Raw genomic sequence first — 144,179 nt, forward strand, 5'->3', positions numbered from 1 at the left:
CAAGTGTACTGATTTAATTTTAGTACTTTCAGAAAATTTTTCTACATTTTATAATAAATCTAGAGTATAAAATTGCAATAAATCAAGGTAAAAATTATAGGTAACGTATCCCATCATAAAGCACAAGAATTAAAAGCCACACTGAGATTCAGGGCTTTCATGGTAGTATTTCCATGCTACCAGCTTTTCCATAAAATACAATTTGAAGCAAACCTACATTTCATTTTCATCAAGCAGACAATTCTATGAACCAATCCATGTTCTCTTTTTTTTTTGTACAGCTGACTAATATGGAATGTAAAGAATATATTCAACTTTTTACTACTGGCCATTGAATTTTTAAAAATACACCTTTATTCTGAATTGCTAGCATTCTTCTACCTGCCATTCATATTCTTTAGTGTGCATGTTTGCCCCTGATTGGATGGTGGTTTATGAGGTGAGAGGTTTGTGTGATGGGAAACTATATAAGGAAAGATCAATTATGGGAGGAAATGGTAACAAAAACACTGTAATCTTCCAAAGGCTTCCTAACTGACAGTCTTCTGATGCATTTAAACATCCTTGTGAAAGTGAAATGATAACATATTAGAAATTTGACAACTGGGAGTTTTTCTCAATAGCCGTTACCATAATTGTATGTCACTATTATGGTTGAATTGGACAAAGGAGAATGAAAATTTTTAAGAAATGCATACAGAAAAAGACAAACTTAAGATGTAAAATATTGAATGACTATGGTAGGAATGGGGGCAAGGAAAAATTAGTAGCTGACTTGATCCCAGGAGATGAGATAACAATCCCCATCAGTGGGAAAACAAATTACTAAAGTATTTACAGTAATGTGGATTAATAAACAATCACTAGAATAATGATGTGTCTGTATAATTACTGGAATAATGCTGCGTTAGTAGTATGTGACTAACCTAATGCGCATTGCACTTGGATACAATGTATGTAGCAAACTCTCTCCATTGTATACCCATGGGAAACGAACCTAATGTATTACAATGTGTATCACAATGTGTATTCCTTTGTTCCTGAGAAAAAGAAAGTAAAAAAATTGAAGTCTGAACCCGCCCTCGGGGTTCAGAATTGCTGTTGCTACTGCTTCTGAACCTGCACAATAAATCTCTCTGCTAAAACCCTCTGGAACTCGTAAGAGTCCTTCCATTTTCCACAAGAAAAGAGCTGGAATAAGTAATTCAGAAGAAACATCTGTGATTTTCAATATACTAAAGACAAACCAGCATTAATCAATTTAGCTCCCTCGGATTAACATCTTTATGAAATCAGTCAGAACAGAACTCAGAATGGCATTTCTGCTTTTACTCTCTCGAAGAAAATTCTAGCAAAACTTGAGAAAATGTTAAAAAAAACAATAAAATGAAATATACTATATGATCAAATACAATAACTAGGTCTTTTTAAATAGTTTTCTGAACCAATCCTACATGTTATTGGATGGCATTGAAATATGGAAAGACTGCTAATAGGGGGCTTTAATAAATGGATCAACATAATTTCTGTATGCAAATACAAAGTAAGTTGAATCAGAATTCCAGATGGTTGAAGTTCTATAAGCATCCTTATCTTATTGTGTAGCCAGAAGGAGATTTATTTTCTTGGCATTTGTTTTGCTGCTCCGTAAACTATTGAGAATATCGGGAGGATGCTGACAATGCAGATCAAAAACTAATTTTGTATGTAAGTTTCTAATACCTCTACATTACTGCTTACTAAGTCTTTCTGCTCATTTGATCCAGACATCAAGGGGATCTGATGAAAATCCCACCACCCTAAAAAAAAACAAAAAAAAAAAAAACAGGAAGGTATGAACCAGAAAGCAGACCTATTCTCTCACCCAGGGTTTCTCAACCTTGGCAACTTTAAGATGTATGGGACTTCAACTTCAGAACTCCCCATCCTGCTTGGCCGATTGGGGAATTCTGGGAGTTGAAGTTCACACATCTTAAAGTTGCCAAGTTTGAGAAACACTGCTCTAACCATTCTTTTTCAGCAGACCTTTGATCCATAATGAGGAATTGTGGGTGACATCTTGTTTACTTTTTGAGGCTGAAAGTGGTTGTGGAATGGGATTGTTAGGATTTCTTTTTATTTGTACAGGTCAGCATCTTTGGTTTGGGACATTTTATTAATATTAGTAGAGAGATAAGTAAATGTCAATCTTGATACCTACCTATACTTCCCAATAAAAGAATCCAAGCTTCCAAGTTCTAAAAGGGGCTGGTGCATCTCAACCATATGCAGCCCTTTCCTACAATCATTGTCATAGCAGAATGCCACCCAAACATTTAAAAATAGATGTGACACAAAAACAGCCTCTCCCTGATCATTCTCTCTCTTTCTCTCGCTTTTCTATTCTGTCTCCCAAGCTGTAGCAAAAATAGCTTGATTTTTTTTTTAATGTATAGATCTATTCCAGCTAGGGAGCAAAGACAAAAAGTGCAGCATTTAGCTTGCAGAACTGACATTCTGAATTTCTTTTTAGGTGGCAGATGCCCAGCTGCCTTGCTGTGCACAGCAGCGCAAGCCCTTTGCAACAAGGCAGGCTTGGGAGATCAAAAGCCATGTAGCTTAATCGACACAGAAATAATGTCTCTAGTCAGTTAGAATAGGTGATCTGCAATGGGATTCCTGGATTTTATTCATAGTTCTGATATTGACTGACTAAGTAACCTTGGACCAGATTTTGTTCATACAGTATATTTTTGCTGTGGTTCACTCCTTAAAAAGGATAAGAATTATACCTTACTGCCATATGTTTTGTGGTTTATTTCACTTCTCAGCTCTCAAGAAAACTAAAAGTATAAACTATAAAAGACTTGCAATAACAATTATAATACACTGTCATATCATCATTTTAGCCATGGTCTATCCCAGGGGTCAGCAACCTTGACAACTTTAAGACTTGTGGACTTGAAATGTTCACTCAACTCAGTGGGAAATTCTTAATACATATAATAAATACCATAATGGGCTCAAATGCAGTGTTATCTTCCCTCTGATCAAGTATCAACAGAATATGAGATTAACAACTTGTTCCTGCCTGTTTTTTCAAACAACTGTCCCATTTGCTGGGGGAAGAATCACTACAATCCATACAGAAAATAGTATTTGCTTCTCAGTATACCTTTCATTATTTCCAAATCTTGGAAGCAGTGATTTTACAGTACAGTAATACAGGTAGTCCTCAACCTACGACCATAATTTGTTACTAAGTGAAAAATTTCTTAAGTGAATTTTGCCCCATTTTACGACTTTGCATGCCAATGTTGATAAGTGATAAATAATAAGTTAAAAACATGGTTGTTACTGGCTTTCCCATTGATTTAGCTTGTCAGAAGGTCACAAAAGCTGATCACATGTCCCCAGGACACTGCAACCGTCATAAATATGAACCAGTTGTCAAGCATCTGAATTTTGATCATGTGACCATGGGGATGCGGCAACAGCTATAAGTATGAAAAACAGACTTAAGTCACTTTTTTTCAGTACCATTGTAACTTTGAATTAAGTCAAGGACTACCCATCAATGTACTTTCATGGTTTACATACTAACTGGGTTTACCTGGATAGACCAGCTGGAGTTACCTGTTGCAATTTATTGCTTCTGAGTTAAGTGCAACAAACTGTGTGCTGCTGGAGGTCTACCTACAACATTTGACCTTTGAGTGGAACTTTTAAAATTAAAGGTCACAGAATGATGTATCAATTCCAGCAGAATTATATGGACATAAAAAGCTACCTTCTACCAGGAATGGTGATTGATCTGCTTCTGAAGCAGTGCCAGCAGTTTTTCAGAAACTAGGGCTTTTTTTTCTTTGTTCATTTGTAGTATGTTTTTCCCAGCCTTTATTATACTTTTATATATCCCATTTTAGTCTGATGTTTGACAACTCTGCAGACTTTTAAAATCTGCAACAAATACTGATAGTTATTTATCATCACTGCCCATCTCACCTAAGTATTAAGTTAATCTTCTGCACTTTGTTTTAAAAGATATACATTTTATAAAGGCCTTCTATCTAAAAAAAAAAAAAGCTATGGTTGAAGTGAGTGAAATAAATCTAAAACCTGCATGTGAGAGTAGATTGTAAGAACTTTTTAAGATTTTATTTTGTGCATGTAAATGACACACAGACAGTTTGGTGTAGTGGTTAAAGGCACGAGGCTACAAACCATAAAACTGAGTTCTGGTCCCAGTTTAGGCTTGAAGGATGGCTGGGTGACTTTGGGCCACCAGTCTCTCTCTCTCACCCCAGCTTTGTTGTTTAGGGAAAATAGGAGGAAGAAGCGTTATCATGTTTTCCCGAAAATAAGACCCAGTCTTATATATATATATTTTCCTCCAAAAGAGGCACTAGGTCTTAATTTTGGAGAATGTCTTACCTTAGGACCACCACAGCCAGGCCTCCCATATCCCGACACCTGTTGCGTCACTGCTTGACTTCTTCTGCAGCTGCTTGCCACCACTTGTGGCCAGATGCCATGTGGCACATTGCATTGTTACTGCCACTCATGGCAGGAGGCTGCATGGTGCTTTGTGCCATTTCTGCTGCTTGTGGCAAGAAGTTGCACACTGCTTCGGGCCATTTCTGTTGTTCTGCCAGGAGGAGTAGAAACGGCGGAAAGCACCATGTAGCTTCTTGCCACGAGCCACAGAAATGGTGCAAAGCACCATGCAACACCCTGCTGCGAGGGCCTGAAGCGCTGTGTGCAACCTCCTACCAGGAGTGGTGGCACTGGTGTAACAAGCCATGCGGCTTGACAAGTGTTGGGGTGTGGCAGGCCTGGTTGCAGCGGTCTTACCGGTAAGGTAAGCGAATGCAGGGTGCATGGGGCAGCTTCACCCCCCCCACCCCATCTTAGCTTGATGTTAGGTGTGCGCCTCACCCCAAAACTAGTGGTTATTTTTGGAATAGGGCTTATATTAGGCCCACCCCAAAAATCAGGCTAGGGCTTACTTTTTGGCTGAGTCTTACTTTTGGGGAAACACGCTAGTTATGTTTGAGAAGAAATAAATAAACAAATTTAAATATATTACAGATTAAACAAGCACAATCAATAATTTAAAAGCCATAATGTAGGGCAAATAAAAACTATAAAAACCATTACTAAATTATTCTTCTGTTAATATAATCTGTAAAGTGATTTTATGCATTATTCGGTGGCTGGATGGAAGTTGCTTAGAAAAGAGCTTTAGCAAGTTAGATACTAATTAGCCAGTATTTGGGTAATTCTTAGTATCATTAACTTTCCCACTTGTAGAAATTTAAATTACTTTTGAAATGATTGGAAAATTGGCATTATCTATATCTTCAGGAGCAAACAATTTTTTTTAATGCTTTGAATATAAATGTTCAAAATAGGGTCAAGAAACCCATGGCCTTGGGTCTAATTTTAATTTTTTTTTGTAAGGTATTGGTTTAGCAAATATGATCTGTTCTATTTCAGCAAGGTTAGAACAAAGATGCTACTTCTTTAATAAAATTCCACAGGTGTAGGTTGTTGTTGTTTTTTTAGCTTCACAGAGTAGCCTGAAAAAAGTTGGGCAGAACAATTTTTATTCACAGTTCAACTCATTTTTAACTCTGGCCCAACCTCTAAGAGCTTTGGCCATTCCTACCATCATCACAAAATATTCTCAATCTTTTCTTATCCATGATTTACTGAATGTCTTGAAGAAGAAAATCTAACCATCATGTTCGTATTTCTATAAGTTGAAAGGAAAAGATGAGAGTGAAGGAGAAAAACTAATTAAGATTTGAAACAAGGTTTCGGATGTTCACCTTGAAGATATTGATATTATTGTGAAAGCAGCCAGTTCTTTATGAATATTAATTGTAGCAATGTTACAATATCAGTCTTCGTTCAAGGAAAGAAAATCTAGCAGGCGTAACCTGAATGCAGTTCCTTTCTCTTTTACAATGGTCAACCAAAAATGCAGTTGCTTTTGAAAAAATTATCTCATATGCTCTAACACTTAATGGGATGGGATGGGAGCAATAACTCATTGACTCACACACTACTCCCAGCCTTTGCTTTGCTTGGCTAAAGACAGCAGGAGCAGATGGTTCTCAGGGAGGCAGCACTGATATATTGGAAGCATTAGAACACCACTATCTAACTGCCTTGAGTCTTTCTGGCAATTGATGCTCTATGTGATATATATATACTCAGTAAGACTTTTCTCTCTAGGGCTATTGAATCTGGCAAGTGTATATTACAGTGTTAGTTATACTGCTCTGCTAGAAGCCAGCAAAGTAAGGCTAGAGGTTAGAGACAAGACACTGCCTCTCATTATACCACACAGCTAGGATTAAAATACAATGGCTGAGGGTGTCAAGAAAATATGCCCCTCTCATTTTGTGGAGAGCTATTCTCCCTACACAATTTTCCCAATCAGTCCAAGAGAAGTTAGTGGAGAAAAGCCAGACATCTTACTTCAGGAAAGATCAAGAACAGCCTCTCTTAACTGCATTTTTTTAAAATCCAAGGAAATACTAGTAAATGAAGCTTTAGCTTTTCAAGGAATTGCCCAAATTAAAGCACCTAGATAACCTTGATTAATCTAATAAATCTAAATCAGATTGGACCCAGCTAGAACATCAGTAAATATTATGGGGGACAGGCAGGGGCAGGCAACCTTGGCTCTTTTATGACTCGTGGACTTCAACTCCCAGAATTCCTGAGCCAGCTATGCTAAATTGATGAAAAAAGCAATGATCTGTACTGTTTCCCGGATAACAACATGAAATCAGCAGGTGCTCATTTCATCTTGAGGGAGACTTTACTTTTAAAAGACCAGTGCCAGAAAGTACTAAGCTGTGATCAGCTGAGAAAATGTAATTGTTCAAAAATTCAAAATAATCAAGTAATTGAATTAAAACTCAGAAACTAACCTGAGCCCTGAAATATGTTGGCAGAATTCACTGTAGATATAATATGGTTTGTTTGGTTTTGAATTAGTGGAATGTGTAGAAAAGTCAGTGAATGAATTAGATTTGTATTCAGGCTATACATCACTATTTGAAAATGCATCTTGTTATTTTTTTGTTTGTAGTTTCCTAGTGTATTCTTGGCATGTTTTTATGCATCCTCTAGACCTCTACTGTAGGGATCTCAACTTTTTTGAGCCAGCAGGGATATCTGAAATTTTGATAATGTATTTTGAAGTCTCCCACATTTTTCTTTTTTGAACAAGACTTCAGTCGCATGAGCCATTTTTATTGTCTAAGAAGATCTACACTGCTCAAGGCACTTTTGAGAGAGAAAAAGAAAATGCTAGAAGCTGATCCTTTGCTATGTGGAATACCTTTTAAGCTGAAAGGTTAGATGAAATAAGGATGGATACTAAAGGTGTTTTGGAACTGACAGAGGTCCATGAGCTCCACCCTAGACTCAGCTCAGTTCCCTAATGGGGCAGATCAAGAGCTAATAAAAAGAATGGAAAACAAACTTGACATTGACTATGATTTCTTTGTTAGAACACTTTTGAATTGTTTCATCTGGATAAAATAAAAATGGTGAGTAAAACAAGAGAAGTCATACCCTGCTAACTGCTAACTGCACTGCTAACTGATAGTTATTTAGATCAATGATTTGATTGATTAAAAGGAAGCATAACTGAGGCATTATTTTTTTTTCTGCTTCAGTTTCTTTAAAGAAAGTATATTTACCATTCCAAGGGAACAATCCTGTCACTTGGAAATCAACCTAGCAGCATAAAAGGCAATTTAAGAACATCATCAAATGGAATGATGCAGGGAGAGTGGGCAAACTAGCTTTCTGTGACTGAGCAATTATGCTATTCAAAATCCTGGTTTTAGAATAATACCTAAATATTATGGTGCCAAGTTCCTCTCCTTTCAAAGGAGAATTATTTATTCATATGTAAATGTATTCAGTTTTAATCAAGCACACTTAATACTTCTTTATCTAGAAAGGCATTCCCTTCTGTGTAGTGTACTCTGTTCATATCAGAACTGCTAGTTTTCCCTGCATCCAACAATACTAAGAATTTCCTGTAATGCTGAGATCAACACCAGGAATCAGTTCAAATCCTATATGATTATGGATTTACAAATTGTTCCAGCTTAAAATGCCTTTATTCTGTAAGATTAATGACCATATTAAGACAGTAATAAAACATGAAAGAAATAAAACTTAGTTTTGTATTATGATTGAAAACTCACAAAAGGGAGCTTCAGGTGTCATGGTTACAAAGGGAAGTTTGCAGTTTGTGTTTGCATGAGTGTAAGATATGGAGGATTTTTTTAAAAAAAAATGTTCAGGATTTGTAATCTCACAAGTCTCAGCGGACAGGCACTATCTTGCAAAAGACATTTCCCTTGCTGGAAGGAAATGCTTGTTCTAACAGGGGTTTTACCACACATTGTTTTATGTAAATCCTGTAATAAGCTTTTGGTCTGATTAACCCAATTCATTAGTAGATGTAATAGAAGCCCCTCATTAGGATTGCTGCCGTATTGTACAACCAGGTAGGTAGATGATGCCGAAATTCATTATTAGGCATCTCTTGTCTATACTTCCTCGGAATGCTGGAATTTGTAACTGAACAATATGTACGCTGACCACATTATCTGGCTTTATCTACCCAACCCACTGGCTTCCTTCTAATTTCTTTTAACCCCCTCTTCCTTTTTAGCATCTCCATTCTGCCTGTATGGTATAAGCTTTTTCACTCTTCCAGCAACCTTTCCCCTCTACAGCAGATGCTGTCCAAATGAGGACCCAGATTGTTGGGGGCAATGTAAATATATATATACATTGCTTACTGGTGTACACCGCTTAGAGAGTGCTTGCACTTAAAGCGGTATATAAGTCTCATAAATAAATAAATAAAATGTTGGACGGCAGCTCTCATCATTTCCATTCAGCGAAGCTAGTGGCCTTTAGCTTGGCGTTACTGCGACTCGCCGTCCAGCACATCTGGAGAAGCCACCAAGTTAGGAATTGTTGTAAGCCGCCCAGGGTAACCCCACGGCGAGATGGCACGGGCTGCTTCTTGCAACACTTTATCCCGGGGACGGCGCTACCGCTATTGTCTCCCGGGTCCGTGTTCGAGCGAACAGAAGACCTCAGGGGCGGCCCAGGGAATGAAATCGTGGAGGAGCTTTTGGTTTGGCGCCCGTCGAGGATAAAAGGCGCCGGGAGGGGGTCCAGGCGCGGGAGGAGAAAGAGCGGAGAGACTTTCACTTCACTAATGATCTGCACCAGAAAAGGCGTCTATCAGGTTGGTCTGTTGCCGCTGCTTTCGTCGTCGCGCGCTCCTCCTCCCCCTCCCCCGCCCCCCCTTTTTTCTTTTGCTCAAGTTGCCTTCCTCGCTTTTTAGCCCGCTTTTTCCCCTCTTAAGGTGGCTCGGCGAGTTGCGGCGTCCTCCGCCGAAAGCTCTGCGCTTTTCCGAGGGCAGGGGGGCCTTAAAGGAAACCTCTTCGCCTCCCTCCACCGCCAGCCTCCAGCCTGAGCTGCGTTCCACGCCGCCGCATGTAAGGAAGCTCCTCGCACCGGCTTCGCTCCAGTCGGAGAGAGAGAGAGCGACAGAAAGAGAGAGGGAGAGGGAGAGGGAGAGAGAGAGAACGCCGTCCAAGCTCCGAATCACTCGAAAGTCGCCGCCGCGGGCACATGCAGCAGTCGCACTCGCGAACCTGTAGCCGAGAAGCTGGACCTTCGTCTGCGGGAGACGCCGCTGCTTTGATACGCCGGTTGATCCTCCGCCGGCACTTGCTCGGAGGTTCTCTCTCGGAGATCTTCAGGACTGGCTTCAGAAGCAAAGCGACGCATTGATTTTCCTCAGGTAAGGAGGACATGCAGCCTGAATCTTTTACCACTGGTGTTATCTTGGGGGAAAATGGGCTTCTCTCCCCTTCCATCCCCAATATTTAAAACTGATCAACGACACTGGCCACTTCCCCCCCCCCTTTTTTTTTTTTTTTTTGCTCAAGATGGGACAGTCAACTCTTTAAAAAGCGAGGGCAAAATAGGTTTGGTTATCAGCAAATGGAAATAACCACGTCTCTTGCTTCCATCTTCAAATATTAATGTATGTCTTTCCAGCAAATTTTGAAAAGAAAAAACAGATTATCTGTCTCCGCTGTATTTCCCCCCCATTATCTTTGCTATTCCAGTGAAAGAATCCTGGGGACTCTTCCATTCCCTTTAACTCTTCTATCCTCTCCAGGGACAAAATCACCTGGGCTTAATTAATGAGGGAATGCGTATGTGGGATGTGATGGTACACTTTGCTGATCCCGCTTGCCTGTGGGAGAAAGAGCAGCAAAGCAGGGGTAGAGAAATTCAAAAGGACTCCCCTTCCTTTTCTAATTTCCAAGCTAACCTTCTTTTGTTTGAGTGAACAAAGAGATTACAACTAGCAGCTGTAGCGGGTAGGGGGAAGAACGATTTTTCAAGATGCAGTAAAAATGACTAATTATAAGATGGCAAGATAGAGCTATCTCAACTTTGGAAGGAGTGCAGTGTGATGGGGTGCTAGTTAAATATTAAGTAGAAGAATATATTCTTGGTCTCCTCAATTCCTTTGTCCCTGTTATGGCTGATTTTATGTAGGAAACATCATTCTCCTTTAGTTTTTTGGCTGGTGGATAAATTAGATAAAGATAAGAATTTCATTTCTCTTACCATTCTCAAGCAGCCCTATCAGAAATGAAAAATCAGGGAAATATCAAGCAAGTGAAATGGGAATTTAATTCCCCAAAGGAGAGTTCTCTGTAATGTCCTACTGGGCTATTCAAAATCTATTGTCATCATTAGGAGGATTCTGGATTAGCCTGACTTACATTTTGGTTTTCAGAAAACTCTTAGATTTGCCCAGTAGCATTTACAGAACTGAGTTATGACATTAAAAAGACAGTTTCTAATGGAAACCTCTCAGTAAGCAAAGCATACAGTGCCAATTGAATGGAAAGTTCATTATAGATTAGACATAGAAGTCTCAGAAAAAAAACATAAAAGCTGCTTTGGACAATGGTCATTTTGGATTCCTCTGCAGCGCTGGCATGGTAACATATAATAAATGTTGAGTTATCCTTGCCCCTCCAGTTTTGTTTGGACAGGAGTCCCAATGTCTTGAACCTTTGCTTTGAAGTTTGGCAGGTTCAACTTCTAGGAGAATGTTCCAGGGTTGAATAAAATCCAATTTCATCTGAATATAGCCTGACCCCAAGATAGATTATTTTAATCCAGATAATTTGGATCTTGCGTGGCATGAATAAAGACAATATGCAATTCCAGCTCCTTTTGAAAAAAAAAACCTTGTGACAGGGAAAGAATGAATAGGAAGCATAGGGAGTTCAGGGTCCTTCCACAATCTGTTTCTCATCTGCTTCTAGAATCTAAAATGGCTTTAGCAATGTATCATTTCCTCTGGTCATGCTTGCAATAAAAGTGCCTAGAACAAAGTATCAGAGAAGTCTCTATCACTCAGGTGAAATGTAGGCAAAACCCACATATATAGAGAAAAACAATCTGATTCCAATCAAAATTATCTAAAATGATTAACTGCAACTCTGCAATTTGAGTTGAAAGGAAAATGAGTTTATTCAGTTTTCTTTCAGGGAATTAAAAAAAACCAGAGATATACTGTGAAATAAATCCAGATGATCAGCAAATTAAGTCTCTAGCATTCTCCAGCAAAAGGACATTTTTTTTTAAAAAAGATCAGCAATGTACCCTTCAAAAGAGCATCAGAAATCTCTTAAAAGCATCAGACATAGATTTGGGGACCATCCACATCTCCATTAGCTTCTGCTCTTACTCTGCAAGATCTTTTTGTAGTGAGAATTAAAAAGGTCGTTTTACATTGGTCTTTCTGTACAGCAAGAACAGAAACTTTTAACTAGCCAGAATTGTCAGTTTTCATATGTTTGAATGTTATACAAATTATAGTATATACAAATATAAAGTATGAATATGACTGGAAAGGTGTATTGTTTTAGAGATATGTGTTTGGCTGAAACTGTTGTATGAGCAAGGCAACTTGGGTTTGTTGTAGTATCTATGTATCATCCTTAGAGCAACAGGAGATGTCAAGATAATCTTGAATGTCTCTGTGCATAAATGTGTACATACATATTTGCACATTTACATATTTCAGAGAGGTCTCCCAAATGACAAATGCTTCCCCTGAATCAGTATTTAGGCTCCTAGCAAAAGTGGAGCGGAGGTGAATCGAATACAAATAGAAGTGTAGCAGGTTCAAGCGGGGTATGGTGGAATATTGAGTAACCTTCAGTTGGTAAGCAGCTATCTGCAAAGTATGTGCATTCTATATTGTATGTTGCATGGGCTCAGTCTTCAGCCAGAATGCATAATCGGTGCCACTTCATAGTTTCCCCATTTTGGGGGAAATCCTTTTCAGGGTTTCATGCCCAATTAAAAAGACTATAAAGGCTTGCAGCAGGTGCTGAAAGGGAGTTTTCTCTGCTTGTTTTAGTCCTGATGAAAAAGCTGCAATTTTCATTGGCAGAAAATTGCTTCTATGATACGAGTGCAGAAAGTTTTCTCTCTTTGCAAATAGCAGCTTCAGAAGCAGGCTTTTCATCAAGGCTGCAGCAGAGTCTTCCTCTCCCTGCTAATTTGGTACAGTCTCCACAATTAGCATACTGTATGCTGCATTTGGGAGAAAACACCCAAGGCCATTAAGTATAAAAAAGTGTTTAACATTACTTCTAATTTGGCCTTGTTGTGTTGATTTTCATGTTGCTTTTTCTTGCTTGCAGACTTCTGATCAGAAAACATGAAAGTAATATTGATTCTGGTTGCTTTTCCTACATAACAAATTTTTTTAATGGACATCTTTTATGCAGTATTCCTTTGATGAAAAGTCTTGAAGTGATATAAAAGGAACACAACTAGAAGAAGAAAAAAGCAAGCAAAATTGCAATAAAGTAAAAATATGAAATGTAGCGCAAAGAAGTTTATAGCAACAACTATAATGTGTGAAGTACTTTGAAGATTAGAGTGCTAAGTTTAGCTTTCAGTGCTACCTGGAAAGCATTCCTGAAGTGTCTTGAATGCAGAAACCAGTTGTGTTCTAGTGAGAAATTATTTTAAATTCCACGATTTAATATTTGAGAGATTTATTTGATTCAATATTTGAAGAGACTCAGCTGCTAACTGAAATGAAGGGAGATTTCTTCTATCTCTAAACAGTAAGTAACCGAACAATATCTTCAGTTACAGGAATCAAAATCTGTGCTTTTTGGCAACTATACCTATATGTAATAAAATTGTTTGGCAACTCACGATTTGTAGAGTATTTGATAGCCTCCAGGTTACACTTGGGTCATATCACCAACATTTGGCTACCTGATTCTCACTGCCACAATTTTTTAGTTTGAGGTTGGGGCTAGCTTTGGAGGTCAGGTTTGTTTATTAATAATATGCAAAACAATTTCATGAGTTTACCAGGCTTAATACGTTTATCGTTTACTTATTTGTTTGTTCCTCTTCCCTGATTCTCTTAACCTTCCCAAATGTTCCACATAAGATTGAAGAAGGCTCAGCCCACCACCCTTGTCAATAAGCTGCCTATCTTCTAACCTACTCTGGCACGTCCCAATGAAACAAAGTTGTCACAGAAACCACTCCACATCTCTTCTAATATACAATGAATAATTTCATTTCAATAGGAACATATCTACTCCTTTTCAAAGCTTACACATCTCAGTAACAGATTGGTGGGGAGTAGTTTACCATGTACACACATACAACATATGTCACATCTGGATGGGGAATTTAAAATGTATAGCCTGTGTAGATCATCTGTGGCCCCTACCTTCACTTTCACAGGGATCAAATTCATTTATTTGGAATAATGGGAGTTTAAGAGAGAAAATTTGTCCTTTAAGTTTGGTAGAAATTTAATGAATCTCCCCCCCTCCAAGAACCATGAATGTTATTTTTTTCTCCAGCTGTTTTGTACAACGGATCCTTGCAGTCCTTGCAGTCATGATCTTCTTCCCTTATCCATTATTTTACTAAATTGAGAAGAAGACTAATAGAGTCTCATCTTGAAGTACATGATGCTACAGTGCCAAATCCTCCTGCATGTGACCTCATCCAAGTAACTAATGGATTCCTATTTTATCCCCAAAGCCTTTCTTTTTTCTGCCTTTCTTTCTACCTACCTACCTACCCACTTTCTTACTTCAAGCATGCACAGCATCTGGCTAGTTTCTCAGCTTACATTGTAATTAGTTAACTAACTATATTTCATATCATGGTAGCCACACCATTTAATTTATCCTTCTATCAGTATTTTTTTTTTTTTTTGAAGTTTGGAACTTCTTTCTTCATCTTGTAAGGCTTTGGCCAATATGGCTTTGGTCTAGTGGGTTACTATGATGAAACACCTCTTTCTGTCTTCCAATTGTACGCCTTATCATGAAAATTTCTGAGATGATAGAACTGGTACAGAAAGTCTACCAATCATTTCTAAAAGAAACACCTGAAAGAGCCCTAGCACACACTGAATCACCTGGATATGGAAACTGTCATGGTTTTATACTATAATTTATGGTCTTCCTTTTTGAAGGTTGAACTGTTGAGGCTGATTGCACTAGGAAATGCTTGTAACTGTAATTCCAACATATTTGGAAGACATCAGATTGGAGAAGATCTTAATGTGCAAAATCTGTGTTCCCTTTCAGAGTGTTATGTAAGAATGGATTTGATGCATCTGTTTCCAGTAATCCACTACTCCTCCTCAGTTTCATATGAATTAATTCACAGTTCTTTTCAATTTCTTCATTAATCCTTCAGTTTTAGAGAAAATATTCATTTTTCATGAAGTTTTGTATTTTTCTGTGAAATGCATATTTTATATAATTCTGGTACCATGAACAATTTTGCAAAAATTCAAACGGAGGAAAATTCCAAAGGATGTCTGTATTCTGACCCATTTATTAGTCAAAAAGCCTGGCCCAGATCAGTTTTTAATAATAAATATCGAGTTTCCCTATGAATCAATATTGTCTTATATTGATTCTTGAATTAGTCAAAAATGTTATTCTCTAATGTAGTTGGGGATTGGAAGTATTGTGGAATTCAATAATTAATTGCAATATGATTTGACTTTTGTGCCTATCATTAGTGTAACATTTTGAGTAGATCAGAATCAAGAATAACCACTGAGTTAGCACTTGATTTTGACTAAGCCTTGAACCTCTAAAACTTTGACTAATCTTTGGTCTCTTTCAGTGGGATGTTCTATCTAGAGATAAATCTATGTTGCAGTAGAGAATCTACAAATGTAGATTTTCTACTACAACATAAATTTATGCAATAGTATTGCTATGGTATCATAAACCCACTCTACGTAATAACCTCACCATCATGGTACAAAGCAAATTATCTCCTTTCTAATCTGTCCAAAATATTTTCCAGTCTTTTTCCCCTTTTGCCAGCCAGAGTTAGGGTTAGGTAGCCAATAAATTTAAATAAATAAAGCATAATCTCTTAGAAATAAATTCATTCTTCTTTGATCCCCTTAAATGTAATTATTTAGTAATGCTAAAAAGTCTTTAATTAAGCAAGGAGGTAAGCCATATCAGGATAGTAATCCTACTGCAACTTCTTTCAGTACTGTATGAGCTTGAAGAGGCTGATACTAATGAGGTAGACTTAGTGGCAGAAGAATGGGATTCTTCTTGAAAGCTGAACAAACCTTGCAAAAAAAAAGGGGGGGGGGATGAGCCACAACATGCATGAAAGAGACCAGGCTTCTGCAGAAAGTAGCTGACTAGTGAAAGTGGATAAGACCATTCCCCTTTCCAGGCAGTATTTCTAGAGGGATTGCAGAGAGGTAGAATGTGAGATGCAACATGGCCTGGGGTCATTTTGAAGTGGCAGAGCTACAGCAGCTCTCTCATTGCAAAAACCACCCAAGCAGGAGGGAGAAAACAGGGGAGTGCAGCATTAGCAGTTTGGTGATGCATTCAAAGAGGCTGGGATGGTCTGTATCGCTAGCAGGAGAGGCAGGGGGGGAAAAACCAGTAGGGAATAGCAGAGATAGCATGAGCAGTCACCCCTCCCTTTCATGCCCACACAAGCATGCCCAAATATAATGCACAATTACTGGGCATTGAGATTTCTCCACTATTTTCTTTTATTGGTTCTTCCCCCATTTAATGAAAGAGATTTTTCTTTCCCAGAAGATAAACATCACGTGTTTGAACATCAAGACTTTTTCTGGTTGTCTTCAGCCTCCTTGACTTCCTGGGCTTCAATTAAATTGGAAAGTAAGGTATCAAGCGGGAACTCCTACTCTTGGATTTTTTCTGTTACTGTTAAGGAAGATCCTGCCTGGCCAGGTTGTTGAAAAAATTCTCTTTCTTTGGAAAAAAAAGAAAATCATATACCCAATTTCTTTGCCGATAAAACTGAAGGATTTTGAAAAACCCTTGGAAAGTGTAGCACCTTTCCCTCCCCCACCCATATTGAAAGTGCTTGCAATGGAAAGCTGACCTAGATTCATGGCCACTAGTCCATCAGATGATGATTTTTAACTTTAATACAGATTGCCACTTGCATACGCTACTTTGTTGAAATTGGACAACCCACCATTCAGCACGGTGGTATCATTATTTCATATATATTGATTCTTTTGATGGACCCATTACAAATATACAGTACATCGTATTGCAGATGTGCAGTATCTGCTTGGTGGTGTTCTCTGAAACAAGCAGCCACTAAGAAGATGCTAATTCAGCTCCAGAGGAATTGTTATACATGATGTAATTTAATATCTGGAGTGTATGCCTGTCTGTCACTACAAGCACATTGATGGAGGTCTTGAGAACACAAACAGGTGCCAACATAGCTGGGAGAAGTGCCTTCATTCACAAAATGGCTATTAACTAAAGTATCCTGCTTCCCAGCTATTAGATAAATAGGAGGTTGTTCAGCTACCAGCATATCCATGTCACTAACAGAGATAGGTAGGTTGAAGGCTTTATGTGATTCAGAGGTCCTTGTTCTTCAGGAAAATAAGGCATGATTGATCATTACCTAAAACTTCAGCTTTCCTACAAACTTTATATAATTCATATAAAACAAAAATGGCAGCTCTAATTTTTTTCCTCTGTATTATGGGAGAATTGATTAATCTATCATCCAGATCTAGGTAGAACAACCCATTCCAGACTGAATCATGTTTATTCATGTCTGTATCATATACCTTAAAGAGATTAAATCTGCATGCATTATTTAATGGTTATTCCACTTAAATACTGTGTACAATCTGAAAGCTGGGAACAGGACAGCAAGTATAATCATCATCCATGTCTTGCAAAAAAAGGGCAATGTCACATTGCATTTATTAGAGTTTGCTCAACGTTACACTGAATAAATGTCTAGCAGCAACTGGGAAAAAAACTTGTAACAATTAATAGTCAGTATTGTGTATTTTGAAAGGCTGTTGATATCAAGTTAAAGCAAGCTAAGCCAGAGCCAACACCAAATAAAACAGATTGGTACCTAATAAGGAATCATTCCCAGTTTTAAGCAATCCTTGCTATGCAAATCCAGTTAAATTTGTTTTGACAGTAACTATTTCAGAAATAAAAAAATGTCCATAACATGTATACAGGTAGTCCTCAAATTGTGACCACAATTGAGCCCCCAGTTTCTGTTGCTAAGCAAAACATTTGTTAAGTGAATTTTATCCCATTTTACAACCTTTCTTGCCACAGTTGTTAAGAGAATCACTACAGTTGTTAAGTTAATAACAGGGTTGTTAAGTGAATCTGGCTTCCCTATTGACTTTGCTCATCAGAAGGTTATAAAAGGTGATCACATGACCCTGGGACACTGCAACCATCATAAATATGAGTCAGTTGCCAAGCAACCAAATTTTGATCACATGAACACGGGAATGCTGCAAAATGGTCATAAGTGTAAAAATGGCCATAAGTCACTTTTTTCAGTGCTGTTGTAACATTTGTAACATACAAATGAACTGTTGTAAATCAAGGACTACTTGTAGATATAAATGACTGGGTGGACACCAAAAGGGGTAGGCAGGAAAAAGAACTTTAAATATTGAAAAAAATAAATTCCCTCATTTTGAAACATTGATCTAGTCTAAATTCCACTGAATTATTTTTCAGTATTTATCATTGTCCATCTGTTACAAAAAATGTCACATTATTCTGAGCTTACTCTGAAATTCAGATCCTCTGATACTTTGTCAATTACAAGAAGATCCAGATTTCCCCATCTAAACCTTGAAAGCTTTTAAATGCTAAATCTTCTGCTTAGAAACATAGAAACGTATCTGATACCTCATGATTAATAGGATATAGATAGAAGTTCATATGTGATAATTTCTTCTTTCTTTGGCCAAACATTTATTATTAAAGCAGCAGGCTTCAGAGACTTTGGGAGAAAATATTTCCCCTCACAAAAGCATCTAAACACAAGGATCCATGGGTATGTCATTTTGAGCAACTGATGAACGTACTGAATACTTAGTTGTCCTAAAAAAATCTACCTTGCTGCATTTCTGCCATTTCAAATATTGCTTAAGAGATGTGGAAGGGAATAGAGTCTTCATCCAAAAAAAAAGTATCTCAGACTTCTTTTTTATAATTAGGGCATAGAACAGCAACTATAATGGCATCATGACAGTGGCAAATTCCTTAGGATCTGGTTTCACTTGTGTTGGGGTGAGGTGAGATCTTAAATGTATTTATTTACTTAATTGATTTATAAAGCCACTCATCTCACTTTTACATGACTCTTATAATAAAACAAAATGAAAACACAAAATACAAACATGTAAAGCAAAAATAAAAACACACAGCAGCCAGGCATGATCAAATCTGTCATCCGTACAACCAGGAGATGGACTGTAACTGATGGCCAAGGCCCCAGGCCAAGCACAAAGCCAGGTTTTTAAGGCCTTGCAAAAGGCCAACAGGGATGGGGCCATTTTAATCTCAAGGGAAGAATGAACCAAAGGGTGAATACCATGACAAAGAAGGTTCTGGGCCCTGCCAGGCAACAGGCCTAGTGATGATATCCAGAACATACATTTAATTCTCCCTCCCTTTCTTTCTCTCTCTCTCTCTCTCTCTGCCATTGTAACTTCCCCACTTCTGAATATCAGCATGTTTACTAATTATCTTCATGAGAAATGCACCTTCATTAGCAAACCCCCTAAACTGCATATCTTACTGATGTTTTTAAAATATTTAATGGACTCAGTCATTAAGAATATATCTTCTTCAGGTGCCACTTCAGGAAATAATAATTTACAAAAACACATTTGTGCTTTTATCTAATATCCTTTAGTTTTCCATATGTCTTGTGAAAGATTTCTCAGGGATTTCATTTATATCAGTGATATAAAAACTGCAATTATCCAGTGAATTTTATGCAAAAGCAGGATGTTTTCAGTACTCAGAATGGATTTCATTTATAATACAGAATTTATTTATTTTTTGTTCAATACGGACACAAATATATTTCCCTCCACACTTTAACCTTTGTTATGATCTAGAGACCAATTTTATTTGCACATGTGGCTATTCACAAATGGATTTTTTTTTTCATTTAGAAACATGCCATGTCCTTTCAAGGTGCTTTGAATTTTTGCCAAAAAGATAAAGTAGGGACACTGTTTATTTATCACTCATTTACTCAGGTGACATTGCCTCAGTGAACAATTTTATTGCATGGGAAGAGCAGATTTCTACTACCACTAAAATATTAAATGCAGTTGTTGAAAAATAGCAATCCTAGCTCCAGCTTTGTTTTGTTGTGGGGATAGGGGGATAATACTTTTAAACTATGCGAGTATATGCGAGTATATGATATTACTGTAAGCATGCCAGAAATATCTTTGTTTTCCTGCATCTTTCCATTTCAAGGAACTTTCCCTTATTTATTTATTTATTTATTTATTTATTTATTTATTTATTTATTTATTTATTTATTTATTTATTTTAGCTTCGCCCTTAAAATGATAAATTTTGATTTATTTGTTTTTAGTGTTTGTATACTACTTCTAGCAAGTATGAAATACAAGCTCCATTATCTTCTCTTCTCCACATATCCCTGGGAACAATTTCCCTCTTCATCTTCCCCATTATGTGAGGAAGAACCTTCTGCTTAAAGGTTTTAAACCAGGCATTGTTGTAGCCATAACTTTAGCAGAAGCTTTACTCTCCCAAATTAATAGGAAATAACCTTTAACTACCCTTTATGTGAAACTTCACTTTTTAATTTCCACATGTCAAGCTGGTGTTAAAAGATATAACTGAAAATGTCAATTGAAATAATACAAAAACTTTTGTAGAGTATTACCTCTTGTTGGGAATGTACCATGATGATGTACTTATTCTTATTCTGCTTTCAAACTTTTCTGAAAATGTATTCTTATGGCCCACTTGGGAAGGGATTTATGTTTAGGATTTTTTAAAAAAGCATATTTCTGTTTCATATTATCCCAGATTGAATATGTGTGAAGAGTCAGATTATTTGAATGATTAGCAAAAAACATAAATTGCTGGGTATCTATACTGTATTAGATACCCAGCAATTTATTTTTTTCTCATTAGTATTCTATATACGATATACAGTGACTAACTTTCCAAACAGATAATGACTGGACTAAAATCTGCAAAAGGGAACAATGCTGGCTATATTGGAGTTCCCTTTCTAGGGTCAAACAGAAACATCCAGACTTGGAAGGGAAATCCACTGCAGTGTTACCGTGTCTTCTGCTATGCTGAAGAACTCCAAGATTATCTTTCCAGGATCAATTTCCACAACAATGGAAAGGGATCAGATGAGACTCAAGCTCATTAAATTCTAATCCTGACCTTGATCCTCAACCATTCTCCAAACTGCTGTGAAATTTAGAATAGTTCAGGTTATTTGTTGAACTTCCATCCTAAGTACAAATCTTCAGGGAATACATCCCACTGAAGTGGGACTCTCACCACTGCAGGAGACACTTATAAGATTAATTGAATGTAAATCTCATTGGTGAGCTGGGTTTGACCTTGTTATGGCTGTCACCATGCCGCATTATGTAAGCAATATTAATTTTAATTCTTGCTGCAGTGCCTCTGCTGTTCCTAAATTAGCAATGGAATTTCCATCAATAGCTTTCTATCAGTGTCCATAGAATTCTCTGTGTTAAATTGCTCACTACTTCTTAACTTGCTGTAAGCATCATCAGCCCTGTTTAAATTGGGAAACTGCTGTCTTGTATACTGGGTGCAGTCTTAATAACACGCAAAAATATTTTGGAATCCAAGACAGAAATAGGTTGCTGATAAAGTTTCTCCCATCTTTTCCTTAAAGCAAGCAACTGACTAGGATGGGAACTGAGAAACAGTAAATTGGTTCATATCATATCTAGCCTTGCTCTGACACAGAGGAATATGTCTAATGTAAATTTTATAGTACAATGCGCAGTGACATTGATGGAAGGAAAAGCATTTCTCTTTAAGATTCATTGTTATCAGGGCAATTTCCTAGTCCCTAACAATGTCCTCATCTCCCTCATATTCTTCCTTTTACTACTTCTCTTTCAGTAACACCACTGTAGTATCAGGAGGGTTAGAATGCCACTAATAGCTCATTGTGGGTAGAACGTTGCCTGCTTATTATTCTTTATTAGATAGCAGTTTTATTTTATCTGTCCAAGGTGCTCCACACCCTTGAGGTGACACTGCTTGGCTCATTAAGTGCAGGAATGACAGGATTTGACTCCCCCATGTGCTTTGCTATGGGGTTCTTTTGCATTCTGTCCAGCAGCAGAAACAGCTTTCCTTTGCTGATTAGAAGCAGGAGGTTAAATTATTTCATGAAGCAGCTTTGAAGGAATGCTTCACTCTAAATATTATCTTATTGCTGCCCTCCATCCCATCCTTGCCAGGAGTTCTTTTTTTTTTAACTCAAAAATAATTCATAAATATCAAGGAAGTAAGTTCATTATACTTAAGTAGTTATCAGTAGTTTATATATAATCTTTTGTCTTTTTAAAAAATATTTTTAATCTTACTCTGTCATGTTTTTTCAATAAGCCACTCAGAATTTTAGATTGGAGAAGCATGACTATCAGAGCAAATAATCAATCAACCAATCAATCAATCAATCAATAATCCAGCTTCTTACTTAGAAGAATAGATATATAGCTGATTCCCAGGTAGGTACAAAGAGCTGGTCCAAATGTCAGGGTAAGAATAATGCAATTTAGAAAGCATGTTTTTGAACATATGAAAAGAAGAGAGAAAAATATTTGCTGAAATATAGAGGTTACTTATCTGCTGATTTCTGCCCCTATGCCCACCCTTGGTTCACCGTTTTCTGCCAGATTTTATCAGGACTATAGCAATAGGATGAAGAAGAAAAAATCAAATACCACCTTCCAGCTTTCCAGTTCTAATATTTCTCTAAACTTCCCAAGACTGATTTTACATTAAATGAAAATAACTTCATTGTAGTCAATCAAGAATTATCATGCCTCCTATGACTCTAAAGTTGGCATTATATATCTAGTGCATTTGGGAACTTACTTTGGATGCCAACTGCTCTTATCAATCATATATAGGAATTGAATGTAATAAAACAATTGTTTTCATTATGACTGGACATTTCCAACAATATAATTCTTCAGTTCATTATGAAAAAAATATGTGACACAATTTTAAATAATGCAGCTTTTGCATTGCGTGCAAGGAAAATTGAAAGAAAGGAAGATCAACATCCAGTTCCAAATTAAACATGAATGTTATGTGAATAATAAGTAGTACTTCATTAGAACATTAAATACAATGATTGTTGAATCATTCTAAATTATAGAGAGACACCAGTCCCTTTTTGGCAGCCACCACTGGGATAGTGATTCAGAAACGTCCACCAGCGGGTGCCTTCCAGATATTTTAGATTTCAACTGTTATAACCCCAGTTCAAGGGAAATCTGAAGTAACCCAGAAGAAACAACAACAACAACAATAATAATAATAATAATAAAGTTGGAAAGGACCTTGGAGGTCATCTAGTCCAACCCCCTGCTTAGGCAGGAAGCCCTATACCATTTCAGACAAATGGCTGTCCAGCCTCTTGTTAACAACTTCCAGTGTTGAAGCATTCACCGCTTCTGGAGGCAGGTTGTTCCACTAATTAATTGTTCTAACTGCTATCATGTCCCCCCTCGTCCTTCTCTTCATTAAACTAGACATACCCAATTCCAGCAGCCGTTCTTATATGCTTTAGCCTCCAGTCCCCTGATCATCTGTTTGTTGCTCTTCTCTGTACTCTTTCTAGAGTCTCAATATCTTTTTTACATTGTGGTGACCAAAACTGGGTGCAGTATTCTAAATGTGGCCTTACCAAGGCATTGTAAAGTAATATTAACACTTCACGTGATCTTGATTGTATCCCTGTGTTAATGCAGCCTAGCACTGTGTTGGCTTTTTTAGCAGCTGTAGCACACTGTTGGCGCATATTTAAGCAATTGTCCACTAGGATTCCAAGATCCCTCTCATACTATTATTGAGCCAGGTACCACCTATACTATACCTGTGCATTTGGTTTTTCTTGTCTAAATGTAGAACCTAACACATCTGGAAATCAGGGTAAAAGAGAATATAGTATGGGAATGGGTAGTTCTAGAGAATATGGTATGGGAATGGATAGTGTTCCAGATGCTCAAGAAGAATCTGATCCGAAGTCAACCATAGACCACCCAATTAAACAGATTGGGATAGCTTTGTCATTTGTCATTTATTCCACCTACTAGCAATGATTTAGTAATGATCTTGTCTGGGAGAAAGGGTTAATTACATTTTTTGTTGTTGTTTCCTGAGATACCTAGAGCAGTGTAGATCCAATCCCCCACTTTATTCTCAATGCAATATATGCAAGATAAGGATAAACTAAAAGTCATACGAATGAACAATACAACATCTCACCCAAGGAGGCTTTGGGACCTATGACATTACCAGATGGCATTCACACATAAATTTCACAATGCTTTGATATGACTTGGGCTATTTGTTCTTATATTTGTGCCTTTGACTCATCTTAATTCTTGGCGACTATATGGACAAGTCTCTGCAGTTTTCTGGACAACATTTTTTGAAGTAGTTTGTTATTACCTTCTTCCTATAACTAAAAGAAGCCTAGGTTCCTGCCTAAGACAGAAATATAGAAGAACTCATGATTCCATTTATGGGTGTGTGTATATGCGCACATGTATGCTTATATTATTTTTAATATTTTAATTTCAACCCCTATTGTTATTTATATTTTAAAGTATTCATCATTTTTATTTTTTGCTGCCATTATCATGTGTGGTCTCATGAAACCCATTTTCTGAAAAGGTTGTTGATCCCTGAATTAGAGTGGGACAGATACAGGTTTGTTCAGCCATCATGCTACAGTAGCTCCCATTTCTGTTAATTTCATCGTGGAACAAACAAAAAAACCAAAAATTGGCCTGACCAGTAGAACACATGGGAATGTGAAAAGCATGGGAAACAGGCCAGACCACTGTATCTTTCCCCTTTGCCAGTTTATCACACTCAGTGGGTCTTTTCTAGCTACTAATTCTTATAAATTGTAACTCTTTACAGAATTCCATATTCATTTACTTATTTTGCAGTACCCACATTTCAGTGAAGTCCAATTGCATTTATAAAATTTAAAAAGTTTCAAGTATATGACATGAATATTAACTATGTATGGGATCAGTGATGGCATCCACACAGTTCTCTGTGTGGATGCCACTTCCGGAATTCTATTCTGGGCCGGGTAACAAAAAATTAGCTACCGGTTCTGCCAAAGTGGTACGAACCAGCTGAATCCCACCACTGTATGGGATGCAACCAGTAAGGAGAAAGTGGATGAAGGACGGTTGCTGGATTGGTCCAATATAATAATTTATAAGACTCCAGCTTTTATCAATGATAAGCAAGTATTGATTTAAATGATTATACAGAAAAACACTGCATGGAAAGTTTTTTGGCACAACTGAAAGTGGTTGATTATTTGTAACATAAATTTTTAAATTTCACTCAGTAAAATAGACAAAAATTATTCGGGGGAGGAAATCTGCTGATGATATGAATGGAAAGAGAAAATGCTGATTGCAAAAGTAATACAAATTTAACCAATTTTTGTGGCCACTTATCATTTCTGCATAGATACCAAACATATTTATGAAAGCCTTATGCATTCATCTCCAAAAGACACAGGTTTCCTGTAGTTTGAAAGCACAAATACTTGCGTAGAGTGGATTTGTCTGCTGAGGATGTAAATTGCATTGCCAGTGCTGATTTTTTTAAAAAATTACCTGCAAAACTCCCTTGAGATATTATTTCATGAACCACACTAGAATACAAAGACCAGCAATATCTTTTGTATTGCTATTTTTTAAAACATATTCAGGTCTTTTCACAGGCATTCTGATTCCATGTGAAATGATACATTAATGTGGAAATAAAAAAATATTCATGAACTGGCCACTCAGCTTAAAGAGATCAATTACAGAAAGTAAAAACCAAAGCAACGCCCATTTTGTTAGGCACTGTAACAATCACATGGATGCATTTCAGTACCACTGCAGAAAATGACAGCAGTGAACCATAATATACCCTAGTGGTGAGTATTTGTTAAATGTGTACACAGATTATCATTATTACTATAGGGTCCCATGTGAGACACTAGTATCAAATACTATACATGACATTTTACAGAATAACATAACAAAAACATAAGGTTTTTACACTAGGAGCTGTTGAATTAATGCAGAAGCGGGGGGGGGGGTTTCCATTAACTCTTAGCAAGGAAGGAAACGAAGCTTTGTTCATAATCTTTAGATAATAGATAGTGACCATATCCATAAACCAGAATTACATAAGCCAGGGAAATAATGGTTTTGGGTTTTTTTTGTTATGTCTGTGCTATAGCCCCATAGAGAAGTTTTTCCCCTCTGCTCAGGTGTCATTGTGTGAATAATAATCCATGTAGATGTTACTGCACGTGCTCTGTATCAATCTGATTAATAATTTTGGGATGAAAGAGTATGCCTTTATAAGAAGGCTCATATACCCATCATGGCTCATTCTGCAATGGTTAAACAGCAAATGTGCCATTTCACATTTCTTGTTTAAAGTAGTACAATTTAGCTTCCAAATCAGCCATTCATATTATGGCAGTGGTAGAGTGTGTCACTGGAAAAAATAATGTTTCCATCAATATTCTAAAATCAAGATTTTAAAATCCATAGATACATTGTACATTTTGTGAGAGCGGGAAGTGGCATGAAATCACATGACACACAAAAACATTGGCAAACCAGATTAATGTCTCCAAAACTATGACTCGTTGATTTAAACAAAACTCAGTTGCTACATTGTGGCAGGTCACATTTGTGGTTAAACACTAGGACTACCAGATCTGGGCTACAGAAAGTCAGATGACCAGTATAGGGTGTCAGAGATTACAGAACAATCTAAATTTACTCCCATCCATTGGCCAAATGAATTTTTCCAGCCTAGATCTGGTAGCCTAATTCTGAAATGTTAGGAGAATAGTGGGACATAACTGCATCCCAGTAACTATCAAATGAAGGGCTTCTCACTGGCTATGCCTACCATGACAGTTATTTTATATAAGTCCTTATAAGGTGCTCTCAGCATTCCAATTGTGGCCTTAATGTGTTGTGTTTCTCTAGGGTTTCAGGGAAGATTCTTCAAACATGGACATACCAAGAATTGAACTTGGGATTTTCTTCAACTTAGTTACAGTCACTGGATGATAAATTCAAACCAGAATAGATAAATACATTTATTCATGGGGTTTCTTATCCATGCCCTATATAACTTCTGATTTGTTTACCCACATTTTCCCTTATCATTTCATTTCTTTATTTCTTTTTCTTTCAGGTTTTTGGCAATTGCATTCTGGGCCTTCAAATGATAGCCTTTTTCATATTAATTAAAAAGGGCTTGGCAGCTGTAAAACCCTTGCTAATATGATTAACAGCAGTGCACCTGCTGCTTAAAAAAGTCAACCGGCCCTGAGGCCACTAACCAGAAAGGAGAGGGAGATGAAGTCATTTAATACATTATGAGAGAGTCCCTTGAATCAGAGCACAGTGTGTGCAACAATATTGATTTTCAACTTGTTCTACTTCAGATGTTTGAGAATATTTCTATTCTGTTTAAGAACATCCTTGTCTTGCTTAAGATGCCTTTTCTCATTAATTCCCAGAGCACAAGGTAGAAAAGATTTTGACCCCTGATCACTTTTTAGGATGCTTCCCCCCCCCCCCCCCGAGTCTCTTGGGAGCTGTCCAAATTACTGACTTCTTGAGATTGGCAATATTCCTAGGATGAGACTTCACAATTGCTGGCTGCTTCAAGCCAAAACTCAATTATCTAGGAAATTCCTTCTGTTTTCTGGCACTGGATGGAAAGAATGGCTTGTTTCTCACAGATTTTAAGACTTTATGGTGGGATGAGTTTGGGAGCTGCAAAAGAACTAGAGAAGGATGCCAATTATAACCAGGGCTCTCAGATCTGAATGAAATACAGATTTACATGGCAGCAATCTTGATTTTTGAGTCTTTTCTACCATCATCTGGTGCTCATAAGGATCTTTGCAGCCCAAGTCTCAGTGTTCTATCAGAACATTTCCCAAAATTTTAAATCTGCTTAAAAAGGATGAAGACCTCTTTTATATAGGCACATGAAAGAAATGTACTTTTAGATACCACAAACACAATCTAGTAATAGCTTTAAAATGCAATTACAGTATTATGACTTGAGCCCCTAACTACATACTGAAGTTACTTTAGAATTAGTATATTTTTTCTGCAGTCACACTTTGATTACTACTTAATTATTATTGCTGAGAACACTTCAGAGGCAGCTTTTTGTAAGATATGTTACTATAATATAATTTGAATACAAGCAAAGCAAGATTTACTTTTTTTCTCTCTAGAAAAAAAGGAGGGACATTCAGAACTCATTAGAAGGGCTTTAATGTAAAATTGATGGGGAAGGGTGACCAATGTTTAGAATCTCTAGAACACAAAACCAATCATAAATCCCAAGAAAACAAATCAAACAATGAAGTAAGGAACGATGAGAAAAAAGAAAAAATCAAACAACAATCAGGAGATCCTGAAAACATACCCACATACAAGCATAAAAGTCTTAAATGCTTATATACTAATGCTTAAAGCTTGGGGAACAAACAGGGTGAAATAGAAGCAATAGTACACAATAGTAGGTATAACATAGTTGGCATTATAGAAACCTGATCGGATGAAATCCATGACTGGAATGGACTGATGGATGGATACAAATTGTTCAAAAGAAACAGAACTACAAAAAGAGGAGGGGGAGTTGCACTATATGTAAGAGAATACTACATATCTACAGAAATGTACATGATCAAAGATAAAAGCCATCCAGAATCTTTGTGGGTTAATATAAAAGGAGGGAAAAGTGACATTGCCATAGGGGTATACTAAAGGCCACCAACCGATACAATAAATAGATGAACTCTTTGCCAACCAGTTAACAAATGTATGTAGGAAGCATACCACAGTAGTAATGGGAGACTTCAACTATCCAGATACCAGCTGGGAGACAAACTCTGCAGCAAGTGGGAGATCAAACAAATTCCTAATCAATCTAGCTGACAACTTTGTCATCCAAAAGATAGAGGAGGGAACTAGAAGTAAAGCTATACTGGATTTAATCCTTACAAACAGAGAAGACATAGAGGAAATTGAAATTATTGGAACCTTGAGGGAAAGTGACCACAAGTACAAAAAATGGAAAGAGGAACACATAACTAAGGCTGATTATCAGCAGACAGCCAGATGAAGTCAGGAAAGCAACAGCTCAGAATGAACAAAGACTTGCAACAGAAATCAAAAATAATATAAAAAAAAGTTTCTTTCAACCTATTAATAACAAGAAAAAAGTCAAGGACACTGTAGGTCCACCAAAGAGAAAAAATGGCAAGGAAGTAACAGGCAACAGGGAGAAAGAAGAGCTGCTTAACGCATACTTTGCATCAGTCTTCACACAAAAAGAAATTATAGCCCAACATACCAAAAAAACTACTGCAAAAGATAAACTAGAAACAAAAATTAAAATAAGCAAGAGAATGGAAAGAGAACACCTATCCAACCTTGACGAATATAAATCACCGGGATCTGACAGATTACATCCCAGAGTTCTGAAAGAGCTGGCAATTATCTTAGAACCATGGTGCCATATCTTTCAAAAACCCTGGAGCACCAGGGAAGTACCTGAGAATTGGAAAAGGACTGATGTAGTTCCCATCTTCAAGAAAGGAAAAAAAAAACAGACCCAGAAAATTACAGACCGATCAGTCTAACCTGAGAAGATCTTGGAAAAGATAATCAAAAAACAGATCTGTGAACAACTAAAAGCAAACAAAGTTATAACTGGTAGCCAGCATGGGTTTGTTAAAAACAGATCATGCCAAACCAATTTTATTTCATTCTTTGATAAAGTGTCCAAATTAGTAGACCAGTGAAACGCTGTGGACATAGTATACTTAGATTTCAGTAAGGCATTCCACAAGGGTAGACCACAACTTACTCCTTGGCAAGCTAGAAAAAGGTGGAATAGACAACATCATCACCAGATGGATTTGTAGCTGCCTGATAAAACGTACTCAATGAGTAGTCCTCAATGGTACTACATCCACATTGATGTCCAATGACTGGACCTGTCCACTGAAGTAAAAATGGAACCTCAGGAAAATAGTGTCTCCAACTCCCAACCTTTGCAGACAGACCAGGGAGATACCACAGTTGATGGAATCAAAAAACCACTGACTTATTTAACAGGACCAGGATTTACACACTCTTCCCATCTGTAACTGGTTGACATAACCCTGTAAGTCTCTCTTAGCCAAGAATACCATTTCCATATTTTGTTTGGGAAAGAATGGAAAAGGTTTTGTTGTGTAGCACATTTTGAGTTTATCAGAACCTAATCTCAGCAAACAACAAAGCATATAAAATGACATCTCAACCAACATGTTTATATCATCACCATACATATGCCCAATATGTTTATTCAATCACCCATTGAACATCGGGGGGGGGGGAGGAATCAAACCTTCTTTTACTTTACTTTAATCATAGGAAAAACATATTCTAAGCAGATAGTCACTACTCAACATCCGCTTTCATTCTTGATCTTTAAATGTCTCAGTCACTTTTACTGTAGTCTCTTATCTGATTTCCACATTTATCATTAGCAGACTTTTTTTTCCCCTGATCACATTTATTCAAAATATTGCACATTTTTTCTCAAAACTATATCTGGTTCTTCCATTATCCCATATGCTTTAAGATTATATGCAACTGTTACAATTCCTATTTTCATGTGCATTCATAATAATATACCTTCTCACATGCATGTTAATCTTTCATAATTGATCCTACAACTTCATTCTCTACATATATCCATCAACTCCACAAAGTCAGATCACCTCCTTCCAATCTATGATGTTCTTTCCCCTTTTCTTTTTTACAGACATGCAATAGATATATCTTCCCTTCATTTATTTTATTTATATTCTCTATTATTAACTTTTACATTCCAAGTCATAATCCTCCAGTCTTCCACTGCTCTGGATATCTTCAGATGATGTCAGAATCTATGAATAGAATAGAATAGAATAGAATAGAATAGAATAGAATAGAATAGAATAGAATAGAATAGAATAGAATAGTTGGAATAGTTGAAGGTCTTCTAGTCCAACCCCCTGCTTAGGCAGGAAACCCTATACCTATATATTGACTACTGTCTATCATGATTTATACTACCACAAAGTTCTGCAGTGGTATGAAGAAGATGTAGAAAATTATACCAATCTTAGTCAGACTCCTGCCACATGTTATCAATAATAATATTTTCGTACATTTTAGGTAGAAGCACAATCAGTTTCATCCCAAGTACGTCAATGCTGTTCTGTACAAGCTTGGATCAAAGACTACTTTATAAGCCAACATATTATTGCATTCATATTTCCAACTCAGAAATACATGCACACATAAACTCAAAATACAGAATATAAAAACTATTGAAGTGAAATATTTCCCAGAAAGCTTACCATTTATGTGAGACATTAATCTAAACTGTTCTTTTCAGGGACTTTGAAACTTAAATGGATTTCTATAATTTTGATTTTATTGATGGGAACTTATATTTCAAAAATAGTAATTTATCCCAAACTAAGTCCATTGTACAAATGTTCAGTCAATGCTGCAGTATTACAATTTCTGCATAAAATATTGGTATGTTCTGTATCTTCACAGTTTATGTAATCTAATGTGGAACAGTGGGAACTGGCAATATGATGCAGTCTAACAAATCACTGCTTTAATGGTGAAAAAACTCAGAACATTCTGACTGTTTTAATTCCCCAAACATCACATTTTTCTGTGCCCTATCAGTAACATAGAATCTTGCTGCCTCTAGTTCCCAAACTGGCTCTGCTCCTTGAAATAAAGCCAAAAGTATGTCCAGGCTTTTCCTTCATTTATGCAGTTTTCTTCAGTCAGAATTCCATACGCTGGAATGTCAGTGAAGGAGAGCTAAGGGAATTTTTTTTTGGGGGGGGGGAATCCATGTACTGGATCTAAATAGATAAAAACTATGCCTGGTTGGATAAAATCAATATATGTGCTATGTATTTCTTAATGTTGTGATAAAAATATGTATTCTTTATCTGTTGGGTCATAATTTAATTTTGACATTTATAAAAGGAGAATATTTTAGTTAAATAATCATGGTGATCTGCAAGATTCAAAGATTTGCCTTAATATGAATAGAATAGAGCTGGAAGGGACCTTGGAGGTCTCCTAGTCCAGCCCCTTGCTCAATCAGGAGAACCAACACCATCTCAGACAGGTGAATGTCCAGTCTCCTCTTAAAAATATCCAGTGATAGAGCACTCACGATTTCTGGGGGGTAAGCTGTTCCACTGTTTCTCCTTAGTTCCAGGTTGCTTCTCTCTTTGATCAGTTTCCAACTGTTGTTTCTCATCCATCCCTCTGGTGCTTTGGTGAATAACCTGGCCCCCTCTGCCCTGTGACAGCCCATCAGATACTGGAACACTGCTATCATGTCTCCCCTATTTCTTCTTTTCTTTACACTAGTCAACCCTTGTGGTACCCCACTATTTACTTCTCTCCATGTGGATGTAGTGCCATTGAGGACTACTCATTGTGTACAGTTTGTTAGCCAGCTACAGATCCATCTGGTAGTAATGTTGTCTATTCCATCTTTTCCTACCAAGGAGTAAGTTGGTCTACCCTTGTCAAATGCCTTACTGAAATCTAAGTATACTATGTCCACTGCATTTTATTGATCTACTAGTTTAGTCACTTTATCTAAGAATGAGATGAGATTGGTTTGGCATGATCTGTTTTTAACAAACCCGTGTTGGCAACTAGTTATGATTTTGTTTGTTTCTAGTTGTTTGCAGATCTGTTTTTTGATGATCTTTTCTAGGATTTTCCCAGGTATTGATATTAAACTGATTGGTTGCAGTTTCCTGGGTCCATTTTTTTCCCTTTCTTGAAGATGGGACTATATCAGCCCTTTTCCAATCCTCAGGTATTTCCCCCGGTGCTCCAGGATTTATGAAAGATGTGGTACAGCTCTGAGATAACATCTGTCAGCTCCTTCAGAACTCTGGGATGTAGTCTGTCAGGTCCTAGTGCCCCTGTTTCTATTTTTTGTATTTGTCCTTTTTGTCTTTTAGTTTGTTAGAGAGATCTTTGTACAGCCATGCTGGTTTCTTCTTGGATTTCTTGTTTTTCTTTCTAAGTGGTATTGTGCTGGTCTGGGCTTTTGTGATCACATTTTTCAGGGTTTCCCACACTTCCTGAGTTGTTTTCCCTTTAGGATTTCCATCCATGGGATTTTTCCTAGGTTCTCTCTGAGTTTGTTAAATTCGGCTCTTTTGAAGTTTAGGACTTTGGTTGGATTGTTTTCTATTGCTAGTGTTTGCATTATATTAAATTCCAGTATGACATGGTCACTTTCGCCCAAGATTCTGGTAATTTCAATTCTCTCTATGACTTCTTCTGTTTGTAAGGATTAAGTCCAGTATAGTTTTGCATCTAGTTCCCTCCTCCACCTTTTGGGTGACAAAGTTGTCATCTAGGTTGGTTAGGAATCTGTTTGATCTCCCACTCACTGCAGAGTTTGTCTCCCAGTTGATATCTGGATAGTTGAAGTCTCCCATTACTACTGTGGTATGCCTCTTACATGCATTTGTTAACTGGTTGGCAAAGAGTTTGTCTATTTTTTCTGATTGATTGGGTGGCCTATAATATACACCTATGGCAATATCACTTTTTTTTCTTTTATATTGACCCATATACTTTCTGTAGAGATTTTATCTTTAATTTTTAATGATGTGTTAAGTCAGAATGTTTGTCAAGTCTCATGTAGACACACCTTGCTGCTACTCTAACTTTCCACACTTCAGTTGAGCCAAGGGAAGGCCATCACGAGGAATATTCTACCATGGAGTATGACTGATGAAGAAAGAAAGGCACCTAGTGAGGACTTAGAGGTATGCAATGGAAAGCAACATCAATAGCATCCTGCTCTATGTCTTATCAAGTAACCTTTCAAACATAACTAAATCAAATGAAAACACCCAAATAATAAAATATAAAAATATTTTTCCTCATAGAGAAGAAAGACTGGTAGAAACCAGTGGGCAGATTCCAACATACCAGTAGTGTTAGTATTTATACCTATCTATTTCAACAGATTTCAAATAATGTGATTACACTTTTTGTTGAAAAGATTGGAGGAGATACTTGATGGTTTTCTTAATCAGTTTGTGATTTTTTTTAAAAAAAAGTCAATAACAAAATAAATACATATTTGAATTTCTCCTAATGTACCCTCTTCCAGCTATTCCAGGTGCCATGATGCTGTAACAGTAATTTGAACTGTTTCAGGTTTGTCAGATGATGGAAGCCTCTATGTGAAGCTAAACGGGATTGGGCCTGACTGGTACATCAATGGAGAGCTTCAGGAACAGCAGACCATACTAGGAGGTCAAAAAAATGCCCAGAAGAAGGCAATAGGAAACCACTTCTATGATGTTGCCCATAAAACTATTGTTTTCCGTGAAGTTTGACTTGAAGGAGACTTAGGTAAGTTGTGAAAAAATATGGCATTGCAGAGAGATTTTTTCTTTGTCTTGTTTTGTTTTGTTGCATTTGTAATTTAAGTATAATAATTCAAATATCCTGTGGAGAAGTCTTTTCAGTAGGACTGTTTTTTATATTCAGTTACAAATTGGTAAGGCATTACTGTATAACTGTCATAATAGGGAACAGAGGAAACCTAGGTTCAATGCTTCAGTGCACTAGGATACAAACTTTGCATACTTCAAGTAGCAGTAGTCCTCAGAGCTATTCACACACATGCAGATTTGGTCTGTAGATGCTAAAATTATTCTTGGGTAAAATTGCTATTCGAGTTCACTCTGATCCGAAAAAGGATGTTATCCATGTTACTGTTCCACTAAACTGAAACTAATTTTTGTTACTCTGAAATTTTCATGTAGCCTCTTTTTCAAAAATCCTTTTCTTCCCATAACTATGCCAGGAGATGAAGCTTGAAGTTGTTACTTTATTTGCACTGTCAAGACCACACATAGACACCACGCACAGATATCACAGTTGGAGATGCTCTTGGGCTGCTTTGTCCCAAAATTTCTTTGTAATTTACTGTTTATGTAGAACCAACTTGCTTTAGAGAGAAGAACCTGAAAGGGTTATGCCGAAAGTTCAATCACATGCTGTTTCGTGCACAAAACAACCAGTTTTGGTGATCTTTGGGCTGAAATGTCCAGGTTTTGTTCAGACACAGACTCAAATATGAGTGCTCGGCAAAGGTATTTTGAGATAATGGAGCAAGAAAGCTAATCAGACGTAATATTTGTTTTTTGCTAGAAATAAAATATTTTCTGTTTTGTGTTGTGCTCCATTATGATAAAAGACAGTTGTATCTTCTTCAGACACAGATTCAGAGTGAAAGACTCTCAAATGACTATCATAGTCCTTTTTATATCATAGCTCAAGACATGATATGGAGAAAAATCTAGATTATTATGTGTGATTCATCACAACCATGATTCCCCAACGTGATATGGATTGTGTTTAGATGCCTTGCAAAGCTTATTTACTTTAAACAGGTTTTGAAATTATACATACATATATATATATATATATAATGTGAAGTTTGGAAAATATTGAGTTTAGTTCATAACAATTGTACTACTGATACTTTTAAATGCATTGTGCTTGATTTTTAAATTTTTTAATCTAGACTGTCTTCCAGTTCTGTAGGATTAGGATGATAAATGAAGATTAAATACTGGCACTGTGCCTAATTCCATTCAAATTGTGACAATTTCCTTCCTAGCCCCACTTTCTCTTCCTTAAAATGTATAGCTTTCATTTTTCCCATGATGTAAAACATAATTCTGTCACAATACAGCTAGTGCAGATCAGATGTGTAGACATGCAGAAATGTCTTAGTTTTTATCTGATGCACCCACAGTCAGAAATCAGTATGCTAAATTAATAGTCACAGGTACGCTTTTTAAGCAGGCAGAAACCTGCTTCAAGAGCTACTATCTTTTGCTAGCCATCACATTACACTAGGATAAAAATTGAGCTATGACAAAATTCTTAGTAGTTTCTGATTCAATGCTCTTATGGTGATATAGTTTGATGGTTAACAGCAGTATGAGACTGCGAGCTTAGATGGTATCCCTCAACACTCAGCCATCTGCAAAGCCAACTGCAAAATCTTGATTTCTATGGTCTACTCATGAGAAGTAGCTGTCCAGAGTGTACATGCGCTATCTCACAATCTTTCCTCTCTCTGGAGAGATTTTGCTGGCCAGGTTCCAGCATCTGTGGGATTAATTGCACAAATATGTCCATGGGCATCTGCCCATAGACATCTCCCACAAGGTCCTTGAGATAACAAACGGACCGCTCTAGACACAGGATGCATTCATCAACCATTTGGACAGACTCTGATAAGAACACCTGCAGTAGCCTTGCATCTGGAAAGTGTCTGTTATTTGATACATTGTAACCACCCCTATATACGTCTTTTGCTTACGCTGTGTGATGTAAAAACCTTAGTAACAATAAAATAGGGTGCAAGAGTCAGCTCTGGGCTCCCATCCCAAGATACCTGTGTGCGTGTCTCATTCTCCATGGGAGACCACCACATCTGGTGACCCCGACGTGATCCACTGAGGGATACGTCCCTGCCGACCCTTTACTTATCGCCTGGAATAGGCTTGGTGCACCCGACGAAGTTGCTGGCAACTGACTCCTCTTCGTAAGTATGGGGGGTGGAATGTCTCAAAAGCAGCATGTGGAATAGCTGAGGCTACTTGGCAGGAAAAAATATCTTACTGATCAGGAACAGAAATTAACCCATCACCTTTCTAAATCTGAGGCTGTTAAATTGCTTGCTTACGTATGGGCTAACTGCTCATCCTATCCGGAGTCTGGATCTTTAAAAGTAGATACATGGAGGAAAATTGGCACCGTTCTCCAACAGTCTCCAAGAGCCCCAGCAGAGATTTTGTGCCTTTGGAAAATTGCCTATACCCTGATTCAAACCCATGCTGACTCGCCTCATCAGCCTTTATTAGACCCTCCACTGTTTAAAAATCCGTCTGTTATGTTGGCCACTCCCTTACCCCCTGGAGCTGGTTTTAACCCTCCTTCTGCCCCTGCAAATTTTATGGATCCTGATAAACAACAAACAGCCTCTCCTTTTCCTGCCACGTTGTCGCCTGTCTCCCGGCCCGGAATCATCCGTGGTGCTTTTCAAAAGGCTTTAAACAGTGGTGATTTAAGCGTTTCTGAACTATCCAAGACAGAGTTGTTCCCTGTTACTTACCAACAGACTGCAGCAGGGATAGTAGTTAATTGGGAAGCACTTCCCTTGGCTATGATCCGAGAATTGAAAAAGGCTACAAAAGATTATGGCATAACCAGTCCCTATACTAGAGGACTAATACATTCAATTGCTAGTGCATATCGAATGTTGCCTCAAGATTGGAAAGATCTGTTCCGCATGCTTCTTAACGGAACACAATACGTAGTCTTTGAATCTGAATATAAAAGAGAGGCACAAAACAGAGCTAATCACTCAGGTTCACAATGGACAGCAGAACAACTCTTCGGAAAAGGCAATTTTGCTACCCTTAATGCTCAAGCTCAAACTTTTACTCCCTTTGCATTTCCTATCATTAATACTTGTGTTCTTTCTGCCATGGCTCGTGTTGATGAGTCTGGCACCCCGATTCAATCTTTTTTTGCCATTCGCCAAACTGCAACTAAATCCTATGCAGACTTTGTGAATCGCCTGCAAGTTGCCCTTGAGCGTCAAATTTCAAACAGAGATGCAGCAAATGAAATCCTCATAAAATTGGCTTATGAACATGCAAATGCAGACTGCCAGTCCATTCTTAAACCAATTGTTTCCACTCCCACGGCCACCTTAGCAGATTTTCTTAAAGCCTGTTACATTGTGGGAACCAATGCTTTTCAAATGGACACTCTTGCAGCTGCAATCCAAAAGGGAAATCAGCCCCAAGGCACTTGCTTCAATTGTACTCTTCAGATGTATTGCAACTTTCTCTTGCTGACTGGGCAGGATCTGTTTCCTGTCATATTCCCTCTGACCCTCGCTTCCAACTCCTTAATAATGTTTCAATTTCTCTGCATTCTCCCATTTCCTCCTCTCCCATTCCTAACGCTGTCACCCTGTATGTTGATGGCAGCAAGACTTATGGTTCATGTGTATGGAAGGAGGGTGAACAATGGCACACAAAAATTACTCCTCCTCAAACTTCTGCTCAGCGTGCTGAACTTGCTGCTACAATATTGGCTTTACAAACTTTTTCTTCTGAACCTTTTAATTTTATTTTAGATAGTCTTTATGTATATAAAGTTCTCACCTCTTTATCTGATTCATATGTGTCACCCTCGCTGGATGACTCTCTCCTCAGTCTATTTTTCACACTTCAATCCCTTCTTCATTCCCGCTCTACTTGTTTTTTTCCTGCTCATATTAGAAGTCACCAATCTTTCCCTGGTATTATCTCTGAAGGCAATGCCAAGGCGGATGCTGCCGCTTCGGCCGCCTCCACTCACCAGGACGTTTCTGTCCTTGTTTTATCTCCCATAACCCCATGGGACAGCCATTCATATTCTCATCAAAATAAGAAGGCTTTAATGAAACAATTTTCTTTAACGGCTACGGAGGCTGCGGCTATCATACAACAATGTCCCACCTGCAGCCTCCAAGCACACTCTGTTCCTCAAGGGGTCAACCCAAGAGGGACGCAGAGCTGTCAACTTTGGCAAATGGATGTTACACAATATTTGCCATTTGCCCCCTGGAAATATTTGCATGTTTCCATTGACACCTATTCAGGTTTTATTATGGCCACCCCTCAAAGGGGTGAGTCTGCTAAACATGTTATTAATCATTGTATTCGTACTTTTTCTACCCTGGGCAATCCAAAAGAAATTAAGACTGATAACTCTCCTGCTTATACCAGCACCTCCTTTGCGCAGTTTTGCTCTCGCTGGTCTATTGTTCATAAATTTGGCATTCCATATAACTCCACTGGTCAAGCGATCGTGGAACGAGCCAATCAGACCGTAAAAAAGGCTCTAGACATGCATGCAAAAAAGAAAGGGGAAAATACCCCCGGCTTGCCTGGGATACAAAACACTCTTAATCTTGTACTTTTTACCTTAAACTTTTTGAATGTTTCTGGCACCCCTGGCTCAACTGCCGCAAGCAGGCATTTTTCTGCTTCTCCCACAGATTCTTCACGCCCCCAGGTATACTATCGACGTTTGCCTGATCCCACCTGGAAAGGGCCTGCCTCCCTCATTACCTGGGGTCGAGGCTATGCTGCAATAGACGACCATGGCGAGATCATTTGGACTCCAGCTCGTTGTGTTCGTCCTTATATGGCTCAACGTACACCACCTCAGCCAGGCATATGAGGATCAGGGACTGTGGGCTTTTAATGCTTTTGTATGGGATGCCAGGCGCACTGCTCTTACACTTAACGTCACGAACTGTTGGATTTGCATGCAAATTCCTGGTGACAGTCGTGGTGGCCTTATTTTCCATGCCATTCCGTTCAATGAAACAGGATGGAAGCAGCTGTGGGACATAACTACAGAGACATTGAATATGACATATGCTGGGGCGCTCGTATAATGGAACCTGCCAGATTTTGTTTTTATAGCACAGGACTATTCCGTACTGCCATTTATTTGGCAACTTATAGTAATTGTCAACAAGTTATTATATGGAATTCAGCAAAGAAATGCAAATCCATCAAAAGCAACCTTACTAAGATAAATGACACTTATCGAAGCAATCAATGGACAAACATCAGTACCTACATGGCTTGCCTTGACATGGAATCCATAATAACATTTGCTAATGAGTCTCACCAGGGTTATTATGAGTTATCTGATATGTGGCTATTATGTGGCCGTAGAGCCTATCGCCAGGTGCCTAAGGATTGGAAAGGCACCTGTACACTAGGCCTTTTGACCCCTGCTATATATGCCTTGCCTCACCTCCCTGATGGACGCCTGCGGAACAAACGTGATACTGGTTCCTCGGATCCACCCCTAACATTGGGTGGTAGTTTAGAGACTCAAATCAGCAGAGGAATTCTACTCAATCTAGGAGTTGCCATGAACTATAGGGACCTTCATTTGCTTAATAATTGGACTGTTCATATGTTTAATGAAACAATCAACAGTATTAAAATGATTAATCAAGAAATGGGGGAAATAAGGGAAGTAGTTTTGCAAAATCGGTATGCTTTAGATATTATTTTATCAGCAAAAGGCGGTGTATGTGCCTTAATTCATTCTCATTGTTGTATGTATATACATGATTTTCAACCTAATATTTCTGCTACAGCCAGGAAAATGGAATCTTTGCTCCAAAACAATCCCTTACGCAGTGATGGATCAGGCACCGTGGATATTTGGGGTGCCCTTTGGTCCTGGCTACCGGATGGATCCTGGCTACGATCTTTGATTTCTATTATAGTAACCATTTTGATATTATTTGTATTGCTATGTTGTTGCATTCAATGTATTCCCTACCTCCTGCAAATGTGCAAAAATGTTACGCCCTCCACTAGGAAGGACGCCTTAATCAGTGAATCAAGATCCCTTCTGGAACTGGAAGTGAGTAACATTGAAAAAACAGAAAAGGAGGAGATGTGGGATTAATTGCACAAATATGTTCATGGGCATCTGCCCATAGACATCTCCCACAAGATCCTTGAGATAACAAACTGACCGCTCTAGACACAGGATGCATTCATCAACCATTTGGACAGACTCTGATAAGAACACCTGCAGTAGCCTTGCATCTGGAAAGTGTCTGTTATCTGATACATTGTAACCACCCCTATATACGTCTTTTGCTTATGCTGTGTGATGTAAAAACCTTAGTAACAATAAAATAGGGTGCAAGAGTCAGCTCTGGGCTCCCATCCCGAGATACCTGTGTGCGTGTCTCATTCTCCATGGGAGACCATCACAAGCATCCAATTGCTGATCTCCACCATAAACATCATCCCACTTTGGCAGGGATGTCTAGTTTGCCATGGCACTCACCTGAGGTTTTCACAATATGTTCATCCTATTCTAATAAATCTCATGTAGCAGATTTGATTTACCTTGTTAACAGTGGATCATCTTCTCCTTGCATAACTGATGATTGTGTCATTATATATATTGCTTCCCATTGCAGAGTATTGTCAGAAAAAATGTTTTGTGGATTTTATGTCAATTTGTATGTTGTGGTCTAATGCCTTTCTGAGAATGAATACTTAAATATTAATTGCCATGTTCATGTGGGCATCCCCAGTCTAATCAAGAATTCAAAAGGTTTGGATATATTCAGGTACTTGAATTTAATTTATGTATTATGATCTCAGCACCAGCATGAATACAGTTTCTGTAGTATTATTCAGAAATATTGAAGTGGGCTTGTCCATTAAACTGCAACACTGAACCTTCAACTTATACAATTTGAATTAATTAATAATTAATTAATAAACATAATTTTGCATCATGCTACCATCTGCTTTAAAAGGTGCTATTACTATAACTTACCTGTTGTGATTCTCAAAATTCCATTTTCAGTTGGACCTGCCAACCAAACTTATTCCCACTATTCCACCCAAAATTTCAAGGTGTCACCTTGAAATTGCTAGGAAATTATGTAAATATTTATATTAACTTGCTGTTCTGCAATAAAGATGTCTGATATAAGTGATATCATAATGTTACTACGGAATTTGATTTATGTGATGATGGTCACTAGCTGAGAAATTTTATAAAGGGACATGCTAAATTCATGAAAAAAAATGCATTGATCAAATAGAATTTCCATGATGATTTTTCTGAACTTCGTGGCAGTCTTTGTTACAATTGATCAAAGCATCTTTTGAATCAACCATCTTATCATTAAAACACGTTAAAGTGCCTTTTTTTCATGGCAGGGCAAAGTAGGATTCTTTTGTTCCATTTTGCACCCTTCAGCTTGCATAGTGCCACAAGCTTCTGTCTAATTCGTTAAGCAAACTATTGGAAGTAGAATCACCTAATGGTCTGAGCTAAAGTGCCATCAGAATGAAAATCATATGTAGCTTTTTCTTTGATTTACTAATTAGAAATTCACTTTGGAACTTCTGAACAATGTTGGGATGTTGTTTTGGGGTGAGCCATACTAAGGTTCAATCCAACTAAGACAGAGATAATTATGAGGGCCATTGCCTTTCATATATGAGTGATTCTCAATAATATTATTTTGCTTCTAAAGAACTAAGTTCAAAGTTTTAGGACAGTTCTGGACTTAGAAATATCTGTGAAAGCACAGATGATGATGACAGTGGTGAGAAATGCATTTTAGCCAGTTAAACTGATATGGTATAGTCACACTCAGGTTAGATTGTAATGCATAAAACACTAGATTCTCTTTGGATTTGGAAGTGTTGCCTGGTGCAAAATGCACTACATATGTAGATAAATGTTAAATGATATACAGACCATATGTGTTCTCATTGAACTTATGTATGTCTTCAAGAAGTACTCTTAGAGATTTCAATATCATTTACTGAAAATTTGAAAAACAACCAGTTATCAGAGGAAGCACTGTACACTTAAATCAAGATATGGTTTCACAATATAAAAAGAAATTTACATATCTGCATGAAACATTTTGCCCAAGTATAAAGTAAAATGACTTTAGTAATCTTATGAAGCTGCATTGGCAGTAAAAAGAAATTCTCCTTCAGTAGCTTTACAAAACACAATTCAGGAATTAAAGTATTAAATGGGCTCTAACAGCAACTTTCAGAGATAAGCAATTGATTTAAATGTTACACTAATATGAAAACGGCACCTGAGCCGGGCTCTATGACTCTCCACATTCACACAGCATGTTGTTATCCATTGAAAGCCTCCACTTGAGCATATTGGTCTTATATTTAGGCACTCCAACCCTCAATCTATTCAGGGTCCTCCAAGTAGTATAAGGGACATCGGATCCTTCAGCCAGATCCTCCTTTAATGTTATTTCTTGCTCAATAGTCTCCTTCCTCCATCTTTCAGTAAAGCGTTTCCTAGATCTGAGTTGGCAGGCTTGGGGCATATATCCATTCAGAAGACACTGAGGATCATTCTCTTGCTTAGTTCTCTTGGCGTCTAACTCTCTCCTCATCTTAGGTGGGGCAATGCCAGTGAGGGGGTATATTCTCTCAATTGGTGTAGGTTTGAGACATTCTGTCATTAAGTGTACTGCTCCACTAACGGCAATATCAACTTGTTTTGTGTGTGAAGATGCACCCCACACTGGAGCAGCATATTCTTCTGCAGAGATGCTCAAAGCCAAAGCTGATGTGCACAACATAGATGGTTGAGCTCCCCATGTATAGTTTATGAGTTTCCTGATGATATTGTTCCTCGAGCTGACTTTAGCTTTAGTGTTCAGGTAATGCTATTTAAAAGAGAGCATCCTGTTGAGAGTCACATTTAGCTACTTCAGTGTTGGACAGTGCTGTAGTCGGTTCCCGTGCCACATAATATCCAACTCTTCCCTTGCATCTTGATTTTGGAGGTGGAAATCGCACATTTGGGTTTTATTTGGGTTGGGCTTTAAATTGTTAATGGTGTAATATCCGTTCTAATTCTTCAAGTGCTACCATAGGTTTTCCAGCTACCTCATCAAAAGTTGATCTTTGTCAGTCACTGCTGTATCATCCACATGGATGAATAGATGTGTATTGTCGGGGACTGGTTGATTGTAAGTATCATGTATAATGTCAGAGATAATACATTTTCTTGTGGCAGCTCGTTCTTCTGCATCCTCCATCTACTGCTCTTACCATTCAGTATCACATAGAATCTCCAGTTCTGGAGGAAGCTGCCAATGACTCTGGTTAGCTTATTATCTCTGGTGATATTATTTAACTTATGTAGCAAAATCCTATGGTTTACAGTGTCATATGCTGCAGTTAAGTTGATGAAAGTCACTCCAGTAATTGGCTTTCTTTTGAAAAAATCCTCAATATATTGCATAAGGTTTAGGATTTGACCACAGCATGACCTCCCTGGTCTAAAACCTGCTTGCTCCCTTATGATCTTTTCATCAATACATTTTTGAAATACAGTTGAGAATCATACATTCCAATGCCTTGTAGAGATGCATAGCAGTGATCAGGGTTTTTTATGTCATATAACGCCCAGAACGGAGTTCCGGCACCTTTTTTGGATGGAACCTCGTAGGGTAGGCAAGGCAGGTTGTATGATGTGTGTGAGTTCCGGTACCTTTTTTTTTTTTTTTTTTACAAAAAAAGCACGGACTGATACTGATCAGTAATTTTTCAGATTGTCTGGGTCTTTGCTGGGTTTCAATAAGGCAGCAACTCTAGCCTGGCACCGCAATTTCGGGGTCTTAAATTCAGTTGTACAGTTGTTCATCAATTGCCTTCATTATTTTTATAAACAACTTGAGGTGGCAAACATACACAATACTCCTTCCTTCTTCTATCTTCCCTACAACAACAACCCTTTGAGGTGAGTTGGGCCGAGACAGTGTGACTGACCCCAAGATTACCCAGCCGGTTTTCATACCTAAGACAGGACTAGAATTCATGATTTCCAATGAAGGCTTGGTGTCTTAACCACCAAACCAAATATTGATTATTAGTAAGTATTTAATGTACAAAACAACTACTTTTTTAATTATCTGAGCCTCTGAAAAAAGCAGGCATTCTCCTAAGATAGAAACAGATACTCCTGGACATTTCAACTGAATCCCATGTTTAGCTAAACATCATGGAATATTCCAGTGTTTCTGAGGAAAATTTGAGGGAGGGGCAAGTAACTGCAAGGTCCTACTAATTTCAGAGAGAAGGATGAATGACTCTGGAATGCCACAAATACCAGAGTTTGCATGAATTGTGCATCTCTCATTTAAAGAGAGGTCAACCTCATCAATAATGGACCAAGGACTTCCAGCTTTCCAGTTATATCTTCCCATGCCAGCAGCAATTCATGAAATCTGCATGGATTTCCTCAATATTTTTCAGAACTGAGCAAAGAAGCTCTAGAACAGCAAATGCTACAGGACAATATGCAGCAAATTTCAGTGCCTATTTACTAGGCTCTAGATGAATTTAGGATTAATTTGCATACATGATTAGAAGACCTAACTAATAACAACAAGGTAGAACAACCAGACTTAGAATTGACAGTGAAGATACTGAAGTGATGGCTAGTATAGCTTTTAGGATCAACTATCAACAGTAAAGGGACTAGCAGTCAAGAAATACCCTGGAAAAGATAGTCAGATGTTGTGATGTTTCTGTTCCAACAAAGATCAGAATCATGCAAGCCATGGTATTTCCTTTGAGACACTATGGAAGTGAAAGTTTAAAGAAGCAGGCTAGGTAGAATATTGATGTCTTTGAACTCTGATATTGGAGAAGTTTCCTGAGAATACTGTGGATAGGCATGAAATCAAACCAATGGGTCATTGAACAAATCAACCCAGAGTTCTTACTTGAGGCATAAATGACTAGTCTTCAATTATCCTACTTTGGACACATTATGCAAAGACCCAACTCTCTGCAAAAGGCTCTAATGCTGGGAAAGGTGGCAGGAAAGAGAAGAAAAGGACAACAAACAGCAAGATGGATGAATTGGTTACAGTGATAGGTGCATAACTGGGAGACCTGAAAGACCAGGTTAGGGATAGATTGTCTTGGAGAAAATCGATGTGGTTGTTAGAAGTAAAAAATTGTACACAATCAAATAAGATATATTAGTATATTAATTTTTATATTAGTATGAAAAAAGAGTAAGAATGGAGGAAGGATTGTATATTAGCCCCAGTTCAGTCAAGATATAGCAACTGTAATGGGGAGGGGGGGGTGATGGGATACCAGTGTCTATGAAAAAAAATAACATGTCTCATGACCATAGAATTTACATTTTGAAATCTTACATTGTTCTAACATTTCAAGCCATTTCCTGCTTGACTATAAAAAATAATCTTTCAGATTTTCTTGTGTGTGACTATTAATACATGAGACAACTCACCACAGCCAACTCGCCGTGGCCAAGTCACTTGCCACAGGATAATTTAATAATTCAATTTAATTATTTAAAATAAATAAATAAATATTTTAATTTTTGTCATTCACATTTCAATCTGTCCCCTTTTTTGCATACTTTCATTAATTATTCTATTCCATCATTTCTTTGATGTTAGTGTAATTGTTATCCCACAGCGAGTTGTCCCACAGCAAGTTGGCCATGGCAAGTTGTCACACGGCAAGTTGGCCACAGGAAGCTGGCCGTGGTGAACTGGCCATGGCAAGTTGGTCACAGCAAATTGTCATAGATAGTCCTCGACTTATGACCATAATTGAGCCCAAAATTTCTGCTGCTGTGACATTTGTTAAGTGAATTTTGCCCTATTTCATGACCTTTCTTGCCACATTTGTTAAGTGTATCACTCCAGTTGTTAATTTAATAATAGTGTTGTTAAATGAGTCTGGCTTCCCCACTGACTTTGCTTGTCAGAAGGTCACAAAAAATGATCACATGATCCCGGGACACTACAATTATCATAAATATGAGCCAGTTGCCAAACATCTGAATTTTGATCACATGACCATGGGAATGCCGCAGTAGTCATAAGTGTGAAAAACAGTGCCGTTGTAACTTCAAACAATCACTAAATGAACTGTTGTAAGTTGAGAACTACCTATACAAAAGCTTAGGACAACTATTATTTACTCTTCTGGGGAAAAAATACACATCATGGTCATTGCTGACAAATAGCACTGTGGCAAAAGTATTTAAATACGTTGGTAAAATTAAACAGTGAATGAAACCAATAAATAACCAGATATTTTTTAACTAAACATCTAGCAGATTTCCCATTTTTATGAGCATAACAAAATGTTAATAAGGTTTTATGAAAGCCATTTATTCTCTTATTCTCTCTTGCACTAAGTCTGAGTTACCCTTTAAGAAACATTAAACATTTCAAAAGGTGAGCCTTCAGTTGTACTGTAATATGATGTGGTGTGGTGTGGTAGGCGCTATTTTGGATTCCTGCTAAAATGACATTGAGGGAAATGATCACATATTTTACCACACACAAATATGTAGCTTTGGATCAACAAATCATCAAATCAGATCTTTATTATGGCATGTTATGGTATCACTTGCCTCCCTCTCTAGATGCTCACGCCAAGACTTAACTGTTTCTGATGAACTTGATAAACTGACCCATATAAACCATCTGGGACAGCATTTCACATGCTGCAGTTTCATCTTATGCAATTTAAACATACAGTACACCGATTTAATTCAGTTTGGATTGCTCTGGACTTTAAATTTTTGAAAGATCTTGTCTTTCAATATTTTTTTCTAATTTTAATCCTTTCTTATGTCTGTTATGTAAGCACACTATTCCCATAGACTGGCTGCAGGAGACTTGGGGTTAAATTTAGGCTTCTGTTTTAAGGATGAAATTCAAACTTTTAATTATCGATTCTGCCATAGAAAGTCTGTGTAAAATGTAATGGAGGATTGATGAAATTAAGTAAGAACATGTTTTAATCAGAAATTGGCTCAAGAAGCTTATATACAACATATTGAAGGCATCCATCATGTGCTGTTGAATTTTATTAAAGGTTTTTAGCCATGAGTAGTGAAACAAGTATTTGTTTTGGGAGGATTTTTTTTAAAAAAAAGGAGAGGAAAAAGAATATTAAAAAAGAAAAAAAAGTTGCTGAAAAGTTTCTAGTTCTGTTTTCCCAAACCTCATCTAGCATTTAGAATCCCCACTATCTCTTCCATCCTTGGATTCATTTCAATTCCACAATTACACTGATTATTGACTATTCATTTCCTATTATTATATATCATTCTATTCATTGTTTTTCCAAATCACTATTTATAACATACCTTCCTGTTATGGCAAGTATTTAAATCAGCTGAAAAATATTGAAATTAAAAGCATAATATAAAGTTAGAAATGCAATTAAGCTTTGGTCTGTGACCATAATAAAAATTGATTGGAGAGAGTGGCAATTGGCAAAAATATTTAAATTCTAACTATTAAAAATCTGGCAAAAAGTCTTTACAAATTTCCTGACTGTATTGAGATTGGGGACTGTATTTGCTGCCAAAGGAGTTGAATTCTTTCTTCCATATATTAAATAGATGGACTTGTGATACAAGGGAAATCTTTGAACAGTTTGCTTCTGCAGATTTTAACACTGTACAGCTTTCAGTTGGGAGAGGCAGTCAATTACTTATTGAGGACCCAAGGTTGTATGTCAAGGTATTTGCTAGGAAATAGAAACAAAAGCAAGCAGCAACTTGGCACTTTGTACCTAGTGTCAAAGAAAAGGAGAAAACTAACTGAAACCTTGCCGATTTCAGTCCTATACCAATTTGTTCCCTATTGCTGTGACTGGGCTACTGCATATCCTGGAACAGTTCCCAAAAAATAGAGGAGGTTGACATAACACAATTCTAGCAGTGTTCTTTCCTTTCCTACCACTGAACAACAAACCATAGTTATAGTTATACCTACATAAAAAAATAGATGCCAAAAGACCAATATGCTATATTTGAGGCTTTAGCTTTTTAATACTAAAACAAGGAAGGTTGTCTTTGCAGTTGGATATGTTCCCTACCAAATTTCTTATCAGAAATAACTATTTCAAGAACTGCAGCAATTTAAGAAAGAGGCATCAATTGAATTTTGTCCCGTTTTGTGTTTTGCACTCTTCCATTTATTAGCTGGAAAAAGCACTGACGTCTCAAGGTGCTGTCGGTTAATTTAACACTATGTTTTTCAAATTTGGTAAATTTAAGAAATGTGGACTTTAACTCCCAGAAGTCCCCAACAAGCATGGGGAATTCTAGCAGAAGGAAATTGTGTTTAATTCAAAATGAATGCATGAAGCATTATGGCACCAAAACTCCATTTTGTTCTTATAGCCTTGATTTAAGGAGTTTAAAATGTGAAGTAGAATGTGCTCATAGCAATATGAAAAACTCTGTGTTTACCATGTACTCTGTAACTAAAAAGATTGCTTTGCTCTGATGGAAATACTCTGTAATTTCTGATTTAAAAACTTGAATTAAAGATATATTCATTCTCTATATATGAAGAATATTAAATTGACATACTGGGAAGTATGATAAAGATTTAATTTTGTGTTTAAGAAATGAGCTTTAACTCTTTTGTGTGTCTTTTTGCAATCTTTTTCCCCCTCCTGGTTTATTTTGTGTGTGTGTTCCCCCCCCCCATGTTTCCATTTTAAAACAATAAAAATTGCATTATCAGGGCTAGCAAATCAGTTTCTGTGTGCTCTTTTCTATTTCCATTTTAGTCTATAATATCAAAAATGTTAAGTATGTTGTATATGATCATGATTATCACTATTACTTGTATGTACATTGAGAGCTTATGCACCAGAAACAAATTCCTTGCGTGTCCAACCACACTTGGCCAATAAATTCTATTCCTATTCTGTTCTGTTCCTTTCTAGTCTATTCATTAGTAGTGGGTGAAATAAGACACAAGAGGAATGTTAGCTTGGGCTTCAAAACTGAAGTAATAGTGTTGGTAGAAATTCTAGCCCACTGAATAACACCAAACAGCAAGTTGAAATCAGATCAGAGATTTATTGGCTACAACGGTTTGCAAAGCATGGTGGACTCCAAATAATTATATGAGCCACACCTAGTCACAGCAAAAACACACACATTATATACATTCTATCCCGACGCCTTGGCCCCTCCTGAGGTTACAATCTTATCAGAGCCACCTAAACAAAATACATTATCCCTGCCCCCTTACTATTTTGCTTCACCTATTCCCTTATATGTACTTTATCATGAAATCCTACAGCTCAGTGTGGAAATCCTATAGCCTACGTGCAGAACTCTTACAAGGTACGTGTACATGTAGAAATTGCATAGAAATCTTGCAGTCTACGTGTAGATATTTTGTGTAGAAATCTTACAGAGTACATGTCACTTAACTTTACTTTTTATTCTAAAATTTTATTCCTAACAATAGGCATGAAAGAGAACAATTGTAATCCCATTAATTTCAGGTTCTAAGCTTAATTAGCTGCCCTACAGAATTAAGAAACTTCTGTAATACCACATATTTTCCATTCTTTTACTAAGATACTATAGACTCTATTGTTCCTTAGACTTTTGTGGCTGTGAAGCAGACCACCAGGAAGGAATGAAAAGAAGTCAGCTGTTTTGCACTTTATGTAGTTTTGCACTTTATGTAGAATGTCCATAACATTATATTTCTTCTAAGCATGAACAAAATATTACTCTCTAGCTCATAAGATCTATGATTACAGTCAAATTAGCTATTCCTTTGGAGGCAGTTGAATTTATAGAGAATTATATTCTGTGTCTCTTCCAGAAGTACAGCTTCTACTTGACAGGAATGTGGAAGGCAGACTGCAAAGAAGCTGCTAAATGTACATATTCAGCACTTGAAGAAATTCTCAGGGAATCTCAAATCCCAACTGCTTCCAAGAAAGCCAAGGGACTAGGGATCTGCCAGCCTCTTCCTGTTCCTCAGAGCAATTGGTGTCAAGGTATGCCCTCTGCTGCGATGGATTACTGGTGAGTGTCATTTGCAACAGTGCAATGTAGATGAAATGCTTGCCTTGCAAGGGAGAGAGGAGTGCTGGGGTTCTGAATCACATATTTTGTACATGGATTTCAGTTGAATAGTAGTCTCCTTGACTGCACGCATTTTCCCTGATTCATCTCCATGCATTTTCCCCACTTCTGGTGCCATCTGCCCAACTGGACAAACTTCCTCCTCTGCCCCAACACATAAAGCTTTTTGCTTGTGTATCCACAAAATCAGAAAGTTTCATCAGAAACGTACGTGCATGCAATGCGCAATGTACTTACAAAAGGGGCAGCACTTGCATCGCAATGTCACAATGCTCATTTTATCATTTTCCTCCCTTGCCCTCTCTTCATGTCCATGTTTTCAAAATTGAGAAAACACTGCATAACCCGGGTTCCTTCAGGCGAATCCCTGAACCATTATAGTGCACTGTCTCAGTTTTTTCAAAACAGCAGTGGTGTGGTGGATAATAACATGTTACTGCTATTAGGCCATAAGTTCAAATCAAGTCACTGATTTTGTGAGGGAAATGGGAATGTATGTTCAGAGTAGGATGTGGAATAAATTACTTTAGTTGAATAGTGACCATTACCTTTGACATCCAATTATTTTTGACATGTTTTGATCCACCGACCCAAAATATCTCAGTCCCAGGCATTAATACTATGAAACAAAGTGTACATGCACAGATTGGTAGAAAAACATTAATGTGTACTACACGAAATAGTGGGATTTTTCTTCCTTTCTTGTTTTTCCTACCTTCAATTGCTTTTGCATGATTTCTCCCTGCCATTTCTTTTCTGATCTTCAAGCAAGGTTGGAAAAGATCATTTGAGACAATGATTGTTGCTCATAAGACAAGGATATTCATTTGCTCATTACTCCTGCATTACTTTTAAGCTATGTAGTATACATGCATACTAAAGCTAGAAGTTTTAACCTATGGCTTGTGTATAGATCAAGCTAAGCCAAAATAATTCAACCACATTTTTGCTTTAGTCTTATATATGTACTATGGAAAAGCTGAATGCCACTTCAGCATCGTTAGAATTCTAAACATAATTTAAAATTATGTTTCTTACTTTATTTTACTTTTTTACAACATAGTATTTTTTACTATTTTAATTAATTTAATTCAAAAGAAAAAAATAGCATGTTAAATCAAAGTAAAATCAAGTGCTTTGAAAACCAGAGCCATACCTGCAAATCCTGTGTTAGAATCTATTGGCCCAACCGAATGAAAACTCTGTTTCATTTTGTATATTTTGTAGTTATCTCACTTTTAAAAACCATACTTTGCTCTGGAAGGTAGGGAAATGCCCAATCAGTGGAAGTTCTCTGCAGCATGCTGAGGAGACGTAACCTTCTCACCACACTTCTGATTGCTTTGCCATGGGGTCTTCTCCTAACTTTGTGGCATCAATATCCAAACACCCGTTATCTCAGCCTTTTAAGAAGTAAGTATATAAATCCTGGTTTACAAAAGGTTTTGCAAGATTCTTTTAACAAATCTTTTCCAAAAAAAGTACTCCATTACAGAAAAATGAGGATATTTTTAAAATAATGTTTATATAATTCTCTGAAGTTTAAGATTTCATTGAGTCAGATGTAAGTCATAAATGATTTGTGTTGGAGATATGAATTCAGGAGCCCTTGTTGGAAAATATGCTCCTGAACACAGCCAGAGTATTGAAAGAATACTGAGTAATTAAATAGTAGAATAACCCATTTTTAAAAGATGCCCATAAGTTTGTCTAGGATTTAGAGATAGCCCAACTATAAGTAAATGTTAACAGACATTCATTGTATTTGTATAAAAAACTAGATTTATTAAGTGCATGAGAGTCAAAAAATACATGCTTTTATCTAAATTACATCTTGAAGACAGGGAAGGTTGTGATAAAGTCTGAAGCACCAAACAGAAGAAAATTCCTTATCTTTTAACAGCAGAGATTCTTGACAAACAGCATAGAATCATCCATTTCATACCCTTTTGCCCTTGTGGTAAAATGGACTCAAAGGCGCTTATTGGGTGTTTATGTTACTCTTGTTGTTGTCTGTAAATAGTCACTAGAGCTTATCTTGTTTGAATTTGTATTGGATTTTTATGAGAATATATTATAAATAGCTCAGAATCATTTGGAATTGAATAGCACCTAAATTGTATTAAACAGTCAGTTGCAAAGAGATGATGCCATTTTCAACAGTTTGCAATTACCTAATTCTTGGATGGATGGATGGATAGATGGATGGATGGATGGATGGATGGATGGATGGATAGACGGACAGCTGGATAGATAGACAGACAGATATTTTCCTGTTTCCCAGACTAGCTAACAGTTTGGAATTTCCTACCTGTCTTTGCTTTAGATACTATCTAGACCTAACTTTTCTGAGATCAGTCAAGTTCAGCTAGACATTGTTGCCTGCTCAAGTTTAATTCACTATTAATCTGTAACATATAGCTAGGGTAAAGGGTCTTTTCTTTTTGATCATGTTTATCCCAATGTTCATTGATAATTCATTGACAGTTTATACTAATCAACTTGTTTTCACTTCCTCTTAGGCTCTTTTGTTCTTTGTTTCTAGACTATTATTTACTCTCCCTTCTACAAGCAAATCCCAGTTTAAATGACTGTTCCATTTCTGAGCCATTCACACAAGCTGAGTTCCATGTAGGTCAGCTGGCTCTTTTGCACATCCACAAAGGGCTGACCATATGTAGCCTATACAGTAATATACTGTATAGGCTGCAATACAAGCTGCAATCCAGATATATTTTTAATCTCTAATTTTCCTACAGCAGAAAAATACACAGCCAACACCACAGACTAGTTTTTGGTTAGATTCTCTTCCCCTCGTTCTATCCAACATAAAGCACTGTGTGGGTGTTTTGCTTTCAAAGGTGAAAGCAAGAAGAATCTTAGGACCTAAGAAGTAGCTAAATTGGAATTATAAAGGTAGCAAGACCGCCCACAGCTGCTGGGGGGGAGGGGCAAAGAATTTATGGGTTGCATAATGGCAACAATAATATGTTATAACTCATCAGTGTTCAGAATATCTTCCTCCCCTACACACAACAGTCAATGTGACCTCAGAGCGAACGCACTGAAAGAAAATTAAGCACTCTCCTGAATATTGCTTCCATGATTCATAGTTGCAAACTGTTAAGGATATTGTTATTACAATAAATATTTGGATTTGATGCACACTATATTTTTACTTTTTGGGGTGTTCTTTTTTCCCTTGAGTTTTTCCCTTTATATTAAAGATGATCCAAGATATAAGGATAGGGAAATAGAATGCCAGTATTAAATCAGAAACAGATGATATAGAGAAGCGTTTTAATGGAAGGCTTACACTATATTATCTTTTTTCCTTTTGTCTTAGAAGAAACAGATGAAAATGGCACAGCCAAGTCACTCTTCAATGGGACATCTCTAGTGAGGGAGGATGGGTTTGCATCATGCACTCGGCAGCCAGCCATTGGGACAGCTCCCAAAATAATCCGGAACTATGTGTACTCCAGGCCTCCCCCATGGTCAGACACATTGCCTGCCATATTTGTGATCACACCTACCTACACTCGACCAGTACAGAAGGCTGAGCTGACCCGATTGGCGAATACTTTCCTTCATGTACAGAACCTACACTGGGTGGTGGTAGAAGATTCTCCTAGAAGAACCAATCTGGTGTCCAATCTACTGGAGAAAGCAGGGATCCATTTTACTCACCTGAATATTGAGACTCCTAAGAGTCTGAAAGTAGGTTTGTCCTGGATTCCATCTCACACTCCCAGGGGCACATTCCAGAGGAACCTTGGACTGCATTGGCTTAGGGAAAGTTTTAGCACCATGCCAGCACCTGAAGGTGTAGTATACTTTGCAGATGATGATAACACCTATAGCCTGGAGCTATTTGAAGAGGTATATTATTCAAGGTTGTGATTATTTCACTTTTGATCCATGATTTAGACAGATTAATAATTACATTTTCTATCCTTCATTCTTTTGATATACAATCTTTTGGTGGGTGGTTAGGGAGGTATATCAAGAAAGGATGAAGATCAGTGGAAATGCTCATGCTTTGCACATAAAAGATCACAGTTTCAATCTCTGGTACTCTGGTTGGGAAAGTTTCTCACTAAATGTAATTTGGCCCTTCCCAGTCAGGTGTCCTGTACTTGTGCTGGACTACAATTACCAGGAATTCCAGTCAATATGATATCAGATGAGTGAAGATGAAATAGGTCCATAGATGATTGGTTAACTGATAATCAGTAATTATAGCTAGAGAATGAGGGTTGCAATTATAATTGTGGTTCTGAAATATGGACAGGAGACTTTGGAAACAAACAAAATATTTGCCTGGCATATCTAAAACTATACCTGATCCTGTTCCGGCATATCTCATATCTATGGAGGAAATGCAGACAATAGTCCCTCAGGAAAAGGTCTTCAGAAGGGTAAGATAGAAAGTAAGGCAGAAACTTTGACATGAAAAAGTAAAAGTAGAAAGAAAATAATGAACATATGGTAATATGTAACTATTGCAAGAGTACAGGTAGTTGGAAAACTCCCAAAAGGGGCCCACAGAATATTATAAAAAAAAATTAGAAGTATTCATGTATTCTTGTTTTCTTTCTGATAAGCAGATGCGCTACACAAAGAAGGTATCTGTCTGGCCAGTTGCTTTTGTTGGTGGTCTCAGGTACGAATCCCCCAAAGTGAGTCCAGCAGGCAAAGTGGTAGGTTGGAAGACTGTGTTTGATCCTAACCGGCCTTTTGCCATCGACATGGCTGGCTTTGCCATCAGCATAAAACTGATTTTGGAGAAACCACAGGCCAGTTTCAAGTTGGATGGAGTGAAAGGAGGCTACCAGGAAACTAGTTTATTAAAGGATCTGGTGACAATGGATGGACTAGAGCCTAAAGCTACCAACTGCACAAAGGTTAGCAAAGTTGGGGGAAAAAAATCACAATAATTTCCCCCACCCAGTGACCATTACTCCCATGCTTACCTTGTTAATTATAAAAATTATAATTACATTTATGTTAATTGTTTAAGTATTGTATAATTACATGCACATACTGTATCTAATGTCCAGATCTAGATATGTTAAAACATTGGAACTAAGGTCTTATATAAACAGCTATTATAATGCAATTGGGCAATGAAGAAACAGATTTAGCACTTTAATCTATATGCAATTAAAATATAAAACACAAGCACAAAAACATATACCTTAATACATGGATATGAGAACAGGTGCAAAAAATTCAAATGACTTTTCTGAATATCCCAAAGGTGCTTTTTTCACAAGGCAACTGGACTTTCTTGTTAACAAGAAAGTCCAGTTGCCTTGTGAAAAAAACACCTTTGGGACAACCATGACCTAGATGACTGAGAATCTCCATAGACTTTTCTGAATGTATTGGCTACCATTTAAAGGTCATATGAGAGCCAGTTTTGTGTAGTGGTTAAGGCCAGGAGACCATTGATTCTAGTCCCACTTTAAGCACAAAGGCAGCTGGGTGATCTTGGACTAGATATTTTCCCACTCAGCCTTAGGAAGGAGGCAGTGGCAAAACCTTGCCAAGAAAACTACAGGGATTTATCCACTCTCTGAGAAAAGAAGACAATTGAATGGAAGGGGAGGGGAGGGGAGGATCATGAAGATTTTTACAGCCCACACTTGCTTGCCCTTCTATGGAGACATTGGCAGATTTTTAAAAAAGATAGATATACAAGTGATCAATCATCGCAATAGAAATACTGTATTCTAGATTCAGAACAAATATCTGTACATTTTTAAATTTTAAATTGGCTTTTTTTGCACATGACAGACATGTAGTTAGGAGCCAGTGTGAAGTTATATGCCCAATTTCCACACTTCTCCCTATCCCCATTTATGCCTTTCATCCTCTATCTCAATTAGCCATTCTTACCTATTTTGAAGCCCTCTGAATGTAATGCAGACATATTTTCCTCCTTGTCATTCAATGAATTTAGCATTTGTGGGAATAAATATTTTGTTGTTTTTATAGCAGCGGTTCTCAACCTGTGGGTCGCGACCCCATTTGGGGTCGAACGACCATTTCACGGGAGTCGCCAAACAACACGATCCACCACTTTTTGGTCAGCCGACGCAGGGGGCGTTGCTGCGCATGCGCGCCGCGCAGGGGGCATTGCATGGGGGGCGTCGTGCAGGGGGCGGCATCGCGCATGCATGCCACCTGCTTATGACCGGGGTCGCCGTATAAAAAGGTTGGGAACCACTGTTTTATAGGATACTGCTGTATCTATAATGACTCTAAAAATAAACCAGGTAAGTGTGTGATTATGTAAATATACACTTAAAAGGAGGCTTGCAATTTCTTTTGAGTACTATTCAGAGATTTCATATGCATAAACATATGTGTACTTATGCACTAGGCAGATTTGCTGATATCTATTATATATTGTTATATAATTTTAATAAAATGCAATTTTTCTTGATAGGTTTTGGTCTGGCACACAAGGACTGAAAGGCCAACCCTAGTTAATGAGGGCAAACGTGGATTTACAGACCTAAGGGTAGAAGTGTAGATAACTTGTTTTTTGCTGTAAGTATAAGATTTTTGCTGCCTCTCAAGATTTTTCTATAACTTGCAAGGAGTTCTTCAAACAACTTCAATGTAGGATTCATTTAATATGCACCAATATGCATCTTTGTCTTTGATAAGTGTATGAATGGTTTACTGTCTCATATCAGTCCTGGTCTGCCTGTAGTACTATATGAAATGCTATCAAAATGTACTTTTGAATCCCACTCTTAAAGTCAGAATTCGGGCCCAGGCATGGAGTTCCTTGATTAGGATATTGTTTTATCTCTGATTGTCTGCATGGTGCTAATCCCTGCTTATCTTGGTCTTGGCTTTTCTAGCTTTTCTGTTTCCTTCATAGCTTTTTTATTGCCTCTTTTCAATATTGTATAATTAAGGCTTGTTTCTATGTGTCTATTGATTTGTCTGAATGTCAAGCTTCCAGGAATTCCCTAGCAGTTTTGAACCTATCTTGATCTAAGAGTTACCAAGAGTCATCAAACTGCAGCAGATACAAATGCAATAAACAAGTAGGCAGCTGTTATCAATCATTTGTATTTCTTAAAATAATTTAGGGGAGTTATGTGGAGACTGGGGGATATTTAGAAAATAAAAATGATGATGAAACCCATACCTTACTTTGCTTCATGCATGTTCACATTTTTAATAGCTATTAATGAAATATGTTTTAAAATTGCATAATCTGGGGCATGGAGCCTTCTAGGCATACAAGAGGACCACATTTGGAGATCTAGTGTTTCTCCCATCATCAAGTTGTCTACAACATACATTAGGATACATTGAAGAGTACCAAAATATCCTGAAGTATATTATTAATCTTGTTCCTCAGTTCACAGCTTGTTGCTATATGCTTTTCTTCAATTATTTTAAAAATAGCTCTCCGATTTAAAAAATTGAATGTCCTTTTTTTCCCCCTTCCTAGTGTTTTTCCTACAAGTGCAGAGTCAATTTGCGTTGATCCAATGGTTGCAACATGAACTGGCTGGCTTGTTGCCTGAGCCTGGCATCATGGGCTGAGAGAGAGAGAGAGAGAGTTTGGCCCAAAGTCATCCAGCTGGCTTTCATGCCTAAGACAGTAGTACTAAAACTCACAGTTTCCTGGTTTCTAGCCATTACCCTAAAATGTTAAGTACAAGGGCTAGCTAATGTAGAGTCAGGATAGTTTCCCATCATAGATCATCCTTGGTTAATCTAGTTCAAAGTATGTGCTATCCAGTTTTTCTTGTAACTGTTTATATTCCCTAACACAAAGAATCAGTGTAGGAACCCTAAAGTCAAAAAGGGCATTGTTTGATTTCATTTAATAGTTAAACTTAAACTATTTCATTAAATAGCTAAACCAAGAATTTTAAACCACTAACCTCTAACAGTACAACACAAAGGGTGTTTTGTTTTCCAGAATATGAGATTTATTTTTATTTTCTTAAAAAAAATAATTAAAAGAGGATTTGTGAAAAAAATCTGTCTTTCAGTCTTTGAAAACTGAACTGATAAAGTTCTGTTAATCTATATATTGCCAAGTTTGTTCTTCTTGGACAGTCTCATTGCTTGATGGAAGTAATTGATTGTGAAGCTGAGCCTGACTCAGCACAATTTCAGTGTTACAAAAGGGATATATTGCAAGCTTCAGGAATAACTCTAAAAGATCCAGGGAGAAGTATTGGTTGGCAGCTCTAAAAATTAAGATGGCTCTCTGTCAAGATTTCAGGGATTAAGGCTTCTGCTCTAGTTAATTACAGTATGTATTGGTAATGCAATATTCTAATTCCATGCAAAATAAAAATGGGCTGTATTCATCTATTCAGCGTGAGCTTAGAATAAAAATGAAAGCAGCTAAAGTAATCCATATTAGATGGCTAACATGGAACATATAAGACAGATTTTTATCAAATGAAACTACTCAGCCATTCAGCCCAGAATTATTTATTCTAGTTAGCATAGATAACAATGACTCTCTGGCAGAAGAAAGAAGTTTACCTATTGCCTGTTGTTTTTAAATGAAATATTAAAGAAAGTGCCTGAATTGTCTGTATACAACCACATCCTGGTCTATTGAGCTATGACTCTTCCATGAAGAAATTTATCATGAGTTTAATTCCTTTCCTGCAAACTAAGTGGACACAGGTAAGAAAACCTGGACATTACCTCTCAATATGCTAGGCTTTATACATGAAGAGGGGAACACTATTGTTTCCACTAGCAATTATATGTTTGATATAACACCTCATTTCATCCTGATTCAATGTCTTTGTGACTTGAAATTATTTGAGATGTAATATGTAGATTGAAATACCTATCTATCTTTATTTATTTCATTAGTTATACATTTAATCCCCCCAAAATTAAAATTTCAAGGATCTTGTAGGAATAAACTAATTCAAAAAATATTACAGTACAATGGTGGAACAGGAGAATTTTTAGAATTGAACAGCTTCAAGTTTGACTCTGGCTGCTGTTTCGTAAACTAGAGCTGGCACAAATGACTGTTCAATATTGTCCATCAGACTGATGAGCACAGAAATTGGATGGATGATTTCTCCCTCCCATGGTACCATTTGATAAGAAAAAAACTCCCCAGAGTAATGAGAGTTGGCACCACTTCTAAAAAAGCTCAGTAGAAGAATTCCTTCATTATGTTCTTAGTTGTACTATCATCTTTCTTCAGCAGTTTGAAGCCAACATGATTACAGGCTACTGGAGAGGGGATGATACACTGAAAACAGAACATACACTCATGGCACTTGATTACTTCATACCTCAACAAATGCAAGAAATGCAAAAACACCAGACACCAGCAATGCAGATTTCTCCAGGAAGTCTCCTTATCATTAAAATGATTTGTAAAAAAAATTCTCATTAATCAAATTAGAAAAAAAGCAGAATAACATAAAACAAATTGGATTATTAGCAGCTGTCCTTTGAGGTTATGTTTCCCCAGCATCTAAGCAATGCATAGACACTTCCTGGCAAATCTCGTTTTTTGCTTGCCTGAGGAGAAGAAAACTGTTAATGATAGTGTTATGTCCTGAGCCTTGCAAGCGGGCTCGGGGCGTTGCAGGCGGTCCCGGGCAGGTGCAAGCTGCCCGGGACCAGACAGGCTGTCGCCAGTGCTTGTGCGCATGCGCAAGTGCTGACGCGCGAAAAGTAACACATTGACCCGGGAAAGTCCTATAAAAGGAGGCTGCGAGTTGTGGGCTTTTGCCGCCATATTCCAATGTAAGCTGAACTGAAGAATAAAGGTTTCCTGAGAACTACAACTGCTTCTCGTGTCTTACCATTTCGCGACGGACTCAACACTGGCGACGAGGGTGGGATTGCCTTACATCGAAGAAGAGAAGGTGTAAGCTTACCCGAGTGAGTCCGGAGCGGCAGGAACGGCGTTGACTCGGCAGCTACCCGCCAATCCAGCGTGCATTCGGGGGTAGGCTGACTGATAGACCCTTCCTGATACGAAATGGCGAAGATTGGAAGGCTTTCGGAATTCGACGTCTCACATCCAGAGAGGTGGGAGTCCTACGTAGCCAGGGTGGAAAACTACCTCAAAGTGAACCAGGTGAGGGAAAAGAGCTTGAAGGCTGCCACCCTGTTGTGCGTTTGCGGTCAAGACGCATTCGAAATCGCCAAGAACCTCGCAGCACCTGTTCCTTTAGAGTCTGTCAGCTACGCAGATCTAAAGAAGCTACTGAAGGAGCACTTCCAACCCAAGATGTCCGTCATCGCGTGACGCCACACCTTCGAGCAGAGGGATCAACGACCTGGAGAATCGGCCAAGGAGTACATCGCCGCACTGAGGAAAGCCGCCAAACATTGCGAGTTCAAGGACCTCGAAGAACGACTGAGGGACCGATTTGTGTGCGGGCTAAGGCATCGAGAGTTGCAACAGAGACTTTTCGCCAAGGAGGATCTGTCTTTCCAAGATGCCTTGAGAGAGGTCACCCCAGAAGAAGCAGCGGGCAGCGCCATCAAGAACATGCGGCCGATCAGAAACAGTACAGATGCTGCATCCGTGCACCAGGAAGAAGTCCAAAGGAACTCTGAGGAGGATCCGGATGAGGAAGTGGACCGTCTCCACCCCACAAAGGAAGGAAAACCAAGAGGAAGCTCTTCAGCTCTCCCCAAGTGCATCAGTTGTGGAGGTCGCCACAAGAGAGCCGACTGCAAGTTCCGCTCCGCTATCTGCCGGGCGTGCGGAAAACAAGGACACATTGCAGCTGTGTGCCTGGGCCGTCAGAAGGTACAACCTCAGGAAGAATTGCTCCTGAAAGGTACCAGGGTCTCCAGCCAGAATAGGGTGGGGTTTTGCGCTTCGCGAAGAAGCATCTACAAGACAGGCACACACAAGCCCATTAAGAAAAAGCTGTCACTTAAGGTGAAGCTACAAGGGGTTCCATTAACTATGGAACTGGACACGGGGTCTGCACTTTCGATCATTTCTATGCACACATTTAGGAAGATTTGTTCCGGCAGTGGAACCCAGGCCAAGTTGAGGCCTTCTGACATTGTACTAACGGATTTTCAAAACTCCAGAGTGTGTGTTAAGGGGGGGGCCACCCTTAACGTACAGTATAAGGATTTTGAGGGTCCACTAGACCTACTAGTAGTAGAGGGTGAACGAACGAGTCTCATAGGACTCGAGTGGTTTGAGGCCTTGGGGATACACATCACAGGGCTCAACAGCCTACAAACACTCGACCTACAGGAAGTCTGCAAAGAATTTGCAGACGTTTTCAGCCCCCAGCTGGGCACATTCCAAGGACCCCCTGTGTCATTAAAGTTAGACCCCACGGTCACTCCCATTAGAATTAAAGCAAGAAGGGTCCCTTTTGCTTTAAAGAGTAAAATTGACACTGAGTTGGACAAACTGACCCAACAAGGAATTCTAGAACCTGTTGACTCCAGTCCATGGGAGACCCCCATTGTCACGCCTCTTAAGGCAAATGGGGACATTCGCATCTGTGCTGATTACAAATGCACTCTAAATAAGGCATTGCAGCAACATGCCTATCCTGTTCCTGTGGTCAGTCATATCCTGGCCTCCCTCAAGGGGGGGCGCGTTTTTGCAAAGCTTGACCTAGCTCAAGCATATCAACAGCTGCCTGTTGATGATGATGCTGCTATAGCTCAGACTATTGTGACCCACAGAGGGGCTTTCAAGGTAAAGAGACTTCAATTTGGAGTAAATGTCACTCCTGGGATTTTCCAAAGTGTAATGGAAAACACACTACGGGGTATACCAGGGGTTTGCCCCTATTTTGATGATGTCTTAATTGCAGGAGACTCCACACACATTCTAGCTGAAAGGCTAAGGGCTGTCCTGTTAAGGTTCAGGAAAACGGGACTCAAACTCAAGAAGGACAAATGTAAAATTGGGGTACCTTCTACTGAGTTTCTGGGGTTCAAAATTGATGCTGCTGGGATTCATCCTGCTGAATCCAAACTAACTGCCATTTTAGAAGCACCTAGGCCAAAGTCTAAGGCCGAACTACAGGCTTTTCTGGGCCTTCTGAATTTCTACAATTCCTTTCTTCCACATAAGGCTAGTGTAGCTGAGCCTCTTCACAGGCTATTAGACAAACAGGCAGTGTGGCAGTGGTCTCAAACACATGAGGCTAGTTTCAATGAGGTCAAGGCCTTGCTCACTTCTAACAGTGTACTTGCTCACTTCAATGAGTCCCTTCCTGTGTGCATCGCTTGTGATGCTTCCCCTTATGGGGTGGGTGCTGTACTGAGCCACCTCAGGGCTGATGGAACTCAGGTTCCTGTTGCATATTACTCCAGGACATTGTCTTCAGCTGAGCGCAACTATGCTCAAATAGACAGGGAGGCCTTAGCTGTTGTTGCTGGAATTAAAAAATTCCATGATTTTTTGTATGGAAGGCATTTCACGGTCTTCACTGACCATAAGCCTTTGTTGGGACTGTTTACCACACAAAAACAAACTCCCCAAATCATCTCCCCCAGGATGCTCAGGTGGTCTATCTTTTTGTCTGCATATGATTTTTCCCTACTTCACAAGCCTGGAAAGGAAATGGGCCATGCTGATGGCCTCAGTAGATTACCCCTGCCGGTAATAGAGGCTGACCCCGCGCCAGCCATCAATATTCTCTCCATTCAAGCCTTGCCCGAGTCCCCCCTGAATGCCAGGGATGTAGCCGCTGAATCAGGCACAGATCACACACTCTCACGTGTCCTTTCTTGGGTTTTGTCTGGATGGCCTGAGCACTGTCCCAGTCCTGAGTTTCAGAGTTTCTGGTCTAAAAGGAACGAGTTGTCCACCTCTCAGGGTTGTCTGCTTTGGGGAAGCAGAGTTGTCATTCCCACCTCAATGAGGACTAGGGTCTTAGATTCCCTCCACGAGGGTCATCCTGGCATTGTACGAATGAAGGCTCTTGCACGCAGCCACTTGTGGTGGCCAGGTATAGACAAAGACATAGAAGCTAAGGTGCATGCTTGCCACCTTTGTCAACGCTCACTCCCTGAAATGCCCCAAGCTCCTATGCATAGATGGGAGGAAACACAGTCTCCATGGTCTAGGGTGCACATTGACTACGCTGGGCCCTTTCAGGGTCAATTCTTCTTGGTCCTCGTTGACAGCCATTCAAAATGGCTTGAGGTTGTACCTGTCTCTTCCACCACCACTGCAAAGACTATTCAGGTACTGAGGGGGATTTTTGCTGCACACGGGCTCCCAGACGTCATTGTGTCTGACAACGGCCCTCAATTCACTTCCTCCGAATTCCAAGCTTTCTTGCAGGCTAACATGATTCGTCATGCCACTTCTGCACCTTTCCACCCGTCCACCAACGGTATGGCTGAACGCATGGTTCGCATCACCAAAGACGCCTTGAAGAGGCTCACCTACGGGGACTGGCATCACAGGTTGGCTGACTTCCTCCTTTCTTATCGCACCACACCGTCCACTTCTACAGGGAGAAGCCCAGCTGAACTTCGTTGGGGGCGCAAACTGACTACCAAGCTTGACCGGTTGCATCCGGACAGACTGCCTCCTTCTGTCTCACACCCCAGGGCACCTAGGCAACTACTTGTGGGTGCCCCGGTTTGGACTCGTAATTACGGGCCTGGTCATACATGGGTCCCCGCATCTATATCCAGGGTCACAGGTCCTCTATCCTACGAGGTATCCCTGGACAACGGTCGTGTCCTGCGTCGGCACATTGACCAACTTCGCCCTAGACGGGACCTTCCCGCTGAGACTCCTGGGTCTTTTCCAGGGGGGGAGGGGGAGCCCTTTGGGCAAAGGGAGGGGCATGGAATGATGCCCATTATCAATGGGGAAGCCACAATCAGCCCATCCCGAGATTCCGCAATTGCTCCCAACAGGAAGTCAGGGAGCCCAACTAGAACCCAGGCATCAATGCCTACTCCAGCCAGGGAGTCACCCCTGGGGCATGATCACTTCTCACCCGCATCACCCAGTACTCCAGTCAGAGAGAATACCCGGGAGCATCCCAACAATCCATTCCCTGCAAGAGAGCTGGCACACACTCCTCCTAGTTGGCCTGACTTCAACCCTGTCCTTAGAAGGGGGCAAACACACAGGGAGGTGGTCGAGGAACCAAATCCCGACTACAACACCTCTGACTACACTCAGGGGACAACTGAGTTTTGGGACAGTACTGAAACCCACACAAGCCCGGACACAGAACGGGATTCAGGGGATAGACAGCCTCCTGACAGGTCTTGGACGGACCTAGGAGGTTCTACAGAAACACCCAACAGTGACAGTCACTTAGAAGGGCCAGAGAGCCTACAGCTAGGCGGGACAACTAGGTCATACACTGGAAGAAGCCCTGGCCTGACGAGCCCGGTGGGCAAGCAAGCAGGCCAGGCATTGGAGCACAGTCCTTGGGAGTCACCAAGGCATAACAAGGGGAACAGACACACATCACCCCTCAGTCAGGGGGTACCTGTCAGACACCCAGAGCTTAGGAGGTCACAGAGAGCAAGGAAATCTCCTAAGTACTTAGAGGATTACATAACACTATTGGCTAAACAGAGCCAGTAGAAGGGTAGAAACACTGAGGCAATGGAAACGGGGGAACTCCGAACATGGAGGGGAGCAGAGCATTGTACTAAGAGTGGGTTGTGTATTATTTGGCATTGGTCGTAGTTTTAGCCAGGGGAAAGGGGTGTTATGTCCTGAGCCTTGCAAGTGGGCTCGGGGCGTTGCAGGCGGTCCCGGGCAGGTGCAAGCTGCCCGGGACCAGACAGGCTGTCGCCAGTGCTTGTGCGCATGCGCAAGTGCTGGCGCGCGGAAAGTAACACATTGACCCGGGAAAGTCCTATAAAAGGAGGCTGCGAGTTGTGGGCTTTTGCCGCCATATTCCAATGTAAGCTGAACTGAAGAATAAAGGTTTCCTGAGAACTACAACTGCTTCTCGTGTCTTACCATTTTGCGACGGACTCAACAGATAGGAACAACAACTCCCATGAACAACTATTGTAACTGAGCCTTAAAACAAAAAATAAATAAAACTTCAGTTGCTGGGGATGTTCTCTTGTCTCCAGAAGCCAACACAGAAATGGTCATGGAGGCACATAGCCCCATGGAAAGATGGGAAAAAACAGCCCTGCAGCATACTAGGTGGAGTTGTGTAAGTCACTAACTTCCCTCAGGCTCCTCCTATTTTCGAATCAGAATATTCACATAGGAAATCACATAATGCAAAGCATTATGTTGATGCAGCAGAAATATTTCATATTTGGAGACTCTGCATTTCAGGAAAAAAATAAGGAACTACAACAAACCAGAGTAAACTTCTTGAGCAAGGAGAAAGTGGTAGGGAAGAGAGGCCAAAATGTTGAGGAAGAAACAATCTGAATGTATTATATATTGTCTGCTCCCAGAGTATCATGCAATTCCACTTCCTCAAGTTTTTCAATGCAGTTCCTGCTGCCATTATAAAGGAAATTGCATTCAACTAAAGGATGGTATTGTTTTAAAACTCTCCTATATGAGGAAATGTCAGAAGCCCAGTATTATTGGATAGCTTTGGACCAATGTTGCTCATTTCAATATGCCGATTGACACTTTTCTGTAATTTTTTTTTAAAAAGTGGATGTGCATAGCTCTATGCATTTGGGGAGAAAGGTGGGATGAAAATTTAATTATTAATATAGCATCAGAAAAATTGTTGCAAATCAGCTCTGAACTTGCTTTTCTTTTTGTGTCAGGAAGAAGTTTGTGGTTTAGATGAAAACTATACTGTTCTACTGTCAATCCTGGCATAAATTTATGTACTTTTTCATATTCCAAATTCTGCTGAATCTTCCAAGAATATATTATATATGCCCTTTAAAAACTCCCCTGTTCTTGTTGTTTGCAGATAGTAACGTCTTACACACCTGTCTATGATCAGCAGAATACTGATGCAACAATCAAGAATAACATCCACATTTGTGTTTGCATTTACCAACTTCTAAGTTCTTTAAAATCAGGGAAGAAAGTAACAAAGCCAATGTCATATTCAAGGCCATTTGTTCTATATTCTAATCATTCACTGCACAACTAAGAGGACCTGTTTCTTCATTGTTATTTCTGTGTTGGAAGACATTTTCAAGAACATATCCCATTTGAGTTACAGTTAAGAAAAGCCGAGTTGGAGTAAGGGGCAAAATTTCTTTTTGCTGGTCCACACATTTGAAGCTTTGTTTTGCAATATGTATTAAAACATCAGCTTCTGAAAATCTGCTCCAAAGAATGATAGTTCAAAGAGAACAATTTCTTGCATACTACCAATGAAATATTCCACACTATTGCAAGACAGAGTCACTCTCAGAATTGCTTAAAACCTCTTTTAGACTTAGGAGTTCTTGTATGAAAAAATGTGGGTGGGCAATTCTTGCTTGGAAGATCATGAAGAAGTGTATTGGAGAATGAGATATGCATCAGTTCTCTTTTTCATATCCAAGCCAAGACCAACTAGTTTGTCTTGAATCTGAATGACAAACTGAAGTAGAAAGTTTGAGAACTTCAACATCAGCAACTCAACATCATGTCCCATGGCTTTGTAGATAAATCTTTGTCATGAGAAATAGAGACAATAAGAAGCACTCAACTACTTAGTTTTCAATTTGTGGACAATATATCACACAGGAACTAGTTATCATTTCGCTTTTGGAACTAGGATATCTCGCATAATTAGTATTTCTTTGGACCAATCTAGCAAGATTTTTCTTTAGACTTTGTAGCTTTGTTGATATCTTGCATATTCTTAAACTTTCAATGCAGCTGCATGATGAATTTCAATATGTGGAATGATACAGATTCCAACCAAGCCATGCTTGGAGTGAATAGACAATGTTTACTTATACTGAGCCATGGAATCCTAGCTTAATACATGTGAAGACAGCAAAAATCTTTTTAAAAAAAGTAATACTAAAAAGTGAACATTCACAAATAGTAGGATACCCCTATCCTTCATTTTTGATTGCAAATACATTCATCAATTGTGAGCATCAGTTGGAAACAGAAGTGTTTATTAGCAATCAACAATCATATCTGTAGATAACAAAGTGTTGGTAGGTCATCAGCAAGTGTGAATTCAAATGGAAAAGTAGGTTGGGAGATATATGGGCCAAAAATGTAATGGCTGGTAAAAGCACAAATATTTGTTTTTATTAAGGCGTGCTATACTCACTTTAAAAAAAACATACTTTTGATGTTTTGTGATATGTTAAGTTCTTGCAACTGAAGAAACTGAAGGAAAACATTTTCTAGCAACTGAGCCAATTCTGAGTACGTTTCTGAGATGTGCCAGAATATGTCTTTATTTGTTGACTTATTTATAACATAGGTCTTTTCTGCCTACAGTATTTCATTTGTATTAACCTGGATTGTCTGCTATTTTTATGGAGAATATTTTTATTTCTCTTCCACCCTATGTTCATCTGAAACTCAACAGGGAATTACAATTTTTCTACTCACTGCTGAAATGTCATATATATTCATGCTCACTGCATAATGTCAGGAAATGACTGGTGTCTCAAATTAGAAAAATAATTAGAAGCATAATAATGTGAAAATTTAAAGGAAAAAGAGACTGTGGGAGTTAAAATTGATAGAAACAGTTTGTCAAGCCTTTCAATTCTCTTACCATCTACTTCTTTGCGAGAAACCAAGGATGTCATCTCATAATAGAATTCAGTGGCCAGTAGAATCCTCAGAAGCTTCTAAAAACATTATCTGGTTTAAAAAGTAATTGAAGACTAATTGTTAGATCCCACCTTGCATCTATTTATGTTGATAGTAAGAAGAAAAGTAAAGTAAAAAATAAATACTGCCAAAAAGAAATTTGTTGGCCATTATTTTCTTCAGGGCTGTTTTGTTTTTATTTGTACTTAGCATAAGATGCCTTTATTTATTACTTAATAAAAATTGCTAAATGACATTTCAGATTTGCCTGAAGCAATATAATCTTCATGATAATGAGATGTAAACTCCCAAAGAGAGAAGGATCTTTTGGCACCATATTGAAGCTTCCAGAATAGGTCAAAAATTTCAGCCTAGCCTATTAGTGATATCAATACTTCACTCCCATGTGCCCAACTTCCATGGAAACAAATATATATACTAAAATGCAGTACCCGATCAGAAGAAATTTGACCACCAGTGATAAAATAATCACGATCTATTTGGGCTAATGGTTCAGTCTTGTATGCCCTTACTTTGGGGGGAGGGATTTGGATTTGCCCAAAGAACCCAGATGTAGAAAGGCAGAGAGAGGACAATATGAAGAGAGTTAGGTGGAAATGCCAGGAAGGCTAAGATTCATGGAAATCTTCTACTGAGCCACAGAGAAAAAGAAGTAGAACTTGAAAACAGAGCTTCCAATCTTGCAGCTGGTTAAACATATCTCAAATTCCCAAAGTTCAGTCCTGTCTTGCCTTCCCTTTGTGCATATTGAATGATTAGCTACAAAATGAAAAATAAGAACCGTGTGGCTGAAGAAAAAAGTTTTTTCACTTCTGTTACAACAAGGGAGCAAATGGAATTGGTGCAATGAGTAGAAAGTTACTAGAATCCTGAACTATGTGAAGTGTGACCACAGCAGCCTCTGAAGAATTGTTTAGAAGAGTGTTTGTAGAATTGCCTGAGAAATGTGATGTGAAAGAATTGAACTGTTTAAAAAGTACTGTACAGAAAAGCTCTGGGGTATCTCATGGAGCCAATGTTCCGATCCTTGAATTTCACGAGTTGTTAATTCTCTGTATTGTCAGAGAAAAAACATAACACAAAAAACACACAATACCAACCAATACCAAAATAAGAAAGGGTGTTACCAAGCCACTTTAATGCTTATTTATGTTGGCTATTGATACATTTAGAATGAAAACATCACATGAAGATAACTGGTATCCTGTATCTGTTTTTCTTGCTGCACATACATATACACCCGCACAAAGATGGATGGATAGATGGATGCAGGGCTTTTTTTGTCATAGAACGCCCATAACAGAGTTCCAGCACCTTTTTTGGATGGAACCTTGTAGGGTAGGTAAGGCAGGTTGTATAACGTGTGTGAGTTCTGGCACCTTTTTTTTTTTTTTACAAGAAAAGCACTGGATGGATGGATGGATGGATGTGTGGTGAGATGAGTGACAAATAATTTTAAAAAGTCATAGAATTGGAAGGAGCCAGATAACTCCTTCGATTTAGCCTTTTGCTCAACGCGAATCCAATTCAGGAATCATTGATTAATATCTGTGGTAGACTCAATACTAAAGGGCAACTGACTATCACCCTTAGATAGTTCATTTATGAAATACTCTTGTGCTCTCTCATGGTTGTTTTTTTCACCTTACTGTTGAAGTGGAATCTGCTTTTAAATATTCTTCTATTCTTATGGTTAATTTTTTTTTTTCACCTTACTATTAAAGTGGAATCTGCTTTTCAGTAACTTAAGGCCTTTATCCCATGGTTTTGCAGCCCGTGAAAGTACAGAACAGGGTTGACATCTGCACAATCTGAAATATTTTAAGCATTCTCTCACACAATCACTCTGTCTCACACATACACACACAAACTCAATTCGATAAAAAGGGATTTCAATAGTTAAAGTTTCAAAATGTATATCTCTGCAGGCACAGCATGATTCTTTAAAAAAAATCTTTGCATTCTGCCCTATTTCCAATGTTGTTTAGAACTATGTTTATTGTGGGAGCTATATTACCATAACAGCTATAATTTGTAAATAAAAAGTAAATTCAAAACCCAACCTAATATTTTTTCTTTTAAGTTTCCTACTTCTTGCTGTGCTATTTTTAAAATCCAACAGTTAACATTTTTCCAATCATCTAAGGATTTCATCCTACCCCTTAAATACCTTTAGAAATTGAGGGTAAAACACTTCTAATTTCAGTAATTGGAAAATGATGAAACTATGTATCATTTGTACATGGAAAAGTAGAAAACCTGGGGGAAGCAAAAATTAATAATAATAATAAGAATTGTGACAGAAGATAGTATCAATGGTAACAGCAACTTGGGTGCAATCCCAAAACATCTGGATCACCACTTGAACATCATTGGCATTGACAAAATCACTACCAGTCAATTGCAAAAGGCACATTACTTGGAATAGCTTCCATCAAAGTACAATATTTTTTATTTATTAGTGTTATTATTTAATGAAGTTAGATGGTTGTCCATCTTACATACATGACTCTGGGCAGCTACCAATATAAATAATGATTAAAAATATGTAAACGGAAGCCATAGCAAGTCACAATTGAACATTGAATATAACCAAGAAATGGGTTTTGTCCCACACCAGGGTCCCCAGGTTAAAGCACAGAGCCAAGTGAAGCAGAAAAACACATTCTGACAACGAGGAGGGATTAATAGGGATTCTGCCCTTCAGAAACAGTTGCCAGAACATTCTGATGATAGGACCACTGGGCAATGTGAATAAGCTCTCAGTCTCTTCTGGGGTAATGTTTACGTTATTGTTTTATCTCTGTAAAAATTATGACCTTTTCCAAACTGAGCTGGAAAAATATTGATCCTACTTTCCAAAACTTGGCATATAAACTATGTTTAAAAGAACAACTCCCATTCTCAAGTGGGTATAATGCAGCATCAACGATTCATCTTGGGCTATTAGCACATAGCATAATATACAAATGGTAAACATAATGAAAAAAGGTACCCTGTTCACAGAATCTCTTATTTTTGACAGCTAGAAATAAATCTGTGAATAATCAGATGGAAGGCAGACTCTTCTACTCAGTGAAACCTGAATCTGTTGAATTTAGAATTGGAACTCATTAATATTATTTAACCCACTAACTCGGGTATATGAATTTCTAATAGACAGATAATTGCTTCTTTGTTACAAGAGTGGGTATTCTCGTCACACCGTTATCCATTTCAAAATGATGCTTCCTTATGTCCTTTGCAATCCTCGCCCTTTTCACTAAATAACTCCTGCTATATTTTCCCAAGTCTGAGAACTTTTGCTGTTAAAGGTCTATTTATATCAAAAATATGTTTGTTTGCTTGTTTTTTTGTATGTGCTTGATAGAAAAAGGATTAGAATTTGCAAAAAAAAGGGAAGGAAATACTCTGTTTCCATTTATATATGTGTTAGATTGTGTGTGTGTGTGTGTGTGCGCGCGCGCACGCAGATGTGTTCACTCATGTGAGGGAGTCTGTGTGTGTATTCATACAGATACACATGCATATATACGTACACATATATATGTGACAATGTATTGCACAATTGCAACTAATTGTGGTTTATTAATTAAGGTTAAACAAACTAGGTTGATGTGTAGGCCAGGCTTTTGTCTTATCTTTGGCATTCTATGAAGTAGACTTGTAGTTGCTTTATCTTTTAATTCGGAAGCATATTCTGTACAAGCAAATGATTTTGGGTTAGAGAGAATTCAGACTAAGCCCATGGATTCTATGCTCTGAACAAGAAACAATAGATTCTTTGTAGTTTTTTTTCACATTCACATTTTTCACATACAAAGCCATCTTTTAGACTGTATCTCTAGTTTAATTTTTCAGAGCTATGCCGTTTTGAAAAAAAATGCAGATTGAAGATAGACTCCTTTGAATAGAAATTTGTTACCAACGTTTGTTAGAGATTATTAGCATTTACTTCTAAAATGTTTTCCTTTACTTTCCTCCCTCGTACACTATAATCCTGTCTCCCCAGGGATGGCCATGTTGAAAGACTTGTAAGGGAAAATGAAATAAAAATAAGTTTCCAGTGTTGTAAAATATTTTTTAAAAAAACCATCTGAATAAAGAATGTACACAAATATCAAAAAATAAATGCCATATTGCAACATGGCTATGCAATCTTCTTGTTTTCTCTTAATGAAAATACATAAAAGAGGAAAAAGAATTAAGTTCCAATCATGCATATATTTGTGGATTCAAAGACTCTTCATGAATAACAAATTCATTTCTTTCTCTGCCAAATTTATTCGCAAAATATCAAAAATAAAAATGTGTTACAGTGACAGCAGTTTTGTATCCTAGATGTTCAAATAAATCTTTGAAGCCAGAAAATGCTGTAGGAAAGACATTCTGGCAAACTCATTCTCACATAATCACAAAAGCGAAGACTGTTTCAGAGAATCATTTCAAAGAGATTATTTGTTCGAATCATTACAGCTACTACAACAAAGAAAGTTGGAGAAACAAGAAGACATCCTTCATCTAGATTAAAACTCTTTCAGTGCTTGGATATCATGTTGCCAAAATATATTATCTTATGAAAAGAATTCAGTGTTTAGAGACATGTCAAACACAAGGTCCACGGGCCGGATGCGGCATGCTATGTGGTTCCATCCAGCCCGGGGACGTGCTCTGGAAAGAGCAAAGGACCGGCCCGCCACACCTCGGCCCGGCCAAGGCCAACCGGGCGCTGATCTACAACCTGGTTGCATCCATTAAAGCCAGAACACGCTCAGCGTTAAATCCACGGGGCAATCCCACCCCATGTCCCAGCGCTCACCCCAGTCCCATCCTCCGCCAGATGATTTGCCCCAGTCCTGCCCAGGCACCCCTGAAGCGAGTGATGTGCTGGCCACGTCTACCGCATAGGCCACACCCACCCGGCCCCCTGAGGGCAACCACAATGCTGATGTGGCCCTCAATGAAATTGAGTTTGACACCCCTGGTTTAGAGAAAGAACAAAAGCAGATCAATGGTAAGAGACATATTCATTTTAAAAAAATAAACTAGACAATCTGTGACCCTCTGGGTCATAGTTTCAGAACTATTTCCTTACCATTTTTTCAATGCCTTTAACAATGGCAGAGATTCTAATAGAATGCTTTTACTTGAAATGTTGGAAGATATTCAGAGATGTATCTGCCTTGAAAATAAGTCGAACTGAATAACATATAGATCTTCCTCCCTCCCTCCCTCCCCTGGATGCAGTATTCCAAGTGTGGCCTTACCAAGATGTTATAAAGTGGTATTAACACTTCATGTGATCTTGATTCTATCCCTCTTTTCAAGAGTATGACAAGCTCATGATGAAAAGCAGATCCCTTGAAAACCACAAAGCAACATCTGATTCTTTTTCACTTCTGTAATTAGTGAGATCTTATAGACATATTCATTTAAAAGACAGAGAAGTTGAGATCTGCAACAAAATACTGCAGAACAAGCTGATTTCTAATATTCTTGTGAAGCTGAACTGCATATCTGCTTATCTCACACACTTCACACATTTGTGTTGCATTGTCAGTATATTTATTTCCTTATTGATCAACATTATCTTTTATAATTATTCCACTGATATGTCAATAGAAGTATATAAATATGCATGTGCATAAAATACAAAACAATACTATTTAATTACATTTATTTAGGCTAAATAATGAATTATACATTTAAACCTAAGTTTGTTAGTATTACTCCTTCTCCCTTTCTGGCTGCCTTTAGCTAGCCACAATATGTCAACAGGGGTCAGTGACAGGCAGCTGTGAAGCTTGCTTGTGAAGAACTCCTTTTACCAGAAGGGATTGCTGACTGCAGAAGATGGAGAATATCACCATATGCCTGTTTCTGAATGCACAGATGTTAGCAAGGACTCAATATACTGTATGTTGCAGAATTGCTAAGCCCCCAGGCTGAAGCATAATGGCGAAATATTAGCTGCATCAGATGCTGGAGCAGGGACCAGCACTAATAATTGCTTAAAAATCTGCACCCTCCCCCCCTCTTTTGGGTATTCTTTATGCATTCTATACTTTTTTGTCTCAAGCTAATCATTGAATATCTCTGGTTTTGAGTAATTGTTTTTCAAATTTCTTACATATCAGTGAAACATTCAGTTAACTGGCAAGAGTGTTCTTACTATAAATTATTGTGTCCAGTTCTTGGCGCTACAATTTTAGGAAGGATTAGGACATACTGGAACAGGTTCCAAGAAGGACAATGATCAGAAGATTAGAACTAGAAACTCAATTATATGAAGATTGATGGAAGAAACAAGAAATATTTAGCCAGAAGAGAAAACTAAAGAGGAATGTCATAGACAAATGTCAGCTATGTCGAATACCTGAAAGTATGTGATATAGAAGACTTTTTCTACATTCTCTCAGGGATCAGAATAAAGAATAATAGATTTAAATTATAGAATGTTAGATACTAATTGAATGACTACAGATACTATCAATGACTACAGAAGATCCATTAACAATTAGCAATGACTATCCATCCATTATCTTTGAATGTTAAGTCAGCCATCTGTCAGGGATAGTTATATTCCTGTCAGGAGTTTGGACCTGATGACCTAAATGATCCTTTCTAACTCTTAAGTCTATGATTAGGAAAAGAATCTATGAGATACTTTTCCTAATCATCTATGATTCCAAATCTGTGAAAGAAAAAATGATCTTTCTTTTGCTCTCATTTGTCTCTTCAGCATCTTTATTATAACTAGCATTTAGTACTTCAAAATACAGAAAAGGCTGTTTTGAGGATTCTTCTTGTCAATGGGGGAAAAAAATCTTTCTACCAAACAAGTGTTATAGTTGCTTTCTGTTGCAATGCTGGGTTGCTCCATGGACCCTGATTTCTATATTTTTCTGCAGAGAAATTTTGAAGTCAGAATGGCTGGGAATGTACATTAAGAGGCGCATTCTCATAAATTGGAAGATGAGGATCTTCTACTTAGTTGCAATGCATCTAATGATAGTGTGTTTAATGTTTGGATCATAATTATTCCAGTGGTCTCCCAGACTTCTTAATTAAATCCCAGTGAAAGGCATAGTGTGTGAACTCCTACACTGCTCAGCAAAGCCAGCAGGTACACACTTTACTACTTGTGAGTATAAAGTAAGCTCAAAGAACTCACCCCCAGAACAAAAGTTTAAAATTCTCCAGTGCCCTGAAAATAAAGTAGAAAAACTGAGTTCTTTTTTGCAGAGGAAGAAGAAACAATATGGGAAGTTGCAGAATAGATTTCAGTCCAGCATTTCTGTCTCCTATTGTAATTAACATTGAGAACTAAGAGTACACAGCTGATGCATACTTGATTAAATAGGTATTATTATTATTGTTTCTTTCACCCAACTCTACTCTGATTTAAAGGAAAAATATATTTGAAGGCTATATTTGTCACCTTCCTCAGATATTTACAGTACTTTGCACAAACTTAATTTCAAGCTCTGTTGAAGATCGTATTTAGCTCAATTTCTTTACAAAAATGCATCACTTTAGTTTCTAAGGCAGATGCATAAAGACAGATTTTTGGCTAGGAAAATAGTTTCTTGCTTGGTGCATAAAATTTGGAATAATATTGTTCCTTTTCCGCTTCTCCCTCCTCTAAACCCCACAGTAGAAGTGAGGAATACTGTAGCTACTACTTATATTCTTCACATGCTTCAGTGGGAACAGTTATTTTTTTAAAAAATCAACTTTTAATTAAAAAAGACTGAAATTCATGCATAGAGAATTACTTGCATACACCCAGAGTCATGAATTTATGATGGATGGTTTCCAATCAATCAAATAAATAAATGATTCTTTTATAAGTAGAAACTGGGAGGATGCAAAGGATTAAAATTTCCTGTTAAATAATCCAATTAATGTTAACTCTTCTTCTTCTCCTAGTGGAGGTTGGCAACTGTCAATACTACTTGTCTTTTGATATTCATATCCTGAACAAAATTATATTTTGGTCAAATCAGGCATGTCGATTTTTCAGCCAAAGTATAATATATATTGTTAGCCAGTGGTGCATGTCTCTTGAATCTTTCTTTCCTGGTATAATTAATTGAAATAGTTGATATTCCTCACTGTATATCATGTGACCCAATGATTTCAATTTCCTTTTTTAACTATTATTCACAATTTCCCCATCTTTGCCTATTCTTTAAAGGAACAACTCATTTTGTACACATTTGATCCATTTCAAAGGTTTCTATTCTCCTGATTGCCCCATGCTTCTACTCCATCCAAAAGGACTGGCCATACATAAAAACACGTCTGAATATCAATTGCAAAGAAAACCTTTCTGAATTGGTACATGGCAAAAGCAAACCACCTCCAAAATCTTGTCAAGAAAACCGCAGAGACTTGTCCAGGCAATCACCTGGAATCAATACTAAGGCACCAAATACACAGACACAGATATACAGGCGCACAGACAGATACACACACATACATACAAATAAAAATAAGTAAGTTTACTCTATAGTTAAAAATTGGAGGATAGGAGAATAGGATTTGCAGTGTAAACTAAGTGTAAACATTTAACATCTAGGAATTATACTTTGCGTAAAAATTAATTATAGAGATTTATTTGGTTTCTATTTTCTCTTTGACAAAAATATTCTGGGTTTGACACGCGCTCATAAAGATAATTTAAAATTAAGAGTCAGATTAGCAGTACTGAGGTATTATAATAACATTGCATGAGGCATTCTCATTGCCTCCTCTCTTTAAAAAATTTGCCAATCAGTGTTTTTTAAAGAGAGAAAGAGAGAGGCAATGAGATTGCCTCATGCAATAATACCGTATAGTAGTACAATTAGAGTTCCAGTATCTAGAGTGCAAAAGCAAAATTAAGATGGTGACAAAAAGATAAAGAAAAGTCTAAATCTTTGGTGTCATCTAGTGATCATCCAATTTTTGCAGCCCTTGTGAAATTAATTCATGGAGAAAATCCATCAGGAAGAAAATGACTTGATGGCATATGATCAATCTATCAATTATAATTGAATATTTGAAATAATCAGATGAACCAATACTTTTCATTCAAGGCAGAAAACAACCCAGTTAAAATATAATGTTGTTGTTGTTAGTTGCGAAGTCGTGTCCGACCCATCGCGACCCCATGGACAGCGTTCCTCCAGGCCTTCCTGTCTTCTACCATCTTCTGGAGTCCATTTAAGCTCACGCCTACTGCTTCAGTGACTCCATTCAGCCACCTCATTCTCTGTCGTCCCCTTCTTCTATTCAATCTTTTCCAGCATTAGGCTCCTCTCCAGTGAATCCTTTCTTCTTACTAGATGGCCAAAGTATTTGAGTTTCAACTTCGGGATCTGGCCTTCTAAAGAGCAGTCGGGGTTGCTCTCCTCTAGGACTGACCAGTTTGATCGCCTTGCAGTCCAAGGGACTCGCAGGAGTCTGTTATTTCAGATTTTCCCACTTACAGTTCCAGTTCTTAGACCATTTACTTAAATGAACAAAATAAACAAAATTGCATTGATGTAGACTGCAGTGAGAAGCAACAGAAAGAGAAAAATGATCAAATGAGAAACCACAAGCATTTTAAGAGTTTTAAAGAGCCCTCTAACAATTATTTATACAATTGTATATTTCCCTCATAAGTGAAAAAATATTTTGAGGATATCATTGCTTGTAAAAATTTTGACATACACAATAAAAAAAGTTGTAAGGGACCTTGGAACTCTTCTAGCCCAACCATCTGCTCAAGCAGGAGGCCCTATACCATTCCAGACAACTGGCTGTCCAATCGCTTCTTAAAAACCTCCAGTGATGGAGTACCCACAATTTCTGGAGGCAAGCCATTCAACTGATTAATTGTTCTCTGTGTCAAAAAAAATTCTCCTCAGACTGCACTGGATCTCTCCTTGATCAATTTCCATCCGTTATTTCTTCTCCTACCCTCAGGTTCTTTGGACAATAGGTAGACCCTCTCTTTTCTGTGACAGCCCCTCACCGGGGCGTTATCGTATCACCCCTATTTAGACTAGACATACCCAATTCCTGCAACTATTCATCATATGCTTTAGCCTCCAGTTTAGTTGTTCTTCTCTGCCTTCTTTCTAGAGTCTCAACATTTTTTTTTCTAGTGATAAAAATTGGATGCAATATTCCAAGTGTGGTCTTACCAAAGCAGTATAAAGCTGTACTAATACTTCGTATGACCTTGATACTATCCCTCTGTTGACGCAGTTTAGGACTACATTGGCTTTTTTGGCAGCTACACCATACTGCTAGCTCATATTCAAGTGGCTGTCCTTTAGGACTCCTAGATCCCTTTCATATGGCTAGCTAGTCCCATGCATATTTCTCATCCCTTACAAAAGTCAGTCCCATAAACTTTAAAACTGCTTTCTCTATAATAAGTGCGTATTTCATTGACAGGATGATAAAAGTTCATCATTTTTAAAAAAATCATACTTTGAGTTTACATTTATTTTACATATTGTAAGCTATAACGTTTGTTTGATTTTACTTCGTGTGGGATGCGGACCATGACAACTTGAATACATATGGTACTATTTATATAAGGAACGAACAGGATACGTGCATGTCATTTAAAAAAAAAAATCTAAAGGGAGGCCAATGTCTGTATTACCGCTTTTCGTCACGCACGTCTCCACGCAAACCTCCCACGAAAGGCGCTTATGCAAAGCCCTTTCTTCCAGTCTCTGATTCCCAGCATATCATGCTTTAACTCGGGATGGCCTGCATATTGCATTGCATCTTGGTACATGTAGTCCTAAATAATCCTTCGTTTAAAAAAAGACAAGGGGGCGTGGTCCCACTGCGGCCGCTTCTAGGAAGTGCCTCGTGTGCGTTTTGAAGGCGGGCTGGTGGGTGGTTTCGCTTTCCCGCTTCGAAGCGCTTCGGTGGTGTGGCTTCTGAGGTGGGTGCGTTTTGGGGGCGAGGAAGGAGAAGTTGGGGTTTACGGGGTTTTTCTCGGATTGGAAGAAGGTGAACTCGAATGGCGACGCCATGAGGGAAACTGGTGGAGTTGTTAGCTTAATTCACAAGACAGGCGAAAACAGCACCGCAAAAAGTAGTTAACGTTTTGTTTTGTTTTGTTTTTACCTCAGGCCCAATTCCGCGGCAAGCGTGAGAAAGTTAAGGCACAGACTCTCCCTCCAAAAATTCTTGGAGGAGGACGTTTCTGAGTTAAATTGAGGGGTGGTTTGGGGCGGTCAGGAGAATTGTAACGAAACTTATAGTTTTGCTTGGCGAGAGAACGAGTTGTTAAAACTTTTTTGCCTTCCTCAGCACTGATAGAATCACCTTGATAATATTTGCTTTCCTCTTTCCCTCACATGGTTGCTTTCCCTAAACGAATAAAAGAAAATTTGCTGGAATAAAGTTACGTATTATTTCCTCTCAGAACTTCCATCTTCCCAAGATTATTTTCTCTTAGGTATACATTTAACCCAGCCTACAATTAAATGTTCACACTTATTTCCCCCCCACAAATAAACTGAAACTGGAAAAAGTTATGAAGAAAGGATTTCTGTGAGGAAAACGTGGACACAAACGTTCAGCTAATGGTAAATTAATGGAATATCTCCCTTTTTTAGTAGAACAGCATTTTATGGGGATCAGATATAGCGGTGAATATGCCATGCTTATTAATAGGAAGTGAGCCTCTGCCTGCTACTTCAAGATTAGTATTTCGTCAGCTTTGGAATCAAAGACCACTTGGAATTAACTATCTGAAAAAGAGAAGACCACTAGCTAGCAGCAGATTCCAACACCATGTTCAACTTTTTTATCCTTAGGGAAGAAGCATGTGTTTTCAGATGCATGAGGAAGATAATGTAAAGAGCACTAAACTAGATTGCAGGCTATCCTTGTAATTTACAGTAGTGCCTAAAATTGTGGAAACCTTTTGGGAAAAGTGTATTTTTGAGTTTGATGGCTAATAACACCACTTTGTTTTTGGAGTACCATAAAATTATATATCAGTGGAAAGATAATTTAATCAAGAATGTAATGCAACATAGTTTGTTCAATTATCTGTACTGCATTCTATGAAATGTTATAGCCAAATAACCAGAAAAAGGAAGCACAACTTGCTTAGGTTGATATCAGGTAGCTTTTCTTCATCTGATTGTAGCCAATGAGCATGAGTGTTTGGAGAGCCAAGCAGGTGTCATCTTGTTTTGGCAATGAGTCAATCAGATCACAGTAGGATTCAGTTATTGATGTCATGTATTGAAGCTGAGAGGAGGACATTTGTCAGTGTTATGTGATCACTATCAAGTTGGTTGGGGGGGGGGGTTTCTTTCATTTAACATTAGCTTGTAAAACGTAATAAAATTAAAATAATGGTGCAAAGAGTTGACTGGTTGCCCAGAAAGTGACGTAAAATAGTATTATTAAGTGAAAAAGGCTATAGTTATAAAAAAATTAGAAGAAAAATTGGTGGAAACTTAACCAAAATTGGCATTTCTAATGTACACTTTTCTCAAAAAGTTTCCTTTTTAGCCACTACTGCACATCATCAAATGAACATTTGAACCTGAAGGAGAAACTGCAACATTTGGAGATGTATGTTTGAGTTAATGTAATTAAAACAGCATCTCCAAAAAGTACTGAACAAATATTCCTGAATAGCAAAAACAGAAAACAAGTATGTAAATGAGAATGAATGTAGAACTACAAGTTTTCCCAAACCAATTGACTCAGAAAATAAGCCAAAGTGGGTTTGATTGTGCTGGCAGAGTAATAGGAGAGAAAAAAATGTCTTCTCAATATTAAAAAAAAATCTTTTGAGGAGTGCCTCCAAATTGTAGTTGTAATTGAATATTAAGAATTGTAGAAATTCCTATAATAGTTAAGTACTCATTAATACCAAGCATGCATAACTATTTTGATATATAATTCTCTTACAATAACATGGAATAAATCAAGGGCTGTATTAGAATTTAATACGGGAATGAAATCAGAAGCTAAGATGCTACAGAGTATTGAGTTGATAAAGACAGCGCCCAAATGGGCAGCATTTATAACCCCAGGCAGAGATTTTTGGTCAACATATTAAAATATTGGAACAGAAGACTCTAGGGACTAAATCTAGGACTGCCTAACAGGTTGGATCTATTATCTTGTCTAAATTGTTTCTTAAAATGCTATTATATATAATTGGAAGAGTTAATTGTATTTAAGCTCTATATTATTAGCACATTTTTATTGCTTTTCCCTTATAATTGCAGATTGGATAATGGAAGAATTGATTCACCAAAGATGGTTAAAATATAAAGCATTTGATCTAGAGCATAGTATGAGTTGCAAGAAATCATGCTGAGAATGACAAGAATGACAATTTCTGTACTGTACTCAGTTACTTCAAGGAGTCATTTACTGAAACTTTAGTTAAAACACTGGAATGTTCTGAAGAACTAAAGAAGTAAATTCTTTCTGAAGAAAATGAATTTTTCTCGAGCAGAAAATTCATGCTTTCTGCTTCTCTTGGTAATCTTTCAAATTATATTCGTCTTGATACTTTACCGAGGCAGCAGTTCAGTTTTATTTCAGAGTCATTTAGAAGTGCATAAGTCATTGGACTATTCAAAATCAGAGGATGTCTATATAAATCTTAGCTTATTTACTCCTGCGCCTCATAAGACAACTATGCAGACTTGTAAACCGCAGTCAAACATACTTGGTATGTATAAAATGATATGCACAATACAAGTTAATTTTTTTCTGTCACATTAATTTTGCAGTAAAATTACATGTTTCAGTGGCATTATGAATTTCCAATCTAAATACAAGGCATGTAATATCTGACTTGATCTGAATGGTTTAGTTGGAGATTGTATTCTTTTTATTTATATGCATTATGTGATTTTACTTAACCATGGAAAAATGTGTATACCTAATAATACAATTTGCAGATGACACCAAGCTGGCAGGAATAGCCAACACTCCAGAAGACAGGGTTAAGATACAGAAGGATCTGGACAGACTTGTACACTGGGCTCTATCTAACAAAATGAAATTCAATGGTAAAAAAAGCAAGATTCTACATTTAGGCAAGAAAAAACAAATGCACAGGTATAGTATAGGGCAGGGGTAGGCAACCTGGCTCTTTTATGACTCATGGACTTCAACTCCCTGGCTCAGGAATTCTGGGAGTTGAAGTCCACGAGTCATAAAAGAGCCGAGGTTGCCTAGCCCTGGTATAGGGGTTACCTTGCTCAATAGTAGTAACTGTGAGAGGAACCTCTGAGTCCTAGTGGACAATCACCTAAATATGAGCCAGCAGTGTGCTACAGCTGCCAAAAAGACCAACACGGTGCTAGGCTGCATTAACAGAGGGATAGAATCAAGATCACGTGAAGTGTTAATACCACTTTACAATGCCTCGGTAAGGCCACACTTGGAATACTGCATCCAGTTTTGGTCACCACAATGTAAAAAAGATGTTGAGACTCTAGAAAGAGTACAGAGAAGAGCAACAAAGATGATTAGGGGACTGGAGGCTAAAGCATATAAGGAATGGCTGCTGGAATTGGGTATGTCTAGTTTAATGAAGAGAAGGACGAGGGGTGACATGATAGCAGTGTTCCAATATCTCGGGCTGCCACAAAAAAGAGGGAGTCAAGCTATTTTCCAAGGTGCCTGAAGGCAGGACAAGAAACAACAGGTGGAAACTAATCAAGGAGAGAAGCAACCTAGAACTAAGGAGAAACTTCCTGACAGTGAACAACCTGCCTCCAGAAGCAGTGAATGCTCCAACACTGGAAGTTTTTAAGAAGAGACTAGATAGCCATTTGTGCGAAATGGTATAGAGTTTCCTGCCTGAGCAGGGGGTTGGACTAGATGACCTCCAAGGTACCTTCTAACTTTACTATTATTATTATTAACAATTAAAATCTGGTTTATAATTCCATTATATTTTAAAGAAATATAGATTAAATATGATAGAACTGAAAATTCACATACTTTTGTAAGAAAGCAACTAACTTTTTAATGAGTATACAGATTTTCATAAGAAAAAAATTCAGTTTACAAGAATAACAGTTTGCACTTTTTTATCACCTTTTTCTAATGTGGGCTTCAGAAAAACTTTATATTAACTGCTGCATGGAACAATGTTCTAATTTAGACAAATTTGTATAATTCACCCAAAGAAGACAAATTGGATCTTTGAAAATGGCTTGAGTAACTCATACTTAAAAATAAATTTTAAGAGCTATACTAAAGGATAGGAGAGTTGAGATCCAAAGTTCATATGAACTCCTTGTTTTAATGCTAAAACATTGTTTAATGAAATATTCAAACATAGCCAGTATTTTCTATGAGAGTACATTTAGAAATACTTCTAGAGAGAAAATAATAAACATCATTTTTTTCCAGAAGTGCTAATTTTGAAATGTGAACAAATTTGCTAAGTTTTTCATAATTTTCTTTTTTTCATTTGTCAATCCATATTTTATGCAGTTGGACTGTTAACCATCACCTTTGATACACTACACAGTGAAAAAACAATTATCCACAAAAATCCATATGTCCAATTGGGTGGCTGTTATAGCCCACCTCATTGTCTAGCCCATTACAAAACTGCTATAATTGTACCATGCAGGAAGTGTGAACAGCAATTGCACCAATTTCTCTATTACCTTCATCCCTTTCTCCAACGTCAACAGCTTAGCTATTGTATCTACTTGATTCATCAGGTAAGTCAAACTATTAAGCAAGTCTCTAGTTGAGTACAGATAATATCTTATGATACTGAAAATAATTACGTATAGTTCTATTGACTATCTTAGCAGGCCTGGACAGGCTTCCCCAGCTTCATATTCTGAGTCAATATTATTTGGAAACTGGACAAATCTATAATCCCTTGGGTCATCATTTCAGAGTTTTTTCTATACTAGATTCCTCAAGCCTTCAAGGTGGAGAGCATGTCTTGAAAATTTCTTAAAAATTCAGAGTGGTATTCAGAGACACATCTGCCTTGAAAGTAGCCTACATTGAATATATATTACAGTCAAACTTTAGGAGCTGACAATAGGAAATATTTTGTGACATTTTGTATTATAAAATATTTTTATGTGACAATATTTTATAAAATTTTCCAAATTTTAATTTCATGGGAATCAAGGGCCCTGGATTTTGGACACATTCTGTGAGATAGCCCATTTGAGGTATCTGTTTGGTTGAAACACTTTTGCCTATGGTGTACCATTTCAGTTAAAGGTTATAGATGCAAGAGTTTTAGTAGTATATAGATTCTGAGAAGCCTAAATACATGGGAGGAGTCCTCATGGTAGAAACTGCTCTATATGTTAAAAAAAAAGATGAAATCTCAACAGTGGTAACACTTTTCAAAATATGTTGGAATATATATATTCCAATAAATCAAACAGTTTCTATATCAGTTTGGGAGAAACTATGATTACAACCTTACTCAAATCATTGTATTGATGCTCCTTTGAAATAATGTTCCATTTATATTTTCTGTTAATATGTAATCACAGGAGAATACTGAATAGAAGAGTTCATTTGGAAGTTGCTAGTTTTATTATTTAATTTTAGGGCATTTGGGGCAGTATTTAATTGAATATCAAACATGTATTTTAGAGATATTAAATGAAACCTAATACTTCTATATACTGTATTACAATGGACTCTAATCCAATTTCATGTATAGCTTTAATGCAATACTAAATCCAAGAACCAAGTGGCCTCTAATCTACTGTTATTTATATTATAGATGTTTTATTGATTTTCTATTTTCACAAACAAGTGCTCAATAAACAACGTGATGACTGAGTCTATTAATAATTCAGTGATAAATATAAGTTTTTCCAACCAAGTCTAATGTTACACCCACCAGTACATCCTCTCTTCTTCTGGTAATAACAATTTTTCGCATTAGGCAAATACAATTCTTATTATTGTTAGTAGACATACAATTGCATATCAACATTTATTACATTTTTCTAATGATATCAATAATATCAGTTTAAAATATCTTTCCTACCAAAGCATATCTTAATTGCATTAATCCATATCCTATTTTTGCTTTTTTTTTTTTTCAATTTTAATTTTCCATCCATGCTCAAAGTATCCAATCATTATAATTTCAAAATAAGTTATATTTGGGCAATCAAAAAAAAAATCCCTTATTCAAAGTTCTTAACATATTCTTATTTCCCTTTTCATATCAAGATATAATATTCTGATTATAAATCCTAACTAGTTATGATAATACTTCTATTTCTAGCAATCTATTAACCATATTCAAACCTCTAATCAATAATATAGCATCCCCTCTAATAGGTCAAAGCTTCTGTTTCCTTCAGTCTTACTCTAGCTTTCTTTTGCCCACTAACTTTCCAAGTTAGTGCATTTGGATCATCAAATAATTCTTCCTCTGTTTTTATATATATTATTTGGAACAAGAGAAACAATTTGGTTAAAATGCTTTTGGAAGAGCTAGCTCGTTGATATTCTTCTTTGGTTCCCCACAGTTCTGTTAATGATTTTATCTTCCATTCCGTCAGCTCTCCTTTCTTGTCATCCAGTATGTTCTGAAACCTTGGTTTATAAAATGTCTTTTCCATTTCCAATATTATCGTTATATCCTCTGAGTTTTCATTTATCTGAGTGGTAATTTATTTCCTCCTTTAAATCATCAAGGTTTGAGTCAGCATTCTCTAGTTTTCCTTCTATTTTTGGATTGCTGGTTCCTTCTCTGTAGTTGTCTTCTGATTTGTAGATTTGAGTTAGAAAATTGTTCTTTTATCTCCTTTGTGTTATTGTTCACAAGCTAGAATAATTGTTTTTTTTAATTTGTATTAGTTTCAGCATGGAGAGAATTTCTGTGTTTCATCAATATTTTCTTGGTGATATGGCAAGTTAGGGCTGCTGGGAACAGATATTAAAGATAATGCTTTACTATTTAACGCTGAGTATGAAACATCCATTTTATTTTATTTTTATAAGTAGCCTTTATAGTAGACATGTCAAACTTGCAACGTCGCGCAACATATCGGAACTTTTTCCCCATTGCCTGCAATGGGTTTGTGTGGTTTCCTTATGATGTGTCCGGCCCATGGGCTGGCAGTTTGACATCCCTGTCCGTTCCTGCATCTCTCCTAAGCAGATATAAGTAAAGTTCAAATTTTTCTGTCCAATAAGAAATATATTCTTTCCAGGGGGAAAAAATTAATAATTGAGAGTTGTTTAATAGCCAAAATTTGGAATCCAAAGTATTCCATATATTTTTTCAAAAAAATAAATAAATCCACAGTACAGTTCTGGAAATCAGTATGTATGTTCAAAATTCAGACAGGCCAAGCTTAAAATGTTTATCATCTCTGCCACATAGATAAGCAGCCCCAAGCCGGTTCCTTTTTTTTCACAACTGTAATTTTCAATAATAAAATAGTTCCAAGGCCAGTCAAAACCTTATCTAATTCTGGGTTTCAAGCCAGATCTTTTAGGCATAAATAAGTTGTAGTGCCATGATTTATCACTAGATGTCATCAATGCCACTTTCCAGTTTTTAGATCCAAAACATACTGTATTGTTAAACTTTTCAAGTCTTTTTCTTTAGAAAAAATAAAAAGGTCTTAAAAACACATTTAGTCCCCAAATTTTCAAGCTGTAAGTATATTTTAGTTCCAGTTAAGTCTTATAGGTTTGCCAGTATCCCCAAGTATTAATTTGCCACTTTTCTTTTCTGAGGGAATGGGGCGGAAATTCTCTTTCATCAGGGGTGTGTGCTTTGGGCAGCTTTTCAGGAAGAGGTCTCAAAATCATAAAGAAAGGATCAGGTCTCACCCAGTTTCATCCACATTGCTGTAAAGTTGCTTGTAGTGCTGGTTGACTTCGGTAGTCCGCAGCTTAGGGCTGGCTATACAAATGCGGCCAGGTTTTCCCCCGCCAGTTTGGAGGGCTTCCTCGGATAAAATGGGGGGGGCTGCCACCACCACCCCTGTGATCAACAAGCATCCCCTCCTCACCGCCTCTACAGGGCGACTTTCAACCCTTTCCAGGGTCCCCTAGCGGGACGAAACCAGACATGAAAGATGGAGCCCCATCTTCTTACGCTTGCATCGCCGCAAGATCCCAACCAGAAGTCTAATCTACTGTTATTTAGAAGAGTCATGAAGACCTGGCTCTTTATTCATGACTTCATCAATGGAATCAACTGTGCTTTATTTTTAATGTTTTTTTGTAATTTCTGTTTAATTGTTGGAGCAGCCCAGAGTCGTTGAAAGTCAGGTAGCATACAGATTTAATACATTCTTTTTATTATAGTTTACTGCATAGTTACTAGCTGTTTAGACTAGATTTGGCATTTTATCCATCTATCCCAGTTGGGATAGGTTAAAAAAAATATTTTTATTTTTATTAGTCCTGATGATACTAAGTGTTTGAGTGTTTGATGGTTTTTCTTGTTTCAAATTATATGTCCTTTGCTGTTTTTGTGAACTTGCATTCCTCTTATCTTCCTTCTTATTCTACTTTATCTGCTCATTGTTCAGCCCCTTTATCTTGCATCTGAGTGCTTCTAATAAAGGGTGCTGAAGCTCATTAAGCTTATGGACCTTAGTGAAATTTAGTCAGAAAAACTGCTACTTCTGATTTTTTTTCTGCTTTAGACTGACAGTTCTCCTTTTACTTTGTCTTTCCTCCCTAATCCTTTTCCCAGTAATCAGATTGTATGTTAATCACAAATTTTATCTTCTATGAATATAAGACTAACAAGTTTTCCAATTTTCACAACCACTGATCATCCAATACCAACACAATTCATCTAATCACATCAGAGACTTTTTGTAAAATGAATACAATATAGATATTATGAAGAGTCATTGCTGTCAGACTTCAGTGTTGTTATGTTACTTGATTGAGTGGCATGTTTTCTTTCCAGGCTGGAACTGGTCCATTTAACAGAGCAAAGCTCCTTAATGTTGGTGTCCATGAAGCCATGAAAGACAATGATTGGGACTGTCTGCTTCTACATAATATGGATCTTATTCCAGAAAATGACTATAATCTTTATGTCTGTGACAAATATTATCCCAAACACTTGTCCACTGCTATTGACAAGTTATATTACCGGTAATGTCTTAAGAATATGAAAGTAAATATGAAATAAAATAATCTGACCAAACATTGAATATATTTACTAATTCATTATCTGAGTCATGCATAATGAATAAATATATAGATTTATATGTACACTCAGTTTTTTAAAATTAATTCCAAACCTTTTCATGTTCCATCCAGGACATCTGTTTTCATTTAGATTGAATTTATACATTTTTGACAACATTTTAAACATTTAGGAATTATACTTAAGTAGGGCAGTAGTTATTTTTAAAAAGTTACTGCACGTTATTTTATTTGACACTCAAGCAACGATTTTCAGAAAGCATAGCTACTTTCTAATTTGCAATATTCAGATGCTGAAATATTTTCCTAGTTGCATTTTAAACTCTGATACTAAATGTAATTATTTAGACATCAACCCTATATATCTAAAAGAATTTAAGTATTTCAGAATTATATATAGAATTAGTTTTTAAGTTTATTAAAGTCTTGAAGTTTCCAAACATAATTCTTTCACAATTATTGCATACCTACCTTTTCTCTGGGTTCTATGTCTCTTCTGTTCTATTACCTTAACTACAACAGCTTGTAAAGTATATCTGCCTTAAAGTGATAATTCACCTAAAGCAGGGGTCTTCAAACTTGGCCCTTTTATGACTTGTGGACTTCAACTCCCAGAATTGTTCAGCCAGCATGCCTGACAGGAATTCTGGGAGTTGAAGTCCACAAGTCATAAAAGGGCCAAGTTTGAAGACCTCTGACCTAAAGTCACCTGGTAAGGATTTAAACATGTGTCTTTCAGGTTCCAGTCCAGAATTTTAACTGTTAGAGCACATTGATTTTCCTGTGCTCATTTCTAGTTTAGTACAACAAAAAGAATTGAATAGAATTCAAATTAATGTAATATATTGCACAGGTTTGAAAGGGCTAGAGCAGGGGTAGGCAACCCAAAACACTCAAAGAGCCACTTGAACCTGTTTCCCACCAAAAACAAAACACTGGGAGCCGCAAAACCCTTTTGATATCTAAAATGAAGATAACACTGCATATATCCTTTTTTATCTTTATTATAGGGGTGTGTGTGTGTGTGTGTGTGTGTGTGTGAGAGAGAGAGAGAGAGAGAGAGAGAGAGAGAGAGAGTGTTTGTGTATGTGTGTGTGTGTACACACACACACACACACACACATTAAAAATAAAAGTAAAAATATGACTCTTGGGAATATCCATACTATTAAAACAATGATCACCGAGAGAATGCTTTAAGAGAATAAAATTACATACACACACAGATAAAAAAAGGATATATGCAGTGTTATCTTCATTTTAGATGTCAAAAGGGTCTCTCTCTCTCTGTCTCTCTCCCTCCCTCCCTCTCTGCCCTTGGTCTGCCACTCCTCTTCCCCCACTCTCTTTCTTTCTCTCTTTTTCCTCTCTCTCTCCCCCCCCCCCATCTGCTGCTCACCTGGCAAGCTTCAAGTTGTTCTCCAACAATCTCAGGGGTAGGCAACCTCGTCTCTTTTATGACTCATGGACTTCAACTCCCAGAATTCCTGAGTCAGCCTAGCTGGGCTAGCTAGCTCTCTCCTGCCCTTCCTGCTTCCTGCAGAGACGCAGCAAAGGGAGGAGCTCCCCCCAGAAAGCTTTTCAGCTCCTCGGAGAACAATGTGAGTGCACTCTCTTTTACACATATATACACACACACACACACACAAAACACACACACCCAGACACACACACACACACACAGAGAGAGAGAGAGAGAGAGAGAAGCAGGGAAGTGCAATTGCCTCTCTCTGTCTCTCTCTGCAAAGGCAGAGGAGGCTGGGAGCCACAGGGGAAGGCTCAAAGAGCCGCATGCGGCTCCGGAGCCGCAGGTTGCCGACCTGTGGGCTAGAGTAAAGGGAAAAAAGTAATATCTAAGTGCATTTACTTGTATGGTGAATCCCTGTGGTCTTTGCTTATAAAATCACACACCTTAAGTTTATTTTTCTGTGCAGCCTGCCATATTCATCCTTTTTTGGTGGTGTTACTGCTTTGACCCCAGACCACTACATGAAGATAAATGGATTTCCAAACACATACTGGGAGCGTCTTGATGAAGATGATGACATTGCAGAAAGGTATTTATTTACTGAAATATTATAGTATGTTCAAGCAATAAAGTTGTAAACAAGGCAAATATTGTGGGTGTTAAACAAAAAAGCAATAAAATATCCTTTTTCATCAGTTACTGATAGTGAATATTTATATATGTAGAAAGTATCTTCCAATCAAACAATGCCATTTTAAACCTCTTCCTGAAATTGAAGAAAAATGAAGCTAAGGCCATGATTATATTTTGTATTTGCAACATATTATAAATATTTTTAAAGGCTGAAATGGATCTGAATATCATCACATATTGCCTTGCTTATCTTAGCATTTCAAGTTATTTTCTTAATTCCGTATCAGTCAGATTATAATACAGTAAATAGCTATTCAATTGGAAATTACTAGAATTTTTTAAACAACTTTTTGCCTGTTTTCCCAAAACACTCTTTACATTCCAAAACTTGTATTTCTCTTTGTTTTTTAATCAACCTATAGTACAATAAGCTATGTTGATATTTCATTGGCAAGCTTGTCCATATGTACACAGTACACGTTTTGAAAAATTATCTTTGAGGCCAAAACCTAAGAATCTTGTGATTTTATCACAGTCCAAATGCTAAATTACAAGGTACTGTGCTGCTTTACTTCTATAAGCCTCTGATGCAATAATCTGTATTAGTGATGGGTAATTACACGGGGAAGCTCTCAACTAGAATTCTTAAATCTTATTTAAGAGTCTAATCTGATAGGCATTTTTTAGGATCAATAAATCTGGAATTATTAAGACTGGCTACTGTCCAATATATGAAATGCTTAACTTTATTAATTTTTATTTTATTATTTTAATAAACATTTATGTCCTTGGACAATTTTAAATCATGCAAATGCTGGCACTTTTTTGCTGTGTGTGACTTTATAGTCACATATTTAAACTAAAGCATTCATCACACGCATCTTAATATTTTAGGATAAGCACAATTTCAACAAGTGCTTCTCATAAAAAAATAGACTCACTATATTTTGTTATTTGTTTGTGCCTTTCAGAAGAAACTGCAATTCTACCAAGCATATTCTAACATTCCTGCTGCATATCAGCTGCTACCAAATTATGCCTGTCAGTTGTGATAGTTTTATTATTAACAATCAGTTTTGAACATTAGATTATAAAAGATCTAATACTCATCCACTCAGTATTTAATCTACTTTCCACAATATATCATTTTTTTTCCTTCAGCTAGTTCAAAAGGTGTAATTTAGATTGTCATCCAATAGAATTAAAATATGTGCTCTATGGTAGGTTAGTAAATTAAGTAACTTAAGAGAAGGCCACTGAAAGTTTGCTGCATTTTATTTCAGATGACTGCTTTATACCATTTCTCAGAATAACAAAAACTGCAATATCCTCAAAAGCTTTTGAAGAAAACCTCAAAATGGCTAGTCTGTAAACAAAAGTATATCTATGCCTCCATCTCCACCACTGCAAATGTTCCATATAGATTTTTCCATAAATATTCTAATTGCATTCATAACTTCCTTTTTATAATTTCTTTGCTTGGCTGCTAACATTTATAACATTCTTTTACATTCAGTTCTTTGGATGCCTGTATCATTGCCATACAGATTTTTTAAAATAGTCATTCCAGTAGTCATTTAAGTTTCATTCCGTATCATTTTATCACTTCTATTTCAAATTCTGTTTGTCCTGCTTGGGGTTCTTGATGAACTTTCTTCCTCCATTTCTAAAATAATGCTTTAATTTCTATCAGATTTGCTGCATTTTCATTGCTTGTTTTAATCTTAAACATTCCTTGTTCTGACCTTATTTCACTTTTCTTAAGTATTGTACATAATCTTGTCCTCATCTTTTGCATGTCATTATCATTGATGCATTTTTTATCATCCATAGCTCTTTTTTCATTTACCACTCTATCAAATATCTTTTTTCATTCGTCTCTTTAGTTTCCATAGCACTGGGTTCCAAATAAATGCAGGTATGATTTTAAACCTTCCATGATAAGAGTGGGGTTTTGTACTGATGAAAACGGAAATCCACATGAAACCCAGTTGCAGGGGAAAAAAAAAAAAACCTTCTCAAAGGACTGTTCTAAAGAAAAGTGGTCAGCACTGTAAGAAATATTTAAAACTATAAACTTGTTTTAGCCAGAAAAGAGAGTCGCATTATTTACTGTCTAGAAAGTAGTTGCAATACCTTTTTCAATTGTGCATTTGCCTATTTTCTTATTGTGGAAGCTATGCTCTGAAGTGATTTTTCCCACCATGTTTTATTTTAAAAAGGATCCATATAGCAGGAATGAAAATAATTCAGGTTCCTCTACATGTTGGACGTTACAAAACGATGGGTTATGGGCAAACAGTTAGCCCTTTACTGAGGCTAAAAAGGTGATTGTATTTGTTTTTGTTTTCTTTTCTGGTCAAGTTCTATCGTAATTTTCTCTCCCTTATGTGAAGTATCATTTGTGTATAACACTGCAGATTTCATTCCTATCTGTCACATAATCTATTTTAAATTGAAGTAGTATCATCCTATGCAGTTGATCCAGAATGCAGCGGCATAATTGCTGAGTGGTTAGTCGTGAGTAATCAGAAGCAGCTCCTGGAGCATTGATGTAATATAGTAGATACTACACCAATGCTGCAGGAACTACTCTTATTACCAGTAAATTTGTCAGTATGGTTCAAGTGCTGATCACTACAATTGCTTTGGGACTCACAACTCCATTGCTAAGTTACTTTTTTCATCACTGTCGTAACTTTGAATAGCTTGCCCTCTCAGACAACAGTGACTGTTGGCCTTTCAGAAGCAGGTGAAAATATGGTTCTTCTGGAGGACCTTCAGGGATTAATTTTAAGCAGCAGTATTATATTCAATAAATGTTAATTTATTTTTGACATTTCATTAAATTAAAAATATAATTAAAGTAGTAATATAATTGACTTGTATGTAAGTTCCGTAGGCTACCTAGTCTCCTTTTAAACAATAGATTTTTTAAAAAAGGAATGTTTGTTGCCATTGGCAGGGCTAAATATCAGCAGACAAGAGCTAATATATTTAAGTACAGGCTCCAGTAATATATGTTCTGGAAGCATGGCTTGCGGCTGTATTGGAACTGCCGAACAGAAGTACAGTGTCGATAGTATCTAGAAACTCCTCTCCATCTTATACACGATAAACTGCTTATTACTGGAAGTGAGGAAGAGATATCTGTAAATCTTATCCATATTTCAAAAAATGGTTTCCAATATTCAAAAGCAACAGAACACCAATCACGTAGATTGAAAGTAAACATTTGTTAGTCTATTTAGTTAGAATCAGAGAAGGCTGGCTCTATACCTCCTCTTCCCTCTTCTATAGTCCAGGGTTTTGTATGATAAATTAGAACGTGGAGTATATTCCCAGTTCAAATTGCATCAATGAGGTCTCAGTCAGGATAAATATTTTTCACCCAAATCAAGCTTCTCTGGCTATAATTCACTTTTTTTAATTAGACCAAATGACTGTATGATTGGGGGTCTTACCTACATTACTTCTTAAATTCTGAGAAATATATTTTTGCATAATGGATGCTCTGTTCGTGAAGAACCTCTGATATACAGTATGTCCTTAATAATACTCATTTTTCTTCTTACAAGAATCCTTCTTGAAAATATTACATTGGAAAAGAGTTTCCTTTTGCCTATGCTTGTGTTGTAATACAAGAAACAATTTTCTTTTGTCTTTCTAAAAAGTTAGTAATGAAACATTATTTGATTTGCATTCCTTCTGCAAAATATTCCTGACTTATCTAAACTGGAATCTTGCTTTCCCTAGGCCTGCTGAATTGCATACTTCCCAAACATGGAAAGATGATGGAACAAATTCCCTTGTCTTCAAACTCTTAGAAAAGAAGAAAAAACACCTCTATACACACATTATGGTAGACATTGGAGCCACACCAGCATTACCACCTCCAAGTAGAAGAAAAAGGAATAACACTTGACTTCAGCATCATCTGAACCTTTCAACTCTTCAAGCTTTTTACAAACTAAACTCAACAGGAAAAGAAGGAAGGGAAAGAGAACATTGCTTTTGCATGCATTTAACCAAATAAAGCAGGAGCCTAATACAGGGTACTAAAGAAATCGTATCTGGGGTAGAATGGTTTCGCTTCATTGACATAGAAATATGTAGAAATTACATATTCTATCTTGTTCTGCAGTAAACCGCCAGGAGCTAGAAGCTATAGTTCTGCTATAGGAATTGTCAAGTCCAGCAACAAATTAGTCTATAAACAATTGCAAAATAACTACTGGATCCTGTGCTCTTTTCTAACTTGCACAAGTCTTCTGCATAGTAAATATTAAAAAAAGTTACATTAATGGTATGACCAATTTTTCAGTAATTATATGAATTTGGAATTGACTTACAGGTCTCCTTTTGAAAGGCTTTTCATTAGAAAATTCAGTTTTCTATACACATATTTTAAGAAATCTAATTTTAATTATATTTCAGGGTGTTAATTTTTAAAACATTTTAGTGAATTTTAATAAACATGTTAAGTTTTTGGATGAAATGATTGCTTTTTTAATTAACACATTTCATTGGAGTCTGTTATTTAAAAAAGTTTGATACATTTCTGTAGACAAACTGATGAGACAGAGCAGCTGTTTATGTATTTGCTGTACTAAAAATCGGGAATTAATGGATATGGAGATTTACCCTGTATTATATCCCACATATATAGCTCACTGAATCATCATAGAACCCTTCCTATAGAAAGAGTAGGAAATCTGTAAATATTTAAGCAAGATTGCTGTTTGTTCAAAGCACCAATGTTGAATCTTATTTCCCTCTGTCCATTTGTAAATCTGGAGAAAATAAGGAGTGTTTGCTTTTCAAGCCTATTATGTGGTTTGCTGGTAGCCACCTTGAAAATACAAAAATAATTTGACTTTGGGTGGCTGGAATACTATTGTTCTGGCTCATTTTTTAAAAAATATAGTGAGTGTTCACATTTTTCCATAGGACTAAAGCAATGGTATATGCTTTAATATCAATTTATCTACTTGTGTACTCTATACAAATAAGTTTGGCTGTTATCCTTTAAAAAATGAAAAGCACAGCATAATCAATTTCTTTTAATAATAAATTCTCACACATTCTTTAACAGATATTGGGATAAATATGAAAACAGAAGATAAACAGCTTTTACACTATTCAGTTTTATTTTTTCCTTGTTTAAGAAAAAGAAATTATGTACCACCCCTGTTTAGAATATTGTGAGTAGTTCTTCAGCTGAATGGAAGAAACAAAGACATTTTAAAAAGTTGGGTTGAAAAAAAAGTCTTGCTTCACTGAAAAGTTAATGGTTGAATTGTTCTTACATCTGTTTCAAAAAAATGTTCAGTAGAATTCTTTATAAAGGATTACTTTTATTCAAAGAAAGTCTTTAATTTTCAGCTAATCAATGTTGTCTTGTAGCTCAAAAGGAAATAACTAACAAATCTATGTTTTAAAAACATCCCCTGCGTAAAGAACTTGTTGAGTATCCACCAACAGAAAATGAAATATTTCACTGCTGTAGCTCAAGTCATTACTTTTTTTTTGGTCCATTCATGTAAAATTTATTAGGCATAAGAAATGGTTATGAAAACTTAGTTTGCCTTCCAAAATCCACTGTAATATTTGTATATAAAGGATTGTATTCTTTTGAAAGCAGTTTATAGGAGCATGAATTTAGCCCATCAGTCTTCCATACTCGAGGCACCTGATGCAAGAGATTCATTCTGAAGAGATTTTAAAGTTAGAGGTAGGAGGAAAAAAGAAAAAAAAATAGATCACATTATATAAAGTCATATGTTAAAATGCAGTTCAAGAGACTATGTAAATAAACTTGTTTTTATGCCATCCATTCTCAGATGTACAAAGAATCTCCCAAACATACCAGGAACACAATCCACAGTCTAGTTTTTCCCATCACCAATTATACTCTTCAATGGAATTTGCTTCACAGACACATTTTCTTAACTCACCTCTGGCCATTTGCCTCATTGCCTTGGTCTCTAGTGTGAAAAATCATAGTGTACTTGGCTATACTGGGGGAAGGTCGGATTATCTTCATTTTCTGCATTTCAACCCTGAAAACAAAAATGTGACAATTTGTGAGTAATGAAAAATTGTGAAGTGCAAGCCTTCTGGTAGATCATTAGAGAATATGATGGAGAGCTACCTGGCCATTTTGCTTTGTTGGTAATGACTAGGAAAGCACACATGAAAGCAACTATGACATGATCTCAACATTCCAGTCCTGAAGAGAATTGAAATACAGGCTCCTTCTCAAATTGCACATTTTACTTCCCTTAAATCTAACTATAATGCTATATGAATGAGTGCAGCAAGCCCAGAATAAGCACTACATAAACTCGCACTGAAAAGTGGAAATAGCACAATTTTCATGAATCCCACTTCCTCTCCAAAAGCCCTATGTTGAAGGCAGAAAAGTCCTCTAAATAACTTTCAGCATAACTATCATTCCACTATAAAGTATGTCACTTTTCTGGGTTAATGGATGAAAAGGGGCGTTGGTCTTACCTGAACGCCTTTTCTCAGTACGGAGATGGATAATCCATGATGGGTTTTCTCTGTCTGCCTGCTCTTGAGACCAAGTAGCCAAAGCTTGACACGCCCCCACTTCCTGTGGAGTCCATTCTTAACGAGGGCGAATTGGCTGATGATTGACGAGGTATTGGCTCTCAGCTCCCTACTAGCGGCCTGCTGGCCTTGGGGTGGGTGTGGATTATCCATCTCCGTACTGAGAAAAGGCGTTCAGGTAAGACCAACGCCCCTTCTCCAGTACAGGAGATGGATAATCCACGGATGGGACGTACCAAAGCCTCACTGTCCCAAGGGGTGGGAAACAGATAAGGCCGGTAGATTGATCTCTGAGACAACTTGCTGGAGGACCCTCCTACCAAAGGAGGCGTCCGCCGATGCAAAGCGGTCTATCTTGTAGTGTCGTATAAACGGGGAAGGCGAGGACCATGTCGCGGCCCTGCAAACTTCCTCGATTGACGCCTGGGTAGCCCATGCCGCCGAAGTTGCAGCGCTTCGGGTGGAATGGGCTGTGAGATGACTTGGGGGCGGCAGGGATGATACATTGTAAGCTTCTGCGATACAGCTTCGGATCCACCTTCCAATGGTGCCCGCGGAAACTTTCCGCCCCAAGGTGCCCGCTTGGAAGGACACAAATAGGGCCTCCGATTTGCGGAAGGGTTCTGTACGCTTTATATAACGCCGCAAGGCTCTGCGGACGTCCAATGTATGCCACTGCCGCTCCCGGTCATGTGTTGGATTTGGACAGAAGTTTGGGAGAATTACTTCCTGTGTCCTGTGAAAGAGTGAATTCACCTTCGGTATGAAGGCAGGATCTAACCTAAGGACCACCCTGTCCTTGTGGAAAATGCATAGGTCGTTTCTGACTGACAGTGCGGCCAGTTCCGAAATTCGTCTGGCCGATGTGATGGCAATCAGGAACGCCACCTTTAGCGACAGGTGTCGCAAGGAAACGGTCGCCAATGGTTCAAATGGTGACCGAGTGAGTGCGTGAAGGACTCGCGGTAGTTCCCAGGACGGGTACCTGTGAATTACTGGAGGTCTGGTGTTATAGGCGCCCTTGATAAAGGCGCGGATCCTGGGGTGGTGAGCTAAGGGAACCGAATCCGTGCAGGTGAGGAGGGTGGACAAGGCCGCCACTTGCCTGCGGATGGTCGCGGGGGCGAGGCCTCTGTCTAGTCCCTCCAAGAGGTAATCTACTATCTGAGGGATGTAGAGTTTGTGTAAGTCAAACTGCCGTTCCCTGCACCAAAGGCAAAAAATTTTCCAAGTGGAGTCATAAATGCGGTTTGTTGCCGGACGGCGTGAAGCTTGAATTATGGTAATGGCCCCGGGAGAGAATAGTTCCTGTGCCATTATCTGGCGCTCAAGTGCCAGGCGGTCAGTTGTAACCATTGGGGTTCCGGGTGACTGATGGTTCCCTGGTGTAGGGACACTTGATGAGGGGGAATGTTCCATGGGGGCGACTGAGACAGGTTCATCAGGTCGGCGAACCACGGTCTCTGTGGCCAATATGGTGCTACTAGGATCACTTCTGCCCGCTCCTGAATCAGCTTGCGGATGACCGCCGGTATGAGTGGTAGTGGGGGAAAGGCATAAAGCAGACCCTGAGGCCACTGAGTTCTCAGAGCGTCCGTCCCCTCTGCTCGCGGGTTGAAGTAACGAGAGTAAAATCTGGGGAGCTGGGCATTGTCTGATGATGCGAACAGATCGAGGATCGGGTACCCGAACTTGCGGGAGATGTCTAGGAACAAGTTCGGGTGTAGCCCCCACTCCGAAGGGTCCACTGTGGTGCGGCTTAGGAAGTCCGCTTGCTGGTTGTTGACCCCCGATATGTGTTCCGCTTTTAGTGACTTCAGATTGGGCTCTACCCAGCTGAATAGGAGTCGTGACTCTGTCATCAGGGTTTTTGATCTGGTCCCCCCCTGCCGATTGATGTGCGCCTTGGCTGCTACGTTGTCTGTTAGGACTAGAACGTGGTGGCCTCTGATTCTGTCTTTGAATTGTTGCAAGGCTAGGTGGATAGCCCTGAGTTCTAGCCAGTTGATGTTGTTTCTCAGATCCGTGGCGGACCAACGTCCCTGTACAAACTGGGAGTCCAGATGGGCTCCCCAACCATACAGACTGGCGTCTGTAGTGATGGTAACTCTGACTGGTTCCTTGAAGGGTGACCCCTTGGTCACGGCCCGAGAGCACCACCAGCGTAGCGCCCTGCGGATTTGTGCCGTGACCCTGACTAGGTGGTTGGATGCGCTGGTGTTCTGCCGTTGGTACGGGAGCAGAAACCACTGTAGTTCCCGTAGGTGGAGCCTGGCCCAGGGTACAATGGCTATGGCCGATACCATCTTGCCCAATAATTGGGAAAGTGTTAGTATCGGAACTGAACGTTGCCTGTGAACCCAGCGAGCCAGTTCCCTGATGCCGGCCACCCGGTCTTGGGAGAGATAGACCATACAGTTGGTTGTGTCTATCATGGCCCCCAGATGCAGCAGCCTGGACGAGGGAACTGTCTGGCTCTTCTGAAAGTTTACTGAGAATCCGTGTAATTGGAGGACGCGAATGACGGTCCTTACGTCCGCCTGAGCTGTCTGTAGGGATGTTGCTTGGATTAGTATGTCGTCTAGGTAACATTGGACGCGTATTGGGATTTTTCTCAGTTTGGCGGCTACCGCTGCTAGTATCTTGGTAAATACCCTGGGTGCCGAAGATAGACCGAAGGGGAGAGCTCTGTATTGGAAGTGTTTTCCCCCGTAACAGAAACGTAGGAACCGGCGGTGGTTTGGGTGGATGGGGATGTGAAGGTAGGCTTCCGTGAGGTCTATCGATGCCAGGAAGTCTCCTTCTCTGATGCTTCCCAGGATGGACTGAAGGGATTGCATCTTGAATTTTTTGTATGTGATGTAGCGGTTGAGGTTTTTTAGGTCCAGGATTGCCCTCCATCCTCCTGAAGTCTTTGGAACCACAAAGAGGATGGAGTAAAATCCTCTGCCTCTGTATTCCGCTGGGACCGGTTCTATTGCTTGAATGTCCAACAGGTGTTGGATGGCCTCCTGCATGAGTTTGCGTTTGGTGGGGTTCCTGGAGACCGAGCAGTTGATGAGTCGGTCTGGGGGTGTGACCAGGAACTCCAGGGACAGCCCGGACTGGATGGTTTGTAGTACCCAGTTGTCCGTGGAGGTCTGCTCCCACTGGTGGAAGAAGTGAGCTAGTCTTCCTCCAATGGGTAGGTCTATGTAGGAGTCATTTTGTCTTCCGGTACGGACGACCTGTTCCACGAAAGGGTTGTCTCGACTGGTTTTGTTGTCTGGGCTGGAACCCCGGTCTGTCGTAGGGGCGGCCGTACGGTTTGTTCTGCCTGGGAGTGAATGGCTTGGGTGCCTGACTGATAGGCGTGGTTGTCGGTTGGCGAAACGACTGCCTACGAAAGTAAGGTGTGGTACGTTTGTCTGACCTTTTGTTCAAGTGTGCCATGACCTTCCGCTTGTCTTTGTTCTCTACAAGATAGGGGTCCAAGGCCTCCCCAAACAGACCGTTGCTTGAGTAAGGGGCGGTCGCTAGCCGCCACTTAGCCTTGGTGTCAGCTTGCCAGTGTTTTAGCCATAGCATTCTCCTGGCAATTATGTTGGATGCTATGGATCTGGATGAAAAAATGGCCGATTGGAACGTTGCGTCTGCAGCGTATTCCGTGGCTGCTACCATCTTAGCCAGGTCCTGGTGTGTTCGTATGTCCTCCATAGGAACTATGGTTTGTAGTTGTTGCAACCAGATGAGGGTGGCCCGGACAAAAAAGGAGGCCGAGGTGGCTGCTTTGATGGCCCATGCCGCTGTCTGGTGGGTTTTGCGAAAGGCTTGTTCCCACTTTTTGTCATCTGCCTTAAGGGCCTCCACTAGGTCCCCAGCCATGGCTGTCTGGGAGACCAAGGGGGTCCAGGCTTCATCTACTTTAGGAATTTCTAAGGCCTCATTGAGGTCTGTGGCAGTGCTGTATAATTTTTTGTCCGTACCACTCACTGATGGGAAGGAAGCGGGAGAGTCCCATGGCTTCTTGATCCCTTTCAGGAAAATGGCGGGGCAAGGTATATGGTGTTGCGTTGTCACCTTTTCTACGAATACGGGTCTAGATGTGGTGGCCGGTGTCGCTTGCGGCTGAGAAAACTGATCCGTCCCCATGTCTGCAATGGCTGTGGCCTTGCGTAGTATCGTGAGGAAGCGGTTGGGATTAAATAATCTCCCTGAGGGGGGCTCAGGGGGAAGTTCCTCATCCTCTGACATAGAGATCCCAGGTTGATCCTCCTCTTGTGGTGAAGAATAACCACTCATGGAGGACTGGGCCGGGGAGACGGGTTCCTGAATGCCTGAGGACTCTGAGGGGAGTTCCGAGTGTGGCATGGCTGAGATGGAGGGCCCCTGGTCGTGGTGGGCGGAGCGCTGTGCTAGGGCTCGGTCCACCACTTTGGTTAATAGGGCCTCTAGCCGTCCATCTGCCCAGATGTCCCCTATGTCATTACCTTTGGGTGTGGTGACCGCAGGTGGAGAGTTGGACTCAGTGGTTGTGCCTGCCGCAGTGGTTATTTGTTGGGCTGATGTAGATGGCGGATCCAGTGGTTGCGGTGTTCCTGGAATGGACCATGCGCTCTGGGTTGATGTGGATGGACCCAATGGTAATTCCATCTCGGTGGCCGCTATTTGAACCAATTCCAATTGGGCCTGCCTCTGCGCTCTGGAGAACTCCTTCTCCAGGGCCTGGTGCCTACGGCTGGCTTGCTTTTCCGCCAACTTGGAGGGCCTCTTGAGCGAGTGTTTTGTCTTCGCTTTGCACTTGCCTGCCGCCTTCTGGTCAGAAGGTGTGTTGCAGCCGTAATTGGGAGGTGGAGGGGTCGTGCTCATGGATTGAGGCAACGAGGGTCCCTCCATTCCGCTTGAGCAGTCCCAGAAAAACTGAGAAGACGCTCAGGCAGGCAAGTATTGGCGGGAGCGAAATTGGAACAAGTACCAGGACTGTTCCCCTGATCACCCGACCACAACAAAAATATTCTCTCTGGGCTAAGATCACGGTAGCTGAGGGAGGTACCGAAGGCACGTTTGGAACCACTCTTTGGGTTCCGCCCGGAGGCCTTAGGTGACCAGGCAACGTGCACCAGTAGAAAAAGGAAAAGGGAGGCAAAAAATATCAGTGGCGACCTCAAAAGGGTCTGTAGGCCTGACTTAATACACAGCAGGTATCAAATGGCGGTCACCTAGAGCGGAATTTATTCTTATTAATACTATTACTATTATACTAATAATAGGAACAACAATAATAATAAAATAATAATAATAATAACAACAACAACAATAATGGTGATGATGATAATATTGTGTGTTCTGTCTTTAGGCCTGTTGGCCCTGCAGTCGCTTAATTTTTAGCTTTAAAAAAAAATTTTTTTTTAATTATTATTATTATTATTATTAAAAAATTTATGTATCTATTTTTATTATTATTATATTTTGTCCTATTATTATATGTGTGTATCGGGGGTGGAGCGCTGGTTGTGTGCTCCTATTCCGCCTCTATCAGTGATTCCAGATATGATGTAGAGCTTCCTTAAGCTCGGTTTGCCTTTCTCTGGCAAGAGATGGCAGCCACAGCTCGTTTCTCCCTGAAAAAGGGCTTTGCGGATCCCAGGAGGGTTCTCTAGCCTCCGTTTCTTGGTTGGGGCTTACTCCCTTCCTGTGCTTCGTTTCCCTCTGAAAATAAGCTCCGCAGCCTCCCAGAAGCTGCTTGTGCCCGGTGCTCTTGAGACCAAGTGGATTTAAATTTGGCGCGCTGGTGACGTTTTAAGGGAATCCCAGTCAGGGATTGCCTTTGTTGTCTGAAAACGGCAACTAAAATGGCGCCCGCGGTTGCCCTGGGCTGCTAGGGAATCTCCGATGATCCGAATTCAAGTTTGAATCCGGACCTGGAGATTGTTATTTTTTCCCCCAATTTGAGGAAAAAATCCCTTGGAAGGTTGGGGAGAAAAGCTCAACAAGTGGTCTCTGCTGATGCCTTTCCCCCCCCCTTTTCCACCTCCAGAGCCCTGGGGCTGATTGGGATCCGTGGGGAGTTTCCACCCCCACACCCCCTTTTTCAATTTTAATATAGGATCAGGGATGATCCCAAGGAAAACTTAGTGGTTGGGGAAAAGGTTCAGCAAGTAGTCTCTGCTGATGCCTTCTTCCCCCCCTTTTCACCCCCCAGAGCCCTGGGGCTGGCTGATATCTGTGGGGAAATTTCCCTCCCACCAATCCCCTTTTTAATTTTAGGTTTGAGATCAGGACTGATCCCCAGAAAATTTTGTGGTTAAATTCCTATAGGTGGCAATTTTTTTTTTTTTTGGAAGGGGAAGCCAATTATCAAGGGATAATCAATCAATGGATTTCTTGTCTAACCTGATAAGCTGAGAGCCACGCCAAAACGAGTCTTCTTCGAGCAGAGACCAAGTTAAGAATGGACTCCACAGGAAGTGGGGGCGTGTCAAGCTTTGGCTACTTGGTCTCAAGAGCAGGCAGACAGAGAAAACCCATCCGTGGATTATCCATCTCCTGTACTGGAGAATAGTAAAATTTTGCTTTAATGAAGGACAGTCTTAGTACAAGATGCAATTGCATGTTAAGACTAATACTATACCTTGGAAGAGGTGTATCAGAACACAAAGGAATACAAGCCCTGCACCTAACTAATTCATTAAAATATGCCTTTTTCCAGAATCATGCTGCTTTGGGGAAGTGTTCACAGAAGCCATGCGATCTTGGAAACATACAACTGCTTGAATGAGTTATAGACAATGCACTTGTGCTCCAAACTACCTCTTCTGAGTCAAATACCAAATCTGCACAGCTGAACTATGTACAAGAAATACATGCTGATGAAGAGGTAGATAAGATCAAAGTTTCCTCAGTCAGTGCATCCCAACCAATGTTCAATGAAACTGAACTGTGGGAAATTGTGAAGGCAGATAAAGAATTTGTAACCTGTGGAATATATTGCTACAAAATACAAGGATGCCAATTAGAGCAGAGAGTTTTAACAACATTAAAATGATAAGAGGATAAGGCTATTGATCACAACTACTAAGCAGGTTCTCGCTACCAATCATCGGGATATATAAGTAGGATATCGTAACTACTTATATGCTTACTGGTCATCTTGAAAATAAACTCCTGAACTAGATGAGTTTTTGATCTATTTCAGAATGGTTTTTCCTAATCTTAATTCTCCAACTGCTGCTGCTGCTTCTAAAGTGAAATAGCTTGAGTGGGATGTGAAATAGAGAAAACTGCCTATTAATTTGTTCCTGCACTTTACTCTGCAGCTGATTTTTTTTTTTTTTTCAGGATACCAGATGAGCTTTTATTATTAACAAAGTGAAAGAAGAGGTTTGCAAAGAATGGAAAACAGAGCAGGGAAAATTGTTCACATGTTACTTTTCTGCCTTTTAAATTTGGCTTTGAAACCGCTTTTTTCTAGAAGTAGCAACCATGTGTAATATATGTAATAGTGCCAATAGTGAGCAGAATAATTTATATTACATTGTGGTATAATGGAATGGGTACCAGACTAGAACATAAGAAACTCAGGTTCAAGTCCATTTTTAACCATGATAGCCAAGCCCTGTTACTACCTCTCAGTCCATTTCACTCTGCAAAGCTATTGTAAGAACTGAATGCAGGAATGCTATGTATGTCACATTCAGGTCCTACCTAGAGGAAAGGTAAGATAGATTTAATATATAAACAAATCATTGAAATTGTTCCTGCACATTGTTTCTAATATGGCCAGTAAGTCCTGAGATCTGAGCAGGCCTCATGCTTTCTTAGCTCTTCACAACTCATTGAGGCTTGATGCCATACTAGATGTGATTTATTGTCAACCATTTTTACCTGCCTAAAGCAATGGAAAAAAACAAGGAATTTAACCAACCAGAATAAAAGCCTATGTTAAAGCCTACATATGGATGATGAAAAGTCTGTAGTTGGGGCTCAACTGCAGAAGTCCTTGAAAGAAGCAGATGATCTGAATATATAGTATCATCATATATTACTGCATTGATTGCTATTGTGGATGATCTGGATAGGGAAGAGCAGTCTTTGTGACCCTATTAGGCCTCACAGGGGCTTTTGATATCATTAACCATAGGATTCATCATGTGCCATCTGCAAGAGTTGAAGATTGTAGCCACTGTTTTATAGGTTTTTTTCTTCCTTTGTAACTGTTCAATTACAGTGATGGAGAGCCAGTTTGGTGAAGTGATTAAGGTGCTGGCCTAGAAACCAGGAGATGGTTTATAGTTCTAATCCCACTTAGGCATGAAAACTGGCTGGGTAACTTTGGGCCAATCACTTTCTCTCTGCACAACTTACTCCACATGTTGTGGGGAAAATAGGAGGCAAAAGAAGGAAAATTATGTATGTTTGTGATTTGCTTAACACTGCCTTGCTTAGCAACAGAAATACTGGTCCCAATTTTGGTTGTAAGTTGAGGACTACCTATATGAACATCATAGTCTTGTCCTTAACTATCCCTGGCTACAGGAGAGAGAATGCAGGAAGGAAGACTGCCACTAGTTGTAAAGAAAAAAATATACAGTAACAGAGACCAGATGTTTGAGAACAAAAACATCTCCATAGGGATATGTTTGCTTCTTGTCACTGACACTGTCAAACAGATTGGATAACTCTCTACTGAGGATGTTTCAAACTCAGCTGCTACACTGAGCAGGAGGATTCAATGGCCAAGACTTTGGATTAATTTCAGCAGTACTGATCCATTTGCAATTTAACTAAGAAAGGAGGGTGACTAAAGGAGGGTGATGGAAGTGCCCTTATCTATTCCAGTGTTCACCAGACAAGCGTTAAAGAGATGTGTTGACACAATTTTGGAAGTTATAATTCCAAAACATTGCAAGGCACCAGATTGGGAGAGGCTAGTATAAAACAATTTATAGAATGAAAAACAGACCAAAGCAAACAAAGCATGAGCCAAAATTCTTGATTCTAGCATAGCACTTTTTAGCATTCTTTCTTTTAAAAATAAGGGCTACGCTATCTGTTCCTCTGAATGCTAACTATTTATCTTCTTGCAAAACTCAGCTTTGTTGACCTTTAGGAAGAAAGGCAAACAGAATGAACCAGTTCTAAATGCTACATTTGCTGACAAGCAGAGCCAAAAAAATCAGAAAAATACAACAGAAATTTCATTGAGAAGGATTTTATAATTGTGATTCATTTTACTGGAACTTATATTACTTTGTTTTTCATCTAGGTCTATGAAATCCTTCTGGCTGGACCACTAGAGCTCAGCCAGTTCAGAAGCCTTGCACAACTGTTCTGAAGGCTGTCTCTTGTCTCCCCATGAATAGTCCATGCTCATCAGAAGCACATGCACAAAAAGCCAGAGACAGCCTTCAAAGCATTCTTCTTTTTTTAAAAAAAATGTTTGTTTGAAAATTCCTTTATTAATTGTATTGTTGAGCCCCAAAGCAGATACATTGCAGTTGTATTGTTCTGCAAATGGCAATTATGATATTGTGCAGACAGGTACTAGAACAAGCCTAAGACATTGACCTACAGTTGCATCGTAGGTTCCCATACATTGACCCAATTTTGAATGGTTTAATTGTTGTTTATTTGTTGCTAAATTATTCCCACCTTGCACTAAGGGGGCAGCATTACTTTCATGCTGCTTCATAGAAGAGGAAACCTGAAAAATCCAAATACAGAGGGGTGATTAAAAATATGTAACAAGAAGATTGTTTGTGGTCTTAAGCTGTCTTAAGAAAATCATGTCATGTAAATGAAGCAAAAACCTGGACTTCCAGGTTTTTAAAATGTCAAAGACAGTTTCATATTTCTGATTAGGCTTTCTGCATGCCAACTCTGATCTCGGTTTCCAGACTCTCTTACAATAATTTGCTTTAACAAAATTTGAGTCATACCACAGGAAAGATTTCCATCACCCACAGTCCATGCCACCCACTTTGCATTTGACTGAAATGTACCTGATCCGGAGGTCATCGTCCTCTCCTCCCCAGCCCCAGTAGTTGTTTGAAAATCCATTCACCTTCAGAAATTGCTCCCTTGTCAGAGCAGTTACACCGCCAAAGTATCCTTGGTAACGCAACCTATGAATACATATGCAGGGGCAGGAAAGTTATTTTTTTAAAAAAATGGCATTTACATATTTATCAGAAACAGAAAGTTTGCACAAATCCAAGTTTTAAAAGAAACAAAAAAGCAACAATACACATCAATACATTTTTATAAGTTTTCCCAAGGAAGGTATGCCAAAGGTTTGGGGCCTTTACTATATCCACTAGCCCTGCACGATGATTTTGACAATGATGACAAGCCTCTTCACTACCTATTGGGATTATAATAAACCCATTCAGAACTGGTAGATTAAACTCATATACTAAACACCTGCATCTAACTTATCTCCCATTTGGGGAATCTGGGGAAAGAGGCCTTTTGAACCCCCTTGATAAATTCCAAATGGTGTAACAAACTTCCACTAAATCACTGGATCAAGGAGGTGGTTCGTCTGTTTAATTCAATTTATTCACTTCTGACTCTCCCTATCCTGAAAAAAAAGTTAAGATTATACCCATTGACTTCAAATAACGGATGGTCCAATGGTAAGTCAAGGTGTAAGTATTATGCATCTTTACCTACTTCAGTAGCAGGTAGAGCAAAATGAAAAGTAAAGGAGTTGATACAGATTGGGCTTTCTTTTAAAGATATTGACAACTTAGCTGAATCCATTTTGGTAATGTACAGGCCCAGTGGGGCTGGTTCTGATTATTGTGAATGCTCTTTTCCCAAACTAGACACAAAACATTCCTCTAAAGTCTCATTTCAAATTGCTTTTATTCCGTATTGTAACAGTAATATCATATATACTAGATATTGTATATACATATATACAGGTCAAGAGAAAAATCCAAATTTAGATAGCTGACCCCTTGTTAGAGGTTATAAAAGTGGATGGGAATTGTAGTACTTCAGAGCAGTCATGCAAAATGAGGTACTGTGTATTGTTGAGTTTCTTGCCTTACTTCTTCTACAATTTCAACCTAGCCTGGTTGAATTTTAGATATTGTTCTGGGTAAATAAGAATAACTAGTAACTGACAATGTTATAAAGAAGCCCTGCAATGTGGTCTATGTGGCCGTCTTGCAATTCTGTTCCAATATTTCTTCCTCTTCTCAATTTTGCACATTGTTCCTCTGTGAATTCTATCTCTCCAAATGATTTGTGTCTCTGCTACAGGAACTGTCTCTCAAGTGCTCTCAAGTCTCACTAGTCGCTCTTTTCCTCTTTCTGATGTGGGAGATTCTCTTCCCTTCCCACTTGCACTCTCTACCATCCAAGCCTTTTTTTGCTCTTCCAGCCTTTACATCGGGGTAAGCAACTTATGATTATCAGAAGAGTCATTCTGCTTTTGCTACTACATGAAGATTGTCCCACATGCGGTTACCTGCTACAAGTGTTCCATCTCTGCAGTATTTTATCTGGAACTCTCTGCTTGTTGCATTTTTAAAACACTTCTCTTTACAAAGCCTTCTATGTTTGCCTGTTATGGAATTCCCCTATTTTTAATATGAATGTTTTCACATCAATTATTCTTAATTCTTTGGTATGCTGTTTGTTACATTGCAATCCTTTTAATTTTATTATCTATACAAGGCTTCACAATGTTTACTTAGGGAAGAGGATAAAATGTATAAAACAGACAAGTGTTTAGGATAAGAGGCACAGAACAAACTTGACAACAAAATCTCACAAGGATTTTGCTGCACATTACAGAGGCCTGGCTGAGATGATCTTTGTAACCCCTGTTATATCCATAACTTTATGATAGAAGGTAGAAATAACTGCATAGTCATCTTCTACTACATGAGTGATTTATGAAGGATGATGGTCATGATGACAACCATTTTGTGAATGTACCCACCAAATTTCAAATGTGCCTCTCACCAAATTGTTGCTTACCCCAATCTAGAAAGATTCAAACACTGAATTACAACCAAGTTGCTTAGAGCAGTGACAAGTAACAGGTGGACATGTGAGCAGCACAATTTGTTCCACTGAACAGCAAGTGAACCTATTCAGCAAGCAACTAGGAGTTTTCTAGTCCTCTTCATATCTGAATTCAGAAGTATCCATGTATTTCTTAGAACCCTACTGTACAGTCCAAGTGAAACAGTGTAGTGAATATCAAAGTACAAGATAGGGAGTGTGGGGGTCTATCCATAGTCCTGTTCTGGACAATCTAGAGGCCAACTTCTGCTTTAAAAAAAGAATTCTTTTTTTTTTAAACACACATTAACTTTGGCCAATAAAAAAAAACGTGGTGGATCAATTAAGATTTTACCTTCTCTACATCTAATTGTGGACATTTAAGTACTCAGTTCCACATTTCACCACATCCATGATTCTTCAAAACAACAAAGCTGACAACACTTTAGCAATGGAAAACTAAACTGGACAATATTGCCTTGCTTGTGTACTGTTTTAAAGCAAAATGGAGCAAGTACAAATTTAAGACATATTTTATTACAAACATCAGGATAGAGCAGTAGGTGGCAGCAACTCCTAGGAGACGGGAAGTTCCGTTGACCTGGCACTTTCCCCTCCTATGCTAAAAAAGTTGCCACCCGAATTCCACTGGCACTGTAATTCAACCTCCCTGAATCACAGGTAGAAATAGATGCTGTAAATGCTACCAAATAAAACTAGGAAAAAGAAAGTAGGTCTGTTCAATTTCTGTCACCTTCTAGAATAGAGGTCCCCAACCTCTTGGCCACCAGGCTACATAAGTGGATGGCCAGTGTGTGTGTGTGTGTGTGCAAACTCACTTCCCCTCGTGCTGGCGCGACCCTTGGCATGACTCTCGTGCCTGCGCTAACCTCGGCACGACCCTCACACCAGTGCTAGCCTCAGCACGACCCTCACACCAGTGCTAGCCTCAGCATGACCCTCATGCCAGCACTAGCCTTGGTGACCCTTACGCCAGCGCTAGCCTCGGTGCAACCCTTGGCGTGACTCTCGCACCAGTGCTAGCCTCAGCGTGACCCTCACACCTGCGCAAGCCTCATGCCAGCGCTAGCAGCCCCATTTACAGAGCGCACATGCTCACGGCCCCGTTCACATGTATGCACGCACAGCTACAGTTGGGTGTGTGCGCATGCATGTATAAAGGTGTCTGCCCCTCCCTTTCCTAATGGGTCACCAATCCAGAAAGTGGTTGTTCTAGAAAGTGGTTAGCGCTTAATATGTAATTGTGAAATCCAGAATAAATATTTTTTCCTCAGGATTCCAGGGGTGAGCTAAGTTGCCAATCCAAAATTATGTCACTTTTGAAAAATTCATATTTAACTACTTGAAACAATCAAAAGGAATACAATTAAAAATGTTGACACCTATGCATATGTTAGAAAGTAACATTCTAGAGATAACATAGTGACAAAGACTGGCTCCAGGCTGGCAAAGGAGTGAGAGATGGCTGTATACTCTCCACTTATTTATTCAATCTAAATGCTGAATATATATATTAAAGGAATTTGGATTGAAAGAAGACACGAGTTTTTAAAAGAAGACAATGTGTGTTATGGTGCTAATATTACTCGGGTAGCTAAAAAGCAAAGATCTGAAAGTTCTAGTAATAAAAGTCAAGGACCACAATGAAAAAAATGGGACAATTAAAAAGATTGAATAACAATGAGCCTTATAATTGACAATGAAAAGACTTAACTAATAAATATCATAGCTTCTGCTTTTTAGGATCAACCATCAACAGTAAAGGAACAAGTAGTCAAGAAATATACCAGTATCTAGCACTTGGCACAGCAGCCATAAAGGTCTTAGAAAACATATTCAGACGTTCTAATGTGTGTATGTTTAACAAAGATGAGAACAGCGCAAGCAATTATTTTCCCTGCAGCACTGGGTGGAAGTAAAAATTGGACTTTTAAGAAGCAGGACAGAAAAAGCATTGATGCTTTTGAACTTTGGTGATAGATAAGATACCTGAGAAAACCATTACAGGCAAGAAAACAAACAAATGGATCCAGAATTCACACTTGAGGTTTGAATAACTAGACTCAAACTGTCCTACTCAAGACACATTATGCAATGACCTAGCTCTCAGGAGAAGGCTGGGAGGCTGGGAAAGGTAGAAGAGAAGAGACTAGGACAACCAGGAGCAACCTGGACAGACTTAACAGTGGTAACAGGGATGCCTCAGAAGAGCTCAAGGGCCACGTTAGGGACAGATTATCATAGGAAAATCTATCTGGTTAAGAGTCCACACTGATTTGATAGCACAACATTAATCAACCATTGCAATCAGAAAAAGGAGATTCATCCCTAAACTTACAGATAGCTTGGAATACTGATTTTGGTAAGGAGACAAAATGACACATGTTATGGAAACTAAGTGGATTCACTTCTAATTTGAGGCAAGAGCCTCAGGGAAAGATTATACTTTGCTGGAATTTTACCTTGGTTAGTTTACTATACACATATCATATTTATTCTTCTAAATCAGAGGTGTCAAACTCAATTTCATTGAGGGCCGCATCAGCATTGCGGTTGCCCTCCGGGGGCGACCAGGTTGGGTGTGGCCTGCCAAGCGGGCGTGGAGAGTGGGTGTCGCCTATTGGGTGGGCATGGCCAGCTCTACATCGTTCGTGTGAAGAGCGCCTCTGGAGGCCTGGGCAGGAGTGGGACAGATCTGAGGCTCTCTGGCAGAAGGGGGTGGGACCAGGGCAAGTGCCAAGGCATGGTCCACTGGAGGAGCCTCACTGTTCCTCTCAGGCCAATTGGGGTGGCTCTGGATGGTGGTGCGGGCTGCCCAGAGCCCTGGACAGCAGAGGTCAAATGCCCAGCCTGGCCCTCAAGCATCTGCGGCACCAAGCCCAGCCCCACTTCCCCAAAGGGGCGTCCAGCTGAATTTACCTCCTCCTCAAGGTTGCTACTCTGTGCTTGCCCTCCTTACCCAGGGTACGAGGGCAAAGTGAGAGGGATGGGTACGAGGGCAAAGTCAGAGGGAGGCCCATTCCCTCTCCATGGGAAGAGACCCGGCTTTGTATCCAAAGTTTCCTTAGCAATAGGATGGGAGACCCCCCAGGATAGGCCAGGAGGAGGGGGCAAGGGGATGGTAAAAGGGCAACAGGGCAGGACTAAGGCAGGACTTCCCTCAGACCCACCATCTCCTTCTTTCCTTCCTTCCTTCCTAAGTACAGAGTGGTGAGAAAATATTTGAGATGAGGGAGGGAAAAAAGCAGGCAAGAAACGCAGCTGGGGAGGTGTCACCCTTCGTGAGGAATGAAGAAATGCACCATTGTCTGGAAGTCGCCAGCACATGGCCCTCATCTACTTCACATATCTGGCTTGAGGGGCTCTGTGGGAGGGGATGCCATGAGCAGCATGAGAATCAACGTTACCTGCGCAATGCCGCCCAGCCCCCAGCCTGCATGGTTTTGGCAGGAAGCGAAACGCTCTCCTCACAGTGCTGAGAGGTTGAGCTGGGAGGTGTGAAGCTCACGAGCTTTGCACCTTGCTGCCTGCTGAAACTGGGCAGGCTGGGGGCTAGGCAGCATTGCACTTATCATCAGTTTTGCACCACCCGGCTTAGCCTCTCAGCGCTGTGAGGAGAGCACCCCGCTGCCTGCCGAAACGCCTCCCCCAGAGCCCATCAAGCTGGATATGTGAAGTAGGCAAGGGCCATTTGCTGGCCACTTCCAGGCGATGGTGCATTTCTTCATTCCTCACAAAGGATGACACTTCCCAGCATGCACCCAGGGGGTGGGGCCAATGCAGCAGGGACTAGTTCCTTGCTGTTTCCAGATGGTCTTGTGGAGCTAAAACTGAATGTGTTTCAGCATAGATGGCCACCACAAAATTGTACATTGGCTCCTGGCCAACCTGGGCCAGGGCCAAGTCAGCGGGGGCCGTTCCCTCATTGTTTCCAGGATGGCTTCGTGGGCCACATGAAACCACTTCGTGGGCCACATCCGGGCCCCGGGCCTTGTTTTTGACATGTCTAAATACTGGAGAGGATGCTTACAAAAGGAGTCTTTCATTTATGGTAGTCATGAGAAAATTATACTCAACTTAAAATCTTCAGCATCTTCATTATCTTCAAATATCTTCATTACTAAAAATGAATATACTGCACTTATTTGATTGAAAATAAAAAAGGAAAAAACTTATTATTTACTTAATTATAATAGCTAAAATAATAATAGGTATACAAAAGAAAATCTTACACTAGCTAAGAAATAAGATATGGATCATTAAGGCTTCTTCAAGTGCCATGCTAGAAAAGATTACAGATAAAGTCAGAAAATGGAAATGTCAGAGTCAGGAACCAAAATTTTGCCCATTTGGGCAGATTCCATGCATTATTTTAAGACATCTACTTATCAGCAAAGCTTTTTATATATGACAAATGTGAAGACTTTTATTATTTATTTTTCTCTACTTGAAATTTTTTGAAAAAACTTTTTCCCCAATGCATTATGGATTTATATTATTTATTACTTGTATTTTTTTATTAACTAGCCTTCAATTAAAAAAAATGATTCAGTGAAATTGTCAAACCTTCAAGGTAGTCCAGACCAAAAAAAAAAAAAAACCCAAACCAAAAATACTATCCATAATATTATCCTTAGAGTAAGGTTATGGTAACATAATTTTGTAAGTCTGAGAACAGTCGTCTTTATCTCTCAAGGTTATTCTTGCAGTCCATTAAATCAATATACAGTTTGGGGCATCTAAACATTTGTATGAAATTGGAGAATCCTCATTTTAGGTCACTAATTTCTACATTAATTCAACTTGGATACGCTGGTAATTCAGAGAACTAGGGACAGGTTCTGAATTTAGCTGCAGCAAGATTTGTTACTTCAAAGTCAAGCAAACCAAGGTCAAAAATATAACTCATAGATATATTAAATTGCATAAAAACACATCTGGTAACACATTATTTCTTACCTGTAACCTGTGCTATTTCTCCCAACTACCAAGTGCTTTGGCTGACTGCCACATACATAAATGTTGAAGTCATTCTCTGGCACCAAGTCCACATCATGGAAAATAAAACAATCCCAGTTCTCTTCTTTCAGTGCCTCCAGATATCCCACATTTAGAAGTTTTGCTCTGTTAAACTTGGCATTGCCAGCCTACAAACAATAAATATACTATCCTCATTATTCTATCCACATAAGCACTCTCACAATGTCCTTCAAAAGTCAAAGACAATCAACAACATGGGTATACAACCAAGACCTCTATTTCACCGGCTGCCTCAAAGAAGGCCCAGGGGAGCTGGACCTATTTCTATTTGACTCTTCTTCTCAAGTCTACCAGAACATCTCCTTCCATCTGAAGTTGCAATGACTTAGTCAGATTGATCCTGACCCTATTGATTTTTTGTAAGGCCTTGAATAGATCACCTGGCAAGAGGGTTGGAACATGTAGCAGAGTCCATGAGATGGCTATGTTGATGGGAGGGTTGTGGTTTTATATTGGCTACCAATTATGTATTTATGGTTGTGTTTATTTTCTTGGTTTTCAACTGCAGTTAGCTGCTGAGAATCATCATGAAGAGATAGTGATCATATACATTGAATGAATAACCAATACAAATTATAGACCTATTGGATAAGGTTGTAGTGATTGATACAACCCCAATTCAAAAAGGTCAGAGTGTTCCCCCACCCTCCAAGGGGGAAGCAGACCCAGGTCAAATAAGAGTAAGGGTAAAGTTCTAAGAAGTTTGTATAGGTAGGCACTAGATATGAGATAGATAAGATTAAACTGTAAAGCAGTCAAGGCATTTCTCAATATAACCATCTATTTCTCTGCTTCCATCTTCTATGACTCCCTGCTGGAGTTGGCAGCCCTTGCATAATCTGGGCACCCAGGATTCAAGTTCCCAGTATTAATCAACAGGGCTAAGATCAGTAAAATTTGAGGCCAGCCATTTTCTGTCAGGCTCTCTAACATGACAAGAGAATTGAATCTGTCTGTTTTCTTTTCCTCTTCCCTCCTTTTTTTCTTTTGTGCCATGTCTCTTGGATTGCAATTATTATTTTAGATTATGAAACATAAACAGATTATTATGCACATTTCCATCCTCTTAAATCAGGGAGATTATAAAAGCCTTGGATCAGATGCATACACAAACTTTTAACAGTTTATCTAATCCAGTACCCATGGATGTGTTCAATTCTCCCAGAATTCGCACCAACAAGGCCAGGAGCCATATGCTAATACATATGGAGAGCCCCCACAGTGGGAAGAGTGAACTACACTCATAGGACTTCACTGGTGAACCAGTTAATCTGTCAATTAAATCTTTTGCCACCATTATCAACTGATATCCTGTGTCATAGTGAACATTTCAATTTAAGTCTCCAGATCACTACATGATACTAGCAATTCCAAGATTACCTAACACTATAAAAATACTTTACCTAGAAGTTATATTCTCATCCCAGGATCATCAAGCATGGAAGTGGTAGTATTGCATAATTATTAAACATTTGTAAAATATGCATTTATGACCAGTATTACAATTTCAATTCCAAATTAATGTTTAAGAGTAAACTTTAAATCTCTTTCCTGAATGGTCATACTTATCCAGAAATTAATTCCACCATGCTACTCATTAATGTTTAGAACTGCAGCTTCAATCTTCTATTTTTAAGTTTTAAAATAGCCTGTATTAGTGTTCCTTTATCTTACAATTTAATTGTATATGAACATTTTAAAAACACACAAATTGATACTATATTGTCATGCTACTCTTAGTTTTCTGTAACTATTATTTTCAAATGGAATTTTATCTTATATTTTTAAGGTAAATTCTATTCTCAACTTAAATGCCTACAGCTCTGGCAAGCATCCAAGCATTCTTGTCAAGAATACAGAAACTCAGAAGAGAATTAAGAGTCTTTAAGTAGAGCCATCAGCAACTAAATAGGAAATGAAGAAAGATGAAGAGTCTCCTCAAACTTTTTTCATAAGCAATTGATTTTATAAAATCAAAGTATGGCATATTAATGCCATATTGTCAGCTGCTTTTGCTTTTTTAAAGAAACCCTGTCCCCATTTTCATCTCCATGAATGTAACGCTGAAGCATCATGGTCCACAGGTGATATTTCAATCCCAGGGGGGGGGGGAAATCTGCAAATGTTAATGCAGAGAGTTGGTTTCCCTAACCATAAAAGCAAATGGGAACAGGAGAGTAGTCCCCAAAGGAAAGTTTCAGACAGAATTCTGAAATAATTGCTGCCTTAGGCCACTTTTACCCAACCTGCCATAGAGTTGTTTTGGCAACAATTCTACCATCCTGTCCATGAATGATGGTAGCACTTGCTTGAAAGCTTCAGGTTGCCTTAGAAACAGCATCTAGCAGGCAAAGGCTATTCCTAAACTTACTTGGGACTGTTCCTACTTCTTATTCATATTAAGCAGGTATTTTTATACTTAACTACAGGACCTTTTTCATTTATCATTGATGATAGTTATAACACTTGATATATCTTTCTATGAGGTACACGTAAGATCCTGAGAGATCCAAAACAGGAAATGTCTTCCCTTGAACCAACATTCTCTTCTCCAAAATGACTTAGTGGATACCATGCTTCATAGTGTCTCTTAAGCCAACCATGTCCTTCGCTTCAGATTTTCCAGCTGAATGGCTTCACAGAGAATAAGCACAGAGCATCAATGCTTGATTGCCAGAGTCTGTTTAGTATCAATTTATAACACAAGTAGGTGCTAATTCTGGTTTTCCAAGAACTATTAAATGCACCGGTGTATTACTTGATCACTTCCATTTGGCTCCTCTTCTAATAAAAATGACTGAACAAACAAAGCTCAGTGAATGCTTTCTTTCTGTATTATACTTTTATGCCATCCAATGTGAAGAGTTATTTTTGCAAGTCTAGGGGACAAATAAATTGATATCCAATTTATTTGTTTCTTGCTGTATGGTAAGAAAGGGTTTGTTTTTAGCAAGCCATATATGGTGGTGACAAATTGGATGTTCTAATTTTGGGTTTTACTTTAGTATTTTTGAAATTGAACTAACAGCTCTTTATTAATAAGAGATAAAAGTCCTCCAACAGCAAAACATTGGCCATAAATACATTAATTAATTCATATACAGCTTTATTGCTTCTTGTGCTGCAATGCTTTTGCTTTCATAGAATTAAAGGCCGAGAACTTTTATTCAAGAAGAAAAAAGTCTCAGTCTTTAAAAAATGTTTGTGCAAGAAGTGATAACTATAAGAAAAGAAGTCAGACACCAAACCATGAGCAGGGGGCAAACAGGCAATGAAGACAATATATATTTCAGGACTTGCAATTTAGAAAACAATAATACTCTACCAATGGTGCATGAACTTAATTTGCCACCTACTCTGTTTAATGTGTTCAATCTGCTTTAAGCTCTTGCAGCAAAAAACAAAATAAACTCCTTAATATTCACACGTAGAAAGACATCTCAGGACTGCTAATACCCTGGATTGGTTTTGTAAATGGAGCTATAGAAATAATATTTGCCTTCCCTGAAGTAATATATTTCTGAAAAAAATTACACAATTAAAAACAATAAGCAAAGGGCACCAAAAGGTATTTCAGGGCATTAGTAGCATTCAGTTCTTGGTTGAACAAACCGGGTCAGGCCTAGTTAATATTGGATGGGAGACCATCAGAAAATAACCTCAGATTAGTCTGGAACAATGGTTCTCAACCTTTTTAATGCTGCGACCCCCAACCGGTCGTAAGTCGAGGACTACTCAACTGGTCGTAAGTTGAGGACTACTCAACTGGTGCAGCACCGTTTGCAAAATGGGACTTTTGGCGGGTTCAGCAGGGCAGAGACAGCCTGGACAATTCCTATTGACTTTTGAAAGCCAATAGAATTAGACTCTATTCAAGAGAGTCTATTCTATTGGCTTTCAAAAGCCAATAGAATAAAAGGGAGTAGCACAGCTAAGGAAAAGGGGAAAAAAATGGCGGACTGCGTTGTTTGGTGACCCCCGTGGAATGGTTGTTCGACCCCAAATGGGATCCCGACCCACAGGTTGAGAACCACTGGTCTGGAAAGTCAAACAATAAAAAATTAAATTACATTTTAAAAATCCATCAACAAAGAATGCAAACCATTTCCATATTGTTGCCAAACAAACTGCCTGGACATATCCATGAAGTCACCAGAAGTTACTAGGTTTGAGGGAGGCTTTTGCTTTTCTCATTCTACATGGACTCACCTGGTGGATGACATAAAGGCCATAATCCAGCTGCTGCCTCTGCAAGAACGGATGAAGATTCTCCAACAGGTACAGCAGATGCTTCTCTCGATTGCGGTGTGGAATCAATATAGCCACCCGTTGCTGAGCCGTGCAATCTTTTGGCCTATGGCGCCCCTTGGCTACCAAAGGATTCTGTTTTCGCAGTTCTTCCAGAGTAAGAGATGTTTTGAACGTGAGCTTGCTGGGGCCTCCTATAGGAAAAGGCAAGCCTTATGTTCGCAACTCTCACTATAGCAGCGGTTCTCAACCTATGGGTCGCGACCCCATTTGGGGTCGATCGACCATTTCACGGGGGTCGCCAAGCAAGGCTGTCCGCCATTTTTTCCCCTTTTCCAGCGGGTGCCTTACCTCCCTTGGGCTGGGCCAGCTGGTGGCCCAGCCGGTGGTCAGCCTGCTCCATCTCTGCCGCTTGCCAGCTACACCTCAGCCGGCACAGGGGGCGGCACCACACATGTGCGGCGCTCCCGGGCAGGGAAAGTCCTCGACCTACGACTGGTTGGGTAGTCCTCGACTTACAACCGGTTTAGTCCTCGACTTACAACTGGTTTAGTCCTCGACTTACGACCAATTGGGGATCATGACATTAAAAAGTTTGAGAACCACTGCACTATAGTAAGACTTCAGAGCCCCTGGAAGTGACTGGGGGATGATAGAATCACAGACTTTAAGGGGTGGGGAAGGGATGGAGATCTTCTAGTCTGATACTTTGCCCAATATTACTATCACATAAATGGCTATCCAATCTCTGTTTAAGCTCCTCCTCTGAAGGAAAGGTAGTCTGTCACACTGTTGATCAGCTCCTACTGTTATAGAATCATAAAAAGGGTAAAGAGGAGGTTTACAGTTTCCAGTTTTGAAATTCAGCTCCATTACAGTAAATACCACGTAAACAATTGATACTTCTGGTAAGCTACCCATACTTTTGCTGAGGACAGAATGGGGTAGTAATGATTGGTTTTACATTTTTGCTAGAACTTGACTTTCTTTGGAGCACAGCATGTTGAGCAAATCATAACACCCCGGTTAATGGATAGTGCTAAAAATATAAAACGTGGTTTGCAAACCATAATTGTTGAATTTAACAAACATCATTGTCTAGGTCAGGGGTGTCAAATTCAATTTCACTGAAGGCCGCATTAGCATTGTGGTTATCCTGGGGGGGGGCGGGTAGGTATGGCCAGAATAGGTGCAGCCTACTGGGTGGGTGTGGATGGAGTGGGTGTGGCCTACTGGGTGGGCATGGTCAGTTCTACATCATTCGCGTCAAGGGTGCCTATGGAGGCCTGGGCAGGAGTGGGACAGATCTGAGGGTCTCTGGCAGAAGGAGGTGGGACCAGGGCATGTGCAAAGGCATGGTCCACTGGGGCAAGTGCCAAGATGGCCACCACAAAATTGTACATTGGTTCCCAGCTGGCCTGGGCCAGGGCCAAGGCAGCAGGGGCCGTTCCCTCATTGTTTCCAGGATGGCTTTGCAGGCCATATGAAATCACTTCGCGGGCCGCATGGGCCCCCGGGCCTTGTGTTTGACATGTCTGGTCTAGGTTAACCAATTGCACTAAACTTCAATGTTCTTCATGCAATATCTTGCCCAATGCAGTCTTTTAAGAGTGAATGTCCTACAATGGTTAAGGTACCTGACTTAGACCAGGAAGATGGGGTTTCATCTTCCCATTTGACCATAAAGCACATTGACTTTGAGCCATTTCCACTCAGTGAACTCACAGGGTTGTTTTTGAGAGGATAAATTAGAAGAGATTTATGCACAGGATTTTAGGGTCTTTGAATAAAGATAAGCTATAAATGGAAACTAACCACAGGCTCCCCAATCAAGCAGAACATGGACCAGGGAGGACTTTGTTTAGATTCAGATAGTGGGTCAATTAAAACTCCAGCTGGCCAACAATGTTCTGGCAATAGTAACTCATATAATGATCATCATTTGACTTGGCTGCTGAAACACAGTTTATGTGAGTCAAGGAGCAAAAGTATAGCAGTCAGACAAGTGTAAGAATGTAAAAGGTGCAAGGTAACAGACTAACAGGCTTTCTCCATGTACTGCCACATACTTTGGTAAATGATTCCCCCAGAGGTGCATTTGGCCCTGTTCCTTCTTGCATTTCACTAGCTTTTAAATCTGGATTTTTTTAAAGGTTATGAATGTCATTCACAGACATTTTTATGATTGAACTGTACTGTTTTCATTGTTGCTGTACTTATGTCAATATGCTTTCTGGTTCATTGCCCTGAATCTTTCAGGACTGAGGAAGCACTGCTAAATAAATAAATAGCTACAATATGATGTTCCATCCCTATGTTCTTGGGGCTTTTGCTTCTTAATTCCTACTATTATACTTAAAATAGGGCACAAATTTAATTCCAACTAGCATTTTATAATTCAAATCCAAAAGAAAAAACTGCAGAACAGAATATGTGAAGTTTAGAATTTTTCATTAAAGCTATATCCATACATTGTTAAATTAGATTAGTAATTGCTTTTTGATGGGCAAATCCCATCAATGGGGATTCTTTGATAATATTATGAGGGATGTCCATTTGGGAGCTAATAAATACAAATAAATATTTTTTAAAAAAATATGTTTAGATCATGTAAGAAATTTTGGAATTCACTGACATTTTACAGGAAGCAACACAGATATTAAAAAGTCTTGAGTCACATTAATTATGGAATTTAAGATCCAACAATAGCAGCTTTGCTATATGAGCCAAGTATTTAAATAATCCTTAAGAACAGACCTGGGTGTTTTACAATCCATGGGCCACACCTGGCCCATTGGCGGACCTGGTGTAACCAGCTGTGTTGGTGGCATTGGGGGACATAGCATTGGCAGTTTTGAGAGGGAGCATCGGGGGAGGCATCAGTGTGGTGGCAAAGATGGCAGTGTAGGATGAGGAGGTGACAGCAGGGGGGGGCAATGGTGGCCCTCCACCACAGCCCCAATTTTTCTTGTGGCCCCTTGAGAAAATTGCCCATCTCGGCTTAAGAGACTTTCCATTGGACACAAGAATATATTACTAGCAGACGGAAGATGACTAACATGTTCAAAAGAACATTTTGGGCTTTTAGCATTTTCATCATACTGGTAAAGACTAAACTTGAAGATTTTTTTTTTAATCTCAAGGCCTTAACTCCTCCTTTTTTTCCAGAAAGAATAAAATGTGAATTGACTTACGCAGATAGGGAGACACAGAGGGACAGAGGGGGCTTGCTGTGGGTAGTTTCTCAGTAAGCAAGGCCTTCATCTCTGAATTCTCCTTTTGTTCTTCCTTAATAATGGTTGGCTTCCTAAAACTTCCAACCATGCCCTTTGCTGCTTGAGTTTCATGTAAAGTATCCACCAGGTAAGTGGAGGTAGCCCAGCGTATCAATAAGACGCAGAGGGTAATGAGCATCAATAGCTTGAGTCTGTAGGAGAGATGAAAGCTGGCAGACCAAAAGCCCATGACCCTTCATAAATTAGAAGCTTCTCTTCTGTTACTGTTCTTGATGAAGTCCTGCCACAGTGCAGGAAAGGAGGAAAATCAAATGAAAGAAAGATGTTATATGATGTTGCATTCTGTCAAATTTCCTCTGGCTTTTGAACTCATAAGTTTCTAACCAAATGAGCAGTGGAAAGTACTTCAAATGGAACAACCTGTACAGAATGAGACAGAAGTAAAAAAAATATATTATTATGCAATAAGCTCTGGAGTCAGCCCCACACAAAATTAAGAGCAGAAATGGGTGCAAAATGTAATAACATCTTCTGCTATGCAGATACCTCTCAGATGTATGGACTTTAACTCCTATAATCCAGCAACACAATTGCTAAGAATTCAAGGAATTAAAGTTCACATATCCAAAGGGTGTTCAGAAGGCAAAAGATTGGTGAAATACCTGAACTACAATAAAAGAATGTCATTTCTTATTCTATAACGCAACAAATTCTAAATTTTCTTGGTTCATAGGTACAGTACAGCATTCCTGAGTCACTCATAAAAGATTAAATTTACAAGAAGATGGGGAAAAAGAAAAGTATGCAGATTCTTTATTCAAAATATTGAATAAAACTAATTGTTTTTGACTGTGTATGTGTTTAATTCTAGCATTTTGTCTCTGTAATTTATTGGTTCTATGTTTCGTCAATAACTCCTTGTTTTTATAACTTGAAGTTTTATGGCCCAATTGCTTCTAAATAGAAGCAGACCAACTCCTATGGTTTGCAAACTTTATATTTTCCTTTATATTTTTTGAAGGAGCAACTTTTTGAGATGCAATCTGTAATCTGAACAATTCTATATTTTATTTCCCTTTTGCCATTGAATGCAAAATGCATGTGACTATCTAAAAAGGGATTCTATCTTCTTCTTTCTTTTTAAAAATAAAGTCAATAATGAAGTGGCATTATAAAATTTTCTCCCTGTTTTTTCTTTTAATGTGTCAGAAAATAATTCAGCATATGAAAATCCTGTATCTCTGCCACACCTGTAGTAACAGGGAGAATATCAGATAAGATGTTTCCTTGAAGGTAAGTGATGCACTGAGAATTGCCATTCATTCTTGAAATAAGCGACAGCATTAAGGACTCTCCAGCCATCCACTATGGCAGGATATGCATCTAGGACAGGGGTGTCAAACTCAATTTCATTGAGGGCCTCATCAGCATTGCAATTGCCCTTGGGGGGGGGCGGGTGGATGTAGCTGGGGGGGGCCTACTGGGTGGGCGTGGATGGAGTAGGTGTGGCCTACTGGGTGGGCATGGCCAGCTCTACATTGTTCGCGTCAAGGGTGCCTGTGAGGGCCTGGGCAGGAGTGGGACAGATCTGAGAGTCTCTGGCAGAAGGGGGTGGGACCAGGGCAAGGGCCAAGGCATGGTCCATTTCTTCATTTCTCACAAAGGGTGACACCTGCCCAGCGTGCACCCAGGGGGCAAGGCTAACACAGCAGGGGCTGGTTCCTCGCTGTTTCCAGACGGCCTTGTGGAGCTAAGATTGAATGCGTTTCAGCATAGATGGCCACCACAAAATTGTACATTGGCTCCCGGTCGGCCTGGGCTAGGGCCAAGGCAGTAGGGGCCGTTCCCTCACTGTTTCCAGGATGGCTTCGCGGGCCACATGAAACCACTTCGTGGGCTGCATCCGGCTCCCGGGCCTTGTGTTTAACATGTCTGATCTAGGATATGTACAGAGGACTTCTGGAAAATGAGTACTGAGTTTTCTAAACTTTCACCCTATGCACTTAGCCCTATTGTTACGTATCCAGATTTCAAATTTAAAAAGCTTCCAATGTTCCTATATTTTACAATAAAACGATCTGTAGATTGCATGATCAGAAAATTCAGATTCATAGACAATACAGAACAATATCTTCAGCTGAAAATAGATATTTTAACTGATACACAAAACAGAGATAATTTCAAAATATTATTTACTGGGTTCCTGTTCAAAAACACTAGTTTTTAATTTCAAGTACCTTGGTTTATGGACAACTCTTCAAGTTACTACCACCTCTATAATCACAGCCAAATTGCTATATTCTGCCAAACTGAAGCAAAGGATCTGTGAACCAAAGCCTCAACGCTTTCATCATATTTCCTTAAAGCAATTCTGAAGCTTTAAAACAGCAGGTATCATCAGTGCTTTCTACATATAAAAGTGAAAGTGGTTGATACATTGTGATGCAGTACATATGAATCAGATTCCTGTTTTAATGTATATTTAAAAATAAAACTACATTAACTCACTCTAGTTTTCCAAGATCTAAAAATTGGCATGGATTTGCAATATAGGTAATTCTCACCTAATGACCATTTGTTCATGACCACACAAAGTTATGACCGTGCAGGGCAAATAGTATGGTCAGCAGTTGCCTAATATAAGACCAGCTGGGCACACCTCATCAGCAGCAAGAGGAAGAAGATAGCAAAGGTCAACTGTGGGACCGCAGAGAGTGATAAGGGCAGCGGAAGTGCACAGGGCAATGTTCAGGGTGGCCAAAAAAGACAGAGATGGCAGGGGGTTGTGAGTGGAGGGAGTTGAAGTGGAGGCAACAAACAGAGGGTAGGAGAAGTATGAGGTTCTGGCCCGACGACCACAACCAGGACTAGAAAACTCTTGTCGCTAAGTGGTACAGTCATATGGTTTCATATAATAACTATTTAGCAATGGAAATTCCGGTTCCAATTAGGGTTATTAAACATGAGCTACCTATGTGGACATTATCCCAGGATGATCAAGTAACATAACTTTTGCTTCTCTTTTCAATAACAATTGGTGATTCATGCAGGTATTGCTCCATCCTTTACCAACAGGATAGTCAGAGAAATGCAATACTGAAGGGGCAGAAATGGGCTTATTAAAGCCACATACAAAAAGTGAATGGCTTGAGAAACATGGGAGATAATTTGGGTGAGAAATGTTAAATTTACGCAAGCTCAAAATTTACGGGAAATTTTTTATAAAATGTTTTATAGATGGCACCTTGATCCACAAAAGATGTCTCGTATGTATTCAAATTTGCAACCTAAATGTTGGAGATGTGGTTGTCTGGATGCAACGTATTATCATATTTGGTGGTCATGTAAAAGTATAAAAGCTTTTTGGATAAAGATATGGTGGAATATTCAAAAAAAATTTAATAGAAGGATAAAATTCACTCCACAATTGTTTTTGTTAGGTATTATTGTTGATTGTGATGATAAAGAAATTATTTTAATGTTAAATTTAATCACAGTGGCAAGGTTGTTGATAGGACAATATTGGAAGAAGGAATTTTTGCTTACTTTGGAGGAATGGTTTTTTTAAAGTTTCTTACTTATCTGAAATGGCAAAAACTTCAGCTTATTTGAAAGATCAATCGCAAGAGAAATATCTTTTGGTGTGGAAAAGATGGATAAACTTTATACAGTATAAGTATGATATTAAAAGATATTATTTAGCTTTTGAATAATTTATGTTTAAAGTTTAAGATAATAAGTATTTTTTATTATATATATATATATTGGACTTAAAGTACTTAAAAAAATTTTTTTTAATGTAATATTTGTTTGAGGTTTTTAAGTTTAAATGTTTTGTATTTTTAGTTCTAGTTAACCCTGTATTCAGCTCTGGGAAGACGGAGGGTTTCTGGGAGGGTAGGGAGGCAGTGGGAGAGAGATTTTATTGTAAAATTGCAAAATTTTTTAATGATAATAAAAAAAAGTGAATGGCTTGCAACTTCTAATTTCACAGCTTGGTTTCAGGAACAAGACGGTACAGTATCAAGAAGGTGCCAAGCCAGAGGCACGCATACTATAACTTTAATGACAATTTAGATAGGAAAACTCTAGAGCTTTGAGGAATGAAGCTATGCTATTAGTGGTCCAAGCATCTCTTTAACAGCAGATAAATAGAAATAAATAGAATAAAGGAGAATATTCGTAGCTCAGGGTTGACATAAGGAATCCTTGGTACTCTTTGAGCTTGCTTGTTTTCTTGCAGACATTTTGTTACCCAAACTAGGTGACATCATCAGTGCTAGTAAGGAGTGCAGTTTGCTGTCAAGTTTATATACTAATGGCTTGCCTGTCAATGTTGGTGGGGATGGCCTTAGAGATTCTTTGAGCAGTCAGAAGACACGATGAAAATTCTTTAATTTCACAATATATAGACAGATTTCACCATAGTTTTAATTGGGAAAATGTGACCATCCTAGATCAAGCCAAGTCCAAAAATGCCAGGGAATTTCTAGAAGCCTGGCACTTTGACAAATTAGCCATCAGTAGTCACCTAAACATAAACAATATCTATAGTTTATGCTAAACAGACAATCAACAAAAAGAGAACAAAAAGACTAAAGCACCTCTCCACCAACAATCAGCAACCAGATCAGTATAGATTAACTCCATGATTAACATCAGACCAACAATCAAGTAAACAATACCCCAATCAAGAAATTGCTAAACAAATCAACAGTAAACAACACAACCAAAGAATCTCTAAGTGACCACCCCCACCAATACTGACAGGGCAAGCCATTAGAATATAAACTGAGAGCAATTCCCATTCCTTACTAGTACTGATGATGTTACTTAGTTTGGGTAATGAAACGTCTAAATTTAGAAAACAACTGAGCTCAGAGAGCACCGAGGACCCCTCAAGTTGAAAAAAAGAAGTTACTTCAGAATTACCATATGTGCAACTGAAAAATATGGGAAAGCACAAAACTTAATTAACTACATAGACACACTGGCTCAGTTGAAGTCTAAGAAATCAAAAATGCTGAGTTTGCAGGGTTTCTGCTTATAAATAGAGGTGCTCAAGTTTGTTTCTCAAATGCTCATCATCAATTTCAAAAGCTGCTGAATATGTAGTAACACAAGTTCTAGTGACTGTTTGGGTTACTGGCCTCTACATTTGTTGAGCTTCACTTCCTATATTACAAATCAGTATAGTCAATATTACTAAAAAAAAAAAAATATCAAGTGGGGGAAAGCTGTTCCAGTTTGTATAATAAATATCTTTTGAAGGTTGACAGGTATTTAAACAACTACACATTTTTCCAGGGAAATGTAAAATGTGCAAAGTTCAAGATATAAGAACCTTAGATTTCATGGTAAAACAGTGAGAGTACATCAGCTTTGAACATATCAGCTATAATGACAATCTAAATAATCATTAATTTATGTTAAAGATTATTTAATTTAGTTTAATTGTTCATGACAATTAATTGTTCTTTCATTTCCTTGTGATTATCTTCCTGACTATGTGCAATGTGTAACTAAGAATTTATTTTTGACTATAAATAACATTAATTTAATTTAGGGAAATGAAATTAGTTCATTTCACAATCAAGTTAAATAAGCCTTAGAGTGAGAAAGCTGCAGCATAGTGCTGGATCAGCATTAAGAGAAATCAATTTTGCAATGCAAGTAATTAAGAAATTTCTCAGCATTCTGACCATAATGTGTTTGTGTGTCTGGGTGTGCATGCACACACATGCTCATGCTGAGAAACATAACAGAAAAAAGCAAGGATCTGTACTGGCTTCATAACATAAGCCTTCATTGACACTTAATACAAGATAAACTGGAAGAATTTTTTTTAGAGTAGATATTCTCTGAAGTAGCTATTTATTTCTCAACATTCAGAACACCTTAACTGCTTCTGCCAAGGTCATCTCGGTCTCCTGAAACCTATCATAGGACATCCCAAAAAATCAGGAAACTCATAATAACTTTTCCGACAAACTTCATTAATATAAAAAAAATCTATTTGTTGGAAAGGTCGCTACCAGATTCCTGGGTTTTTTTGCCATCATCAACCAGAAGTTTCTTCTTCTAGAAGAAAGCACAGTTAGTGTTAGGAGTGGCATTGAGATCGTTTCAACTGATTATCAAAAACACTGGAGCAGCACAGGCTGCACAGTATATTCAATACATATCAAGTGACAGTGCAACTGTAACAGGAACCACCAACTGGAAATTATGGAGAATGAAGACTTAATCTTTCAGCAGGGAAGGTTATTTTATGCCACAAGCAAAATGAACAGAGTTGGTATATTTAGAGAGAGATTAGCTGAAAATGTCAAAAAAGCCAGTGTGGGTCTGAAAAAATAGTCATAGGAAATTCAAGCAAACTTCCATTTATCCTGCCTCAATCTGAATTCAGATCAAGGATGTAACTTGCTTCCATTATCTTGTTTGAGCCAAGAGGAAGGAAAAGACTTACCTGGTCTTGCCACTCACTCTTTTAATGAAGTTTTTTTTTTAATAGCAGCTAAAATAATTTTCCTGTGCCAGCGAAGTTTTAAATCACAAAATCTCACACCACAAAGGCTTGTCTGTTGAGTTTCACAGATTCAGGAGTAAGTTTGTTAAAAAATGCAGGAATCCCTAAAGAAAAAAGAAAGCAATAGTTTTGTTTTCTTGTGTTAAAAGGCATGCCCTCTTTGCTTCCCCTGTTTTCCATTTCCTTCACATCCTTACCTCCTTATACTATCCTTGCTATCAAGAGATAAAAAGAAATTACATAAGGGAAACAGAGAAAGCAAGAAGCAAAGAAATATAAATTAAAAAAAATAAAATTTCTGGAGCTGTGATGGTGCTATGTTTGGCAGAACCAATTTGCCAAAACTGTAAGGTTTGTGATACTGCATTCCAGAAAAACAAACAAAGAGACTGGTAATGGAAAAAGTTTTAAGTAGATTATGGCTTCACATTTCAGTGAAACTGTTCCAGGCAATTCAGAGTTCCAACACAGGTAGTCCTTGACTTACAACCACAATTGAGTCCAATCTTTCTGTTGCTATGTGAGACATTAGTTAAGTGAGTTTTGTCCCATTTTATGGCCTTTCCTGCCACAATTGTGTTATGGCTTCTAGACATTGCATGATGACCTCTCTACTATAGCTCCTAAAAAGGGTGATTCCATAGGTGTACTTTTAATTTGTACATCAAATTGGAAGTATGTGGTTAGGCAGAAGTTTATGAGATCCATAATCCTGGATGTTTCAATCTTTGTGTATTTGGTTAAGTCAGATGTGCTGTGGAGATTCTTTGGCAAATTCCGGATCTATGGATGTGAACATCAGATGAAGCCATGATTTTATCCTCAAATATAGTTACAACTCTGTTTGAAGGCACCGTAGTGGAGAGTTGATGGAGTGTTTGCTTCCTCTCATGAGCCTTGTTATTAATTCTTTTGCAATGTTTTATTTAGGGGTCCCCTGTAATGATATGATTGGACTGAGAGGTATGTCAGGTTTGTGTATTTTGGGGCATCCGTAGAAGTGTGGGAGGATGGGTAACTTGGCTTTTCTTACTGATGTCACCGCTCTTCTAGTTTTTGAGTTCTGTTAGTATTTGCAGAAATGTAAGTTTGTCTTCTAGTATTTCTTTTGCTTTTGTAAATATTGTGCTGTCCATAATAACCATGGTTTGGCCTTTGTCTGTGGGTAGGATCATGATGGTCTGGTCTTTTTTTAGGTTTCTGAGGGCTGATACTCAGAATTATTTTGATTATCCTGGCATATATTCCTGAGAAGTCTTACTGGTAGATAGAAATATCCAATTGGTACACCCAAATATCAGGCAAGGGAAAGATGGGCTAGTTGAATATGCCATCTTCGAATTCAAGGGTGACAGCATTCTCCCACATCTTCACTGTTCTTAGACCTTCCCTTTCCCTATTTCTCATACCCATCGCTGTACCACTACCAGTTATACCATTTTCTTTTTTTCAACTTGCCCTATCTCAAAACAATGTTGTGTGGAACACAATTATTTTAGTTCTGCATATTTTATGCACATTTTAGGACATGCATGCATATTTTAGGACAAACTAGCAAGTTTCTATGTAGGTGTGTATTATCCAAAACAGTCTCTCCCACTAAATGGAACAATTTAATGCACTAAACCATTTGTTTAGTGACTGTTCGATGTTACAATGGCACCAAGAAAAGTGACCTATACCTCATGTTTGAATTCAAGGGTGACAGCACTCTCTTAAGATTTTTTTTCACATTTACAACCATTGTAGAATCCCCATGGTCACACGATCAAAATTTGGATGCTTGGCATGTATTTCTGATGGTTGCAGTGTCCCAGAGTCATCTGGGACCTTTTGATGAGCAAAATCAATGGGGAAGTCAGATTCACTTAACAAACATGTTACTATCTTACCAACTGCAGTGATTCATTTAACTGTGGCAAGAAAGGTCATAAAATGGGGCAAAATTCACTAAACAACTGTCTTGCTTAGCAATTTTTGGTTGTATGTCAAGGACTACCTGTAAAAGGCAACAGACAGAATCCCAACTCCTCCTAAATGTGAAGTGTGCCTGCAGCAACAACATAATTGGTAAGACATCGTAAGTAAATACAGTACTCACTTTAAACTAAAGGAAGCTTAAGGAAGGTCCTTAAGGAGCAAGCTTGTTCTGTTAATATTAAACAGGTTGGAACATTATTACAGGCCTAATTAAGCATAATTGTCTGAAAGGTACAGTAAAGCAACTTCCCTGGGTCAAGCTTACTCACATTTTAAATATGTCAGAAAAGCGGGCACAGTTGTACTAAAAATAAAGCAGAAATAGCTGGAAGTATAGAGAGATCCCATGAGGACAGAAAGGATCCTTTATAGCAGAATTTGCATATTAAACATACTTCAAGAATTCAGTTATATCTTTAAAAATAAAGATGGTGGAAAACATTCAGAGTGCAATTTTTGTTTAAAAAAAGAAATGCTCTCAAAACAGCACATAATATTAAAACAAAAATCTCAAACTGTCCTGAAACTAAACAGTAAAAACTGTAAGTAAATAAAACAGAAGCTGGATTTCCATCCCAACTTATTTGTAGAATAAACCAATTAAATTTTAGTTAACTAGAAAACATATACATATCTCTATCTGGCTGAAATTTACTTGAGCAGTTAAAGAAATCATAATTATTTGTATTAAAGTTTTATATAGACTTTTCCCCTATCCTCCAATTCTTCCTAGATTTATCTGTCACTGTTCCATTTATAGACTGTGACACAGATTTAAAAAATACAGCCCAAGAATCTTTCTGTTATAAGGTTTGTTGACAGAGAAATTAAGAGTCGAATAAAGTTCTTATTTAATTTGATTTGTGCATAAATATTACCATTCAGAAATTCAAATCTCCTGATTATATTGCTACTATCTGAAAGATTACTTCCTCTTCAGTAATTTCAACTAGGAGACTGCAACTTTTTCAAACCAGGAGTCCTTTCCAAAAAGAACAGCAGGCCAGAAGTTAAGAGCCAATGAAAAGTAAAAATAAATGTTCCTTTGTTCAATTTAAACATGTTTTTAAAATTAAATTCAGTGTATTTAATATGACTTATTCTATATGTATTTCATCATTTCTCCCTTAGGTCAGACTGAAAATTAATTGAGCCAGAACTCAGAAAGTGCTTCCACAGAATTTGGACTAGAGAATAGCGAAAGTAAATTTTATTTTGTGCAATACTAAAAGGATTGCACAACCCTACTCCCATTTTGTTTTATTGGGAACTAATGTGATAACCATTACAAAATTAAACAACATAACATAGTCCCCTCTTAAATTGGGCATTTAAAATTGGCACTTAATTATCTGGTAATAGCTCACAGAATGAGTTGATGAAATGTAGTGGGGTGGGGAGTGGTATTTGTTCCTTTTGCCTGGCACTGCTCACACATCCTATCTAAAAACAACAAAACTTTATACTCTAGTTCTGTGCTCAGAACTAAATTCCACCTCTCTCAGAGAATTCGCTTCTAGATCAACATGCCTGAAATTGATTTCAGCGTATTCAAATTCAGGAATAAGGGCATCTGTTCAGTAGCCTTCCCACAAAGAGAAGCATGAGGTGTAGCTTTGCGATACGACCTCATGCATGACTATTCCGCTGTCCCTTTTAATTGAATAAGGTTTACTCCGGAAAAAAACGGACCAAAAGCTGCAGCTGTAGTCGATTCTCTTTATATTTATCCAATGCCTATGTATATTTACCCATGTAGTATGGCTGTAGTATTACAATCTATCCTTATCTTATTTACTACCCCTCTTATTGGGATGATGACGATAATTCTGTTGTTTTGCATGTACACTGAGAGCTTCTGCACCAGAGACAAATTCTTTGTGTCTAATCACACTTGGCCAGATAAAGTATACTACTCTATTCTATTCCAACTGAGGATTCCTCTCTTAAGCAACATTCCTAACATCCCATTAAAACACGATATTTCTTGCAAAGTCTCCACGGCTCCAAGAAACCGAATTAAGTGCTAAGCTCCCAAAACCAAGTATTCCTCCTCCTCCTCCTCCTCCCTTGCCTGCTCCGTACTCACGCTTATGCGTTACTGGCTCAAGCGCTCCTTCCAGTTTCATCACCCCCTCCTAAGCCCCGGGTTGTCAACCAAACGCCCCACCAACCACGGAGAGGAAGGCAGATCGGCCACTTTTAACAACCAGAGAGGTTCTTCCCTGCAAGTAGAGCGTCACGGTTCTTGGTCCCGCCGCTGTAGTTGCCTAGAAACGGGGCCTGGCAACAGATAACTCTCTCCAGCCCACCGCTTTTTGGTCGACGTGTCTCTTTCCGTCCTCAGCGTTCTTCGCAGCATGACATGAAAATTACCTGTGCCTTAATTATCATTAAGAAATTATCATTACCTTCATTCGTGAAATACTCGCTTTCCATGCTGTATTCAGAATCGCTCGTTCGAAAGCCTCCGCCGTCCCGTTATTTCTTGGCGTAAGGTCGTAATCATAGAAAAGCGCCACCTGAGGCCGATGAGGCTCTCGTCGTGGTAATTAAGAGTGAAATAGAGTTCGAAAATTAAATGTTGCGCGGGGCGGGGGATTGTTGCATATCTCAAATTGCTGTTTTGTGTTTCACTCAGTCCTCAAACCGCTTCTCAAATGGATTTTTAATTGTAAACCTAAAGACTGATCCGACTTGTTTCCTCCATTTCTCGTTCTGGATTTAAGAATTCTGGAAAATTTAAAAACTCACAAATTTTATGGACTGTAATAACAACCTGCTGTTCAGTGAACAAATCGTATTTATTATATTTGTATACCGCACCAGAGCACTCAGCTCTGAGTGGAGCACAACAAAAATAAGGATTAAAAACAGAAAACTATATAAACCCCAATGTTGCAATCCAGGGAGCAGATACAAAATTTCTTTGCATACATTCCCCATTAGACAGTTCTCTACCCTCTGAATGTAGTCCATGAAGCCCATCACTTCTGCTGTCAAACTGTTCAATTAGAAAGTTTCTTATTTCTTATATTCAAATAGAATTAGTTTCTCTGTAATGTAAATTTAGTATTATGTGACCTTCATTCTGAAATGACAGAGAATAGAGAAAGGATATCTATGTTGTATCCTTTCAGGTAGTGAAGAATACTTACGTCAAGATGAGCTTTCCCCATTCATTAGTCCATCAGATTTATGTTCTCATCCTTTATATTCTAATAAATTTTTGTGTCACAGTCTGCCTGGCATGCTGTTGTTGAAGGAAAAATCTTCATCATGGTTCAGTCCAAGCTGGGAATAAACAACATGGTGACTGCTTTAGAAAGAAGGTTGCAGTTTATTGAAGAGGAGAGCCAGACAGAAAGATGGCTCTGGAAGAAAAAGAGAGAGTGTACATGTAGGGAGTGGGTTTTTATATCCTCTGGGGCTGTTGAGGTTGTTTCCTGTTCCTGTTTGAAGTTTTGTGTCATGTATTTTGACCTGTATCCCTTTGGCATCTGTGGGTTAATCCTAGTTTGGGTGGGGTATGTTGATTTTTGATGTCTTTGTCTTCTTAATCTTCTAGCTTCAACCTTCCTGAATGGTTTACATCTGCATTTCTACAGAGCTGGTTTCTGCTTGGGGGAGGGAGACTTGGGGATATTAAGAAAAAACTGGAGTGCTTTTCTGCCTCTTTAAGATCCTTTGAGGAAATATATTTTTCTGCCCTTTTAATATTTCCTTCTCTGGGGGGCTGACTTCCTACACTGCCTTCACTAGAGTTTTGAACAACATTAACAATTTTGTTTTTTATCTCTTCTCTGAATTTATCTAGTTTCCCCCAAATCCTTTTAAAACTGCAGTGTTAGGAAGTGGGTTGTTCTGGACTTAGCAGATGCATCTACAGCACAGTAAGTCTCTGCTTAGAATTCCTGGACAATAAATATTTGTTTTAATTCATTTCTATCGAGTTATCTGACTGTTTAGATCGGAATCAGAGCCACGAGTTCCGTCTGGGCAGAATATGGGTAGATTCCTTGAAGTGGGTTTTACAGAATAAATTTGGAGACAATACTTTTGTTGATAGAGCTTAATTGCCTCTTTAGGAACCAGATTTCACTGCTGACTCATATTAGTTTACAATCAATCATTATTGTTTGCAGTAAGATCTGTGGAATTCAGCACTTTCTAATGACAAAAGCTGTGTCTTGTTGCTACAGTGCAAACTTTGCCCTTTTCATGCATATGTATGATGTCATGTGTGTATAAAAGGAGTGGAGCTTATACCACATTGGCAAAAGAGTGATTTAATTATTCCTCCCTCTTGCCAATTACCAAGCCAAGTGTCTCTTATTTGAATTGTTGCATTTGAATTGTTTCCTAAGTAAAACAAATCTTTGCATTTCTCCATGTTAAGTTTCATGTCATGGAAACCCAAAACATGTGGCACATTAGACCAGATGTCTTCAAACTTGGCCCTTTTATGACTTGTGGACTTCAACTCCCAGAATTCTTTAGCCAGCTGTCATAAAAGGGCCAAGTTTGAAGACCCCCGCACTAGACTGTATGATTCCTTATTCCAGTTTGATGAAAATGACTAATGATTGGGGGTTAGCTGTGTAACCACAATCGTGTAAATCAGTTAACACTTAATTAACTTAATGCTCTGGGACATTTTACAAATGTTTTGCAGAGAACAGGATCTAATATACTGACAGCATTACCTCAATAAACTAAAGAAATTGTCAATCAAAAAATAAAGTATGTTTGCCTAACAAACGTGTTCATGACAAATCCATGATGAGATGTAGTATATAATATGCTGTTTTGTAGGCAGTTTGAACTGATTTGTTTATGGAACCTTCCTGAGTATCAGCTGTAAATTAAGTGCTTTATAGTGCCTCGGATTCCCCTGTTGAAAGAAAAATCTTCAAGGTCCAGTCCAAGCAAGGAATAAACAAAATGGAGACTGCTTTAGGAAAGGAGGTTCTTGTTTATTGAGTTGCCAGAAACTTCAGTGATAGCAGCATGTTTCTGGGTGTCTGACCACATGGAGCTGGGAGTGGTAGGTTTTTATACCTTCTTGAGCTTTTGTGTTCTATAGATCTTTGTCTTTCTAATCCCATCAGCTTTAAGCTTCCTGGCTCCAGTCTTTCTGAAAGGATTATCAAATCTGCATTTCTACAGACCTGGCCTCTGCTTAGGGCAGAGAGTCTTGTGTGGGGGGGGGTTGCCTAAGATTTTCTGTTATTCTTTTGGGAAAATATATTCTGCTTTCTTTAATATTCTCCAAAATATTGTTTGTTCATGCTATCGCGCTATCCAGGATGCACTACAAGGAGGTGAATTAGCTTCACACCCTTTCACATTTATATTTTATTATGTTTTACTAATCTAAGTGAAATGTTAATATATGTTGCTAGTCCATGTATGATATGCCATATGCTAAATAAATAAACCTGGTGTAGTGATTCTTTTCAAGTTATTTTGAATAAATTGATAAACCGATAAATTGAAAGACAAAAAGGAGTATAAGTATAAAAAGTGGAAAGAGGGGCACCTAACTAAGGCACAATATCAGCAAATAACCCAAGCCTGCAAAGATAGAGCCTGCAAAGATGAAGTGAGGAAAGCTAAGGCTCAAAATGAACTAAGGCTTGTGACAAAAGTCAAAAATAACAAAAAAAGCTTCTTTCAACATGTAAAGAGGCAAGAAAAAAGTTAAGGAAATGATTGGTCAATTAGTATGAGAAAGTGGCAAGAAGGTGACAAGCAATAGGGAGAAAGCAGAACTACTCAACTCATTTTTTGCATCTATCTTTACACAAAGGGAAAAAAACAGTTCAACCTATCAAAAACAGTACTGTAGGGACTTCTGGTTTTGTGTCATAGTGAGATGGAGCAGGAAGGCAGGGCTCTGCCTTCTGCTCCCGATTTCGCCCTTCTGGGGGCCCTAAAAAGGGCCTAAAGTCATCCCGAAGAGGCGATGAAGAAGGAAGAGTGTCTCGTCGATCATGGAGAGATGGTGGTCTTTCAGTTCGATCTGAGAAAAGCCCTCCAAACTGGCAGGGGAAAGACTGACTACATTCCTATGGCCAGCCATTAGCTGCTGACAACCGAAGAAGAAAAGCACCAATTAATACATCGTAAACAGCATGTTTGGAACTGGGTGAGAATATTGATCCTTTATTTTCTATTTTACAACTGAATTTCCTGGAAAAGGCTCCCAAGAAGCTAAAAACCTCCAAATGTGAATGGAAGCGGCGTTTTAATTTCTATGGGGGACAGAAATACACAATATTGAAGTGGAAGTAGCATAAAGCTACAGTTTTGAAATTTGAGAACTGAGATAATTGTTAAGATTTTCTCTTTGGGAAAAAAACCATTGAGGTGAAATAGAAGAAATAAATCCTTTGTCTTAACAGTGGAAAATGGATTTTGAATGACATCTAGTGGTGGATTTGAATACAGCACTATAACTAACTTCCTGGCTGCTTAGTAACTTAAGGGAGAACAGCTGGCAATAAAGGAAAATATTTTGGCATACTTATCATCCTGACCTTGGACTATAAACACCTACTGAACTTGGACTTTTAATCTCAAGAGCTAGTGGGAGAGAAAAAATGTTGACTTTGATTACATCTGGCTGGGAGAGACTTTTGAGCTGTTTTCAAGGAGGTTGAACACTTTGAACATTGTGAATTATGACCTTGCCTGATTGACAGTTTTTGGATATCTGAGACAAAGGATCTGTCAACACTGCTAACATGTTTTTGCATTGACAACAGATAGAAATGTAGCCATCTTTTACCTTTTTGCTTTTAGAGTTAGATGATGGTGGGAGGGGGGATGTGAACAAGAGTTCAGCTAATCATAACAACACTTAACCTAGTGTGAGAAACAAGGTTATTGTAACCAGAGCTTATAAGGAATTGGTGGGCTGGAGAACTGGAGAGGAAGCCTGTGCTTCGAGCTAATTGGGGGATGTGATTTATGATTGTTAATTGGAGGAGGGAATTGTGCTTTGATACTATGTGCTCAGGGGAGGGCAATTCAGTTTTTGGCTTTGATTATGCCATGCTGATATTATGCTACTCAAAATAAAGATTCCTTAAGGTAAACAATACCTTGAAGTTCTTTTGAAGAGTTTCATCTGTCAGAACCATGACAGGATTACTATAAAATATTGCTTTTGGGACTGAACCTGTATTCTGGAATCTATTGGATTATAAAGGCTACATATAAAGACCAGAAAGCTAGAGGAAACTTTGTTCTACTCTTACTGAGACTGGTGATATTAGAGGATCTCCAAGAATGATGCCTCAAGACAAAACAAACACCTTTCAGAAGGAAATATACTCTATGCTACAACTAATTCATCAAACAATTGTTCCATACAAAGAGGATATAAAAAGAAACCATAATGAAACTAATAATAATTTATATAATATAAATGAGCAAATCTCCAAATTAAATCTACAACTAGAAAGTTCCCAGACAACAACTACAAAGTATGAACAAATAAACCAGAGATCGGAAGATGAAGCAGAGGAAATGGATCTAGAGATGGAAGAGATGAAAGAAGGGAAATATAAACTACCATACACAAATAAATTACTGCAAGACTTACCCATAATAATGAAAATGCAAAAGACCCTTTAGCCTTTAAGTCTGCAAGATGTACCTGATAAGGAAGAAGATTTTAAGGATTGGAACATAGAGCTGTCAGGGGAAATGTTACAATTTGGGAGACAAAAGGTGAGGGGAGAAATTGAGGGAGGAGGAAAGTGGGAGTTGCTTAAGGAACATAAACAGGCGGAATTCCCCCCCAAAAATACCCTACCTAAATTGTCTTCCTCATGCCAAGCAACTTTCATAAAAATAGAAAGAAAATTCCTGGGTGATTTAATTGTCTTGGCTTGGAAAGCTACTTGGCAAGAAAGAAAATCAGAATTAGATTTAAAAAATAGAAGATTTGACCTATTGGAGGGAGCATCATATGTTTAAATACTTGTGTGGATATGATTAAAAGAATGGATGACCCTCAGATATAATTAGACTTTTATAATGAAAGATATGATTTAGTATTAAAATAGCATCTTTCCCTTCTTTTGAAAATAAGAGGAGGATTGGTATGAATAAATTTTTTAGCTATATAAATGTAATTAATATTGAGAAAATCATAACTGACAAAGATACTTTAAATATTGATGGGAAATCAAACTTTAACAAGAGTACAAAAAATAGGATATTGATTTATGAATTGGTATTATTATTTATATAATATTAGTAAAATATGACAAAGATATTTATATCTAACTTTGTATACATCAATAGTACCAAGAATTGTAATTGTGTAATGAGGGGAAAATGGAAAAAATATGGGAAAGAAAGGAGGATCAGGGAAAACATACTGGACTGTGCAGTACTGAATAGATTTATATTGAAGAAGTTAATGTTAAATATGTGAACCTAGACAACATGTTGTTTACTAAGCTCTAAAGATTGTAATTCTTACAAATTAATAAAACTTTTTACAAAAACAGTACCATAAAAACAGATTAGAAACACAAGTTAAGATAGGCAAGAAAATGGTAAGTGAGCATCTGTCTACCCTAGATGAGTTCAAATCACCAGGACCAGATGGATTACACCCATGGTTCTGAAGGGACTGGCAGATCTGATCTCAGAACCACTGAACTATATCTTTCAAAGATCCTGGAGCACTGTGGAACTACCAGAGGATTGGAAAAGAGCTGATATACTGTAGTTCCCATCTTCAAAAAAGGGGGAAAAAATGGATCCAGGAAACTACAGACCTATTAGCCTGACCTCAATACCTGGGAAGATTCTGGAAAAGATAAGCAACGAATCAGCAAACACCTAGAGGCAAACAAAGTCATTACCAAAAGCCAACATGGGTTTGTCAAAAACATCATGCCAGACAAATCTTATTGCATTCTTTGACCAGGTGGCAAAATTAGTGGACCAGAGGAATGCTGTGCATACAATTTACTTGGACTTCAGTAAGGCATTTGATGAAGTAGACCACAACCTACTACTTGATGAGATAGAAAAATGTGGGTTAGACAGTATTACCACCAGATGAATTCGTAGCTGGCCAACCGGCCGTACTCAGCGTGTGGTCCTCAGTGGAACTGCATGTACATGGAGGGAAGTGTGTAGTGGGATGCCCCACTGCTGTGTTCTGGGCCCAGTGCTCTTCAACATATTTATCAATGATTTGGATGAGGAGATAGATGGGGAACTCATCAAATTTGCAGACGATACCAAGCTGGCAGGAATAGCCAGCACTCCAGAAGATAGGCTTAAGATACAGAAGGATCTTGGCAGACTTGAACATTGGGCACTATCTAATAAAATGAAATTCAATGGTGAAAAAAGTAAGGTTCTACATTTAGGCAAGAAAAACCAAATGCACAGGTATAGTATAGGTGGTACCTTGCTCAATAGTAATGACCAAGACTTAGGGGACAGTATCAATTGTGAATATGTACAGATGGCCCCTCTCTCTCTGGTCACTTGCAGAGTCCTGGATGCAGGGTCATGAAAGGACAGCAAAGGAAAACACCCAATGTCCTAACCCCACTGAGAACATATGATATCTTTAGGGAAACACCCAAAAGGGAACATGTTTAGCTACTTCTTTCTCCCTTCTTATCTACACTGTGCCAGACTTAACTGGGTGAAATCTTTATCTTATGTGTGTCAGCTTTGCTGGATGGGCTGCTTATATAATTAGAAAAAATAAATAGAAGGATTTCTTGTCATTCGGGGCTCCTCTCATTTAGAGGAGTCTGTCTCTATTCATCTGAATAAAAACGTAAAGCCTGAAGGCAACTTCTGGTTTCCTGTATTTTTTTTATCAAGCAAAACCTCAGAACCTGCATATCAATAGTAGCAACTGTGAGAGAGATCCCTTAAATATGACGCAACAGTGTGCTATAGCTACCCAAAAAGCCAACACAGCGCTAGGCTCATTAATAGACGGAGAGAATCAAGATCACGTGAAGTGTTAATACCATTTTACAATGCCTTGGTAAGGCCACACTTGGAATACTGCATCCAGTTTTGGTCACCATAATGTAAAAAAGATGTTGAGAGTCTAGAAAGAGTACAAAGAAGAGCAACAAAGATGACCAGGGGAATGGAGGCTAAAACATAAGGAACAGTTGCTGGAATTGGGTATATCTAGTTTAATGAAGAGAAGGACTAGGGGTGACATGATAGCATGTTCCAATATCTCAGGGGTTGCCACAAAGAAGAAGGAGTCAAGCTATTCTCCAAAGCACCTGAAGGCAGGACAAGAAGCAATGGATGAAAACTAACCAAAGAGAGAAGCAACCTAGAACTAAGAAGTTTCCTGACAGAATAATTAATCAGTGGAACAACCTGCCTCCAGAAACGGTGAATGCTCCAACATTGGAAGTTTTTAAGAAGAGACTGGACAGCCATTTGTCTGAAATGGTATGGGGGTTTCCTGCCTGAGCAGGGGGTTGGATTAGATGACCTCCAAGGTCCCTTCCAACTGTATTAGTATTATTGTTGGTGTTGGTGTTATATCTGCAACATCCTTTTTATTCATAACATTGTTCACCAACCTCAGCTAATTCTAATTTTAGTTTTTTTTGCAACAATTTTATAGTTCTAGGCTTCCTATAGAGTATTATATTTCTTTCTTGGTTCCCTAGACTTCTTATCAACTTCTTACATGTTTATTACAGTATTTTCAGAATGTCTTTCGCTATCATAATCACTAAGGTCTTTTTTTTTGACAGCTTATACTGGCTTTATATTATCTTAGTTCTAACATATATAAAGCTAATGCAATTCTAACTACTTTGAGTAAAAACACTGAGCTGCGTGCTTCTGTATATGAAGCAGTACTGTTCGTTGAGGTTTTTCGCAGTAAGTACTGTTTTTATCCTACACGTTTAAAAATCCTTACTTTATGAAAGCTTCTGCCTCACTATGGATTTAGCAATTTTTGTTGAATAAAAACAAATAGTGACTTGATCTATCTGCATATAAAGCATGTTCATGGGAGGAAGAATTCCAACAAAATTCCAAATAAAGACCTTGTTATGTAAGCCATTAAACATGCTTAAGTTGAATTATGTCTCCTTTTTAAAACAAATAAAAGGCAACATATAGCAATTTGCTACCACCTTGTGGTCATCCATGCATTTTGCTGATATCGTCATATAAATAATTGGATCTGCCCTTTCTCCTTTCATAAAATTGTTGTATGTCACTTTTGTGCATACATTATAGTAAATCATATTCAAAGTATAGCACTTTTAATTTTTAATCTGAATTCAGAAAATTGTGATTTATACAAAGTCTGTTCAGCATTGTTAATAGTATTTCTTGCTAAATAGATGGTATTGCAAACAACGAACGTATGAAAAAAAATCGATTAAAATTGTAAAAATTTCAGATAGTATTTTTGATTACACTCAAGAAGACTTTATTTTCTTTTTGGCAGAATTAGCAATAGCACTTAGTATATACCACTTCATAGTACTTTAGAGCCCTCCCTAAGCAGTTTACAATATCAGCATATTGCCCCAACAATCTGGCTCCTCATTTTACTGACCTTAGAAGGATGGAAGGCTGAGTCCACATTGAGCCAGTCAGGATCGAACTGCTGACAGTCAGCAAAGTTAACCTGCAATACTGCGTTCTAACAATTGTGCCACCCTGGTTCTTGCATAAACCACTGCATTCTTGCATAAAAGCAAAGGGTACACTTTGACTGACACTATATAGATCTTGAAATAATATGCAAAACTTGTATCATATGCAAAATGCCTAACTTGCCCATTGTCTGAAATAGTGTACTGCTATTGATTGTCTTTTATGCTACTCATGCTGAATATGAAATTTGATAATGCAAGATATATAGCAGAAATGACTTTGAATGTACTTTATTATTTTAATTTGTCTCACAGCCAGACAGATGTTTAGATTAAATTGAGCATTTTCATCCACTCACTGAATCTTTCCCAAGGATCTGGAACAGACAGATATTGATATTTAATGGTGTTAAAGCTGTCAATGCAGGATGTAAGCTGTTCCAAATAAAGCTGCCTTTTTCATTTGATCAATAGTGATTTTGTCACTTTTATCCTGCCATTATTACTTTATAAGTAATTCAAAGTGGAGAACATACCTAATATTCCTTCCTCCTCCTATTTTCCCCACAACAACAACCCTTTGAGGTGGGAGTGACTGGCCCCAAGTCACCCAACTGGCTTTCATGTTTATAGTGGGATTAGAATGCACCTTCTTCTGATTTCTAGGCCAGCATCTTAGCCACTACATCTTTAGACCAAATTGAAGGTTCTTAGTGCCTAACATTTGCCAAAAACAGGACTGTCCTTAGTAGCAAGGATATTCATTTGGGGACTTTCTTCTAACTTAGCATAACTTTTATGAAATTAAAAGAATGTTTTCAGAGGAATCATAATATCATTTTCATGCAGCATATATTGATATATATTCAACATATACATGCGTAGTAATATGCTTGTTATACTAATATGAATAACGTGGTGAAAGAGATCATAGTGTGATCTTGCTCTGGTAAGTAATTGGTAAGAGGATTGGTTAAATCTTACCAAACCACACACATAATATTATAGATCAAACACTAGGTGGTGCTAATGGATTTGAATAATGATTTCCAGTACTATTTGAGGTCATTTGGGGAGACAGACCTGCCAGAGTTCTGCTGGGAGAAGGCATGCCCTAAGTATGATAGTCAACAGAACTACATGCATAAGAAATAAGCATTATTTAGAGACTTTAACTTTTGTTCCTAATTGAAACATTTACAGAAATATATACATCTGAAGATGTGTAGAATAATGTTGTTTTTTCAATACCAAAATAGGTAACAAATATTGTAAAATAATGTATATGCAAGAAAAAGACAGTTGCAAAGATCCGAAAATGCATTTCCCATTAATTAAATTTTAAGCATCATCCTTGTGATTTAACAAGTGTAGCTATTTAGGAGGTCAACAGTGCAATCTTGAATATTTCTCCATTAAGTACCATTGAGCAAGGCTTCCTAGGATATACAATTGCAGCCTCTGAATTAACAGACATTGAGATAATAATCAATTTGCATCAAATTATAATATCAGCATAGGTTCATAGAGAAAGCTTCAAAAATAAGCAAATTTTAATGTTAGTTCATCTACAGTAATGTACTGAATATCTAGCTATTTAAACTGTTTACCTATATTGTCATAGACTATAGAGGTACCATAATATTCCAGTTTGTTGCAAGTTTGCAAATATAATTTTGTCATTTTATCATTCATAACATAATGTTTTGCAACTATCAGTTTAATCCAATAATATTGTTGTTAATCTTCTTATCTTAGTAATTCTCCAAAGTAGAGAGACAGATATGAGCATTTATAATCAAATGTTTATGCAAAATTTTCATGCATAAACCTTTACCCTTTAATGGGTAAAGTTGATTAGAAGAGCATCACTTCCACAAAATGAAATTGAACTGAATTAAATATTGCATATTTAAATCACCACCGATAGAACATTAGTTATTTTTCCATGTACCTTTGCATGAACCAAAAAAAGCTAAATGTACTTTTCTTTCATTTCTCTTCTAACAGATTTAATTTCTTTGAACAGAGACACTAAAACTTAGAAATGTGCAGTTTTATAAAGGACATAATGTTACAATGAAATAGATAGTGACTAGGTTCATATGTCACACTCAGCTATATTCTGGTTTGTTCATTTTTGTTTAACATTTGTGTGAACCCAATCACTTGCTGAACTACAGCAAATTGTGATTTAGCAGCACATATAAAACTCAATCAGCGATTTCCAGCATTAAAGAAATAAACTAAATAGGGACTAAACTAATTTAAAAGAATAGAAAGAACTTCAAGCACCACAGAATAGTTATCTCTTAGACTATTTGATTCTCTAGCATCTCTAAATAATGCTCTATACAACTGAAAGGACCTACCTCATCTAAGCCACCCAAGAAAGCAGAACTCGTAAAACAGGCATTATCTCAAAAGGAA

The 144,179-nt window shown here is 38.3% G+C and overlaps 3 protein-coding genes across 12 annotated transcripts; 2 read left to right on the forward strand and 1 right to left on the reverse strand.

Moving 5' to 3' along the window:
• The first annotated feature begins 9,442 nt into the window (after positions 1-9,442).
• LOC120300837 (galactosylgalactosylxylosylprotein 3-beta-glucuronosyltransferase 1-like) lies at positions 9,443-69,538 on the forward strand. 3 transcript variants are annotated; one of them, XM_039327347.1, is made up of 8 exons: positions 9,443-9,841; positions 34,067-34,264; positions 50,190-50,395; positions 51,720-51,868; positions 53,802-54,337; positions 55,066-55,362; positions 56,913-57,016; positions 66,364-69,538. In XM_039327347.1, the coding sequence occupies exons 4-7, from the start codon at positions 51,757-51,759 to the stop codon at positions 56,997-56,999; spliced, it is 1,032 nt and encodes a 343-aa protein (XP_039183281.1). In that variant the 5' UTR covers positions 9,443-9,841; positions 34,067-34,264; positions 50,190-50,395; positions 51,720-51,756; the 3' UTR covers positions 57,000-57,016; positions 66,364-69,538. The 3 variants fall into 3 exon arrangements, with proteins under 3 accessions (XP_039183281.1, XP_039183283.1, XP_039183282.1); XM_039327349.1 differs by having other exon boundaries at positions 53,802-54,175; XM_039327348.1 differs by lacking the exons at positions 9,443-9,841; positions 34,067-34,264 and having other exon boundaries at positions 50,339-50,367.
• A 9,464-nt stretch (positions 69,539-79,002) lies between these two features.
• On the forward strand, positions 79,003-94,780 carry LOC120300788 (beta-1,4-galactosyltransferase 3-like). Of its 4 annotated transcripts, none has more exons than XM_039327242.1 (7): positions 79,003-79,131; positions 81,449-81,900; positions 83,682-83,917; positions 88,129-88,319; positions 90,308-90,430; positions 92,697-92,801; positions 94,231-94,780. In XM_039327242.1, exons 2-7 carry the CDS (start codon positions 81,663-81,665, stop codon positions 94,397-94,399), a joined length of 1,062 nt encoding a protein of 353 aa, XP_039183176.1. In that variant the 5' UTR covers positions 79,003-79,131; positions 81,449-81,662; the 3' UTR covers positions 94,400-94,780. The 4 variants fall into 4 exon arrangements, with proteins under 4 accessions (XP_039183176.1, XP_039183179.1, XP_039183178.1 ...); XM_039327245.1 differs by having other exon boundaries at positions 81,449-81,707; XM_039327243.1 differs by lacking the exon at positions 79,003-79,131 and adding an exon at positions 79,594-79,780.
• Positions 94,781-95,524: 744 nt separating this feature from the next.
• B4GALT4 (beta-1,4-galactosyltransferase 4) lies at positions 95,525-133,463 on the reverse strand. 5 transcript variants are annotated; one of them, XM_039327247.1, is made up of 9 exons: positions 133,266-133,463; positions 132,519-132,840; positions 128,068-128,231; positions 121,554-122,015; positions 118,321-118,553; positions 114,031-114,218; positions 107,031-107,153; positions 96,432-96,536; positions 95,525-96,185 (listed from the first exon to the last, which is right to left on the reverse strand). In XM_039327247.1, exons 4-9 carry the CDS (start codon positions 121,822-121,824, stop codon positions 96,044-96,046), a joined length of 1,062 nt encoding a protein of 353 aa, XP_039183181.1. In that variant the 5' UTR covers positions 121,825-122,015; positions 128,068-128,231; positions 132,519-132,840; positions 133,266-133,463; the 3' UTR covers positions 95,525-96,043. The 5 variants fall into 5 exon arrangements, with proteins under 5 accessions (XP_039183181.1, XP_039183183.1, XP_039183182.1 ...); XM_039327249.1 differs by lacking the exons at positions 132,519-132,840; positions 133,266-133,463 and adding exons at positions 130,229-130,276; positions 132,197-132,270; XM_039327248.1 differs by having other exon boundaries at positions 132,519-133,463.
• Positions 133,464-144,179: the final 10,716 nt, after the last annotated feature.

This window comes from Crotalus tigris, unplaced genomic scaffold (genome assembly GCF_016545835.1).
Source record: "Crotalus tigris isolate CLP2741 ecotype Arizona unplaced genomic scaffold, ASM1654583v1 scf7180000024359.8030256, whole genome shotgun sequence".
NCBI lineage: Eukaryota > Metazoa > Chordata > Lepidosauria > Squamata > Viperidae > Crotalus > Crotalus tigris.

Excerpts from the sequence above, each read along its gene's own strand:
- LOC120300837 (XM_039327347.1), top strand. The coding sequence starts at position 51,757 with ATGCTGAGGAGACGTAACCTTCTCACCACACTTCTGATTGCTTTGCCA. Across the intron at positions 51,869-53,801 it reads TTATCTCAGCCTTTTAAGAA|AAGAAACAGATGAAAATGGC; the intron begins GTAAGTATATAA and ends CTTTTGTCTTAG. Across the intron at positions 55,363-56,912 it reads AAGCTACCAACTGCACAAAG|GTTTTGGTCTGGCACACAAG; the intron begins GTTAGCAAAGTT and ends TTTTCTTGATAG.
- LOC120300788 (XM_039327242.1), top strand. The coding sequence starts at position 81,663 with ATGAATTTTTCTCGAGCAGAAAATTCATGCTTTCTGCTTCTCTTGGTA. Across the intron at positions 81,901-83,681 it reads ACCGCAGTCAAACATACTTG|TTGGACTGTTAACCATCACC; the intron begins GTATGTATAAAA and ends TATTTTATGCAG. Across the intron at positions 90,431-92,696 it reads GATGATGACATTGCAGAAAG|GATCCATATAGCAGGAATGA; the intron begins GTATTTATTTAC and ends TATTTTAAAAAG.
- B4GALT4 (XM_039327247.1), bottom strand. The coding sequence starts at position 121,824 with ATGGGCTTTTGGTCTGCCAGCTTTCATCTCTCCTACAGACTCAAGCTA. Across the intron at positions 107,154-114,030 it reads AGAAATAGCACAGGTTACAG|GTTGCGTTACCAAGGATACT; the intron begins GTAAGAAATAAT and ends ATGTATTCATAG. Across the intron at positions 96,186-96,431 it reads AATGAGGCAAATGGCCAGAG|AATGAATCTCTTGCATCAGG; the intron begins GTGAGTTAAGAA and ends AAATCTCTTCAG.